The following is a 129,931-nucleotide window of genomic DNA, read 5'->3' on the forward strand; positions in this document are numbered from 1 at the left end:
CCTTGGCAGATTTCCTAGTACAAGGTGTGTATTTACAGAGGTGCAGACACAGGACTATGGCCAGAGTCTGCTGGTACAGCTGGGCTCTCACTGGTCATTTCTGTGGCTACGGGGAGAAGGATGAGCAAAGCTGAGGTGCGAGGGCAGTGAGGTCTGTTCAGAGCGCAGCAGCTGTGGTCCTGGTCACAGACATGAATATTATCTGAAGATACTGCTGAGGCTGGAGGGAAAAAAAGTGAATGTATGAGAGACAGACCCTAGTATTCTGGCAAGGAATAAGGAGGGAGAATTCTGTATCAGAAACAAGCCCAACCACACTGATAAGCCAAAGAGACTTTATCAGAGCAACTTCCAGACCATCGTTTTAAAACAGAACAATGGAGAGAGTTGGTCAGGCCAGCTCTATCCCATTTATCATAGACTTACTGGCCTGAGTTACCAGGTTCTCAGGGTAAGACTTTTAAGTGGTGCATCCCCACACAGAATTGTCTATTGCTCACACGCAAGATTATTTCTTTCCTCCAGTACTTCCTCTCCCTCCCTGGGAGAGCCTTCTTGTTGTGATTGTGAAAGCTGATCATCCGCAGAGATAACCTTTTCACCGGCGCAGCAGCCCAGCCGGGGGCTGGCGCCTACAAGCGGGTCCAGGACTCGCTGAACGCCGCTCAAGAAAGCCTTGGGGTTGCTTTTGTGTCAACAACCCGCCAACCTTTGAATATTTGCTGCCGCTTGGTGGCTATTGCAGATACTACCCCATGTCCCTTCCCCACCGCCCGCCCTTCTGTAGGGGCCCTGGGGCTGTCCCGAGTACCTGTGGGCAACTGCTAAGATATTCGGGTGGCCCAGGTCCTCCCCAGCGAGGCATCGCCATCACATCGGCTGAGGGTGGCAGTGGCGGAGGGTGTCCAGTCACAGAATCACAGAATCATCAATGTTGGAAAAGCCCTTGAAGATCCTCCAGTCCAGCCATTAACCTCACACTGACCGTTCCCAACTCCACCAGATCCCTCAGCGCTGGGTCAACCCGACTCTTCAACCCCTCCAGGGATGGGGACTCCCCCCCTGCCCTGGGCAGCCCATTCCAACGCCCAACAGCCCCTTCTGCAAAGAAATCCTTCCTAAGAGCCAGTCTGACCCTGCCCTGGCGCAGCTTGAGGCCATTCCCTCTTGTCCTGGCGCTGGTTCCTTGGTTCAAGAGACTCATCCCCCCTCTCTGCACCCTCCTTTCAGGGAGTTGTAGAGGGCCATGAGGTCTCCCCTCAGCCTCCTCTTCTCCAGACTAAACCCCCCCAGTTCCCTCAGCCGCTCCCCATCAGACCCGTGCTCCAGTCATGGGATGAATAATTTTTTTGGCTGTAATGAAGCAGTTAATTATGATTTCATATTTCTTTTTGGCATCTCAGGATGCAAAGCGTGGAGCGTTGTGGATCTATTACTGCGATTCTAAGGCAACAAAAATATTCTCCGTGCGGCAAAGAGCAGATAAGGAGACGGAGCGTCTCCCCTGGAGACCCCCGCCTGGGTCTAGCCGAGGTGCCGGCGATGCGCGGGTTTAACAAAAAACAGCGGAAAGGACGAAGCGGCGACAGCCCCGAGCCCGGCGGCGGCCCCGCGCCTGCCGACACCACCAAGATGGCGGCGCGGCGCGGCCGCCCCGCCCCCGCCGGCGCCCTGCCCTCCCTGGGCCGGCCGCGGCCGCCGGCCGCCGCGGTGGCTGCTGCTGCCGCCGCCGCCGCTTGTCGCCCTGTGATGAGAGCATCAGCCCTCACTGCCACGTCTCCCGGGCAGCTGCGGCGGCAGCCGGCGGTGTGCAGGGCCGCGCCGGGGCGCCGAGGCCGGGCCCGCCCGCCTCTTCTTCCCTTCCCCACAGGGCGGTCGCGGCTGCCCGCCCCTGCTCCCGCTCCGGGCGGCGCCGAGGTGGGTCTGCCCGGCGGCAGGAGGGACGCTCCGCGGGGCACCCGCCGCCGCAGCCTCGTCCCCCGCCGGCGGTCCGGGGGCGGGGGGGCTGCGGGGGTCGGGGCTCGCCGCCGCCGGGCCGCTGCCGCCGGAAGGGACCCCCGCTGCCGGCTGATGTCCGAGCCGCGCCGCCGCCCGCGCTTGGATGTGTGAGTACCGGCCCCGCCGCTCCCCCGGGGCAGCCCGAGCGGGCGGTGCGGGACCCTGCCGCCGGGGGTGCGGGACCCTGCCCCCGAGGGTGCGGGGCCGCCTCCCGCCCGCCTGAAACTTCGTGTGGTGGGAGCGGGGCGATGGCGGGGGGGGGCGGGCGCTGCCTCTTGCGGGCTTTGTGCCGTCCCGCCGGTAAGTCACGGCACCCGGTCCCGGGTTTCTGGTTTTAGACGTTTCCCGGTGTGTCTGGCTTAAAGCGCGTCGCGGAGAGGCGGGTGGTCGGTGGTAGGAGGGCTGGGGGTTAGGCGCGAGTGGAGGCGGGCAGGGGGTCACGGGGAGGTTTGCTTTGGGCTTGTAAAACGCTGTGCCTACGTCGTCAGCCCTCCGAAGGAGGTAGGAGAGGGCACCCTCCTCTGGAAGATGGAGAACTGAGGCAATCCCCCGTAAGCCGAGGCAAAGCTAACCCGCCACAAGGTACCGTTTCCAGAGTCGATGTGGGTGCACGTCTCTATGGCTGGGGTTTTTTTGTACCACTATCAATCATCCTCTGTTATGTAGGACAGCAGTTAGGCCGATGGTTTTCCTTATTACGTGAGGTAGCCCTTTCACTGCTCCAGCATTGTTTTAACCTGTGAAGGTGTAGTGGAAACAGGCAGCTTTGTTTGTGATTTATGATTGCTCTCGTGCGTGCTTTTCCGTTATCAATAACAGGCCCCTCATATCACTGGTACCTGTTACGACTGTAAGTGAAGGAATGAGGTGTCTGTACTACAAAGCAGTGAGTTCTAAAGTTTTCAGAGACGAGGCATCCCTTCTGCAACCACCGCAGGTCTGTTAACTCACTGTGATCAGAAGGGATTTTCTGGCAGAGGGATATGGTAGTATGGGGATGGGGATGGAACAGCTCAGCTCCGGTTTCACAGGATGCTGAGAGCAGAGCAGGACACCCGCCCTTTAACCCGCAGTCTGCTCCTTTGCTCACCTCCTGGCACTCCTGTTGTTGGAGCGGCTTTGTTTCTGACGCTCATTTCTCCTTCCAGCTGCTCCTCTGGAGCTCCAGCTCCTTCAGCCAAGGCGCTTGGTGTCGCGATCAGATGATGCTCTGCTGGTAAAACCCGGGCCCGCTGGAGCCAAAGGGGTAGCCAGGCGATGCTGACCTCTCTGGGAGTTGTGCTGAAACCTCACCCGCTCCTTCTTGTTCCGTATCAGACTGGAAGTTCTTCAGGTGTATGTGCAGCCACTCCTCATTTCCATTCTTGAGCATCTTTGCCTCAGGTTTTGCAGTGCAAACCAGCATGTAGAGTGGGGATGCTGTCCAGGTCTATTTGGAATGACAGAGGAGCTCAGGTACTATCACTGACACCGCTGTGTCCAGCGTGATGTGTGCTCCTGACCTCGAGACCATAGAACACCTGCGTGCCTCCTGTACAGCTCATTCCTGGCTGTCTCTTTGCAGACCTAGTCACTTGCAGGCATTTGAGACCTGATTTTCAGAAGGTCTGGGTGTCCACACCCCTACTGATAGAGGTGTCTATATTGCCTCAACCTGAGTATTCAAAATCATTGATAATTTAGAAAAAGCAGGCCTTTTATTTTTATTTTTTACTTTTCTTTTTTACAGTCTTTCTGACTGTAAAATGGGAATAAAACATTTTGCTTCCTACTTTTGCAGAGTATGTTTCTATCTGCTTGTAAGAAGACAAACTCTTAAAAACTTGCAGTGTACAGGTTAGCACCTTGCTGAATTCTTCTTTTTACAGGGACACTAATGGCATCTTGTAGCTAAGGAAATAAAGCTATTCTCATCTTAGCGGCCTGCCTATATTAGCAATATTTGTGCTGATGTAACATCGCCAATATAATTATACTGTTATGTATTACTCAGACAGGCCTAATCACTCTTTTGTCTATGCTTTCTTCAGACACTGCTTTTTGGCCTGAAATTTTAGAGAGAGAATAGAATTGTGTATGTAATGTTTGAGGGGGGAGAAAACCCACACCTTTCTGCTGGTTTTGGAATTGAGCAGCACTGAACACTCATCTTTCTTCAAAAGGGTCTGTAGTGCAAATTGACTTGGGCAACTCAAGTCTAGATGTCATAAAACTAACTTTTTTTTTCTTCTACAGGCATCAAATCTGGATGTTTGAGAATACAAGAGTGTATATGCTAGAAAAGTTTAAGATGGCTTCCAATTTCCGTGAGCGTTCAGTTCGGAAGCCAGTCGGGCCACTCAGTATAGCTCTGGAGAGTTACAGCTCCTAAAGATGGATATGGTTCAAAGCAACAAGATAGTACTGATTCTGAGACCGTCCTCCTCCTCAGTGTCAGTGCTTTCCCTGTTCCTCGGTATCATGAAATCCTGGAAAAAAGTTTCCTTCTGGCAGTTACAAGCATGGCGTTCAGTTTTAGTTGACAGATGTGAACTCGAGTTGGATTCTTACTCTGGATTGAAAGAAGAGGTATTTTGTAAACACAGAAGATGTATGTGCTTTTTAGCACACACATTTTGGTGAAAATCAGTTAGAGATTTGACTGAATTTGTTTACTATTAGAACGTTTGGACTTAAAAATATTACCGATTTCCAACCATTCTTTTGTTTGTCCGTCGTGAAAGTTTACATCCTGGCATGTTTATGGATTGAGAGATACAGAGGAGGGTTGGATTTGGCTTGTAGAATCTACTTAAATGCTTGGGATCTTTTGACTTTAGTATTACTTGATCTGTTGTACTTAACTGTGCACTATGATATTCTGTTAGAAGCGTTTGCCATTTTGAGGCCCAATTTTTGTTCTCCTTGCACTGCACAGTTGGAGGGCTGATACGGTGTCATGATGGCACTGCAGTGCTAGCTTATGCACAAAAAACTGTAAAGAAGATACAATATTATGACAGCTGACCTTCCTCTTCTTTTGGTGATCCCTTCCCTCTGCCCCTTAATCTACTCTCTGACTGCAGAGTTTGGCCTGTCACGTCATGGATGGTGCCATGAAGTTAGCGCTCTCCTCTTTGTTCACCTAACCACAGCCAGTCTCTTGTGCTGATGGAAACTTTAGTCCATTTATTTCTAACAGTACCACAATTAGATAAGTGGTACAGCTTTCAGCAGGTGGATTTTTAAAATCAGAGCAGCTGATCTCTAGTAGCTGTGTGACTTGGGCAAATAGTTCATGAGCTATCAGAAACTTGCCTGAAAGACTTCCTGTCATTCTTTGTGGGGTGTAGTCATTGGAGAGTAATTTCCAACCTTTTTTGACTTTTTGGGCTGAACATGTTGCAAGCGGAAAACGAGACTTCTGGTGGGAAGTGAGTATTATGCAAGCTAGTCGGAAAAGCTGTGCTAGCTAACGTGGTGCAGCAGCATCCATGTATGCTGGGGAGCTTGAAATGGTTGGTTTAAACCAAAATTATCAGTAGATGTGGCCCAGAAATACTTATAAGAGAGCGTGTATGCAGATTCAGACAGCTAAACTAGTCTTGGTATAATTAATTATACCAGGGATTAACGTATCCTATTACATTTTCCTGATGATCTACGTTAGTTGCTCTGTAAATGCTCGTACAAGGTTCTGAGCGCTGCCTACCGGAGTAATGCAAGTTGAATTTGAAGACCTTTACTGTTTTGTGAGGAACTTGTGTAGCTGTTATTTAAGAGGCAAGTAGAGGGCAGTTGTATTCTCATATGTGGTTTATATTTTAATGCAAAGTTATGATTTAGGCAAATTATGATTTATTTCGAATTCCCTGCAGTAATTTTGCTTTTCCACGGTGTCAGGGATCTGCAGATTGTTGTTGCACTGACGCTTCCCGATATGAATCCCAGTGTGATGGCTTGGGGTAAGGCTCAAGGAAGTGTTTCTTCCTTGTGTTTTACTCCATGCCTTTAAGCTCATTGCTACAGATGGCAGATGCCTGCCTTATTTTTAGCTATGTGAGGACAAAATAGAAAAATCCTAGTGACTCCCTGTGATTTGTCATCATGGCTGATCTCCATTAAATTAAACATAGGGATTGGCAGAGGAGCAAAAACAGCAGGAAAGCTGCTTCTGTTTGTTTTAAAAAAAGCTTGTCTAAAGCACTAAAATAATATTGTAAAAAGTATTCACTACTATGTGCAGAGACCCCTGGGAGGAGAAATACTTGCTGAACAGTTTATCCTGTTTGGGATAAGGAAATTGAGGTCTAAATCACTAAAACAACTTCCTTGGAAGTCAGTTGAAGAGAAGAGATTAAAAGCAAAGAGTCCTGTACTTGGGCCATTAGACCATGTGTATGTATTCAGGATTTGGAGGGGAATGCGTATTTTTGTGGCTTGCTTGGCTGAAAATTTTAAGATGGGCTTTTAAGGCAAGAGCATTTTTTTTTTTTTCCTCCTCTCCTCCCCCCACATGCAGTGATCTGTTTTGCTGCGCATTTGTCCTGATAAGTTGGAAAAGAAAATTTCAGTGGCCATAGCCAAAATTACCTCTCCTTTCCCAGTCGCTGTGCGTTGCGTGGTGTAACGGAGGGCGATCGGTGGCTGTGTTTTAGTAGTGTCTCTTTAGTGAAGAGCTTTGGTGCAAGGTGGACTTAGGAGTGCATGTCGATAAATTGTATTAACGGCCAGCTTTGATGGCTTTGCCTGTGTTGTGTTTGCTAATACCTCATCCTTGTGATTTAGCATTACTTCCCAACCAGCATCCTTTCCTAAAATGAACTTTTGTTTCTATCTGTAACAGGCACATGGAGTTGGAGCTTAAAACTTTTGTGGTGTCACATATCCAAATCCTGTTTTGGGTCTGAAGATGAAACTCTCCTGAGCTTTCAGATGACAGTGCGGGTTGTCTTTGAGAACTATATGTCTAGCTCAGTAATTCCTGCCAGCTCTTTAGTTTGAGCCTCTCTCTCGGGATGAGGCTGGACTTGCTATCCCTTTCCCCACACGGTTTTGAAGCATGGGAACTGTAGGACCAAAATAGATCATGACCCAACTGGTCAGGCCTGCATTTCCCTCTGCTGCTGGAAAAGCTCTACTTTGCAATTCTGTCTTGTTCTCACACAAGAACAAGCCAATCTTTCGTTATTCACAGATCCAGTATTTGGCTGTGAGTGTTGATGTATACATCAGAAACAGCCAAAGAAAATGTTAATGTCTTCCTAACTGTGCGATACTGTTGTCTTGGTGAGGAGTGTATTATCAGCCACGTGTAGCTGCTGAGCCCCAAGGATCTTGCGTTTGTGGGGTTGTTTTTTTTTTTTTTTCACTTTTTTCGGAACGTAATTTCCCTTGTCTTCATTCATAAAATTATTATAGTCATTCATTAAAATCTTACTAAGCTGATTGCTGTGACCTCCTGCAGCAGTTAGTTGCACGAGGTAATTATATGGTTATGAGGTATTATTTTATTACTCCAGGAATCGCGGCTTTGTTCTTGTACTCACCAGAGTTTCATTATGAGCGCTTAGTGTGCGTATCTTCTTTCCTTCAGTTCACAAAGACTTGAACTCATCTGTATTCTGAAGAGGACCGTATCTTCTGCATACCTCTGGAAATCTCTTCCTCGCATCCTCTGAAGTAAGGTCTTTGAGGGGATTTTTGAGGAATGTGTAGGGTTTGGTTTGGAAATTCCTTCTCCATTTTAAAACATTGCTTTCTCAATTCCTTGGATAATTTTCTTGGTCTAGAGTATTAAGAACTTAAATCTATGTCCCATCCTTAAAGAGCACATCTGCAAAATGAGCTGGACTGAGCTTACTGCACTCTCACCTGGAGAGGCTTTTCCTGGAAAACTTTCCTTTCCTGTTCCCATTTGTGTTGATTGGTATTTGAAGTACTGTGGCAGCTATAAATAGCAAGCGCTGCCTTCACCTTGTCTTTAGATAGGACTTTTCCCCACTTATCTGTCTGTTTAGCTCTAGCCTTCGTCACTGAAGATGCCTGAAATGAGTCATACAGTATATACGCCATGTGTGAAATCTTGCCTTTTTCTTTCTACTTTCACCCTTCGGTTTTGACATGTGTGTAGAGGCATGATAGATGGAGCCTCTTTGGCCAGGCTTGTGCTGTATCAGAAGAGCTGACACTGACTTGGTCTTTCTAGGTTGGTTTTGTTATTACAGAGGAGGTTCTTGGTTCTTAGTCACTGAGCAAAAATTAGTCTTGCTGGTGCATGACGGTGGTGATTCACCGCCTGGCTCTCATCCTCCTCGCCTGACCCTGGGCTGCACTTCAGGGGGGGCTTCTGTCTCTCTCTGCACCAAATCTCCTTCTTAATCCGTCGCTCCGTACATCGTGAGGAGGACGTGGAAAATGTGCTGACTTGAGACCTCCCTCCTAACCGGTTTTGCCTCCCAGCCCGGTGCCGGGGCCAAGCTCTGGGCCAGGTGGCGGGTGTGTGCCTTGGGAGCCAGCCCCGGTTGAAAGGTTGTGTTGACTTAGCGCCGGGGGAGCTCTGCACAAGCCAAATATTTAGCTTTCCATCTGATAACCTGTCTGTTGTTTCCTCCCTCGCAACAACCAAATGCTTTTTTATTCCCAAACCAGGTTAGGGCTTCCACAGACATTTTGCACCTTCTTGGCTTTTGGCGTGGCAGATGGGAGGGTGCTGACAAGGTGGCCTCGTGACTGAGGCACGGGTGCAGCCATTGCGGTTCCTAGGCTCTCTTGGTTTTTGGTTTTTTTTTTTTCCCTCATTATGTTGGTTGAATCGGTTACCAGCTTTGTGTCTCAGTTTTTCCATCTGTCAAAATGTTTTTATTTAAATAAATAAATAAAAATCTCCCACTAAAAGGAAGTAAATATAAGCCATAGTAACTAGGACTCACAGCAGTTCAAAAGAAAACTTGATTCGCTGCATTTGCAAAGGCATTAGGATTGCTGGACAAGTGCAAGTTTGGGATTAGGTTGACCAGCTACAGCAACTTGAAGCGAGGATGTTAGTAACCAAGAGATGTTTTTGTGTTGCTTCTTTCAATTTCGGAGATGGATGGGGGTGAGAGGGAGGAAGAGGAGAAAGAGCTGTTTGTCTGCCAGCTGAAAATCATGGCTGTTACTGTATATATTTAATCCCAAAGGTTAGAGAATCCTAACCTGTTTTCCTTCTCCCATCCTTCCAGAAGTGGTTTCACCAGGGTCTAGTAACTGTCTTTTGCAGCCTTGCAAACAAGGTTTTATGGATAAACCACCATCTGGGACACAGTTATTGTCACCTCTGGGGTGACAACAGAAGCTGTACAGGTGCTGGCTGTGCTGTTCAGTGGCAGCCCTGGGGACAGCCTTTCCCTCAGGCCAGGGTGAACTGTCCAGGCCTTAAATGGTCCCTTGCCTTTGCGATCTGGGAGCTCGGAGCTTATCCAGGCAGCCCAGTTCCAGGATATATGTTCCTTTTTGAAGGAAAATGACCTAAAAGCCAATGCTCCTGACAGCAGGGGGACAGGCAGCTGCTGCAGCTGGGGGAGGAATTGTCAGATACCTGGCTGCAGGAGCGCTCTGTACTTTCCCTGCGCCGTTCCCAGTTCCTGAAAGCATGACTTTATCCTTTTGTTCCCACACTTAATGCTAGCTGTGGTTCAGGGTATTACCGCTAGCACCTGGAGGGGCTGGAAACTTCGATGGTGTTTTGTCAGCGCTGGTAGTTCCCCGTGCTTCGTGTCAGTGCTCTGCAGCTGTGTCATAGGGGTGGCCTGCCACGCTGCCCTGCGAGGGAGCACAGCACAGGGGGCAGGTGTGTTTCATACCTCTGTAGCCATAAAGCATGGGCACCCCAAATGGAAAGTCTTGCTAGCAACCCAGGCAACGCTGGGAGTTTCTGTGTGGTTGAGGAGGAGGAGGTGTGCAGAGCTCCCTCGCTAACAGTCACAGAGGTGTTGCTTCACCCCAAAATGTCACGTGCTTACTTGGCAGGAAGAAGGCTGCTTTGATCAAGATGGAAAATTTCAGTGAGACACCTGTGGTCTTCTCAGGCCATGGTGCTTCAAGTGAGGATGGCCACATTTTCCTTTCTGCTCTTGAGAGTATCTGGCTGTAGGACTTGTGGAGCCAAGGAGAGCCTCCTGAATGTTTTCCAGACTCTGAGAGTTCTCACGCCTTGGTGCAGCAAGCTTCCCGAGAGGATTCACGCCATCAAAATAACTGGTTGAGCATTGTAGCATTTCCAGCAAAGAGATGGGGAACCAGGCAGACTTTTCATTCTGATGAGTCACTGACTCTCTCTGATTTGCCTCTTGTAAGAGCTGTTTGGGCAGCTGCTGATGCAGGAACATGATTCTGAGTGATGGTCCCTGGGGAGCAGGACAGGGCTGCGCATGCTGCTTCACCTCTGAGCCGGTGGATCATTCGTCTGCCTCGCTCTTTATCAGTAAAGCCTTGCTCACAGCTGTGGTTCTTGCCTGCCTTGATCCTGCCTCATTAGGATAGCTGGGGAGTGGTGTTGGTGCAGAGAAACAAAATGCCCAAGCGCTTTCTGTAGTCCTAAAAGTGTGAATTTGAAATCAGAGGACCTGATGCCTTACATTCCTGGATTGTCTTATACCTGTGTCACAGCTGAAGGTTTTGTCTCTGTCCAAAAGAAGGAGCGTGGTCCCTCTCTAGGACCCAAGAGCTGTCTGTACCCATATCCGTTCGCTGTGCGTGGGCAGGACCACTGTTCACTGTTCTAGCGGCTCCCCAGATCCTTCTTGTGTGTTTTTATGATGCCCATGTCTGCCTGAGAGAGGAGATCCTGGAAGGCAGGCAGTTTCTGTTCTGGGGATGTTGAGGTTGGAGGGACTGCAAGTGTGTGACTTATTGTTGAGGGAAATGTAGGTGAACTGGGAAGAACGACGTGGAATCACATTAATGGACTAAAGAGTCTTGTCAGGAAAAGCTTTTTTTCTTCCATTCCTCACCTTTTGTGCCTGTGACTCTATATAAAATAAGATCGTTGATGGGGTGGGGCTCTGCAAACAGAAGGGAGCCTGGTAGACTCCCAGCGAGCTCTGCGAGCTCTTTATTAATAATTAATATGACTTGGATGCACACAGGAATCTTATCTGTTGGAGTAAAGGGTCATGGACGCTTTTTTTTTTTTCCTTTTAGCATATTTTTCACAGTAGAGTCATGCCTTTGTTTATTAATTGAAAACTATGAAAAGGCTTTTTGCCATGTCTCTCCTCAAAAAGGAGGGCTGTTGATTGGTTCAAGGCCAAAAAAAGCAGACTTAGAGTCAAACTGATCTGTAATCTCACTGCTGTGTTTAACTTTTATCTGGGGAGCTTCAGTTTTGTGTGGCTAGGTTTACAAAACAAAAGCAAACAAAAAAAGAATGGTTCTTAGGCAGATTTTGCTCTAACAGATACCAGCCTAATTTGATCAGACTCCAGTGAAGGAAAGTTATTTAACACTTGGCTTGAGGAACTACCCAGTCTGTATGTTCATGGATCACTGTGAAAGGGCTTATTCAAGTGCGTTTAAAATATGGCCCACAGACATTAAGGAGGGCTCCTTTCCACAGGCATTCTTTTTACTGGTAGAAACCTGCATTTTACTCGCTTGGAAAACCAGAGGGTGGAAGTGCGATTACTCGGTGTCCAAGTGTCTACGTTGGCAAGCATGTGAAGCATACTAATGGGATATTACTAATGAGAGCTGTTAAATTATTTACATGAATTACTGAATGTGGCATAAAATACCTTCCACTGTTAATAACACTAATTAGACCACCAACGTATCATAAATACCCTGTAGGTTGAATCAGACGAATTGTTTTAGCTTCCACAGTCCCTGTAATAGTTTGTCTTGAAAAGGCTTTCCAAGTTGCTCTTTTTAGAGCTTTTTCTCATGTTTTTTCTTCACCTTTGCTGTTTATGTAAAGTGTCTGGATGCCCTAAGTGAATTCCACATTGTCTGTTACTGCCCCTGCTCATCTTGTGCACGCAGGAGAATTTTCTTCTGTTTATATTTAATTCCTGAAATATAAAAATTCCCAAATAAAACTATAGAACATCCTAGAGAAGGTTCTCTGAAATCTTTAGTGTCTTGACTAGAAAGGTAACGAAGGCTTTAATTCTCTGCTGTTTTGTCACTGGAATTATAATGAGAGTTTTGAAGTCTGCCAAAACACTTTATTTTCCTCCAAACTGAAATTTTCCAATGTTTGCTCTCTCCTTTCATGCAATTTCACAACTTTTCTTTTTTTTTTTTTCTTTTTTTCCGCCCTCTCCAGGATCTCTGGTTTAATTTTTGTTTTGCAAGTGACCTTCATGTGGGTATGTGGAAAGTATTAGTCTTTTGAAACATCTTGACTTTTGTTGAAATTTTGAGAATTGGTTATTGGAATAGAGATGAAGGATGGGAAATTTTAATGCAAAGGATGATTCTTTGAGGGAGTTTTTTAGACTAGTTCTCCTGCACACTGTGCTCATGGTTACAGTGGTGTGAGTCATTGAGCAAACTTCCTGGCATTTCTGCCAGCTGTGATTTCTCAGGATTTTAAAGGAGGTGATAACTGAATTTATAAATAGACGATAGGTTCCATCTGTAAATTTCTAAGCTAGATCCAGAGTTTTCCAGAAGGCGTTGGTGCTTTTTTGGACCCTGGGTTGTTTCTGGCTATGATATTTTGCCAAGAGGGCAGCTGATTAGTCTCCAGACAGGGTCCTTGTAGCGAGATGCTCGCTCAGGGTCTTGATTCTGTACAGCACGTGCGCTTGGAATGACTTCCAGATTTGCACCCCAGTTCAACCCCTCACTCTCTGAGGTCTGCTAGCCATCAGAAACTTACCTGACTGCTGAAATCCTTGCAGTGTCATGTGGGAGACCAACAAAATAAAAGCAAAATCGTATGGGAAGTGATAAAGTCTGTGCCAGACTTTGTTACTGATATTCTGAGTTGCCCAGCCTCTCTCATACTAGTTCATTTTAAGGAACCGATTGATTTAAATGTGTAATTTAAATAAATATTTACAGACTTTTTAATTTTTTTTTGAGGGCTGGGATATGTGATTACCTATACGTGCATTTGAAATACTTGCATACATGTGTGTTTTGCTGTGCTACTCTGATAACTAGAACCACTTTTAAATGGTGGTTCTAGTTATCTAATTCGTCACAATGGGTTCCTCCCATTGTGTCAGTCAAGCTTTCTTGGCACAGAAGGGAGCTGAACCATGCAATTACCTTCATGGAGACCAGTCTGTCTGTTCAGAGCTGTGGCAGAAGGGGTCCAAATTACCTACTGGCATCAGAGCCTGTCAGCTGATGTGTTGGGAGGTTAAAAAGACCTGCGAAGCTGTAATAGCTCCTTGCATCAGAACAGGGAGAGGGCTCTTCCCAGGCTTGCTGTTGAAACGAGGCACGTGGTTGTGTGGTCTCCAGCCCTAGAAATGCTCGGTGGAGCTTTCCAGCCAACAGGAAGTGCTAGCAGTCGCTGATGGCTAATTTAAGCAGCCGCAAAGACACAGTGTCAGTGGCGTCCGTTCTGTGTATTCAAGCAGACGCTGATCTGGTGCTGTTGAGACAGCACAGTGTTTTGGGGTGGTGATGGGTGTCCCACAGGGCTCTGAGTGTATGAGTGTGGCTTCCTTTTGCATGAACTCGCTTGGCTGGGGTGTGAGCTAGGTGACCAGCAGTTTGCAGCGTAAGTGATGTTTTTGCCTCCTTTGCAGACCTGGGAAGGCTTCGGGACCATTGTCTGGGTCTCAGGGCACAGCCTGCTGGAGGCACTGGAAGTGGATTGGTTCCTGGTCATGCCCGGTGGAAGGAGGGGACCCAGCCGGCAGCAGCTAAGCCGTTCAGCTTTGCCTTCTCTCCAGACGCTGGTTGGTGGGAGCTGCGGGAACGGTACTGGTTTGAGAAACAGGTGAGGACAAATGTGGGATGGTTGAGACGCCTGCAGTTAAGATGGTGCTAAAAGCTAGGAGCCTTCTCCACGCTGAACTCTGCGTGGGAATGCAGCTTCGTGTTTGTTAACTGGGAGACGGGGACCTTGAGCCCACTGCTGTGGCATTAGGAGAGGGAATGTGCCCTGCATGACAAACCTCTTCCAGCTTCTCTTCCCAGCTCTGCTGTGGCACACGCTTCCCTCTGTGGCCCCTCTCTTAACTTCATGCATTAAAATCAGCCCTGTGGGGAGGATTGTGGAAGTGGTCTCGGCCACCCTTCACTGCTCACCATAGTCACAGTGGCCAGGGGTGGAAGTCACACCGCGCTCAGTTTGACTTTCCCTGCAGCAGTTCCGAGAGCAGTGAGTCCTAGCAGATGATGAGTCCTTGTCTCTCTTGCTCGCTTGCCTGCAATGCCACAGGGAGTTAAGTGTGACATGTGAGAGCTCAGCTGTGAGTCCCCCTCCTACATGATAGAAAGGCACTGTTTTAGCCCTGCTGGCTGCAGATGAAACTAATTCTTACCACTGGCAAAGCCCATCTCCATTTTCTGGGGAAGTTGGGGGCTGAAAAAGGAACACATGGTGACATTTAGATCTCCACATTTGGCATAAAGACTAAAAGGGCCCAGCGCTGCTTCCTTCCATACAGAAGTTAGCAGACTAGAGAAGCTGTCTGCTGCATGTTGAGGCCCTGATCTACTTGGTATGGGTTCATCCTTACAGAGTAGAGACACCCGAGCCATTTAGCTTTGGCCTTTAAAGACTTCTCTGGCTGGGATGGATGGCAGTCTTAGATGAGGAACTGTTGAGACCATGGAGTCAGTGCCCCAAGGTCCTGGGGGAGCATCGCTTATCCTGGTATCAGTCAGACACAGCATATTTCATGTCTGAACTTCCTCCATCAGTTTAGTCTGCCAGAGCTTTTAGTTGTCCTAGTCTCCTCTGGAGGCTAAGAAAGAAGGAAGTGAGAGAATACTTGAGGGGTCAGCCTCTAGGAACTGTTCTATTTTTAGTTACCCTTCTTTTTAAGAGGAAGTGTGAGCAGAAAGATGATGGGCACTGCAATACTGGAGAAGGAGGCTGGGTTCTACTGTAATGGCCTAGTGATGGGTGGAAGGAGCCAACATTAAGTCTGGCACAGAGCCCTCAATGATTTTCGCATGGAGATGCTCTCTCACTCTGTACCTCTGTTCATCCATCTACAAGTTTACTGAAATATTGTTGGGCATGTCACAGCACCTCTGGCAGACCAATCTGCTGTCTAGAGAAAATGCTGGATAAGGGTTTTATCTGAGCCAAGAAGATGATGAAGCTAACCACCAGTCTTGTGCCAGAAATACAAATACAAGACTTCTGCCATCTCTCCTCTAGCAATGCTCAGTCCCAAATTCAAAACCTCAAGCACTCCCCAACCTGGAAAATGGTAGAGATGAGGTAGAATGTTTACAAGTGAGTAATATCTGTCTGCTTCAGGAATGGTAGCACCATCAGCCTCTCTGCACCTCCGATCACAGCGCTGATTACGCCAGAGCCTGTACGTCACTGCCGGATCCCTGAACTGCCGCTGGATGGGAGCCTTCTCTTTGAATTCCTGTTCTTCATCTACCTACTGGTAGCCCTCTTCATTCAGTACATCAACATCTACAAGACTGTCTGGTGGTACCCATACAATCACCCTGCGTCCTGCACCTCACTGGTGAGTTCCCCAGCAAATGGCATCACTCGTGTTTTTTCATTACACAGCTTCTTTTCATGCTTCTTCAGGCCAGGAATCACCAAGCATTTGACATTAAGGGAGTGAAGAGGAGTTCACATGCACCCACATCAGCCAGGGCCATGTCATCCCCCATTTTACAGGTGAAAAAATACATGGAAGGTGAGAGAGGTGTCAGCAGGACTCCTTCAGTGGAAATTTCTTGGAGAATCTTGCATGGCTTAGCTAGCCCCTAGGGTTTGAAATGGAGTTGAGAGTCCAGGAGCCAGCCTTCTCCTACTGCGGGTGCCCCTTCCCAGTGGAAGCAACAGAGCGTGAGAAAAGGGAGACGATGCAAGATTTTATTAGGATCTCACAGCAGGTCAGCAGCAGAGGCGCTGGGGAGGGGGTCAGATCCTCAGCTTATGTAAACCTCCCAGCCTCCTTGGTTTCAGTCTTCTTCCTGGCCCAGTAAGCTGCACAGCCTGGCAGTGACCTGTCCCTGAGCTGGCAAACCTCTTCTGAGTGAAGCTAGCCTCTGAAGTGGTCCTTCAGTTTATATTGTGTTCTTGCTGCTTGGAAACATGAGGTGGTTCCTTGGGTAACTATACCGACAGGTGGTGCTGGTGTTCCAGTTATCAGGTTCAAGTTCAGCTACTCGATGCTGGGAACAGCTTTCTTTGAAGAAAGAAAGCATTCTGTTTTAGGCTCCCAACCTGAAAGGATTTAATGATCATTTGTTCGTTCCCATCGGAAGTCAAGCATTCTTTTTTACCCAAAATGTCCTTGAAGTCCCAAATAGCAGTATTCAGAGTCTGCTAACTGTTCTAGCCAGAACAAATTTGATGGCTTCGCTGAAAAATTGTGAGGGATCCAAGAGCTGTATCTAGCTTGATGCAGCCAGAGCCAACATTAAACTTCTAATACAGATCTGTGGCCCATGAAGATGACATTTCTCAGATCAACTTGATTATCAGGGTCACTACAGACCATTTCTGAGACCAAGAGCTAAAGTGAGCTGGTGGGCTCACTCTGGACTCCATTTTGGCTGCCCTTGCTCTGGTTCCTCAGTGGCTTTTGCTGGAAGAACTTGCAAGCTGTTCTCTTTAGTAGGATCCTGGTCCTAGATGTGCCTTTGACCCCCAAAATACCTGCCTGAAGGGCGGGTTTGTTTTGTTTTCAGGGGAAATCTCTCCATGGGAAGGAACGTTTGTGTGGGGAAGATCTTGCTTCTGGAGACAATCCTGTGTGACATGTTTATCCCTTCTCCCTCATCCCTAATAGAGAGATTTTGGGGAATGCTTACACGAGGTCCTAATGCACTCTCAGCAGACAGCTTTCTAGTCCCACCCCAGATGGGTGGTTTCAGAGTTCCTTCCCCTGGTGAAGACCTTTTTTTTCTTTCCTCCTTCAGAATTTTCACCTCATTGACTACCACCTGGCGGCGTTCATCACAGTGATGCTGGCGCGGAGGCTGGTGTGGGCCCTCATCTCTGAGGTAACATTCCCAAATGTTCCCTCTCCTGCCAGTAGCACTGATTGTAGAGCACAACCATCCATGGCCTGAGGAAGTTCTGCAAGTTGCATAGCTGGAGGGTTTCTTCCCCCAGAACAAGTCTGGGTGTGAAGGACTAAGATTTTTGGGGATGCCCTTCTGCCTTGGAAGTTTTCTCCTTGACGTCATTCGTGCCCTGCAGTATTGGGTAGCTCTGCAGCTAGAAGGAGATGAAATGGTCCCACTTGCTGCCTTATCCCTGCAGGCACAATACTGTACCTTGCTATCTTGTGTCAGAGAAGTGGCTGAGAGAATTGCAAGTCAAGTAGCAGAAAGGCAAATGGGGAGGTTGGGCAAGACTGGAATAACGAACAGGAGATGAGAGGGAAAGGTCAGGAGGAGGATGTCTGCGTACACTAAAGTGTAATAGTAGAACTGCTTGTCCAGTCCTGGTTACTCAGTAACTCTGAGACTGATCATGTCACCTCAGATTTTGAGACCCTCTCTGTGTTTGTGAGAGCAGAACCAGGCCAAATATATGTTTGAGAAAGGTCATTTTGAGGAAAATTGAAGTTCTGTCCACTAAAACTGTTAATACAACTCCATACTAAGCAACTGAGCATTAAGTTTAAAAATAAATAAAATAAAGGAACAATTATGTCCTGTTGAGTAGGTGAATGGAGAAGATGGGATCTCTGAAGTTCTCTTTTCATCTCTGATTTCTGCCATTTTCATTTATGATCACATCCCCTGTAAAACTTCCCACAGACTGAAATTTCTGCATTGAAACCTTCCATGCAAGTTCTTACACATCACTTCTATTGGCTCTAACCCCTGAGAATCTTTCCATAGTTCAGTTGCCTTCTTCCCTCTGGAGACTGGAACAAGCTTTCTTGCTGTCCTTTTGAAGGTGGTGCCTCCTCACTAGAGTGCAGCCTGTACATCCAGTAGAGATGAGTGGTGGAAATTTAGTTTTGAGATTGCCAAGTTGCACCATCTTCTATTCCCTCAGCTGAGAACTGTGACATTCCAGTTCTTTAGGAAAATAAGTGCTGAGACCTGATCCTTCTAAAGGAAAGAGCAAGAGGAGATATGTTTCAGGCTATCCTGAACTATCATCAGAGCAATAAGGGACTTAAGCAACAATATTTTCTACTTTGCAGCTCTGAATTTTTTAAAAAAATTTTAGTCATGCACTACAATTTGTGCTTGTTTGAATCTTTAGGATTCTATCAATCATGAATAAAATCAAAGGTGTTCACCTTTGTAAGAGAGTCAGTCTCCTGCTTCTGGGAGGAAGAGGGCAGCCATCCATCCCTCTTACAGTGCCTCTGGGCACCCTTCTCCCTGCTCCTCCTCCACAGGCACCCCCTGTTCTAGCACTATTGTTAGAGGGCTGCTGAATGTTTCTCTTCCCTTTGCAGGCCTCTCAGGTGGGTGCGACATCGGTGATTCACTACATGGTGCGCCTGGTGCTGCTCACCCTCTGTGGATGGGTGCTCTGCTGGACTTTGGTCAACCTCTTCCGCAGCCATTCTGTTCTCAACCTTCTCTTCCTGGGCTACCCGTGAGTGACGCTGCCTTGAACCTTCAGGATGGGGGGAGCATGGCTGCTTGGGGGTGGCATGAGCCACCAGAGCAAGCAGAGCTGTTGGCTGTAATCTGTCTCCTCGTTTTTTTGATTAAAGGGGAAGTAGCAGTGGCCAGGGGATGATGTGAGGAGGTGGTGCTGAGCTGATGAAGTATATTGCCTCAGTATGTTTGTATGAGGGGCCTTTACTGCGACTGAAGACTGAGCCATTGGGATCATTGGTTCCACAAATGGGATTTAAAGAAGCTTCTCTGCACAGTTAAAGCTGCAGCCTCTAGCCTTTTACAGAGGAGAAGGGTTGGCCACTAGCTTCTGGAGTGAGGGTTCCTATGTGGTGTCCCTCTCCAAAGGACCAACGTGTGTTGAGAAGGTGCCCCCTGCTTCCTGTTGGGATAGCTGTCACTTCATCCCTTTTTCTTTCTTTCCCCGCAGGTTTGGTGTCTACGTTCCTCTGTGCTGCTTCCACCAGGACAGCAGAGCACAGCCCCTTCCTGCGGACTGTGGTTACTTGGTACAGGACCAGATGGTGGATGATGGGTCTTCAGCTGTCAGCAGCCTGGTCAAACCCAAAGATTTCCTCTCGCTTCTCTGGGAGTCCCTGAGAGAACAGTTCAATAATCCTACGTCTATCCCCACCCACAGCTGCCCCCTCTCCCCAGATCTCATCCGCAATGAGGTGGAGTGCCTAAAAGCAGACTTCAACCGCAGGATCAAGGAAGTTCTCTTCAACTCTCTCTTCAGTGCCTACTACGTGGCGTTCCTGCCACTGTGTTTTGTGAAGGTAGCTCTTGTCGGGCTCTCTCTGTGCCCCTGCCCGCCGTCTCCTTCTGAATGTTGTGTGAATTGCTGCCAGGCCAGATTCCTGGTTAATTCCCCTTTTCTCTGTCTCCCCTTTGGCAGCCCGGATAGCGGAGCATGGCTGCATCCGGAGTGCACTAGTACTGCTCCTGGTTGGCGGATAGGTATTGCCATAAATGTGATGCACCTCTAGTCCCATCACCCCACTTACTAACTCCCCTTCTCCCACCCCCTGTCCTAGGCAGATGGATAGCTGTGTTCTTCCTACAAAAGGGAAGCTGTTGTTAAACTGTTGTCTCAGATCCAACATCCTGGCTTTCGAGAGCTTGGATCAGAGGCTTTGATGGTCAGCCTGTTAGAAAACAGCCAACTAGGATGCTTGGCAAGCTAAACCCAAGACCCTCTTGTCAATGTGGGGCTTGCATTTTTTTAATCTGTTGTTTTTTCGAACTTGGAACGAGCTCCAGTTGGTGTAATGAAACGGGCAGGGCTCCACAATCCATGTAGCAGTCTTGGTGCAACTGGTGCTCGTGGGGCAGTTCTGTGGCAAGCAAACCCCCTTGTTATCTGCTGCTGGAGGAGGAGATGCACCAGCTGCAGCATCATCCCCCTGCCCTTTCTCCTTCAGGTCAAGGAGAAGGGAGTCTTGAGTGTTTCCTAAGCTGTAACCCTCTGAAATCACCGGTCCAAAAGCGCATGCCTGTGATGTGTGGTGTGGGTCTGCTGGATGTACGCGCAGTACGTCCCTTGTCGTTCCTTCCTCTGTTTTGTGACAGTGGTGCCAAGTTCTTGTCTGCTCTCTTTGCAGAGCACCCAGTACTACGACATGCGCTGGTCCTGTGAGCACCTCATCATGGTGTGGATCAACGCCTTTGTCATGCTCACCACTCAGCTGCTGCCTCCCAAGTACTGTGACCTGCTCCACAGATCAGCTGCCCACCTCGGCAAGTGGCAGAAACTAGAACACGGTTCCTACAGCAATGCTCCGCAGCATATGTGAGTGTGGGGATGAGGAGGGGTTGGCGTGCCCAGCAAGGGGTGAGAAGACACTCTAGTAGATAAGCAGGTATCACAGTGCTTATCTACTGAGGATGCTTCTCCGTTCTCCACAGCGCTGGGGTCACAGATACAACTCTGCTGGTCTTTCTGTTCGCTAGAAATGGAATTGTCTGCTCTAGAGAGCTGTCTGAGATCCTCTAGTCAGTGCTAGTTCCTTCCCAAAAACAAATGCTGAGATTCTTCTTGGCCAACTGCAGAGGTCACTTGTGTAGGGGCAGGGGGTGGCCCCCTGCTGACGCAGTGCGTTCTCGCCCTGGGGGAGCCATTTGTTCAGGGCGAGTCCATCGGGTGGGCTTGTGATCACCTCCCTGCCCTTTTCCAGTGGGAGCTAGGACATGTCCTCATGGCAGAGGCTTTGGTATCTTCCAAGGTGCAGTCCATTCTGCAGTCCAGGGAGTTGGGAGCGCAGACGCTAACGCTCTGGTGTTCTTTCCCCACAGCTGGTCAGAAAACACAATATGGCCACAAGGGGTTCTGGTGCGACGGAGCCGATGCCTGTATAAAGCAGTTGGGCCTTACAACGTAGCAGTGCCTTCAGATGTGTCCCACGCCCGCTTTTACGCAAGTATCCTCTCGGTTGACGTGTTACAATTGTGGGAGGGAGGAGAGGCTCAAACCTAGCTGCAGCAGAGCAGACTGTGCACGACAGAGTTTGGTGCTGCACAACAGCCCGTTGCTGCTAGACAGAATACCTGTTTGCAGCAGAGGAGCTTTCCCACGGCAGTATTAGTGGTGGTTGGGCAAGATGGAAGCCACGGCTGCCTTGTCGGTGCTTCCTCAGCGTGGCGATGCAGCTCGCCAGTCAGGCAGTGGCAGATTAAGAGGGTTCTCGTTAACGTCTTCCAGGGAAATGGGGAAGTATGTCGGCTGGCCAAGACCTTATTTCACCTGTCCTCCCCTTCTCAAGCACAATGACACTTCTACATGCCGTGTTTCTTGTGCTGCTTTCCCCAGGTAGCAGCTGGCAGTGGTCAGAGTACAAACTTCTGCCCAACAGCGCTATGTACATCCCCCTCCCCACTTTAACACTGCAACAAGTCAGAAATCTGTCCTTTTTCACTGTTTTCCTGCAGTTCCTTTTTCACCGTCCGTTACGGCTGCTCAACCTGCTGATTCTCATCGAAGGCAGCGTGGTCTGCTACCAGCTCTACTCGCTGCTGCGCTCAGAGAAGTGGAACCATACCCTCTCCATGGCCCTCATCCTTTTCTGCAATTACTATGTCTTATTTAAGCTCCTCCGGGACCGGATAGTATTAGGCAGGGCGTACTCCTACCCACTTAACAACTACGGACTCAAGGCACACTAGGCCGGCCAAATGTGTACCCCTTCTCTTTCCTTTCTCACAGGGCAGGGAGGGAACCTCAGAAAAAAAAAAAAAAATATTTTCGTACAGTTCTATTTTTTTTCTTGCGGCGTTTATAAATATTTAAAATATTTTATATTTTGTATACTATTGTTTTTGTGGGGCGGGAAGGGAACCAGTGGCAATTAAATGTCGCTTTATAAACAAGGTGTTATTTTATATATATAAAAAAATCAGTGTGTATATACCGTATATCTATACCCATACATATATCTATGTGAAGCAACAGGATTGTGTGTGTGGTCACTGTGTCTGCTTTGCTCACACAACTGCCTTGCTCTTGCATACTGTTAATTAGGAACTGGTTTGCTCTAGAACTTGGATAAGCTAGCAGCCACGGGAAGAAAGGAAACACAGGGGCCTTTCACAAAGATGAGCAAAGTTTATCTTAGTAACCTCAGTACCGGGGAAGTCTTGCCTTGGAAATGTGCACTGGTGCGATACCGGTTTAGGGAAAGGGAGGAAGCAGTGTGTGGAAAGACAGACTGAGTTACTGACAGTCAGTAAAAGTTCTCAGTTCTCAGTGTTAGCAGGATGGAAGTATTATTTTTAAAAAATAACAAACTCTTTACTTTAGCTCCTATCTGTCTTTCTAGTAACTTAAGCTCCCTCACTCTACCCAGAGAATGAACTAAATATTGAAATTATAATTTCAGGGTAGTATATCATTTAGGAAGATTTCTTAAAAATAAATAGCTTCATCTAGCAAGATGGTAATTGATTATTTTAAACATCCATCTCTAATTCCTTGAGTAACAGCATTAAATTAGGGAACATTCAGATGTTTCCTTCAAGCCGTAATGTTCCTGGCAGAAATTTATTACTGTCAAACACCAACTCCCTTGTTGCTATACAATGCATTTCAGCAGTGTTTCACTCTAAGGTATGTTGGTAGTGTTTAATCCCTTATCATCAATATTAGAGGAAATACTTTGCTTTTAAACTGTTCTTCATAAAGCTGAACTATACTAGAATCTAGTGTGGCAGTATCACAGAGGAATTGAAGATAAAAGACAGTATCAACCATATAATTAATTCAGCTGTGGATGCTGGTGACAGCTGATGGTAGGAGTTGATGCTTTAACTCAAGTAATGAAGGAGGAGACAGCAATGCAATGTTCTTCCATTCAGATGCCATCTGACTTAACTTTAGCCGTTAGTAAAGTGCTAGCTCTGAAGAATGGGTATATATGGGAAAAAAAACCACCCAAATTGTACGGAGTTTGGGAGAAACTGCAACTACTTTCTGTTCCTTCTTTCCTTCCACGCTAAGTAAGAACACAGCAGTCTTCTCTGCTCCTGGCTGTAGGACAGTTGCTCCAGCAGCCTGGTCGCAAGCCTGGGACATCTGATGAGGTAGGCAACAGGAGATACCTCTGAGCACTAACCGCAACCTCCTCCAAAACGAACACAAATGCTTAGTTTTGGTTACTCCTAGGCCTTTTCTCATCTTTCCCGGGGCCCTGGCAGGACACAGAGACTTGGGAGTTTACGGTCTGGGGCCTTTCAACAAAACACAGTACTGTGGCTTAGAGCCTACTCTTGTACAACTGTAGTCTTCTCTAGCTTTTCCTCTTGTAATGTCGTGCTTTATCTTTAATCCATGCCTCAGTTCTACCTTGATTACTTCAGGAAGTGCACTTGGGATAAGAGGGGGCTGGTTTCTTCTCTAGAGCAGGCTCTTTGCTGCACGTGGCTTTGTGCAACACCTTTCCTGCACCCAGCTTCCACTCTTAGAATCACAGAATGGTTTGGATTGGAAGGGACCTCTAAAGGTCACCTAGGCCAACCCTCTGTCATGAGCAGGGACATCTTCAACCAGAGAGGTTGCTCAGTGCCCTTGAATGCCTGACCTTGAATGTTTCCAGGGATGGGGCATCTACCACCCTTCTGGGGAACCTGTTCCAGTGTTTCACCACCCTAAAAAATCCACCACGTAAAAAAATTTGTCCTTACATCTAGCCTAAATCTACCCTCTTTTAGTTTAAAACCGTTATCCCTTGTCCTATCGCAACAGGCCTTACTAAAAAGTCTGTCCCCATCTTTCTTCTAAGCCCCCTTTAAGCAGTGAAAGGCTGCAATAAGGTCTCCCTGAGCTCTCGCAGTACCTCAGTAGTGTTTCCTGCTTTCAGTACCACACAAATTTCACCTGCTTGGCATAGCTCAGCACCCCTTAAGCAGTATTCCACAGCATTACCAGATAATTTCTTCCATTTAGACACCTAAACAATAGTGGGCTTATACTTAAGCAACCAGTGGGAGAAAAGAAGCTCTCCAAGGCTTCATGTGGGAAATAGAGATGTGCAACTATTTCTATTTTGCTTTCTGTTTTGCTCTGAGGGACTGTATAACACAACACACACTATCTAATTGCAGGTGTTAAGATCCTCCTCATTCCAAGGGAGCTAGGCATTATTTCTTAAGGGAAGCTGCCTCTCCCCCTCAAAGTACCTTCGTTATATCCTTGGAGCAGTTCTTTGAGAAGGTTTAAGGTCTAGGGATTGTACCTTTCCACGCATAATATGAACTGCCAACATGCAGTCCTGTAGATGCAACTGTCTTCCATGTTTACACAGGACCCCTACACAGAAAGAAATTGCAGAAGATAGTTGCAGCTTCCCAAAAAGGCAAAAACACAGCAAGGAACGAGCTAGCATAGTTGCGTCTCCCCAGTATAAACTGGACCATCTGATAACAAACAAGGAGCAGAAATTATGTCTGCCCAGCAGCAGTGCCTGCTTAGATCAGTGTTCCTCCCTACTCCTCCAATAGGCCTGCTACAAAGCCTTATTTGGGTGAACACTGAAAACAAGTCTACTCTAATACTTGATCAGGTCAGACTAGGAAAAAAAAGACTTGGTCTCCCTCTTGGTCACTCCATCATGCGAGGACGTCATAATAAATGGATGGTTTTTTGGTCTGGCAACGAAACTGCTCTAGCTTCAGGCCAATCCTCAGAAGAACAGCTTCATCCCACCATTTTGCCATGACCTGGGAGAAGATGAGAGACAGAAAGAAAGAAAAAGAAAAAAGAAAGCATAAGCATCATCACATACAGACACTCTTGAAAGCCCTGCAAAACATCACTGATTTTTGTTTTCCCCAACAGCATCAAAAGGACACACACTTTTCTTTTTTACCCCAGCAGGTATGGCATCAGTGCAACTGGGATAAAGGCAGCTGTATGACTTAATTAAAAGACATGGGCCTTTCATTTACATGAGACCCTTTTCAAGGGAGAACAACGAAAGACTTGAAGTTACAGAACTGAGGAACAGGAAAACAGAGGAAGGAGTAGTGACAAATAGTGGGTACTGATGCAAGTAGACAGGGAGACAGAGAAATCTATCTCCCAGATACCTGAAGAGTCCCTCTGCCATTCGGGAGTGAGTTACTCTGAGGCAAATCTCTTCACCCACAAGTTAAAACTTCATTACCAGTACCTGCTAATTCCTTAAGTGTGTTGTGTGGAACAGCAGGAACCTGGTTATAGTGGTTCCGGACAAAGCCAGTTGGAGATTTTGTGATCCAGCATTCACAAAGAGCCAATACTCACTTGGAAGCTGATAGGAAGCCCGGCCGTAGAATATCCAATGGGGACAACAAGGCCTGGAATCCCAGTGAAGTTACCAAGCTGCATGAACCTGGGGGAAAAGCTGTCATCAGCATTCACAGAATCACAGAACCATCTCGGTTGGAAAAGACCTTGAAGCTCATCCAGTCCAACCATTAACCTCACACTGACCGTTCCCAACTCCACCAGATCCCTCAGCGCTGGGTCAACCCGACTCTTCAACCCCTCCAGGGATGGGGACTCCACCCCTGCCCTGGGCAGCCCATTCCAACGCCCAACAACACCTTCTGCAAAGAAATACTTCCTAAGAGCCAGTCTGACCCTGCCCTGGCACAGCTTGAGGCCATTCCCTCTTGTCCTGGCGCTGGTTCCTTGGTTCAAGAGACTCATCCCCCCTCTCTGCACCCTCCTTTCAGGGAGTTGTAGAGGGCCATGAGGTCTCCCCTCAGCCTCCTTGTGGCAACTGAGGCACGGACTCTCCATGAAGTGCAAAAGGAAAAGACCCTTTTTTATTACAATAGTACATACTTATGCTATGGTTAAAGCTCTTACTTCATAATTAGCAAATCAGCGATTAGACAGCTATCTACCTTTTCTCCTATCAGCATAAGACCACTCTAACACGTGCTGTGCAGACCAATCAACTTCTTGTTCACGCGCTGTTCATGCAGCAGTAACTTTTCACAGTTCAGTACTTTTCCACATTTCAGTGTTGCAGCTGTCCGTTGTTCTTCCCTGACACCTTGGCACAACTCGGCAGTTTCTTATCTTTCTCCCAAGGTCTCTTTCTCATCAAAGCCTTGCTGTTTGTCAGGGGCTGCGCAGAGCTGACTTGCCTCTCTCCCACACCTCCTCTTCTCCAGACTAAACCCCCCAGTTCCCTCAGCCACTCCCCATCAGACCTGTGCTCCAGACCCTGCACCAGCTTCGTTCCCCTTCTTTGGACATGCTCGAATAATTCAAGTAATTCATTCCTGCCTTGGGACAGCAGCAAAGTCATTCTTTTTTGGGAGAGGCAGCTAGGATTGATCCCTCCTGCTCTACAGCCTGAGCTCCTTCAGTCTGTACAGCTGGTCTCCAACTGTTCCCAAACTTCTGCTTCCATAGTGTGAGCTGCACTCTTCTTACCTTATGGACCGGACTGTGAAGGACAAATCACTGCTCCCAGTCAAGAGGTCAGATTCAAAGATTCTTGGGGCAGTGCAAGCAACACCTGTGGAGGAATCACAGAATGATTGAGACTGAAAGGGACCTCAGGAGGTCATCTTGTCTAACCTTCCATCTCAACGGATGGTCAGCTAGATCAGGTTGCCCCAGACAATGGCCAGATGGCTTCTGAATATCCCCAGGGATGGAGATTCCACAGCCTCTCTGGGCAACCTGATCCAGTGCTTAAAGAGTAAAGAAAGAGTCAGGCAGTGGGCAATCTTCAAGGAACAGCTCAGTTCATTAAAGCCACATTAAAGCCATGTTGGTGATGCAAGCTCACACCCCTGGAATGCAATCAAGTTGCTGGGATTTATGAATTAAGCAGTTAGTTTCTATTTAGAGCAAGAACATCTTCATATATAAGTAGATGTTGAGTCCCTCCTGTGTAAATGTGCTGGCTCTGCAGCTCCTGGTTGAAGTACCAAGGAGGAGTTTCTCACTGCCATGGATATAGGCAGTAAGTCTAGAAATACACAGAAAATCCAGAAATATACAGCAGTCTTTCTAACCTGGCTGCATCTTCTTCTAAACACTTGAGACACAGCAAAGTCTTTGCAAGAAAGACATGCTCTTAAAACTGGGCGGGGGGAAGTTAACGGAGTGACTGTTCTTAAAATGCACCACACGGCTGTCAGGGACCAGCTCTTTGGCCAAGGCTGCCAATACCTGGTGTAAGGATACAGTTCACAGAGGTGAAGATCTCTTGCAAAAATCTCATGCTCCGAGTTCTCTGTCGATTTGCCTGCAAGCAGAGAGACTACTGTCTGACTGGGTTCACGAGACTCGTGTTTCATGACGGCAGACTCTGCCCGTTAGAACCTTTGGAAAAGAAGACACCATTCCTGCAGTTTGGAACCAAGATGCAGGCCAGGAGTCCAGGTGGCACGTCCTTTGTGGTGCGCTACCGTTCAGCATGCTTTCACAGCAGAGGCCATTACAGCTGGGCGATATCCTTCCAGATATACGAGAGGTTAAGAGAATCCTCCACCCCACCTTTACAATTTCGTTAGGTGCCTCCCTTCAGCCTTTACCACATCATTTCCCTTACCGTAATATAATCCAGAGCTGTGAACTGGGAAGCCAAGGCCAGGTTAGCCCGAGTGTCCAAATTCTGAAAGAGAGACATCAATTATGGTTCTGTTTGCAAGAAACTGAATGTAACAGCCCAGGAGTTCTCTTCCAGGTCTGTTCTCCTGTATCAGTAGTCAACCAACAGGTGGTTTTTGTCACAGAAAAAGCAGGAGAGCCTCATGTTTCTCACTGACATGATGCTTGTCCTGTATCAGCTGGGACAACTACTGCCACTGATCTGAGCTGCTGCTACTTACCATTTCCTGGAAATGTTTGTTGAAGTCAGGTTGCAGGAAGTCCCTCATCTCACCGAGAATGCAGATTGCATGTGCTACTCGCACTTCCTCCATCTCTGGAAGAAACACTTCAACCACGCTGGCTCCCAGACTCCGCAGGTACTCCACAGCTGCGTACAGAACAGGTAAAGCACAGACAGCGTCCCTGAGTTCAGCAAACTCCATCGAAGGGCTGCAAATCCCCACCCCCTTGAGAAGTTAAGAGACCCCATGGGCCATTATAAGACAAGCAGCTTCAGTGCATCGTGTGGCATGCAGACTGCCGCAGCTGCTTCTCATCAGTAAAAGCCTGCAGCCTAACTAGATCTCAATATTCCAACAGGGCAGGGGTAGGGGCTCGCAGACAGGTTCCTAACTTACCCACTGCATTTTGGGCAAGTTCACCTCCTCCCTCTAGCCCCGCAGTTAACCCAAAGAGTAAAGGCGGACTGACGATGCTTCCCTGAGCACTTGACATGACTGGTATTCTATCAGCATGAAGTCATTGTTTACAGAATCACAGAATTGTCTAGGTTGGAAAAGACATTGAAGATCATCCAGTCCAACCATTAACCTCACACTGACAGTTCCCAATTACACCAGATCCATCAGCGCTATGTCGACCCTGCTCTTGAACACCTCCAGGGATGGGGACTCCCCCCCTGCCCTGGGCAGCCCATTCCAACGCCCAACAACCCCTTCTGCAAAGAAATACTTCCTAAGAGCCAGTCTGACCCTGCCCTGGTGCAGCTTGAGGCCATTCCCTCTTGTCCTGGTGCTTGTTCCTTGGTTCAAGAGACTCATCCCCCCTCTCTGCACCCTCCTTTCAGGGAGTTGTAGAGGGCCATGAGGTCTCCCCTCAGCCTCCTCTTCTCCAGACTAAGCCCCCCCAGTTCCCTCAGCCGCTCCCCATCAGACCTGTGCTCCAGACCCTGCACCAGCTCCGTTGCCCTTCTCTGGACACGCTCGAGTCATTCAATGGCCTTTTTGTAGTGAGGGGCCCAAAACTGAACCCAGTCATCAAGGGGCGGCCTCATCAGTGCCGAGTCCAGGGGTAAGATCCCTTCCCTGTCCCTGCTGGCCACGCTATTTCTGATGCAAGCCAGGATGCCACTGGCCACCTGGGCACACTGCTGGCTCCTGTTCAGCCGGCTGTCAATCAACACCCCCAGGTCCCTCTCTGACTGGCAGCTCTCCAGCCACTCCTCCCCAAGCCTGTAGCGCTGCTGGGGGTTGTTGTGGCCCAAGTGCAGCACCCAGCATTTGGCCTTATTGAAACTCCTCCAGTTGGCCTCAGCCCATCGCTCCAGCCTGTCCAGGTCTCTCTGCAGAGCCTCCCTACCCTCGAGCAGATCAACACTCCCACCCAACTTGGTGTCATCTGCAAACTTACTGAGGGGGCACTCGATCCCCTTGCCTAGGTCATCAATAAAGATGTTAAACAGGAGTGGCCCCAAACCCGAGCCCTGGGGGACACCACTTGTGACCGGCCACCAATTGGATTTAACTCCATTCACCACAACTCTTTAGGCTGTTTTAGCATCATCAGATTCCCATTCAAAGCCTCTTCTGAACCATAATGGTAGAGAAACCCAGGGAATAGTCAGACCAGGTCAGCAGTACAGGTTCGCTAAATCCTGATGCACTTTAGCAAGGCTGAACATCAAGACTTTGGGGAAAAGTGAATCTTTTGCACTCAAAAAAGAACAGCCTTCTTTCTTTGACTCCCAACTTCATAAATACCCAAGCTTGACTATTTCACTGGCTTATGGTGCATCTCTCCTAAGAAAACTCTACACAGTGTAGAAGCGTGAGTGTCTATGGAAATGAGGCTGAAGAAAATCCAGTCAAACAAAGCCTGTATCCTGTGAACTCTCTCAGCTCCAATGCATAGGAGGCCAACCACTATACCAGGCACTGTACAGTCTTTCTCCCCCACCCCCAAGTACTCACCAGGGTCAATTCTGCTTAGTCTAAAATCTGGCAAAGCCACCCTAAAGGCACCATTTGGCTGATTTCAAGGAAATACCAGAGGACTGAATATATCACAAAGACCTAGCCCTGTCTTTCCTACTCAACATTATATTGTGAAACAAGTCTCTCCCTTAAGTCTTTTACCATTAAAGCTTGCAAAATAAGTATTACTGGGCATAGATCTGTCTTTATACGGACAGAGGCTTAGCACACTGGACTTCATTCTTCCATTGTAACCTGACAAGCCTACAACTGTTGAGCTTTTTAACCCTCAGCAGTCAGGAGGGCTTCCCTAATACAAAGCTACTGCTGTTGTCCAGCCAAACCTCTTTAAGCATCTGCCTTTAAGGACTTCAGGCGAGATCTTTTTAGTGCATACAGAAGAGGAGCACCAAGTGATACCACGACATCAGGCAGAATAAGAGATTTACAGACTTTTCCTCTTTACCTTTCTCACAGATGGACAGGACTTCAGCATCACATGCCTAGAGAATAAGAGGAAAGAACTAAGTAGACTTTAGTAACTGCCCTCCTCTCCCTGGTGAGCACACTCACTAGGACTTCTGTCCTCATGGAGCTTTCCTTGTTCCTGTCCCTAATGGCAGTGAAACACAGCCCTCCAGGACTGCCTTAGGCCACCAGCTCCAAGAGAACAGCTTGTGTATCATACCCCTAAGGAAAAGGAAAGGTTGTCTTTTTCCAGAGGAAGATATTCCTCTGCACTGGGGCAGAGCCAGGAGTCCTTGTTTTCCTCCAGGGAAGAAATCCTGAGCACATTTGTGGGGTCGCACTACAATCGCTAAGCAGTACTAACTTGCAAGCCCTGTTTCTACATTGGAATGATAAAATACCACTCGGCAGCTACATCATTGTCACCAAATGGATACACTAATTTTCCTCACTTGATTTTAAACTAACTGCCTGTTGTAATCAGTTCAGAAGAATTGCTTCCAATAGAAACAGCCGTATGAGGAAGCATACTACCATCAACTGTACAGTCATTACCTTTCCTCATGCCTCCAACAGGCTTTTATTCAAAAGGCTACCCCAGGGAAAAAAAAAAAAAATCTATCCCTGTCAATGTTTTCTCCTAGGCTATATTCTCTTCCAGTTATAAGACTAAATATGAGAAGCTCTAATGATGACAGGCAAGAGAACAGTGAATGCACCGAGTTCCTTTAAAATCTCATTTGGCAAAGCAGCAGAAAGAAAGAGGTAGAACAGGCACCTTAAAAAACGTCCAGTCCACTCCCAGTTTTAAGTCTTTCAGGTCAGGAGCACACATACCAGATAGGGTTGCTTTGGGCTGTTTTAGTCCTGCAGGGAACAAACAAGAGTTCCAGCTTTTATCTAGGATGTCTCTAGGAAGGCAGAGCACCTGCGCTCAGGGAGGGAGAGGGCTCACCTACCATATGGATAGAGCGGATCTGGCCCTGCAAGGATACTGTAAACAATGGCTGCATCTGCCACCGAGGTACAGATAGGGCCTGTAAAAGAGAGACCAGTTATAAATATGTGACAAAGGGTAAATAGTACCTTCCTCCCTCCCAAGGTCTTCTGAAGGCACAGATTGCCTCCCCGGTGAGAACACGGTCCCTGAAGTGGAGCACAAGTCCTCTTACCTACGCTGACTGTGGAGTAGGAGAGTGGCAAGCTGCCGTGACAACTGATGCGCCCAAACGTACCTAGAGAAAAAGAAATGAGCAGTTAGCTAAGCTATCAGCAGTCGCCAGTAAGATCTGATCTAGATGGCCTCTGGTGCACCAGTCAGTAAGCAAAATACCCCTGCCAGTCACTTTTACATCTGCTGTTTCAAAGCCCACTCATCTTTCAGTACCCTGTTCTGCTGACCACAATCTGTCTCATCAGTGAAACGGATGTGTTCAACAAATAGTGAAACTGTTTCCCCCATAAGAAATTATTTAGTTGAGGGGAAATACATGCAGGGATATTTTGAAATACCCGCATTTAAATATGCAGAAGCAGCATCTATGGTATGGACGGAGAGGCAGGAGCAGGATTATCAACAGCAGGAGATACCACCCCTGGGAGACCTCACCCACTTCACCAGTGAGACTCCATGCCTAACACCAGCTGCCTTCTGCAAGTACTCATGTCACCTTTCTGACCAGTAACATTTTTGCCACTGTCATCATTATCTTCCTCAGCTGAATCATGATTAATCAAGTCGATCACATGTGAAGGATGGAAAAACAGAGTAATGGCTGAGTATCTGGTCTCAGATGAAGCAGCAGAGATCCTTCAGAATGATAAACCATTCCCAAAAGCTGGCATCTCTTCCAAGTGACAATCCTGCCTTGCCACCTTCCATGCTGTAGACACTGCCCTGCGTATTTCTTATGTCCTCTGCACATTCTCCTTGATTACCTTAATTTTTACTGCAAAAACTGCATTGCTACTTCATGTAACACTGAGAGAAGAAGGAATGACTACAAGCCTATTACCCGCTTCAACTTACCAGATGCAAATCTGAGCAGCATCAGCCTCTCCATATAATTGGGGTGATGGCAAACCATCGCGGGTGGAGATGCTTTTCACCAGCTCACTACAGATACCCAGCTATGTTGGGAAAACCTCCCAGCAAAGAAGGAAGATTGAAGAGGGGTGAGTGGGTAGAAAGAAAAGTAGCATGCGTGTTTTGTTTAGCATTTGACTCAAGTAAGTTAGGGTTTTTTTGAACATCTGTTCAATAGCCAGTACTGAGCATACTTTCACTCTGCCAGTCCAACCCACACGACTCTCAGGCTGTTATACTCCAGTTTCTCTCATCAAGTTTTGCTTGACAGGAATTGATGGACCGTGCCTGTGGCATTCTATCTGATACAGCAAACAAGACACACACCCCTCCATGATTAAAGGGCTCTACCTTTCAGCCCCACCACACCACAGAACGAAGCAGGAATCCTCACAGAACCGCCTCCATCTGTGCCAATAGCCACCGGGCAGAGACCTACAAAAAAACCACACATTGGCCTGTGATCAGAGAGACATTGTGTTGCCCAGTCCATTCATTCTACCAACAGCTGTGGCCAAGAGAGCACACAGAGCTCTCTGTTCAGCTAGGAGTTCCCTCCAGCTTCTAAACCCCCTCATAAAAACTAAATGCCTGAGGTGCTTTGGCTCAGGACCTTCCTCCCACCACCCCTGAGCTCCGTTTAGGACCACCTACCTGCTGCTACAGCTGCTGCTGACCCACTGGAGCTCCCACCTGTGAAGTGGTTAGGCTTGTAGGGATTCCTAGGGATCTTGTGGTACCTGAAGCAGACAGATAGTGTTGAATCTTTTCCTAGGAAGGACCCCATGCACTACAGGGCAGGAAAAGATCCAGAAACACAGCTCAGAGATTGATCTCTTAGTAAAGAGATACCATTTAATCCCAGATAGTGCCATGTCCCTAGAATCACAGAATCCTCTAGGTTGGAAAAGACCTTGAAGATCCTCCAGTCCAACCATTAACCTCACACTGACCGTTCTCAACTCCACCAGATCCATCAGCGCTGGGTCAACCCGACTCTTCAACCCCTCCAGGGATGGGGACTCCCCCCCTGCCCTGGGCAGCCCATTCCAACGCCCAACAACCCCTTCTGCAAAGAAATCCTTCCTAAGAGCCAGTCTGACCCTGCCCTGGCACAGCTTGAGGCCATTCCCTCTTGTCCTGGTGCTTGTTCCTTGGTTCAAGAGACTCATCCCCCCTCTCTGCACCCTCCTTTCAGGGAGTTGTAGAGGGCGATGAGGTCTCCCCTCAGCCTCCTCTTCTCCAGACTAAACAAGCCCAGAAAACACGATACAAAAAAAGACTTCTGCCTCAGAGTCCAACCTCGTTACCATATGCAGCCTATCCAAAAAAGACACTCAAAGCAGGAGAAAGGATGCCATTCCAGCTCTTCTGCCTGTGACAGCACTGCGCCATTACTGCAGGCCACAGTGCACTATTGTGATTCCAAAGGGTGGAGCAGTTGGTGGCCAGCAATTCTTACAGACAAACAAGTCTGCATCCCCAGCTCTGCTCTTCATCCCAGAGCAGCAGCAACCAAAGCCTCCAGTCTGACCACAGTCCCCAGACACCGCAGAGACCTGCCAGGCAGTAGGGTATGCTGCTGACCTCGCCAGCGAGGAAATGCCCTGGCACGTTGTTGCAGCTGAGGGGGAGCCCCAGTTCCATCCAGCTGTACATGCATGAAGCGTGGCTCTACACACGGCTTATCAAGGCTCTGAGGACCCCACTGCTCCGGAATAGCAGCTCTCAGCTTGGCTATAGCTGGGGAATTCACAACACTAAAGCAAATTCCAGTGAATGTGTTTTAACTAGGAAAGAAAAACACTATGTTCTGCTGAGACGACTGTACCTTCTCTCACTGCTCTGGGCCTTTAGCCATTACTGTGACTGAGCATTAGATTACTATTTATTTGGGTTTTGTCACTTTTTTTCTACCACTTATCCTGTAAACATCTACACCTCCAGGCCTGTAAGGCCTGGCAAACCAAGTTCCTTACTCAGCAGACACCACTCTCCTTCCTTTAGTTTCAGAAGCCTTCAGGCTTTCACGGCTACTCTGACCCTCCAATCTACAATGCTGCTTCATACCCCCAGGGCTCTCCCTGCACAGGGTGCTTCCATCAGTTTTATTCTCACAAGCTTGCTTTCTTTTTGTACCCTTCCCTGTCAGTTCTGGACAGACTTTTAAGCCTTTTTACACTCAGGAGGAAGAGAGGGGAAAGGGATTTTTACCTATTAGGGTTGCATCCAGTTGTTCCAGTCCCCAGTTCATGCATGTTTGAGACTCCAATAATGATAGCCCCAGCCTCTCGCAGCTTCTTGGCCACAGTAGCATCTTCTGTTTCAGGCTCTGTCCCAAGATACACTGTTCCCACTCGTTGATGGTAAGGTACCTTAGCAAGAAGACACCTTATTATTCATCCTAAAACCCTGGCAAGGTAGGAAGGCACATGTGCATGCCTCACATGCACACTTCAACTCCACAACAGATCCCAGACGTTAGGATGACCAGAGGTAAGTAAGGGCTAGGAAGCTTCACTCTTCAACTTGTCTTGCTGGTTTCTGTTAGGAGGGACACTTAATCCTTCAATATCTGGTCCTTTCCCCGTGCAGAAGAGTCTTTTTAATACCATAATACAGAAGAGCAGAAACAGAATCACAGAATCATCTAGGTTGGAAAAGACCTTGAAGATCATCTAGTCCAGCCATTAACCTCACACTGACTGTTCTCATCTCCACCAGATCCCTCAGTGCTGGGTCAACCCGACTCTTCAACCCCTCCAGGGATGGGGACTCCCCCCCTGCCCTGGGCAACCCATTCCAACACCCAACAACCCCTTCTGGAAAGAAATACTTCCTAGTATCCAGTAGATGGTCAAAAAGTCTGCCTCCCTGCAGCAATGCAACTGCTATGCCCAGAGGCACCTTGGCCCCACAGCACACAGTAGCTCTATTTTCCATTTTTCTACGGACAGAGCTGCAGTGTTTCAGATCTGCAGTGCTTTGAAGCAAGGCACCAAGATTAGATGAATGCCAAAATACCAGATGGAGTAATTTCCAGGGTATGCTAAGTACTCTTCACTTCAAGGCAGCAATGGAAGAATCTGTACATAAACAGGACTCCCACCCTATGGGTAGGTCTCTGCAGGGCCTGCGACAGCGTGATGGCACTGCCAGAGTACTTCATACTGTTGTCTGGCCACAGGCAAAACTCCTTGTGAGTGGGGATTTTCAAAGTAACTTGCACATTTCTAACACACATCCTTTAAGGTAAGGAGAGAGGGATGCTTTACCAGTGGAGCAGAGTCAGTGCCTGAGAAATAGTTACACCTTTCATACATTCTCATTTCATCATAAGAGGGACTGTTTCCCACCCCCACCCTCTACTCCCCATGGATTAAAGAGATTGGTACAAGATATGGAACACATCTGCTGTACCCAAGATCTGTCTTTACCTGACAAAACTTGTTAATCCTACTCATTACAAACCCACACACTACCCCTTATTACAAACATATTCTCAGGCTTCTGCTGAGGAGTTGGCCTTAAAACCTTGTCACAGTGAGTTGTCCAGGTTGACCACCTGCAACACAAACTGACAGCTAGACAAGGAAACTCACTACTTTAAACTCTTCTTTCAGACACACTGGGATGCCATCCAGATAAGACAGGGTACATTTATTCCTGTAACGAGCAGTGGAGGCCTCAGCCATCTGCACAGAGAAAAAAAAAAAAGTGCATGTTACATATATTTAGTGGAGCTGAAGGTCATTACCAGTATCAGAACAGAATACCGAAAATGGCTTTCTCAGGCTGCTACTAAGCCAAACTATAAAAGTTTCTTTCTTCTTCCACCATATGCTGATGGGAAAATACTACTTGGAAGCATCTATGCTAACGGATGCCACATAAGCACAGAAGACCCATTTTAAACATAGTCATCCAGCAGGAAACAGATTGCTTTAATGCTACCTCTCTTTACAGGAAGGAAAGCAAACTTGTTCATAGTCCTCTACACAAAGAGGGAGGAAAAACGTACATATTTTTCTGTGCAATATATCAGCAGAAGAACCTCTGCCCCTTCTAATGGATGCTACTGCTCTTGGGGTGGCAGAGGCCCCTTTCCTACCAGAGGCAGACATTACCAGCATTATTTGCTCCTGGTCCCATTGCACTATCGCTCTGAGTGGGGGCGTGGATTTGTCGCAGTCCTCCAGCACAGCAATGATGTTCTTTGCTACCTGAGATGGCGTCAGCTTCCCACTCCTACAGGACAGGAGAAGTTAGGACCTTGTTACAAGACCCCCCACGCCACACCCACACACAGAGTTTCTCTTTCATGTAGCAAGACAGCAGCTGTCACAGCTGCAAGCGAGAACTAGGGAAGAATCTGTGTGTGGTGATGCTTTCAACACAGCTGACACCATCGAGACAGAAGACTCCCTTCCTTGAGGGGAGAATTTGCCTATGCAGCACACCCCCAACCCTTAGAGTAGGAGCTAGGAGAGTTACCCAGATATTCCTGAACCACCAGATAAACGGGGAAGGACAGACAGCAGCTGAAAGCCTGAGGCTATGAAACTCCCAGTATGGTGAGCTCAGACCAAGAGGCCAGCCCCTTTTACACAGGCCTCCCGTTACAGAGAAGGGGCTCCCAGCAGTACTGTCATAACCCACCTTTAACAAACAAACCTTCCCTACCTCCTGGCAAAAGGCTGCATTACACCACAAACACATCTATCTCTGGCTGACACAAAACTCGTGCAGTCAGGATGCACCTGTAACACCAGACTGCAGGGTCAGCCTTTGGCTCCAAGGCCACAGCCCGCTGGCAGAGGTGGCCCTTGAGGAAGAAGCTCCAGGAGCACAAGAGGATCTATCTGAGCGCTCCACGCCTGGCACATGTCCCAGAGGCAACCAGGAGTTACCGAACAGCCAACAGCTTGCAGAACCTCAGTCAGGGATGTGCTTCCAGCTCTTTTCGAGCTGGACATGTTTACTGGGTGAAAGCAGACTGCTCACAGGAGCACAGGCAGCTGGGGAACCAAGGGATTCTTCAGAGACCCGCAGTATGTGCAACTTGCATCATCCAGATGAACCTTCCTCTCCTTCTCACTCATGTGTTTGGGCAAACAAGGTATGTAGAAATCTCTCCCAGAGAAGAATGACAGTAAGCCAAGGGAAACAGCATTTAAATATCCTTGCAGGGCTTGTAAAAGTTGTGCCAGCTCTCCCAGTTGGCTTTTGTTCATTATTCTATTAGAGGGAAAGGGCTGCAGAGGGTGATGCTCAGGAGTGGTACCTCAAAGACAATCCTAACAAAGAGATGGCTGAGAGCTCATGGAACAGTAGAAGCCCACAGCAGGGGAACATGCAAGACAGGTTGTTTCCAGACAATAACTTCACCTACCGGTAGCAGTCCAGGTAGTCTTTGATCCCTTTGAAGCTAAACCCATTGCTAGCAGAATCAGACCTGCAAAGAAATTATTAAAGGGGCAACTGTGAACCACCAAAGCCACCTCTGTTTAGACGTGCAGACTTCAGCATCACAGTCCAATGCAGGTTTGGGCATTCCTCTCTCCCAGTAAACCTGCTGGTCACCATTTGGACCATTAGCCTACGCATTTCAGCTCACGCTCTGTCAGGCTCCCTGCACACGTGCCAGACACCAGGTACACTAAGGGTGCCACAGAAATAAGGAGACAGTCTTGCTGACATGTTCTAGTTGCTTCGTATTTCTACTGTGATACAACAGTCATTAAACTGTTCAAAATTTATTCCAGGTTTACATTTGCTACTCACCGCTGCAACATTACAGAATAGCTAGAATATACTGGTAAACCTACTCCCAGGATCTCTGTCACAAGTTCGATCCAGAGAGAGCCAGCAGCATGTACAGCGCGTGGTGCAGGAGCGGGAGAAGGCACTATGCAGCACACACAAGGATACACATCAACAAACCACTTAAAAACTAGGTCGATGGCTCTAGTACATAAGAAATAGACCGTTTCTCATCACAACAGGATAAGCATAAGATCATATGAAGAGCTAGCTACTATTACTACTCCTGTGATATCACAGAATCATCTCGGTTGGAAAAGACCTTGAAGCTCATCCAGTCCAACCATTAACCTCACACTGACCGTTCTCAACTCCACCAGATCCCTCAGCGCTGGGTCAACCCGACTCTTCAACCCCTCCAGGGATGGGGACTCCCCCCCTGCCCTGGGCAGCCCATTCCAACGCCCAACAACCCCTTCTGCAAAGAAATACTTCCCGATATTCTGATATCCAGTCTAAATATCTCCATATCAACACCCAAACCAGAAGCCATACCCTGGAACAGCACAGCACACGGCACCATAATGTGCTATGCAGGGCAGAGGTACGGCTCCACTAACCTGCCCTGTAATACTCAATATATCACTGGCAGAGCTGGGGAGACAAGAACCAGAAGGCTGCACTCACCCTGACCAGTGCCTGCAGGAAATACATCCCTCCCTCTAAAGTGAAGGAGCTGAAAGTTTTTCCTTGCTCCAGTTTAAGAACTCAAGCCCAGAGAACGCTTAGCCCTACTAAAAGCTGAGATACATGCAGAGAACCCACTCTCTGGATTCTGATGAAGTGCAGCTCAGACATTTTCAGTAACTCCTGGATAGGCCCACAACTAAGAACCAAAACCAGATGGGGAGAGCATTCTTAGCAGCCCAGCTGCTCCCACCTCAGCACCAGACCTCAGTAAGGCACTGAGTAACTTTTCATCTGGAATCTAGCGGGATTTAATCAAGCACAGGCTGCAATCAAGCTGAACAGGCAACCTAACTAACAAAACCTAATTTCTTGTGGATTGTTTTCTTAATAACCTGTGTTCCTTCTTTCCTCCAAACCACCCGTGTGAGATTCCTTGCAGGCCAGAAACAGCACACTTGCAAACTCACTTAAAGGGATATATGCACTGACTAGCAACCACTAAGTGTATCTGCCCTAATAGTGCAATCAGAGCCCTGGCAAAGGCAGAATTTAGTCTCTCCTCAGTAAGCAGCCTCCCTGAAGCTTGTAGAAACTTGACGTTGCTTGTAACTTTATATGTGATTTGTAAATTCCAACTGGAAAGATGACAGACAGCCCTATTTGTTTTGTAAAGTAGCTAGGCACAGAAAAAAAGATTTTAATCCGGATTATCGACAATGACAGCTTCCCGCTAATATAACAGTGCCAACACACGTGTTCTTCCACTCCACTCTTACACATCACACATCACATACTGACCTTGCATCCATCAGCTGCTCGATAACATCCGAAGTGCTTTTAGCCTCAGACCTGTCTTCTGTAACCTCTGCAGCAACCTCCGGGAGAAACGTTGGATCTTCGTGAATGTCAAGTGAACGCATGAGAGAGAAGTTGTTCAGCCTGAAAGAGAGAGAGTCACAGCTAGAGTTTGCAAGCTCTACCATGACTAATTTTTCAGACTGTTCAGAGGGAACCTTACCCAAGAACATTTTATTTTAGCAGTCTGCTCTCACAGCAGGGAGTTGCAACAGTTACAAGATAATCTCTCACACCTTTCCTAAAGGCAGCATCAAATCTATTCTGCTTGCTTAACAAAGCCTCCCACCTCTTGACATAAGGCCAGCCAGCCTCCATAAACCCAGGCTCGGAAAGAAATGGTGAAAGTTTTCGATTCACTTTAATTAGACATATCACCCACAGACCAATAAAGACAGGAATGGAGAGGAAAAGAAAAGGAGAAAGTAGTATAAACCATGTGTTGAAGCACTAATCCTGTTAAAACAGGCACCTCTTCAGCCTTTTCCATGACCTGCTTTAACACGGTTCATCTGCAACCAAATACAACAAGGACTACAGCGCAAGTCCAGGGTTTGGAACACATAAAGCAAGGAAATCAAGACCCTGTCATAGACGTCAAGGAACGATCTGCTGTCTAACAGCAGTGACACTTGTCTGGGTTCGATTCGCTCAAAAAGCCCATGCCCCAAGTGAAAATTCAGGGGTACCAATTGTGTGTAATACATTTCTCAGTGTCCTGGGATCTGCACAGATGATCCATCAAATGACAGGCAAATTACATGAGCCAAGCGTGAGCCTGAGGTTCCTGACACCTCTCACCTGAGTGGCACTTACAGTGCAATGTCCATTTGAAAGCACAGTTTCTAAACAAAAACGTGAGAGAGCAGAAAAGGCTGACCTAAAATAGTGAGTATCTTTAAAAAGAATGTACTGAAACCTCTGAACTCCATGTCTGGCTTTATTTCCCCACTACTACTACTCTACTTGTAATAAACACAGGAGATCTGCACATCCACAAGCTTTGAAAGAAAGACTGCTCTTTAGCAAAGAACAGAAAGGCACAGAGGCAAGCTGGTAAATTCGGCTTTTATGCTCCTGCCTGAGTGTGAAAAAAGGTTAATTTCTTCTGATAGAGACCCACTCAAGAATAGTTAAAAAAATCTTGTAAACATCTATGAAATAATCTTGCTCACTCTCCAATCAAGTTATGCAGCTTCCCTCTTAGAAAAGGTCATTTCAGATACCTTGTAAGTGGTGTGCAGTGCAAGCACCTTTAAAGAAAAAAAAAAAAAAGAAACTTGGAGGGGGAGAAAACTCTCCACTCTTACCTCATTAAGAGTGGCAGTAAGCAGATCTGTCCAAAAGCCTAGAAGAAAGTAAGCAGAAACATTGGTTTGCAGTAACTTTGACCTGAACACCTTCCTCGCTAGACAAGGAATGCTGAATGTGCTCACAATTGCTGCAGCACCCTAGAGAGCATGCAATGCTACGTAGTAAAAAAGTAGCACAAATGCTTGTATTTCAGGCCACAAAACCGGCCTGAAATCTTTCCCCCACCCCCGCCATATTTATATAATTATAAAGAGCATATTCTTCTGGCTCTCCTGCCTTTGCCCTTCCCCGACTTGGCTCAGAAAGCCTGCACCCACAGGCTGCCCACTGTTAAGAGGCATCTACATAGCTCCCATGCCTTACTTCCTTCATGTTCCACAGATTATGCAAACATTGGATAAGGTAGAAACTTATTTTGTTTATCCTGTCGCTCAACCAGCTCCTGCAGTAAACCAAGTCAACTTGAAAAAGCATGAGAAATTTAGAGACTCCATGGTAGCAGACAGCTGAAAACACTCTCTGAATACCTCGATTCCCACTGTAGCGATACCAGTAGTCCCAAAGAGACCAGCCTTGTTCTAGCCTGTCTTTGTAACTCAACAGTGGACTTCAAAAACACGTTAAGGGGTGTACAAATACAGTACAAGTCTGAAGCAAGGCTCACACTCCTAGATCCACAAAGTGATATGTTGCCTCACACATTACGTAAGAATTACAGTCTTTTTGAAAACACATTGCTCCTAATCCAAGCCTAATCTAAACCAGCACAATCCTGTAGGAAATGGAGAATCTTGCGTCCCCTCTCCAAGGGAGATGTCAGGAAGGGACACAAGCCCACGGCCATGCACCAGAAGTGGCCACAAAGCAAAGGATAAAAAGGTATTCTGGTTGTTATATCCTGGAAGAAAGCCACTTGCGAGGTATTCTCACAAATAAACACAGCCCATCGCTAGCTTTCACTCCAGGCCCAACCAGCCGCCAAGCTCTGTAACAGGTCGCACTGCTGAAATGACTTTTGTGCCTAACCTTGACGCTGGCTCAAAAGGAAAGGCCAAGCAGCAGCAAAATCCACCTCCTTTTGGGTGGATGATGCTGCAAGGTGCTCACTACCAAGGGGATGCAGGCTCTTCTGCCCCCAGCACCCTGCCACACAGCGGTCACACCCCCTCCACACCAGCTCTGGCGGGCCCGTGGGTTGATTCCTGCTGCGGGGATCAACCCACAGGGCCACCAAAGCCCACGCGAGGAAGAGCTTGGGGGGAACGGCTGCCTTCAGTGCCAAAGCCCACGTGAGGAAGAGTTTGGGGGGAACGGCTGCCTTCAGTGCCAAAGCCCACGCAAGGAAGAGTTTGGGGGGAACAGCTGCCTTCAGTGCCAAAGCCCACGCGAGGAAGAGTTTGGGGGGAACAGCTGCCTTCAGTGCCAAAGCCCACGCGAGGAAGAGCTTGGGGGGAACAGCTGCCTTCAGTGCCAAAGCCCACGCAAGGAAGACCTCGGAGGGAACAGCTGCCTTCAGCGCCAAAGCCCACGTGAGGAAGACCTCGGAGGGAACAGCTGCCTTCAGCGCCAAAGCCCATGCGAGGAAGAGCTCGGGGGGAACAGCTGCCTTCAGCACCTTCCTGAAAACCCCACTCAGAGGGCTGCAGGACCCGAATCCCTTCACGTCTGAGGAAAGCTGGCGGCAGCTGCATTCTGAGTTTGATGTTGGCTTCGGCCTCTTCACGCCTAGAGACACTCACGACACCCTCACCCCGAGGCCAGCTCTCTCCCTCCCCACCGCATCCCACCTGGGGGGTCAGGGGGAACCCCGACAGCACGCAGAGAGTCACAACCTCCCTACGATTTCCCCAGAAACGCGGGTTTTACCTTCCCACCGAGACCCCCTCCCTCGGCATCCCCCGGCAGTCCCGGCCTCCTCCGGTTTTCCCCAGAGCAGCCTCGGGTTTTCCTACCCCGTTTACCGGCCCCTCGCCTCCACTCACCGTGTTGGCCACATGGACGAAGAGGCGCAGCCCGGTGCCGCACAGCCGCGGGGCCCACTGCGGAGAGAGGCGAGAGGTGAGCGCCGGGCCCCGCTCCCCCGCGCCCGCCAGCGCCCTCCCTCCCTCCCTCCCTCCCTCCCCGGTGCTCACGGGGTCCCGCGGCGGGCTGCGGCCCGGCGGCTCGGCCCGGCCCGGCTCCCGGTGGCGCAGCACGGCCCCGGCGCTGCCCGTGTGCCGCCGCACGCAGCACAGGTAAGCGGCGGCCGGCAGCAGCGACAGGAGCACCAGCAGCAGCAGCAACGGCGCCATCACCGTCCTTCAGCCGACCCCAGCGGCGGCAGCCAGCCCTCCGCGTACCGGGGCGGTGCTCGCGCCTCGCCCCGCCCGCGGGCCGGCCCTGCCCGGGCGCCTGCGCCCCGGCGGGAGCGGGAAGCGGGGGGAGGTGGCGGGAAGTAGCGGTGCCTGACAGGCCGCGGCGAGCCCGGGCTCTCCCGCCATGTCCCGCTTCTTCCAGGCGCTTCGCCGCGCCGGCAGCGCCCGGGCAGGGGGTCCGGGTGTGGAGGAGGCGGACGTTTACCGGTGGGGTCTGACAGGTCAGCGGGCCGCCGCCGGTAGCCGGCCAGGCCCCGGGCTGCCCCCGGGGGAAGGGGTGGTGAGGGAGCGGGAACGCGCGTCGGGGTGGTCGGTTTGTGCGAGAGGATGGCGGAGGGGCCCTGCGGCGGCCTGGGGCTGTGCAGGCGTGGTCGCCTGGGCTCTGTGTGAACAGCCCCCGGGCCTGAAAGAAATGAGCGGCTGAGGGAGCTGGGGGGGTTTAGTCTGGAGAAGAGGAGGCTGAGGGGAGACCTCATCGCCCTCTACAACTCCCTGAAAGGAGGGTGCAGAGAGGGGGGATGAGTCTCTTGAACCAAGGAACAAGCGACAGGACAAGAGGGAATGGCCTCAAGCTGCGCCAGGGCAGGGTCAGACTGGCTCTTAGGAAGTATTTCTTTGCAGAAGGGGTTGTTGGGCGTTGGAATGGGCTGCCCAGGGCAGGGGTGGAGTCCCCATCCCTGGAGGGGTTGAAGAGTCGGGTTGACCCAGCGCTGAGGGATCTGGTGGAGTTGAGAACGGTCAGTGTGAGGTTAATGGTTGGGCTGGATGATCTTCAAGGTCTTTTCCAACCTTGATGATTCTGGGAAATAAAGGCAAAAATAAATAAACGTGGCTCCTGGGCCTGTAAAAGTGGGCTACTGCTGCTCTGTGCAAGCCTTCCCTGGCTGCTTCAGTCCCACACTCCTCGGCTTCACAGTTAGGTGGGTGGTTAGGCCAGGGCCTTGGCTCCCCGAGTCCCGCTTTTCCTGTTGCCATGGCTCTGCACAGCCTTCGACAGCTCTGTGCTTCAGGAGCAGATCATCAGGCCTCAGAGTGGTTCGATGTTGAGCATGAAAGCTTTTTAAGATGCTTTCCGCTGCCTGGAGGGTGGATGCAAAAGGGGAGCGCCTGGGCTATCCAGCCTGCTTGCGTGTTTTCCTTAGCTGTGGGGAGCCCATTTTTCAATCCCTCTGCTAGTTAGGGTTTCAGTTTCCCCAGGGAGAAGACAGCAGCAGTGCCACAGAGTTATTAACAATACACAGCACTTGAGTCCAGGTACAAGGAAAGATCTTGAGAACTCTTACCTGGCTCGTTTTGTGTTTGTTTTAACATATTGTGCCCCATAATAAGGATTGCAGTGGTGGTAGTAGCTACAATGGCCTGCAGTTGCAGTCTGCCCTATCTTAAGCGCAGGAAAACTGGAAAACATCTTGTTGAGAAATTATTATTATACAATAGCAGATTATTAGAAACATTTCCGGTAGCCTAAAGCGTGTCCCTGGATCTAGTACTTACATATTTTTAAAAGTGTCTGGAGCTGAAAATGAAGCTGTCTTTTAGGCATGCAAAGTAGCAGCTTAATTATCAGATTAGGTTCCTTGTACAGGCCTTTGTAATGACTTGGGGCATTTTTGTGTGCACAAATTCCTGAATATGGTTTAATTTAATGGATTTGCTGTAACACTGGTGTCTCTGCTCTCCAGCAGGGTAAACCAGCTCTGGCTGAAAACTGGTGTGCTTTTCCTGTAAGGCAGGTGTTTGGGAAGGCCTGTTCTGGTCAGGACGTGTTTCTGGTGGCTTCAGGGTGTAACTGTGTATAGAGTGTATTGGATAATTGTGTAAATGTAACAAATTACTTTTATTCCCAGGCATTAAGCTTCGTCCCTATCAAATAGAAGGTGTAAACTGGCTGGTGCAATGCTACGAAATCCAGCATGGCTGTATCCTGGGAGATGAGATGGGTCTTGGGAAGACTTGTCAGGTGTGTCTTCTTATTCTGGAAATTGATCTTTGCCTAACATTTTTTTAGCCCAGTGTTTCTGCAGAATGAAAAAGAAAAAGCACCCTAATGATTGGTCAGTTAAGCAGCCCCATCCTGAAGTCCATACTCAGAGAGCTCATTGTTTCTTTCATTCCTTAATCACTTAAAACAACTGTTAAGTCCTGAGTAGCATTCTGAAAAGGTGTTGGGGTTTTATAGAAAGATGAGTGGCCGTTTTATACAGACACCTTAATGCATAATTCATAGTGCACGGAGTTGGAAGCACAGTACCAGCCAGTACAGAGAGGATGATGTCATTTTGATGCACCTGCAGCAAGATGATTTTTGAGTTTGTCAACACATGGATACAATACAATACAATACAGGTGCAAGTTTTTCAGAGTTGGTTTTTTATGGTAAGTTTTTTCAAGGGGTTTCAGTTTTGTTGAAAAATGACTGCTTGTGCTTTGGTTCAGCTGGTGGTATTCAGTGGGTCTTAAAGAACAAACTGGTAGTTTTAGAAAGTGATGTATGGTAGATCTTCTTTTTTGTGACTGTGAGAGAAAGGTCTTTGGAAAGGGCCTCCAGATATCGAGGTCACGTTTTGGGATCTAAGCACTTCTGTCATTGATGGTGGATCTCATTTGGTATTCTGTTAGCTCTGCTTTGTGCTAGAGAACCTGTGGGAACTAGCTACAGAGCTCAACAAGGAGACAGTTTATGTAGATTCAGGCTATTGGGCTGAACCCTTTCCCTGTTATCAAAAAATTTATTTTCCTTGCCTTCTAGACTATTTCTCTACTTCTTTATTTGACAAAAAAAGTAGAGAACAAAGAGAGATTTCTGATACTTTCTCCTCTGTCCGTTCTGAGCAACTGGAAGGAGGAACTTGAGAGGTAAGTTTCAACAGTTGCACGGCTCATCATATTCTTGCACAGCAGGTTACAAAGATTCTCTTCAAATGTGCTCAGTCCAACAGTTTTCTTCCTTTCAAAAGGAAAAAAAGTAAAAAAGGAAGCTTCTAAACCAGCAAATCAATGCAGGCTATGCAGTTAATGCATAGTCTTTACAATGCCATGTTATACATGAATTCCTCTAACTTATAGGATTGGCTGACTTTCAGTCCAAATGCCCCCACTAGCTCCTTGATTTTTATTGATTTGTAACCCTCCATGCTCAGGCTCTCTTAGGCAAAATCTGCTGAAGACAGCCAGGATTCTGTATGATGAAAGGTAAGACCCAAGTTGAATAGTATCTTTCCTGGCATGCTCACATATGCATGCAAAATACATTACATCTGTGCATGCAACCCACCTTCACTGGGGCGCAGTGACTGTGCCGATGGCACATTTGCTGGGTACATTTTTAAGCTGGAGCCCAAAGATTCCTTTTAAGTGGGACAACAGAAAGTTAAAGATTAGAGCAGAAGCCTGTCTATGTGGCTGTCGGGTGATGCTGTCTCTCAGCATCTGAAGTCATCCGGGTTACGTTCTAAAGCGAGCTGGCCTGATTTGGATAGACTTGCGGTTGGAATAGTTGGGGTAAGGTGCATACCTTCATAGGTCAGCAGTGAACAGCTGTTCAGGAGGAATATTAGTCAAATATCAGTGGTGGGATTGAATGAGGAAGAATTTTATGGTTCCAGCTCTTCCTCCATGGAACTCGTTTTATCTGCTTTTTGACTACGAGGAATATATTTTTGAGGCCCTGACTTGGACCTGTTTGCTGCAGACGTTGTCTGCCTGTATTTAGGCCAATTCTTTGGTTGCATCTGGGCAAACCGTATTCATTCACCTCCTTCTCATGAGCTTTTTCAGTCCAGAATAGCAGATGGGCCATGAGACTGGTTTTCAGTCATGTGCCTTGGACTTTTGAGACCTAGGAGAACGCAGTTTATTTGGGACTTGTCCAAACCAGAACCAGCAGCTGAGGTGCCAACCTGAGATGCAAATGAATCAGGAAGGGGTTAGATTCAGAAGCTGAGATCCAGCCAGATCTCACAGGAGGGCAGGGTGTTTGGGTAGGAGGTTTTCATTATCTGTGCTGTAGCTATGTTTGAGAATGGGGTCCAGGGTCATAAACACATGAAAGACTTAGCTTGGCTCACCATTTTCGTTCTGTCTTTCTCTTGGCAACAGGTTTGCTCCAGGTCTTTCCTTTGCGACATATATAGGCAACAAGGAGGAGCGCCCCAAACTGCAGCAGAACCTGAAAGAGCGATCTCACCTCCATGTGCTCTTGACAACATATGAGGTACATGATGTCTTTGTCACTTGAAAGAGGAGGGCTCGGGTTTTCCCTCACCTTTTCCATAACTCTGTACCACCCAGCTCTTGCCTTGTCCTCTGTACTCATCTCTGACCTTCCTCAGTGATTTTCTACTCTGTAACCCATTTCACCAACTCATCTAAGTTCCTGCAGTTTTTGTGTCCCTAGGATCGTGTAATTTAACTCCAGCTTTACTGCATAGCTGTATCACACCTTGAGTAAAGAAAACAGACACATGCTCTTGATGATAAAATTCTGTGCTTTTTAAGGATTTCTCTTGAGTGACCTGATTTCTCTTCCTCTGGATCTGAAGTTGGGCAGACAATGTCTATGCTTTAGGATACTGTCAGGTCATTGTAATAGCTTAGATTAATCCACTGAAGCATGTTTGGTTAGAGTGAAAAAGACTGTGATGCTGACAGTGCATGGTGTTTCTCACTGAGTCAGAAAGATATGAAAAATTTCGCAGAGGTGAGGAGCATTTATGGTGTGTGTAAATTTCCATTAATTCTCTGAGGTTCTACTGCTGGTGTGTTGCCAGACAAGAGTTAAAATGTAGGACCACAACAGCTTGTGGTTACAATACTGTCATGTTACTTTTCTCAGGTGAGAAGTGGCTTCATTCCCCTCTCCTTCATTCCACAAGATTTTGCAAGCAGACAAAAAGATGTTCTGTGTCTTAACTGGTGTATTAACTTAAGTCATAAATCACCGTTCATTTCTTTTCATTGCAGATTTGTCTGAAGGATGCAGCATTTCTAAAATCGTGAGTCTGGTTTTAATTGTTTCAAATTTAATTCTGCACATCTGTCAGCGATTCTTAAGTGCATGTTTGTATGTGTGTGAGATCCCACGCGTGTTTCACAAGAGCCAAGGATGTTCTTTGCTTGTGAGTAGAGCTTTGCCTTTATCAACTTCCAGTGAAGAATCTTTAATGTCAGCTAAGATGTACGTGAACTTCCCCCAAGGACAGTTTTCAAGCCAGTGGAGTCAAAATAATGTGATACATAGTGGTTTATAGTAGTACACTAAATATCAGTCCAGATGATTGATATTTAGAACAGAGGAGGTCTTCAAAAGCTTCAGATTATAAAGGTATTAGCTGCAAAATTTGCTGAAATTGATCTGCATTATACTGTGGTGATCATGTGCTAATACCATATCCTGAAGTTTATTGCCTCCTGCCACCAGTCAGAACTGTGGAGGGTTTATGGAGCATTATGCTTTCTAGTAAGACTGATTATACAGCTGAAGCTCAGCCTGTGGGAAGTATTGCCGTGGCTGTGCAGGATTATACAGAAGCCTACACTTGAAATGGGAAGGAATTTTCATATTTTTAAGTAATAGCGCCAATGCCTTGCAAGAGTGATAAGGGCTGTGACAAATGCTGGGGCCAGCCAGATGCCACGAATGGCTCAGGATCTTTGTAGGAGCAGAAACCCAGTGGCCCCCACTGACACAGTTTTGGATCTCCCAGAATTAGTCAGGCCCACTGTGGGTGCCCCGTTGTCTTTCTGTGAAGCACCTGCCCTTGGCCACTGGTGGAAACAGCAGGTTGTGCTAGGTGAACACGTGGTGGTAGAAGCCAGGCCTTATGAAAGGTACCCATGGCCATACAGTCCTTACAGTTTTGTGTCATGTCCTGCACTGCTGCACATGATTCTGCTTATTTTCCAGCGTAGCCCTGGGATGTAGTACCCAGGGAGAGCAAGTAACTAGCCCTAGTATCACAGAAATGTCAGCTCCAGTGCAGATTCCTACTTCTAAGGCTACACATAACCTCAAAGCCATGTCACTTAAGGGTTTTTTTGCCCCCTAGTATTCCTTCTGAAAAAAAGTGCTAATCATTTGTACCTTGTCCTGTGTCAGAGAACTTGGAGCACTTGTAAAGGTGGGTCAGAGTTATCAGATGTCTTCACCACCACTTACAAGCAGTGCAACAACACAAATGAGTTGAGCAAGAGCCCTGTTCTAATCTCATGTGGAGAGATTCAGTTGCTGAGCCTCTAGAATAAGAATAATGACATTGCACTATAGTGGCAGTGGAGAACCACTCTTAAATAGCAAAGTGGGGAATCAAGGGATGCAGAAGAGCTGTGGGGAGAATGTAGGTCCCTGTGATTCCACACCTTGTATTCCACTGGAAAGAGAAGCGTATGGGTAAGAAAACCTGGAGGGTCATACTTTCCCTCTACTGCCTACCCATCAGCCAGACTTGACTATGTGGGAATCAGTCTGTGGTGAAGCAGTCATGAACACTGAGGCTGAAAAGATCTGGAGTTTGTATTAAGCCTAGTAGATCTACTAGGTCACCGGTGATTCTGCAGCCTACTTGATGAGACACTGCGTATATCAAGCCCAGAACAAGGTGTAGGTCATGTCTTGGGTGATTTGCAAAAGGCTTGTAATCATTCTGCCATCACTACCTGATCATAGTTGTTAGGTTTTGCACAGGTGCCAGGGCATAGTTTCACATGTCTCTTGTTACAAATTCTAGACCTACTTGGGTGTTTGACTAACTTGTGCTTGCATCATTTTCCCCATAGAAGGGAGAGAGGTGGACAGAGAAGTAACAAATTTGAGTGAATTTAGTTTTGATTTCAGAAAAACTCATCCAGGCTATAGTTAAGAAGCTGCGTCAGCTCTTGAAAACAGTACTTGTGAATTCCTCCCACCCTGCTTGTGATGTTTGCTTGTGGTTCATGGGGTAGGACCATCTCAAGTACAGCCAAGCAGAGCCACTGCTTATTTCAGTCTTTTTGTACTGACAAGAATTAATTGTTTGCCCCTAACTGAAGAATACTGTTTTTTCAGCTTTGACTGGGCTGCCTTGGTTGTAGATGAAGCTCACAGGCTGAAAAATCAAAGTTCTCTGCTTTACAAGACGCTTTCTGAGGTAAAATAGCTCATCCATCTTTTAGTGTCTAAAGCCTTTTATCTTCAGTATAGCATACAGATTCTCTGCTCCTCTGAGTAGTTATTAAGCTCTGAGCCACAGCCAGTTGCCGTCAGAGCTGGTGAACAGATTCTCATATTTAGTGGCAGAGAGATAATCTTGTTGGCTTTGCATGGAGGTGGGCAATATTTGGAGCTTATCTCTCATTCTGACTCATGTTTGGGCTTGGCACGTTGACGCCATTTGAGGGACCGAAAAATGTAAAGCAGCCCAACATAGTGCTGAACCACAGCTGTGCTACTGATGTTGGAGAAGTCTGCCTGACCTAAGACAATTTAAAGCAACAAGAGGCTGTCTCCAGCTCGGGGAGGGTGAAGGAACCCTTGCCTAGTTCATGGGACCTCACGTCGTGAACTATTGACTTCCGTTGTCCCCTTTAATGGAACCACCCTTTTTTAATTGAAATTAGTAGAATTGCTCCAGCTTCCAAAGCACCCTGCCAAAGTACAGTGAATGCCTGAGTGAAGGCTACACTTCTTGTCATGGCGGTGAAACGTGCATTAGGTCTGGGCTGACATCACTAACAATGAACTACAGTACCCTGAAAAATAATTTTTTTTATTACATTCCTGAAAGTCTTACATCTTCCAAACGTATTGTGCGTGGTATCTGTATTTCAGGAGCTTTGGTTGTAGTCACAAAGAAATAGGCATGGTTCACCTTAGCTCTCCTTTTAACATATTTTCTATTACCAAACTTGAGAGAAGACTTGTATTTTTTCAAAGGTAACCATAATCCCCAAGTCTCTTTACAAGGATTACTGTAAGCAACTTGGACTAGATAATGTTGCTGTGTTTGTCAGTTTGCCAGCAAACAGAAATGGAACACAGTCTTTTGCATTTTCATTTCTCTATCCTATTCCAACAGCATTTTCCAGTCATCTCTTATTATCTAACACTGAGTATGCAGTATTGGACTGTTGAGCCATGGATCTGAGAATTTTAATGGTGTCAGTTTTGCACTTTGTTCTTATTTTGCTTACAGTGTCTTCCTTGCATTGGTGGCATTCGAGTCAGTTTGGTGGAGCTGTTTGACTGTCACACCATACCTTACATTGGATGGTTTTGGCAGACATTTGCAGCATTCTGCAGGCAGTTCTGTGCCACCTGTCATCTTAAGAGTGGTGTGGGTGGAGTTGTATATTAAGTAACATTTCATTCCAGATATTTTCTCCTAATAATTTTGTTTTGGTGCTGGTTCTTTCAGTTCTCAGTAGGCTTCAGCCTGCTACTCACAGGCACTCCAATCCAGAACAGCCTCCAGGAACTGTACTCCTTACTCAGCTTTATTGAGCCTGACATCTTTCCTAGGGAACAAGTGAAAGAGTTTGTTGAGTATTACCAGGCGATTGAAAAGGAGAGTGAGCCAGGTCAGTAATAAGCAATGCTGTACTTGAATCAGAACCCACTGTTGTCTTGACTAGGAAGCAGACATATTGTGTCCCCTTTATTTGCCTTTTTTTTGAATGCTGACTAGCTTTAAAACAAAGCCACTAGAAGTAATGATTACCTACCTTAATGTAGCTCGTGCATATTTAAGGTACGCAGCTGTGTTTTGCTTGCTTTGTTTGTAAAATTGGTCTTGAATCATTTCACTAATAGTTGAAAGAACTAAAAGTTCCTTTACATGTATTTTGAAAGTATAGTTGTGAAGGTACTGCAAAAATTCCTTACATTTAATGCAATAATCTCCTCTTTTTTTTTTCCCTGCCTCTGCATAGCCAAAGAATTGCACAATCTTCTGCAGCCGTTTTTGCTTCGAAGAGTCAAGTCTGAGGTGGCTGCAGAGCTGCCAAAGAAGGTGGAAGTGGTTCTGTACCATGGCATGTCAGCTCTGCAAAGGAAGTACTACAAGGCCATTTTGACAAAAGATCTAGGTAACTGAGAGGTTTGAACCCTATCAGCTAATTTTATAACCAAAATTCATTTTGTAAATCTGTGCTCTGTTATAGTGAAGGAGAAGACACTTTGGCCTGCAGAATATGCATAGACTGAATATGCCAAATTCAGTGCTGTGGGCTGCTTGATTTGTGGTTTTTAGCTTTTGATAAAATAAGAGACATATGAATCTAGAGCTGAGCTTTTGCAGAGCTGGGGAGGGTCAGCTTCAGGATTCTGCTTTGGGCCAGCCTGTAATTAAGAATATTTATCACCAGGTAAGCCTGCTCCTATCCCATGTTTTTGTGTTCAGGCAAAAGGGTGGTACGGGAAATTTTGGACCTGTGGATCTCTACAAATTTTCCAATAGTAGTACAGATACCATACAGCAAATTTAAATGTACTGAATGTAGATATGAGTTCCTTAGGAAACCACAGGGCCATATAGACAATGCAGCCACAGACTCGTATATGAGTACATATGAACTAACTGTAGCAAAGCATCCTGAAGTATGAGAGAGAAAGTATTTGCTTCTCTCTGAATTCCTCCTCTTCCATCTATACATACCACATCACATGGCTTGCCAGTGCTTATGTGCTGTGGGGAAAGTAAAACTGGGGGGATGGAGACCCTTTGTTCTTCTAGGGCTAATGCCTGGTGCATCAAGGAGCCAATGGCACTTTGCACACGCATCACCAGGCAGCCTGATCCTTCTTCTAAAGTCAGCATATGTGCACATGCTCTCTTTTTCTTCTCACAAAAATACAACCCTTCTTAACATCCTGGTTGCCCAGTAGATCTTGACTCTGCTGTATTACTTTTTTTGTTGGAAAATTCAAATGAACTGAACCAAATTTCTTTCACTATTTTTGATGATTTCTAGATCTACAATTCGCTCTTAGAAAAATGATAGTGACCCTTTCCAGGGAGTCCAGAAAGTTCCAGGGAGTTTGACAAGGCAGAGTAGTTTTCATCAGGGTCTTTTTCTAAAGGCTTGTTCAAAGAATGTGAGGGAAATTTTGCTTGGCCCACGAAAATAGATGTGTTAGTCTTGAGATGGGAATTCAAATGCAGATGTGAAGCATTGCAGAGCAGTGCTCGGTGCCCGGACATTCCCAGTCACACCCACTGATGGAGCGTGGGCTTCGCTGCTCAAATCCTTTTCTGTGCTCTTTGTTCCAGATGCATTTGAAAGTGAAACAGGAAGGAAGGTTACACTTCAGAATGTCTTAATTCAGCTTCGGAAGTGCGTTGCCCACCCATACCTTTTCAATGGTAAGAAAGCACTCCTCTCTCTTGAAGTAGAAGTTTCTTGATTTGCACAGTGTTTTTCTATTATTGCTTGGCAGTGCAAAGCTTAGAAGAAGCAAGTAATAAACAACATTGTACTTGAATCAAAACCAGCTGTGAGTTTGTGACCAGTTCCAACATACGACAGTTCATCAATAATGAGGAACAAAGTAGGGGACTCTGGGAAGTCTTGAGTTTCTTACTGCAGCTCCCCGCTTGTTTTCCCACCAATGCACCTACTCTCACCTAAAGAATGAAATCACAATGCTTTGGGAACTACTGAGGGTGTTCTTTAGAGACAGAGAAGGACCATCACTTCTCAAGGAAACATCATGGGGGTCTGCTTGGTGATAGTTGGTGGTGCAGACAAACTGAGGTTGACAACTGAGTTGTTACTTGCATAGTATTAGGTCTGCTTCTGAAACTCCTTTCTGTTCCAGGTGTTGAGCCAGAACCCTTTGAGATTGGGGACCATATTGTTGAAGCCAGTGGCAAGCTGTGTTTGTTGGATAAACTACTTTCATTCTTGTATGCTGGGTATGTCATGTCGGGGTGGGTAAGACGGGGTGGGGTTGATATAGGGAGAACAGGTAAACTGGGAGGTCAAACTACCTTATGTAGCCATAGATTGAGCAGATATTCATCACAACGCAAGCACTGCCCTATTTATTGCACGTTACTGACTACCTGAAAGGAGTCATTTCAGTATAAGGAGCTGCATTAGAGATGGTAGAGGAACCTCAAAGATTTTTATAGCCTCCCTTTAAACGTTTCTCAAAACACTTCACTAACTCTCTCACATGTTCTCGTATTTGCCGTATTGGGGAACCTGGGAGAATAACCGTCTGACATGGTATTCAGCATATCTGGTTTGACCGTGGGTTTCCTGAGAGTAGCTTCCACTGTGTTAGCCTGGGAGGCAGAATGCATAGCAACTGTGAAAAACAAATTTGATTGGACCAAAACCCAAGGATAAACTGAAACTTCAGCTTTGGGAATAGCATTCAGAACTCATGGTGCTGTGCTCTGTTGACAGAGCTTCAACAGACCTTGGGAAGTTCTGATGTGGTTGTGGAGGTCTTTGTCCTTCTGCTGTGTAGCACATTGTGAGTGGGTGCCTCTCCCTTGAATGTCTGTGCCACATGACCAGCCCTGTGCAAATTCTGGACTTAAAACCGCCTGTGTTCTGGCAGTGAAGTCTAATTTAAACAGAGCACTGAGGCCTAGAGCTGGGAGGGAGGAGAGTTGATTTCTCACTTATACACAATTGTAGGCAGAGTTTGATCTTTGAGGGTCATTTGTTGGAGGAAGAAATGCTCTGCTGTCAGAGAGATGCTGTATTACATTTTCCCAGCATTTAAGATGCTCTGTAGTGTGTGATTTGAGAGCAGTCTGCTGTGGCAGGTCATGTGATGAGGAAGACCTCCTGATGCTAGGTTGAAGCTGAGGATCCTTTTAGACAGGCTCCTTTGGATCCTCACCAGGCTGCATCCATCTGGCAGAGCTGTGCCAGAGCCTTGTTACGTCTCTGTGACTCCAGACTAGACATGGTGACTGATGATGGCAGATGAGGCTGACTGGTTGCATCTGGACACAGGGCTGAAAATGTGGTGAGGGAATGGGCCGTGACTCTGTGAGGCTTAGACTACATGGGTGATGAGGCCTTGCCATGTAACAGTGACTGGTTAAGCCATTGTAACCTCTCTACCACTCTGTGAAACACTGTCACAGCATGTTGAGGCTCATGGTGTCTCATGTTCTTCTTCCAGTGGCCACCGTGTCTTGCTCTTTTCCCAGATGACTCAACTGCTTGATATTCTGCAAGACTACATGGACTATAGAGGTATGTTCTGCACGCTTTGGCAGCAGAGGGCTTATCCTAATGATCTCTGCCATATATTGTTCCTGTGATTTTTGGTTCATCTGCCTGGGAGGGAGAAGGGACTGTGGTGAGGATTTATTGCTTCTTAGTAGATAGAAACCATATTATCGCAATGGTGCTGTGAGTTGGAGGGTCTTGAGTTCAGCTCTTTGCTGTGTTACCACCTGCCTGAAATGAGCTGGCACTTAAATGTTGTTCTTCAAAGTAGTTTCAGCTTTGGTTCCTTGATAAAATGGAGCTAACAGATAGCAGGGTAACAACGTTTCATTATATACCTGTGTTCGATTATGTACCTGAGTCCTGAAGTAATTGCACTAAAGGCAGTAGGCTTGCTCTAGATTCAGTTTGTCCAGCATAAAACACGAATTGGGCCACATTCATACCAGGAAATTAATTTTTGATTAAAACAGTTGTTGGCAGTGGGGCCCCGATATGTCTGCGAGGGCAGATTGGATCAGACCATTTTGGCAAGGTTACCAAAGTGTTCTTGGGACATTTTCTTTTGTTTCAATCCACATGGCTCCATGCCTACTTAGGATTTCTCATGAAAGAGGCTTTTGTTTGGTGTTTATGGTTTTGGACAACTAATAATGCAGGAAAAAGCCAAATGTAGGGCCATATCCCATACTGCTTGCCCACAGGAAAGCACACACTGAAGGCTGTGGGAGTTTGCATAAGGAGGATCCAATGGTTGTTGGCCTGTTTTGTGGGGCCAAGAGCCAGAGCAGCATAGTCTGAAATGGGACTGTGTGCTAACGTTCTTTTACTTTGGCTCTGAATTTTCATGTTGTGTTTCCAAGCAGTAAATTAAATGCTAAGAGTCTCTGCTTCAGACTTGGCTAAATTACCCTTTGCTGACAGTCAATCTAGAAGTCAGGGTCACTACTTCAGTTTATGCCGGGTTTAACTGGGAAAGAATTAAGGACTTGAAGGCAATAAAATGAGAATCAAGGCATGAGGATTTGGCGTATTCAGGACAGCAGTGAGACACCAGAGAAGGAGGTAAGAGGGTAAGAGCATAGACACAATTTCAGAAACGTGCATTTTGCTTGTTTGAAAAGGCTACAGCTACGAGCGGCTGGACGGTTCTGTTAGAGGTGAAGAGAGACACCTTGCCATTAAGAACTTTGGTCAACAGCCCATCTTTATCTTCCTGCTGAGCACCAGAGCAGGTGAGTAAGGAAAGGAGAGACAACCCATCTTGCTTCTGTACTCTTCTTTTGCTCTCTCTGGCAAGATTTGGGGGAATTCTGAGTCCTGCAGAACCTGTTCGCAAGGGGGATTTTTGAAGGAGACAAGACACATCCTAAACTTGGGTCTCTCAGCTAGGATATCTGTTCTCTGTGCTTTCCTTTTGGCATCTGATGTCAAGATACTTTTCATATTGCAGCCACTTGAGTTACTTTTTTTATTCCAAGTCCCATAGTGCCTGTCCCTGTGCCAGACTGAGCTTAAGGAATCTCACTAGCATCTTATTTCTGCAAGCACCAGACTTTAGGCGGGCACAGGCTTCCTTCAAGTAAGCTGGTGGAATTGCTTCTCGAGTTTGCTGAGCATGGACATGCTTTCTAGCTGGCAGACAGACTCAAATGAGAGTCTTTTACCATTCTGAGACTGCAGAGAACACCATGGGACTGCCATCTGTGCTTCTTCCCCTCTTAGCTCCTCAGGCAAATCTGTCTTCTACACAGTTTCAAACCTCCCTGTCTCTCTATTCAAGCAAGTGCCGAGGCGGGCTTGTCTTCAAAGGAGGGATCCACACATCAAACTTGAACTAAGTTTTCCTTTGGGCTTCTGGTCAGACTTTCCTGGATGAGCCTGGCTCCGGTGATACTGCAGTGCATTGAGGGGAGTGTAGAGAGAGACCAAAGAGAAGCACCTAACGCTAGATGGTAGGAATAAATGTGTCTCTCACCATGGTGCCTGAACTCTCCCTGCCCATGTCAGCCAGACTTAAGAGTTGTTTTTTACTGTGCATTGCTACATCTGGCCAAAACATCTTGTATTCAGCTGGGAATGGGTGTGCTAACAGTATTTCCATCATTGTTATGTTATGGACCGAGATTTGCAGGTGCAGAACCATCTCCACTTGCAGGGATGTTCTGATTACTGTGAAGAAGTGCTTGGCATGAGCTGAAAGAAATATAAGGCAGCAGGCTCCCTCCTCTTTAACTATAATATATAGTCATAATAGTGGGTGTTAAAAAAAAAAAAATTAACTGTATTTTTTTTCTTTTCATTCCATGAGAGCCCAAACTAACCTCAGCAACTTTGAGTCATATACCTAGGCTCTGGTTATTGTATAGTTAGGCCTGATGTTTTTCACTGTTCCAGCGCTGTATTTACCTGTAGCTTCCATGCTGCAGCCAAGTCATGACTCAGGCAGTCCCTTGTAGCCTCAGTGAAGCCAGTCCTTGCTGCGTTAATCTGCCTGCCAGCGGAAGAATATGTCTGAGTTCCTCAATTGTGACAACCACTCCACTTTGCACTGGTTCACTTGCACCCTATCTTTTTTGACTACATTGCACAGTACAGCTTGGTTTGGGGCTGTTGCAGAAAGCTGAAAGCTGGAAATGGAAGGCTTACCCACCCTTTCAGATCCTTATGAGGCTTAGATTTGGGGTTGGGAGATGGATTGAATTAGGTACAGTTGATCAAATCTGACAGAATCTTGCGTAGCATAAATTCTCCAGCTTCTCCTTTATGTTCTGCTGGTGACATATTTTGTGACTTTCTTCTTTGTTTATAGGTGGAGTTGGCATGAACCTGACAGCAGCAGACACAGTTATTTTTACCGATAGTGATTTTAACCCGCAAAATGACTTGCAAGCAATAGCACGAGCTCACCGGATTGGGCAGCACAAGTGAGAAATGTCGCTACTTCTGGTGTGGTTGCTGACTCTCTTGGTCTCTCAGTATCACTTTCCCTGCCCATAGGCAGTGGAGGGTTAAAGGACAATAGATTGAAAATCAAAGAAGGAGAGCAAAGAGGATTTTATGTCATCGTTTTTTTATTGCAGCCTCATGCAGTCTTGTCCTTGTCATATGTCTAGGGTGGGAGCTTTGTAGATTTGGAGGAGGAGAGGGAATCTGGACGTTTGCTTGCGCTTTTGCAGTGAGCATTTCTCCTCTGTCAGGAAGCAATTGTATCAGCATTACATTTCTGCTGCTTATTTTTGTTGATTTTATTGTATCAGCATTACATTTCTGCTGCTTATTTTTGTTGATTTTATTGTATCAGCATTACATTTCTGCTGCTTATTTTTGTTGATTTTGTTCTTGCCTTTTTTTCTCTACCAAAGGAGTGGGTGGGGGGATGGTGCTCCATGAAAGGAAACAGCTTTAGTGCACCTCAAAAAAGGAAAATAATAAGAATTTTCTTAAACTTTTCAAGGCCTGTAAAAATTATCCGATTGATTGGGCGAGATACAATTGAAGAAATAATCTACCGAAGAGCTGCTTCTAAGCTCCGGCTGACAAATGCCATCGTAGAAGGGGGTCAGTTTGCTCTGGGAGCACCCAAGCCTCAGGGAGCAGCAGAGTTACAGGTAAAATAGAGCTATTTGACTCCAGTAACGCCCCAGAGTGTTTCTGTATTTATGTCTGATATGAACCTATCCAAACACGTTTTGGGGGAGATGTACGTTGATATATCAGCTTTTGCATGTCTTAGGAACCAAAATGACATCCCAGGTCCAGACAAGATCTGATGTTTGAAGACAGTTTTCACAACATTGAGGCGTATCCATTGCTGAAAAAGGGTGTGTTTTTTTGGAGAAGAGGGGAAGGCAGAGCCTTTCCTTGGTTTACTTGTTTATTTTCAATTGTAACAGGTCTAAACTGGAAGTTGACTCATTGTTTCTAGAACTTATCTGTCTCTGGTACTTTTCTCTCACAAACAGAGCTGATGATAAGTACTTAAGTCAGCTTTCGGCTGCTAGTCTGAAACTTGGTCAACCTTCTGTTGACCTCTTGGCAAATACAGTGTCTCAGGAGTCAGGGCATGATTTATAATTCTGACCTGAAAGCTGAGATTGTGCTGAGAACTTGGGTTGAAAACCTCAAGCAAAGTGACATTTAGGAGAATATATCCCCTGTGTGCAGCTAAACTTGGAAGAGGTTTGGAATTGCTGTATCCTTTTCCCTGCTGCCTCCCCTCCCTGCCCCATCAGCATGTATCTCAGCAATTGCAGTTTCCATGGGAGAAGTGGAACTGAGCCCATAGGAAATTCCATGCTGATATTTTTCTCCCTGTGGATTTTTGTGGTATTTAAGCTTTTGTTTTAAAGGTGTTTGGGGCAAAAACAAGCCTGATCTTTCTGGCTATGAGGAAAGTTTCTTGAAAGCAATCAGTACAATGCTGTTTTGTCATTTAGCCCTGAAAAAAAAGACCGTTCAAGTCTGGATGGGTTTTGTTTGAGGGAGATACGTTGTAGGGGCCTGTCCCATTAGGTGCTGAGAGAACTAAGCGTGTTGAAGCATAAGTATTTTGACAGGTAACATTAAGACTTAGATTTCTCTACTCATACATCCTTTGCATTTAAGCCTGAGAAGCTTGAGGAAGCTTGGCATGGAATTAGGAGATATTAATACTGAACTTCCCCTTCTCTTTGTTAAAGCTGAGTGAAATCTTGAAATTTGGCTTGGATAAATTGCTCTCCTCTGAGGGGAGTACTATACAAGATGTGGAGCTAGAGAACATCCTTGGAGAGACAAAAGGAGGGAAGTGGGTAACGGATGTTGTGCTACCACGCGAAGAAGAGAGTGAAGAGGAGGATACAGAGAGTAAGTTAACAATCTAAATACCTATGAAATGCATGACGCTTGGGTGCTCTTAGAGAAGGCTTCCCAGGCAGGGGTAGCATTTTTCAGGCAACAAGAAGAAAAGTGGATTTGTAATTGGGTGAGTGACTTGGATGTTGTTTGTCACCTATCCACAAACTTTCTTTCTGAGCCTTTATTGGTAGTTTTCTTCTTTTTGTGTCCTTATTTGCCTATTTGTAAGAGAATAGTAACAACACTTGCCCAGTTTGGTGGCTGGGGAGCTGAATTCCTTCATGTGCTTCAAATATTTTGAGACCCCATGTGAAATTCATGAGAAAAGGGGAATACCCAAATTGTAGATGCTGTTTTTCTCACAGAGAACCGTTAAGATAGATCTACAGTTTTAGAGATATAATGGTAACTTAAGGAAAGCCTATATAGCAGGTGTTTTGTATTTATCTCCCAACAAAAGATCATTGGCCATGAAAAACGCAAGCTAAAAAGACCTTAAAAAATTCCAAAATGTGAGATAAGAACCATGGAGTCTAAACTAGAACAAACCTACTCTGTCTTCAGTACTCTACCTTCCAGTCCAAATACCACACAATTGTGAGTAGTTTTTCATAGCCCCATACTATATGAGAATAAATTCTAAGGATACTTTCCCTCTTCTAGTGTCATGGTGAGAAAGACTGAATTTCTGAGTACACAGTAGCACTCAAATATAGATCTGTGACTGAAGCAGAAATGTGGCCCTGCAGATTGGGTATTGTCCATCCTGCAGCAGTTACCAGCAACAAGTAATTATTTGCTGAGAGTTAGTAAAGAGTGGTATTTTCTGTTGCTAACTTAGAGGAGCAGTGGTACCACACTGTGTAGTAGTTATTGGGAAGATAGTTCATCTGATGAGCAGTAACTCTGGGCTGCCAGAGTTCTGTGCTTTTATTTTGTTTGGGAATTCAAAAGCAAAAGCTTGCTGTCCCTTTACAAGAGTTGTCTCTAACTAGGTAGCAAAGCTAGATGCTGGCAGAGATGGAATGACCAAAGAGAACAGCAATGGAGCCACAACTTAAAATAGTTAATTGACCAAAATAGGAAGAAAGGTTCTTTGCCAGTCTAAATGACTTAAATTAAAAGCTTTTGCCTAAGGAAGCAAATGTTGATTCTCTTGTTTCTACTTGATGCTGACACTGGTCATATAAAAAAATTATGAGAGTGAACGTGTTTTTCTGCTGAAGGTAGAAGAGTGTCACAGAGAAGCCAAATTTCTTTTGATCTCATTGTACATTTTAGGTGTTAGTGGCTTTCAGTTCCTTTTTACGCTTTTTAATTATTTTTTAAAGATCACATGTATGTGTACGAAGGCAAAGATTATTCAAAAGAACCCAGCAGAGAAGACAAAAAAGCATTTGATCAGCTTTTGGATCTTCAGAAAGCCTTGACTGAAGAGACCAGTAAAGAAGGGAGAGCTCTCCGGAACACAGCAAATGTAAGACAAAAGACACGACGAGGCACATGATGCTCTTTCATTTGCTTGTGGAAAATGAGGCTGACAGTTTTTGCTCTTTACCTACAGCTTGCAAAAGGCACGTTAAAAGATTTGGATGTCAATGTAGTAGAGCTGGCTCTTGAATCTGAGGGCTTGACAATTCAGCAATTCTGATAACAGATCAGAGATACGATATGCAGGGCAGTCATATAAACTTAGGTCACAAAACCACATATTATGTAACAGTTGGGATCTGATGATTAAGACCTGTGGACAAGTAGGCAAATGGGAAAGGAGTGTAGATTAAGGTGGGCACCAGACATGGCTTTAAGATGAGCAGTTTGTTTCCATGATACTTCTTTCTTCCTCCAGGCCCTTCTCACAGGCCTCCGGGAACAGTCAGCTAGGAGGAAGCACTTGTTGAGCGCAGAGGAGCTGGAGGCTAGGAGGAAGAAGCGCCAAGAAGCAGCAGCAAAGAGAGCAAGGCTCATGGAGGAAAAGAAGGCGGCAAAAGCAGAGGCAGAACACAAGAAAAAGTATGGTTTGTACTGCATCTAGTAGTAAGCTGATGTCTGTTACACTAGAAATGTGTGTCTGATTGACAAGAACAAGTCGTGCTCTGTATCTGCTCTGGCAGGTGGGGCTGGGGATGAAGGGAGGAGATGACAAAATGGCTGCAACCCACCCTCATGAGAGAGTTAACTTCATACATCAGGATGTTTCTCTGTGTGTGCTCAAACTGCATAACACAGGGATGTGAAGGTGGGAAAATGGCTTGAGCCCCTAGCAAGGGTTCTTTTCCTCTGAATGCACTGTCTGAGTTCACATCTAATTTAATACATAGAGTGTGACCTGAGTAAGAACCCCATATCTGAATGTACAGTGAGCTTCTGGGAGATGTTTTCTGAAATGTCACAGTTGGCCCCTGTGTATTGGACTGACATCTGTGACTCTGGCCTGTGTCTTAAATTTCTCCTCGTTTCCTAGGTGTTCCTCCTTTTCACCACTCTAAGTAGCTCCTTTCCCGTCATTATATGCTTACTTTTTCCATGCATTTTGCATTTTGTTTATCACACTGGCATGTGGCTCTTAATATCACAGATAACAACTGTGGTAAACTTTGTTTTGGTCTAAAATAGGGGAGGGGAGCAGAGGGAATGCAGGTCTCAGTCTCCTGTGTTTCACTGCAATGATGTAAAACAAGGTGTGTGCCCCCAGTCTTTGATTTTCATTGAACATCATCTTCTCTTTTGTTTCAGGATGGCCTGGTGGGAGGCAAATCATTACACATCTACCTGCCTGCCTTCAGAGGAAAGTGACTCTGAGGAAGAGTCTGAGGAGAATGAGGCTGGGCTGAATGTGGATTTAGATTACAAAGATGCAGACCTGAACTATATCAAGTACGTCATGGGAGATGTCACTTATCCCAAAGCAGGAGAGGAGGATGCCATCATTGTCCATTGCCTAGGTGGGTCTTCTAACAACAGGAATGTTGTTGGGTGAGGTGGACAGGGAGTCTGAGTTGTCCCTACTAGCTCAGTAGTTTCTAATTCCCATCCAGACTGAAATAATTTGGATTTGAGCCTGACTTAATCTTGAATGGTGCAGAGGCAATACAGCCTCTACTCCACCATGTATAACCCACACACAAGTGCTAGTAAGGTGTACTTGGGTCTTTTCATGCCCTCTCTGGATTTATGGGTGAGCTTCCTGAAAGGTGCCTGTACGGCTTGAAATTTTATGTCTGTGGCCAAGTGGGGACAGTTCCTCCTGAGAGCTGGGCCTTTTGTTCATCCCATGGCAGCTGTAGGGATTGAACTGAGGTATTGAAAGCCATCTCCCTTACACAGTCAGCAGAGAGAAACGGGCACTTCCAGAGGTTGAGGTCAGAGTTTCTCTATCTCGGTGCTCACTTCAACACTGACAGTACAGAGGCTCTAGGCTAGTCTCCTAATTTAAGGACCTCTGTTAAGACATTAAAGCTGAGGGAGAGAAATTCACGTTAGAGTTCCTCCTGAATCAGTGTAGGAGCCTCTCTCTTACCAGGGCTACAGCAGAACATTATAATCTGCTTTGGCTTATGTTAAACTCAGCACAAAACCTCATGTTTAAAGTGGAAATGGCAAGTAAAAGTGAAAGCCCACGAATAACAAACACCTAGTTGTGGGAAACCCGACACCAATCTGGGCACATACTGGGTGCATGTTCTATGCACGTATGTGAGGATACCGACAGGTTTATATGCTCAGTGCCATGGTTAGTGCTTGTTTGAGCATCCTCAGTGGGCAGTAAGAAGGAATCCTTCCCACAGAGTTTTTCAGGGAACTGTGACAAGTTTGTTTCTCTCAAGGGCTGAGGTTTATCCTCTAGGATGGTCCCTTGAGTATTGGTTGACTTCAGTTCGTGTGTGGTTCCCATATCTTTTTTTGATAATCATTCGTTGCATTTCTACAGAGTGGGTCCCTTTCCTGCAGGGGTGGTTTTCAGCCTTGCTTTCTAAAAGGAGTCTAACTTGTCATTTCATTCTAGATGACTCCGGCCGCTGGGGAAGGGGTGGTTTATTTACAGCTCTGGAGGCTCGTTCTGATCAGCCAAGGAAAATATATGAGATGGCAGGAAAGATGAAAGGTAAGACATTAAAACATGACCTTAGGCCAAGATACTTGAAAGAGCTTAAATCCCACTGATGTTGCAGGAGTGAGGTGCCTGGATGCCTTGAAACTCATGTTTTTTCCTCTTTCTCCAGATATCTGCATCCCTAGCTCTGAAAGTAGTAATACAGTGGGTGCTTTGACTTGACTTGTTTGGAGTGTGAGAACTCTGCATAGGGCTTGGTCATTCTGATCCATGCTGCAAGTCATAAAGAAAAACAAAAAAACCCCAAACTTGTTCATTATTTACAGGATTTTTTCACTATATAAGACAAAGCACTGCATCTTCTGTCAAAGTGCTTTGAAGAAGGATGAAAGCCACCTCAGGCAGTACTCAGTTGAGCCTTTGGTTCCCTCCAAGCGCTAATCTTCTCCTGAGCATGTATTAGCAGTTTTGAGCTACCTGCAGCTGGTGAGAAATGAACATCTTGCTGTAAGGTGGACCTGTTATTTTTTCTAATTTCCTGGGAGATGCTTTCTTCTTGTTCCAGTGTCTCTCATTCCATAACTGGGATGTGTGTTGGGGTGTCTCGGGGTGGGTGGGATGGAGTTAACATCTGTCTTGCTTCACTGGGCAAAGGGTCTGACTGCTGAAACCGTCGTGAGATAAAGAAAGCCAAGGAGAATAATACAGAATGTGACAGTGAAATCCCTGCTGCGTTGATTGCCTGTTGACTCTTCAGGACTCATTTTTTTGTTGTTTTTCTGTTCTTGTTTTCTGGACAGACCTGGAGTTAGGAGGAACCCTGTTATTCCCCATTGATGATAAAAAATCCAGGAAAAAAGGACAAGACTTGGTGAGAAGGAGAAGCTCCTTTTTTTGTTGCTCTGTCCACGTGTTTTTGAAGCTGTGTGAAATGAAAATTACGTCTTTTTCCCAGTAACAATGACACTGAATACTGAACATGGCTAAGTTGCAGTTAAACATTAGAGAAAAGGAGATCTTTTTCTTATTTATTAAAGCTAATAGCTAGTAATGCAGTTTTCCCAGCAGCTATCACTGTGTCTCTTAGCACTGTATATAGACTCCATTTCAATTTTTTTGTGTGTTTTCTCCTTAGCTGGCCTTGATTGTAGCTCAGCACCGGGATCGGTCCAACAACTTGTCTGGCATTAAGCTGTCTGCTTTGGAAAAGGGCCTGAAGAAGATTTATTTAGCAGCCAAGAAAAGGAATGGTAAGTGTCTGTGCAGTCGAACAGTGAATCCTTACATGTGTGATTGCACCTAAAGAAGGTGACCAATATCCACCTCTCCTGTACTGTTTTTTCTGAAGTGAGGTAAGAGTGAGATCTCCACGGCAGATGTGTTGTGTTCCAAAATATTTCTTCTGTTCTTGTGGGGTAGTTTGAAGTCCTTATCTAGATTGCTTTCTTTATGTGTATCTTGTCCTAAAGAGTGTGCACTCTTTGTTCCCTCCTCCTCAGCAACAGTACATCTTCCACGTATCGGGTACGCAACAAAAGGTTTCAACTGGTACGGTACCGAGCGGCTCATCCGAAAATATTTGGCAACACGGGGTATCCCCACTCTTATGTATCCTTTTGGAGTGTATCTTATTTTGTTCACAATATAATATTGAAATGATCCCCTAAATATCTTGGTGAATGCAAAGCAAGGAAACGGGGCAAGGCACAGATGCCACAGTCCAGCTAAAAACTTGGTGTCTCTGACTCTGCCGTCGTCCAGGTACTCATTCCACAGTGAGGACTCACCATTTTAGGTGATAATGACAGAGTAGTGTGATTCAGTATACCTGTCAGAATTTGTTAGAACTAGGTGCTAGTCTTCTGTTGAAAGCCATCCACTTATCTGTATATGCCACGTCTGTGGGGGAGATGATTGGAATTTTAGAGTAACAGAAGTGACTCAGAAAATAGCAAAAGTGAGAATGTGAAAAAACCATTACAATGTTCCAAGCAAGTGATAACCTGCTTCCTTGGCTGAACATGGTGGAGTTGGTGTGTGTTGGGACAGGCTCTTATAACAAAATAGCTCATTGCTTTCACCTTCCAGGAAAGGAAACAAAGGTTTACAAAGGAGGCTGTGTTTTGTGACTTCTCTAGGAAGATATGCATTTGCTGTACTGCCACAGTCAGCAGTTCTGTGAAACTGAAAACCCGAAACAAAGAATAGTACTCAAAGCATTCTGCCTCCTTCCTTAGTCAATCTCTTAGTGGACATGTTGTCTGACATTCCTTGACACTTGACAGCATTTCCTTGACACTTCTTATTAGATACTACTTCCCTAGGAATAAAGGCTCTTCCTCTACTTCACAACCATATTCGTCTTCAATGACAGTCTCAAAGCCATGAAGATGCAGTAATTTCATTGAGAAACGTGCAAAAAGCCCAGGATCTTTTCAACATCATGCAGACAGTTTGTATGCATCCACTTCAGAAACATGCCTTACGCAGCCATTATTCGCCCCATCTCTCCGCCTTTATTGGCCAGAACAGTTACATACTGTCAGTTGCTCTGCAGAGGAATGAGACTACTTCAGAGTTCAGTCGTTGGGTAAGGATGTTGGCTTAATCCCAGAATCTGTTTTGGAGATGGAAAATTAAACTTTCACTGATGGTCAGTTCTTACCCATTACATTAAGTTATTGCTAGAGCTTGTAATATGGTATTGTTTGCCCATGTTTTTTCTCCGCTTCACATTTCATCCTTTGTCTCATTATACCTTGTTTCAACCAGTTTTTTAGTGGTTACCTGGGACTCTGCATACGTGCCCATATAGACATCTCAGTGGAAAGGAAGCTGTCTGCATTAACAACACCACATGACAACCACAGAGTAAAAACAGTTCATACTGTTCCAGTTCCCCAGAAGTCCATCTGACTTTATATTTGTTCAAATATCAAATTCAGCTGCATAATCACATGCTTACAATCAAGCAAAATCCTGACCAGTGTTCTTGGCAAAGGCGTGCAAGGCTGCCCAGACTCAAGACTGGCTTTATAAATGACACCTTTCCTTCGCCCACAAGTGCTTTTTCATTACGCAGTTCTTTGTTGCAACTGTTGGGCAAAACCAGTTCCTTACAAAAGCTATGTGAAAGGTTCCATGACCCTTTGATTCACTTTAAGGAAATCTTAATGCAGAGTTTTTGATGTTGTCTTTATTGCAACAGAACTTTCCTGGTTTTTTGCATTGTTGGCACTGTTGGCTTTAGCATATTTTTTAGGGGTGGTTTTTTTTTAGTACAACCAGGCAATAGTAGCTCTCGTAATAAGTGTTTTGACTAGAGAGACTGTGAGGTGCCAAACTTAATTCAGCTTAAAGTTCAGCTTCCAATAGGAAATCACCCCACGAGCAGTGGAAAGTATGTCTTTAAATATCTAATTGCCAACACACATCTCGTTGGCTGCATTTACGCTGCCTCTGTAGCACCATCTGGTTACTTAATAATTTCAGGCCTGATTCTGACATGGCTCATCATGCTGACTGGTGTGCTCCACGCTAGAAGAAGCCTTCCTAAGTTGGATACTCTGTCATTCACTCTTAGCTCTACCAGAGAACCCCAAGTGATTCCTGATCTCCTTTGACCCTGATGAAGTTTTGGTGCATAGCACCTCTGTGGGTAAGTCGTTTCTTGCAGCTGCTCGCAGGAACAGCCCCTAGGTATTTGGCAAAGGGCTTGCAGGATCAGAGTCTGACTGTGAGGATTTCTGGGGTGAAAAGTGGTGGGTAGATGTACATTACCTTGTTTTCCCCGTCATGGAACTGGCAGTCTTCCAACAGGCCGGCTGGTGGCACTGTTAATCAGCTGCAGCAGCACATGTTGCTCTTCGGCCTCTTTTCAGAGAGCATGGCAGTGATCTCCAGCCTGGAAAAACGCTCCCTTTTTGCCAGAATTAAAACACCAATTATGCTTTTCTCTTTGCCAGCTTGACTGAACAAGTAATTTTAGTCTGCAGACTTAAGGCTCTGTTCCTCCACCTATTCTTTTCCTGTATATTTATTGCCTTTCTTTAAAAGGTTTCATTCCCAAGTGTTCCAGTGTGTGCAGTCTTGTTCCTCAGCTTCACACACACCTATGGCCGAATCCCAGCCCGACCACGGGTTCTCTGGCTGCCACGCAGTTACATATGGCCAGGATTTGTCCTGTGGCTGAGTCCCCCAGCACAGGTTGAAGTAGTGCATCTACCACTGCTATGGCCTATTCCTCTTTGAGGCCTCACGCTTTCCTTTGTTTCTACAAGAAGATGGGGTTCTGCCTCTGTCCTGTGCCCCCCACCCGGCTATAACTCTGAGTTATAAAGGAGAGGAGAGCATGACTACCTGCCTGTTAATGTCCCTTACCCTCTAAGAAAAGTTCCAGAGGGGGCTGCCAGGTTCCTGCTGGCACGCACAGAGGAAAAGTCATGGTATGCAATAGATTCTAGCCCTCTAACTTAGGGGAAAGTCAGACAAAAGATGTTGTCTTTTCGCCCTCTGGTCCTCTTGGCCTGTGCAGATGAAATCTACCTTATTTTTTTCCCTTTAAATTTACTTAGGAAATGCTGGGGGTGTGCCTGTGTGTTTTGTTTTTGTTTTCTTTTTTAAGCAATATTCTTTAATATACTTTACATCTGCTGAGCCCAAAGAAAAGTTCTACCTCTATCTGCTTTGAAATGGAAGTGAGATTTCAACTGAAAGAACTAAGTTTCGCAGAGTCTCAGCCAAGTGAAACCCACCACCATTTCTCTTCATTTGGGCAGAAATCATGTATTTTGGATAATTAATTCCATAAAGGGCTCAGCAGCTCGTATGCGAGTTGCTATGAAAAATAAATGTGTCATGCTGTTTCTTCAGCTGTGCAGTACTACGCATTTTCCCTTTCTAAATAGCAACCACCCCAAAAGGGAAGGAAGGTGTTCTTTTGTAGTCGTGTCCCTCTGGCCTCTCTCTTCCTCTAAACAAGATTTTCTGCAGCATAAGAGCTGAAATGTGGCTCCTTGTGCCTATCTCTCATTGCACGTTTACTGAAACTTTAGGTGTATGCTGCTAGATTGAGGTCAGTGACACAGAGCAAGATCATGCATAGTTCAGATTGGTTATATGAGCAGTTTCATCAGATAGGACTTATGAAGTGGCATCCAGGCTCAGTGAAAAACTTTGCTCTCCACCCCATGCTAGAGTCTCCACTGATGCCGTATAAGAGTGGGCAATAATTCAGACTGACAGTTATACTTGTGCTGGCTCAGCTCATGCTAATGTTTCTTGCTTGACCAGGCACTGCCTGTGATTCTCAAAGTAGTGTGCAGACAAATTCTGTCTTTGGTGAGAAATCTCTATGGCCTATAACTTAAAAATTATCTTTTCATTCTACTTGGGAAACAGTAAAAAAATGGAGAAACCAATCAGGTTTTACGGACATGTGTAGATACGTGATTTTTGTCACTGAATTTTGTCACAGACAAAAATTATCTGAATATGTCACTGTGTGTTGGGGAAGGAGGAGTCTAGATTTTGGGGAAAGAAAGAGGAAGAGTGTTTTCCAAGGTGATGGAAAAAATTACAGCAAATTCAGCCCCAGTATCTTATCAAAAATATTGTATGTATGTGTCTCCAAACAAGGCAGAATCTGGCCCACAAACATGATCAGTAGAAAAATATAAGTAGATGGATTTATTTTAAAATAAGTGAATCTAATTGTCCTGGAGGAAGAAAAGAAAGCAAACCTTTGAGCAAAGAGATGACTTGAAAGTGTAACCTACATGTCAAGTTGTGTGAAAACTCACACCACTTTACAATAGATGATCCTAGAAGAGACGGTGTAGACCTTTATTTAGCTAATTTGACTGGATAGCAGGTCGGTCATGCACTGTGATCAGCAGATCAAAATGTAAGATGGAGTGATTTAAAACACTAAGGGATTTGTTATAAGAAGGGATAATGTCCACATTCTGGAAAGTACCTTTTCTAGTACATCCAAGATCACTTGTGTTCCACAGCTGTGACTGAAAATCCATCTCTCCCTGGTCTTCTGTCCAACTCGTGCTTTTCAGAGTGAAAAATACAAGCCTGAGAAATGCAGTAGCAGGATTAGTAGCATTGCAGGATTAGTAGCATTACAGATTAGTATTTCCTCTGAATAAGCAGATCTCTGTATCATTTTGAATTCCCTGCATGAATGAGTTGGTGTGTGTTTTCCATGCTGGACTCTACCATCCACCCATCTTGGCCTTGGTCAGATGGTATTGCATTTGTGGGAAGACACCTAGAACCTTCTGAAAAGGTGATGAGGACACAAATTGTCTTGATCCTCATGTTTCAATCAGAAAAAGAATGTTCCTGCTTGCACTTCCTAGCATTTTCTTGAGTATTTCTTCAAAGTTATGGATAGAAACAGTCCCCTCAAGGAACTATGCGAAGTGAGAATGCCAGTCATGTTTCTGTTGGAAAAACAAAACAAAGGAGTGTTAAGGGAAGCCAGAAGCTGCTTCTTGTAAGATCTGAAAACATCTCTGGTTTTGCTGCCTTGAGCAGAAAATAATTATTTTATTAACTCATTTATTGAAGTAGGTGCAGGGCATCTACTAGCCTTCCTCTGCTACTTCCAGTGAACTTGAGGCTGTAGCATTCACATTATAAGGAATTTTTTTTCTAAATAGGAGAAGAGAGACAAGTTAGGAGCAAATCAAAGGTATTTATGATCTCATGCAAGTCCACTGCAGAAAGAGAGAAAGAATCTGAGATCATATCCCTTTTCTGTGTGCCATATCATGAAATGGGCCAAGTTTGGGCCTGGCTTCATATGAGTGTCCTACCCCTTCATCTGTCCATCTGTGTGCACATCTAAGAGCATGCCATAAAGCAGTGCCAGTCCATGTACTTTACCCATTACAGATCCTGCCTAAAAGATCCCCTGGCCACTATGCCAGCAGGAATGGGAAAAGACCAAAACAGAAGGGATGAACAGTGAAGGTGTCTTCCATTACATGCAGATAGAGCACACTCTGGACCAGAAACCATCTTAGTTTGACATAGGCATACTGGAGTGACTCCAGTGTAGGTCCTCTAAAATGATTCAGGGCTTGGAGCATGTGACATACCAGCAGAGGCTAGGAGAGATGGGATTTTTTAGCCTTGAGAAGAGAGGTTTCAGAGTGGAATCAGTGTGTGTAAATGTGATTCAACATGTAGAAATACCCGATGGAAGGGAGTAAAAAAAGGGAGACAGACTCTTCTTAGTGGTATCCAGTGAAAGGAAAAGAGGGAATAGGTCCAAACTGAAATACATGAAATTCCATTTAAACATGAGAAAAAACCTTTTTCACTATGCAGGTGTTAAACACTGAAACAGGTTGCCGAGGGAGGTTGTGGACTCTGTCTTTGAGATGCTCAAAATCCAATTTGGCACAGCCCTGAGCAACCTGCTGTAGCTGATTCTGTTCTGATTGGGGACACTGTATCTCCAAAAGTCCATTCCAACTTAAATGAGTCTTCTGTGAATCTCTGAGATCCATTCTGGGTACTGTATAAAAAAAAAAAACCAAAAACCCAAAAAACCCCTCTCATTTTCCCTATTCAGTAGTGTACAGGAGTAGAGCACTTCACAAATTTCTGAACTATGACCCTACCGCACATGGGGCTTCACTCATGTGAAACATTTCCTCACTTCTCAGTGGTTTAAATAGATGATGAGAGATAAACGTGTACAGTGTCTCAGCATCTGCCCCTGAGCCCCTCTTCGATGTGTTCCTCCTTTGCCAATATTCTGTGTAACAGCTTGACCTAGTTGGGCGCAAGTGGGGCTCCCTGCTGGGTCTAACAGGTATTTATGCCAGCTAGGTCTGGACAGGGGTAGGTGCTGGTCCTCTCTGAGGTTTGTATATATCAGCTGGCTGAACAGGGGCCAGCAGGGTGCCCAGGTGGCCAAGAAGGCCAATGGCATCCTGGCTTGTATCAGCAATAGCGTGGCCAGCAGGGACAGGGAAGGGACCTTACCCCTGAACTCGGCACTGGTGAGCCTGCACCTCGATGACTGGGTTCAGTTTTGGGCCCCTCACTCCAAAAAGGCCATTGAATGACTCGAGCATGTCCAGAGAAGGGCAACGGAGCTGGTGCAGGGTCTGGAGCACAGGTCTGATGGGGAGCGGCTGAGGGAACTGGGGGGGTTTAGTCTGGAGAAGAGGAGGCTGAGGGGAGACCTCATCGCCCTCTACAACTCCCTGAAAGGAGGGTGCAGAGAGGGGGGATGAGTCTCTTGAACCAAGGAACAAGCGCCAGGACAAGAGGGAATGGCCTCAAGCTGCGCCAGGGCAGGGTCAGACTGGCTCTTAGGAAGTATTTCTTTGCAGAAGGGGTTGTTGGGCGTTGGAATGGGCTGCCCAGGGCAGGGGGGGAGTCCCCATCCCTGGAGGGGTTGAAGAGTCGGGTTGACCCAGCGCTGAGGGATCTGGTGGAGTTGAGAATGGTCAGTGTGAGGTTAATGGTTGGACTAAATGATTTTCAAGGTCTTTTCCAACCTACATGATTCTATGATTCTGTATGCATCCCCAGCTTAGATCTCTTAGCAATCTTTCTGTGGGGTACTGCAACAAGTCCTGCTGCTCTAGACCATAAAACTAGTGTTTACAAATCCTCTAAATCTTCTTGAGCAGCCACTGGGGCAGCATAGTAGGAGAGGAAATACAGACTTTGCAGAATTTCTTGGTTGCTCTCAAAGAAGTCCAGTTAAAGACCTTTGGAAAAGTCCTTTTTCCCTTGTTGAAGTTTTCCCCTGAGTTTCCGTAGCCTTTCAGGCAGGGCAGCATCTCCCCTTGTCCTTCTTCCCCTCGCAGCAGAGGTGAAACCTTGCTCCTTGCACCGAGTGTCCCCCCTGCACCCGATGGACGGCGTGCACGAACTCCAGCCTGTTGCCTTTTGTCACGTTTCCCCCACCTGTGAGCGGGGAGGAAGCAAGGCCCGTTGCGATGGCAGAGCGGTGGGGAGCCATCAGCAGCCCGCGAGGCTGAGAGGCAGGCTTTCAGCAGGGTGTCAGAGCTTTCCAGGGCAGGGCCATTGCCTGGAATGCAGCAGAGTACTCGGGCCTTGGGCAAGTTTAGACAGATGTTGATGCATAATACAAGATGGAGCCTATCACTTGATATCAGTCTCTTCCAGGCAGTCACGGGGTTGGGTGAGCAGCTACGCCATGCAAAACAGGAGGTAATGTAACTACCAAATCAGAGTGATTATGGAAACGTTTCTCCTAATTCCCTGTTGTCTGTTCCGTTGTAAAGGCATTCCGTGTTGTATGGATGTTGAGTAGGGGGCAAGCACCACAAGGAAAACCGTGGCATTATTTTGGAAAAAGGGAGTGAGGAGAAATTGGAGGGGAGAAATAAAAGATGCAATCTACAGCAGGCCACAATAATGCAACACAGAAAGTCTTGGATAGGAATAACTTCAGTATCTTCTGCGTTTGTTCCCTTTGTAAACTGGATCGTTCTTGAGTAGTTCAAGGCACAGGGCTGGAATTCTAGATTTGTTAGGCATTGGAATGGGCTGCCCAGGGCAGTGGTGGAGTCCCCATCCCTGGAGGTGTTCAAGAGGCGGGTTGACATAGCACTTAGGGATATGGTGTAGTTGGGAACTGTCAGTGCTAGGTTAACGGCTGGACTAGATGATCTTCAAGGTCCTTTCCAACCGAGATGATTCTGTGATTTTCTTCATGCGTTCCCACCTGCTGGTTCATTGTACAGCCTGAAAACTTGGCTATTCTTAACGGGTACGCCAACCCAAAGATTAAATGTAGAAGGAGCAACATTTGAGTATAGAAAAGGTGACTCGTGTGACACACAGAACTCTGCTTCTTCCCTTCCCAGCTGCCCAGAGCCAGCAGTGTTAGGAATTTGGTGCCCAAGGCAGGCTCCGGGCAGCGGCTTCGGGCAAAGCAGGTCTTTCTCCTGGGGGGGCAGGAGGTCCTTCCTCACGGCAGACCTCTTGTGACCGGGGGCCAAGTGTGCTGCGGCTGCAGGCGATGGGGTGGAGGAACAGACCGAGCAGACCCGAAGGCGAGGCATTACTGTGCCTAGCGATCCACTTAGCCTTGGAGGAAAGCCAAGAACACGGTTGTCCTGGATGGGAGAGCTCAAAGGGACTGGTCTGCCTGCTGGAGTGTGACGGCGTAAGGACGGGTGAGGAGCGAGGCGGGGTGGAGGAGAGCTGTGGAGCCGAAGGGCTCAGCCCTGGAGGGGCTGTGGGGTTCAGGAGGGGGGAGCAGGGGCGAGGGGTAGCTCTCGGCAAGGGGGGCAGCGGCAGAGGTGCCTCCGAGCTGAGAGGCGGGGGAGGCAGAGCTGCAGGGAGAGGGTCAGAGGGGGAAGGATCAGGCCGGGAGGGGGGGTGAGCCGCGGCTCCAGCCGCAGGACCCCCCCGGGTAGGACCCCCCAAGGGCCGGGGGCTGCGGAGCAGGACCCGGGGTGCCGTGGGGAGCGAAGGCGGCCGCTTGCCGGCGAGGGAAAGCCGCGCCCGGGGGGCGGTGGCTGCGGCGGGGCGGGGCAGGGACGGGGGAGCGGGGCGGTGCCGGGCACAGGAAGCGGAAAGCGGCGGCAGCAGCAGCGACGGCGGCCGCCGCCGGGGGAAGGCGGCGGGTCGGTGCCGGGAGCGGCATGGGGCGGCCGCGGGAGGGAGGTGAGTCCGTCCGTCGGTCTGTGCGCCTGCTTGTCGGTCCTGTGTGTGTGCGGCCCCCGCCGCCGCCAGGACACCCCGCCCCTGGGGTGCCGGTGGGGCAGCCTCCTGGGCTCCCGCGCCTGCCGGCCGGGATGGGGCTGAGAGCCCGGCCGGGCTCCGGTGGTGCTGGCTGCGGCCCCGCTCCCCACGCCCGGGGCTCTCCGCCGGGCGCCGGCTCCCGTGGCTGGGCGGAGCGGGGCGGCCGCCGGGCCTCGCTCCCTCCCTCCCTCCCTCCTGCCCGCCGGGAGGCTGCTGGGGCGGCGGGTCGCGGCTGCGATGCCGCGGGCGGGAGAGGACTCGGCTTCCCGGGGGGAAACCCTGGAAGGCCGGCGGGGGCCGTAGGTGGAGCCGCTGAGGGTGGGCAGCGGTTTCTCTGCCCGGCTTCGCCTTCGAAGAAACCCGCGAATGCGCCAGCAGGGTGAGCCCACGCCGGTGGGGAGGCTCCCGGGATCCCTCAAACCCCCGGGCCGTATGAAACGAGCTGCTTTATGCCTCGGGGGTCACTGCCGGGGGAGGGAGGGCTCAATCCCGCCTCTCTGCTCAGGAGCTGGCTTGGCCGCTGAGGTGATGCCCGAAGTCGGGGGCTCGCAGGACCCAGCGGTTGTTCCGTTCCGCGAGTTACGGTGTGTGGGGAAGCTCCGGCTGGCGTGGCTGGGGTTAAACCTGCTCCAGAGACAGCCCTCGAGAGGAGAGTGTCCTCCTGCCTCGGCAGGGCCGGCCTGGGATGCAGAGCTCCCGCTTCTGAGCGCCCAACAGAGGGCAAAGCTGTTGCATTAGCTGTTCGGTTTCAGTAACGGCACGCTTTCGGAGAGCCGCTCTGAAACAACCCTGTCTTCTCGTTTAAAAGGCTGTCAAGGTTGTAAACTAACTCTCTTACGCCGAACGCTCTGACTTGCAGGGCTACGAAATCGTGAAGGACTCGATGGTGGGGTTTTTAGTCTGAGGAGGCGGCATTAGCAATGGTCTGACTGTTCTACAACTCCCTGAAAGGAGGGTGCAGAGAGGGGGGATGAGTCTCTTGAACCAAGGAACCAGCGCCAGGACAAGAGGGAATGGCCTCAAGCTGCGCCAGGGCAGGGTCAGACTGGCTCTTAGGAAGGATTTCTTTGCAAAAGGGGTTGTTGGGCGTTGGAATGGGCTGCCCAGGGCAGGGGGGGAGTCCCCATCCCTGGAGGGGTTGAAGAGTCGGGTTGACCCAGCGCTGAGGGATCTGGTGGAGTTGGGAACGGTCAGTGTGAGGTTCATGGCTGGACTGGAGGATCTTCAAGGTCTTTTCCAACCTTGATGATTGTGTGATTCTGTGCTTGAAGCAGTGGGGTTTTTTAGCCCTGGGTTTGTCAATAATGAATTGCCCACAAGATCTTTGCAGCCGTAAAGAGTTAAGAAGCTAAGTCACAGTGGCTGGAAGAGCAAGTTAGGATGTTGCACTTTCAGTAGAGAAACCTTTTGTAACTTATAGCCTTTAATGCTATGGCTAAAAATAAACTTTGAAAGTAAGGTACAGGTACTGCCTGCTTGGATAGGCAGAGTCTGAAGAGTCTTGTATGAGTCTTTCCCCTTTTTGTTTCAGTAAGGCTGCTGGGCTTTAAATGTCAGTATGGAAAACTGTGTTCCCGTGCATAGTCCCAGGTGCTCTAGTGTCATGAGGGTGAGGCTGCGATACCCTCTGCTGTGTGGCATGTCTCTGGGGTTAAGAGGTGCCCTTGAAGATCTAGCAACACGGGAGACGTATGAGCAAGGAAGCACAAGCTTTCACCAGCCTGGGGGGTTGGCCGCCGAGGTGTAATTTGCACGATAGGCTTGAATGGTTGTGCTTCAGAAACTCGGACAGTGCAGTTGTGGTTCCTGGAGTGGTCAAAGGACATCCTCCAGGGAGGTGCTTCACCAGTGGGTTCCACGCAGAGAACTTCCCAACTTCCAGCTGTGTAACAGGGGGGCAAGAGCTTGGGGCTTATTGCTTAGAAACACCGCTTGCTTGGGTGGTGGTTTTGGCCAGGCGTTTCTGTTGTCAACTGAAACAGCCTCGCTATGTTTTCAGACCTGTGTTGTTGCACGTTCTGATTAAACATGCAGGTGGATTGTTTCATTAAACCAAGTGACTTTTCTTTTTGAAATATCCATGTCATGGACTAATGGTTTTCAGCCTGGGGGCTGGAAATTCCCAGGGGTCTATGAAATCTTTCTAAGAAGCCTCTGAGAAGCAAAAGAAAAGAGAACCTATTGCTAGAGGGCTTGAATTTGCTGACTACTAAACATTTTTTTAGGATGAGGGGCTTGCAAATCAAGAGCCACCGCTGTAGAGTAAAAGCCCTGTTTTATTTATATATATATATATATATATAAGGGCAAAATTAACCTTATTTAATGACATGCAAATATAAGTAGAAAGCTTTTAGGAAAAACCTTGTTTCCCAAAGCTGGTTGGCCGTTAAAACTGAAAGCCTTGGCTCTGCAAGTAGATTAGCATGGGTGAACTTCTGTCCTTACAGATCAAATTGCTGGATTGGGGCCTGCTCAGGAAATTCAAAAGCAAAAGGTTCCAGTGGCATTGCTCATAGGTCTTACTATATATGCAGTTGAATGTAGCAAGTTACGTAACTTCTCGTTTTTCTGAAGTGAATAATAGGAATGAGCTGCAGCTGTTACTGTGCAGCCAGGTTAATGCCAGAGTTAGAAGTCTTTCTCACTGCTTAGCCATCTCTTAATTATTTTTACTCTTGAACCCTAACGCTATCCCATAGCTTGGTGCTTGGAATTCTGCATGTTTAATTTGTAAAGCTCTTCATTTCACTAAACGAAGAAAAAACTTGGTGCGATAGCTCATGGGCATCCGTTACCCTGTAGACAGCTGGTGAGGCTGACAGCCTACGGAGCTGAATGTGCGCACATCCTCATGGACACTTGTGGCTGCTTGTGCTCCAGATGGCACTTCCAAATATAAGTAACTTCATGAACTGACTGGTAAATCAACTCTAATTGATTGCAAGTTTTAAACAGAGTAAGATTGAAACTACACGCAAGGATTTCAAAGCTGAGATGCTTTGGAGTTATTTGCCCAACTTCACAGGGGAAAATCCATCGGGAAAGCATGGGATGTAAGAGTGCTCTTCTTCGCATTTGCCCTCTTTGATTTAAAGATGTAACTTGCTCTTTTAAGTTTCCCTTGGGCTGGGTGCCAAACTGTGCTCCCTTGAAGACAATCACAAAGCGGACTTCATTGGAAATGGCATTGGGCTCCCAGCGTGGAAAATAGCAATTCAAAAGAACTCTTTTTTTTTTTTTTTGGAGATTTATGACCATATGAAAAGAGGGAGTTACAATGAGTTGTGTAGCTGCGTAGAAACTGTAATTACAGTGATCTCTGTGGTATTCAGGGGTAACTACATTTCTCCACTGTCAAGCAGGATGCAGCCATCCTTCCTGCCAGAATAGGGTCCCAAAATTTCCTCTGAGGCATCCTTAGCACTGTTTTCCATCTAGTACTTGGCATCTTTCTGTCACTGGTGAGTAAGGGAAAGGCAAAGTGAGAGTGCCGGCCCTACTGGGAGCAAAGTGCTGGGTGTGCAGTTACACAATTGCTGTGGTTGGAGCAGAGGAGGCATTCCCATCTCTCCTCTAGCTGTTTGCTTGTGCTGCTATTCACCCTGGTGTTGGTTTTGCTGTTTGGGGCTGTGCTGTGAACTAGGTCACGGAAAGGACCCGAGACAAAAGCATGGCGAGGGGGAGAAAAGGGACTTTTTGTTTTGTTTTCCAGCGGTGCTGTTTGCTCGCTGAGAATTGTGTTGACACAACCAAAAGTGGTGAACCATGGTGCAGAGGTGGAAGCTACTAACACCGGCTTTCTTGTCAACACCAAAATACAGTGCAACCGTACCCTTGGGCTGAAGGAGCTTTCTTTCACACGGGGCCAGAAGCTCTGCAAACAGACCATGGAGACACCAGAGTCCTGCGAGATGTAATGATCTTTTGTGAAGCCGTTTCAATTGGCTAAATTGGTCTCTTGATTCACACTTGTTTGTGGAGGAATGAGGCCCCAGATGATGGGGCTGCTTCTTTACGCAGCACAGTTGTCCTTGCCCAGACGGGTAGGGTAGGAATCATCATTAATAGTGATTTAGCAGTGGAGGTCTTAGCCTGGATATGGTTGTGCTATGAAGGATACGTGTACAGCTTGTCTTCTCTAGCTTTGCTCAGGCTCTAGTGGTGGGCACTATTGGGTTGGTGGCTAATCCAGGGTTAAATTCTGTCCATGCCATTGAAAAGAGCTCCAACCCGGAGAAGCAGTTTAACATGTTCGTTGTCTTCTGGTCCCCTCCCTACCTTTTCCCTAGTAGTTCCAGAATCTTTTCTGCCAGAAGGCTGGTCCCCTTCCTGTTCTAAAGTAGACCAGGAGGTAGGTAACCTGCTTGGCTTGGCTATGAGGAGTGTGTGTTTGGACTGTGCTCCTTCCTCCTTGGTTTCTTCATCTCATCCTGCTCAGGCTGGGGGTGGTGTCCAGCTAGCAGCCCAGGCCAAATCTAAGAAGCCTTCTTGACAATCAGCCTCGGTTGGGCACCAGACAAAGCCAGTGGTCTTCTGCTTCTTCCAGCTGAAATTGGGCGGATATGTTTTATTGCCAGCAGCCCTGTAACTGCCTTGGCAGGAAGATCTATTTGGCCACCGGTGTGTCCTGCAGCTGGGACAAGGAGGTGGTGCAGAGTCCCTGAGTTCATTGTACTGCTTTTGACAAGAATTCAGGAGACTTAACATTTTTGGGGGGCCGCCCTGTTGACTTTTCACAGAGCTGTGTCAAAACTGTTGCTCATGTTTACACAGAAAACGAAAGTTGGCATGATCCAGCCTGCCCCGACGTTCCGGTGCTGGTCTTCCCACGAGTCTGCTTTCTCTGCCTGGTGCCCAGCACTGCATTGCTTCACCCACCGTCAAATGGGCGCTGCTGCTTCACGGTGCCTGTTTAGGCAGCCTCTGAATTTCCACAGCAGCCTCTACCTGCTGAAATGTTCTCTCACCTCTCCTGAGAAGTGTGACCCTGTGCTGCTGGGGGTGCGAGGGGTCAGAAGGGGAGCTCTGTTCCCAGTCCCTGTCTCAGCTCTGATTCTTCTATCTGGGAGTTGGGGGGGTGGAAATTTTTATGTGGTTAGAGGAAAAGGCTGGGAGTTGATGCTTTCCTAGACGCCTAGGAAAAATGCGTAACCCTTACTGATGTATGCTGGCAGCTCTCCTGCTTTTCCTATTCCTGTAACGTTGTGGTATGTATTTGTGAGAGAGTGATGGTTCTCAAAGGGACTCCAGTAACATCACAGTCAGTGGTTTAAGCCTATAATACTTCTTACCGCCTTTTATCCAACTGAGGGTGTTCCTGGTTTGTAATGTCTAATGATTGCAAGGCCTGTGTAGCCATCTCCTTTGTTGGTATCATAGCGCTTTTTGAAGGTAGAGGGGTGCTGGCCTCACCCCCATTTATTGGAGAAGGACAGAGACAGAGGAAGGATTTTTTCTGTGACTGCCTAGCAGGACAGAGGTAAAAATCAGCTTTAACGAGTTCCAGCCTATTGCTGGAGCCATAAGCTGTGTGTGAGTCTAGGGAGTTAACGAGCAGTAACATCATGTGTCCCAGGCTGGGGGATTTTTAATTCCTGTTACAGTAATGATGCCATTTTCCAAACTGCTGTGCCTTGGCTTTATGTTTTGTTGTGTTTAAATCCATCCTCATTCCTCCCCTCTCCAAACTGGGCCTTACGTTCCCATCCTTATTTGTCCTTCCTAGATTCTCTGCTGCCTTTAAGGAGCTTTCTCCAGGCACGATGCGTACTTAGAGCTTGGGAGTTCCTGTACACAAAAGGTCCTCCCCGCCTTCTCCTCTCCAAGAGCCCTGGCAAGCGCAAGTGTTGTGCAAATACCTGCAGCTCCCGATGCAGTGGGAACGCTTCTGTACTTTGTTGCAGATCGCACCACCAGCCAAGGAGCCCTGTGGGGAAGAGGCTTCGTTCTTTGGCACGGCTTGCGTGTGGTAGAGCTCTGTGCTGGGTTACGAGCTTTTTCTGGAGGTGTTAGTGGAGGAATCTTATGTCTGGAAAGAATGGTTGGCCAAGTATGAAGCCTGATTTCTGTTGCTGTCCCTCTGTGTTTGGGGAGGGAGAGGGCTGAAAGCAGTGGTTACTGTTTTATTGCTAACAGCTTTGAAAACTGCTCTGAGCAGAAAATAACGGAGGGATCTAATTTAATTTTAAAGCAGTCTTTGCCCGCTCTGAACGTACAGCATGGCTGTAGTCCTGTGTTGGCTGGAGGCAGCAGTCTGGGCAGGAGGCACGCGAGAGTGGTCCTGCGTGCCAAATGCTGGGCTGTACCAAGGTACCTCCATCCGTAGCTGCAACCCCTCCAGCTGCACCTCTTTGCTATTTGCATGCGTTTCCCCAAACCAGTGACTAACTCCCCTCTTCTCCGTTTCTCTTCTCACCTAACACAGGATGTGGGTTTGGAAAGCGGGATGGTGTCTCCCCTTCTTCCCCACAGGGTTCAGGGGTTTTGACCTGTCACTGCTGGGAATTGTTCTGATGTCGCCCTGCTCCTGTTCCAAAAAACATGAGTCTCTTCTGCCCTTTACGGATGGCACTTAAGCTTCTGTTCCGAATGGAAGTACGTTGTAAGAAGTGTTGGCCCATATAAGCTAGATGTGATCTCTAATCAGCTCTCCCCAGTGTTCTTAGTATGTGTATATATAGAGACAATTTTTAATAAAATTCAATTCATCAAGGCCCAAATTAGCTTCTGGAGGCAAAGGTTACAAAGAAAGGGAGGTGCTCACAGTGCCATTGATTGTATAGTAACTAATGCTTGTAAAATGGGCACACCTTGCCGTTGTGAAAACAAAGCAGGTTCAGACATGGTGGTCTGATCCTCTCCTGCATTTCTCCTAGGAAAGTCACCCTCACCCCCCCTTCCCCCTATATATAGGCTGTAATGCTGCTGCTCTGAGTCGGGGGGTATTTGGGCTGCGTGTTACACAGGTGGAGAGATGGGGGTGTGGAAACCAAACCCCGTACTTTTTCTGGGAGTGAATTTTTGTATCTAGGCTGCTGAGCCTTCTCCAAGTCACCGTCTTTTCCAGGTGACTTAAGACATTTCTTCTGGATTTTTAGATGAATGGGCTAGACTTTGCAAAACAGACATACATTTTGTTTAAAGCTCTACAAATGCATGTGTTTCACTAGACTGGAAAGAGATACTGGCCGGGACAAGCTTGTGAATTGAGAACAGCATGATGAGTGGTGACATGTGGACAGGGTGAGGGAATTGCTGCAGTGGGAATGATGTCTTGCTTTGCTTAGAGTGCACTTCCATGCCTGTTTCTCTTTCCTTAGGTCGATCGTGAGAAGCTGAGCACCCTCCCTCCCCTCCCCGCTGGTCAAATTCCTTGTAAGTGAAGCTCACACGCTGTCTGAGGACCAAACCTCACTGATGACTGGGAAGCAAAGAGTACCCAGGAAAGCACTTTTACCACGGACTCCACCTCAGGAGCACCAGGAACTCATCTTCTAAGTAAAACCTGTGCCCCTTCTGTGCAGACCCCATGTCTGCTGCAATGGATACAGAATCAACATACTCGGGATACTCCCACTACTCAGGTCACTCCAAAAAAGCCCACAGACAAGGGTAAGGAAAAGTTTATTTTTAATTACTTACTGCTCTAAGCTAGGATATGTCCTGTGGGGAAAAAAAATTGTAAGCCAGGATGAAATCAGTGGGGCCACAGCTCTGGAGGAGATACATGTGGAGGGTCCTCATGAGGAGACTGGAAGCAATAATGCTGCTTAATTTAATTATATTCAACCTGTTGGATGCACGTTGGGGTCATGTATGGCCAGAAAGATTGGGATGGTGCCAGCAGAAAGAAAAGATCACTTTAACTCTGCTCTTAAAGTGCAAGGGAGTAGAGTCTCTGGGGAGAAGACATGCCAGACTTCCTAAACTGATAATTGCCAGTTGTTTTCTCTTCTGATGCTATTTCTTTATTGTGTAATAATGAAGCTTCCTATCTCTCCACACCATCCTCCTGGCTACTCTGTTGCTGGTGTGTTGTTTTTTTTTTTTAATAGAATTAGAGTGGTACTTGAGTCCACGAGTTCTTTATCAGCATTGATTGGATTAGAAGTCAGGCTTTTCTGAACTTGAATAGCAAGTCCTCTCTGTTGTGGCTCAGCAACCTCAAAAAACATCTTGCTGTGAAACTTCTGATTACTTGGAAACATTATCCTTTTTTTTCCCCCTGAATCTTCATTAGTTTTACTTGTAAAATGTGTGCCTCTTAACAGTCTTTGCAACTTAGAACTGAGCTGGTCCAAAATAACTTTGCATTTTGAAAGCAATTATCCTGTGTAGTTGGAAAAAGAATTCTTCCATGAAATGAAGTCTCTTTGCTCGCAGTCCAGTTACCGAGTAAAACATCTCGTTTGCCTTTTCTCTGTTCTTTAACACTCCCAACCCCAATATGGATTGCCCTTTGAAGCTTACAATGCCATGTGGAAAGACGCCTTCAGAGTTCCCAAAACAACATAAAAATCCTAGAGCCTTACTCCAAACAGGAAAAAGTCTTATCCCTTGAAACCTCTGGTCTTTGGTAATTCCAAGAGAGATGTAGTGAAGAGAGCAGAGTTGGGACACTGGATGCTCCTGAGCTTTAAGCCAGCCCCTGAGCACAGTGAGGGTCTCTGGTGCAAAGGCTGCTTTCCTGTCCAGGTAGGAAGGGGGAGGAAAATATTGGTGGGGCTTCACTCGTCTTGAGGTGTTCTCAAAACAAGAAGCCATGAGGTCTACAAGGGTACTCTGGAAGTAAGCACTACCCTGGTACCCTTGATGTTCTTGCTATCTTTGTAAGAGGTTAACTGGGGGTTATTAACCAGCGGAAATAAACTTCACCAGTTGTCCTACAGTGCTAAGGTCCTCGTTCAGAAGACTCTATGTTACAGGAACTAAAGCTGTCTTGATCAGTTCCTTGTGTTAACTGTACCCTGTGAGACCCTCGATTGCAGCTGGAGAGCTGTGTAGACCAGTTAATCCTAAATGGAGTTGCCTGTTCTTTGGAGAATGCAAACTTCCCTTTCAAGTGCAGCACTGGCAGAAGCTGTTTTAAGAGAAGATGAGGTGGTGGGGATGTGCCCTTGTCCCCTTTGCTCCCCTCTCCAATCACGGAGAGTGTAGACTGTCCCAGCCACCAGGCTATAGGCTGCTCTGGGCAAGGGCCCTTTCTACCTCTTCCAAAGCTTGTTTTGTCACAGATTGAGTCTGTATTGATCAAGAGATGGGCAAGCATGACCACAACCTAATGCTTAGGGCACCTGCTGCAGGTAGAGGTGTGGCAGATTCCAGGCCCTGCTCCAGAAACTACCTGGTAATGTTGTTTTCCTCTTGCTCTGTTTGGAAAAGGAGTCGGGACAGGCACAAATCGCCGCGAAGCAAAGATGGCAGTCGGTCTGAGAAGTCCGTCACTATCCAGACACCTCCTGCAGAGCCGCTGCTTGGGAACGATGCCTCTCGGGCAGAGGAGGGCCAGGTAAGGAGAGAATGAAAGCAAACGTGGAGTGTGGTTTCTGGAACAGAGCACGTGACTTACCGGTACGTGAGTAGGAAAAAAGCGTTGCTTGCGTGCTGTTAGTAAGGAATCAAAATTTATGGGTACCCTTTATTCATGCATAAAGGCAAGGTCTCAATCAGTTTTGTCTTTTTCTGAGAGCATTATTTTTGACAGCACCAGTGCTGATGTGACTACTCCTGGGGCACTAATTTGCCTCTGTGTTCAGAGCGTCATCTGCCAAGCTCTATAGAAACATCTGTTTCCATCATCTCACTGTGCATTATTCAGGTCAATGCTTTCACCTGTATGTGCACTTTTGTTTTTAAGCGGGATTTGCTCTAGGTCATCGCGTAAAGCACATTAAGACCAGAATCCCAGTAAAGAAAGATGAGAAATGTAAAAGTAATGTGAAATAGCTGGGAAGGAAGGTGAACTCAGTGAAAGCTGGTACGTTAACACCGGCTTAAATAAAGAATGGAATAATGCTGAGTTTAGATTGCACCCAGGATGGATCCCGTACTCTCTCTGCTTTAGCAGTTGATGTGATGGTGCATATTCATTTTCAAAGAATGGCTGATGCTGCAAGACATAGAACGCAGGATGTTTCAGTGCCTCCTGCGTTGGATTTGGTGTGTGTTAATCCTTGGCTGTGAGGGTCCATATCTGCCCTTTCAAAAAAAAAACCAAAAAACCCTGATGCCCAGTTTCTACCCAAACTGTGTATGGTAGTACTGATAACAGTATTCATGTAGCTGCCGGTGGGCTCGCTTCATGTATTGCCATTTGGTGTTTTGTAATCAGATGCTTGTTTTCTTAAGTCCCAGATATTACTTCAAATAGATCTAAAGGTGCTGGTGAATTCTTAAGCCCATGTTTCCATGTAAACCTCCTCAATGTGAATTAAAGCCAAAGCAACATAAGTTGATGCACGTGTGAGACTTTTCTCTTAGGAAGCAGGGTGACCTGAGTTGGGTCCAACAGCTTTGTACCACTAGAGATTTAGACTCATATTTCCTTATAACTGCACATTTTTTTGCTTCTGCCACTTAAAAGTGGGAAGAGCTGTTATAAGGGGTAGACTGAGACTGGGATTGCCTGTTGTCTTCTGGGCTGTAGCATTAAGCTGTTGTGGTGTTTCTGTCCCTTCTCTCTTCTGCACAGTTTCTCAGTTCATCAAATGGAGGAAACCAAGCTATTTCATGCATAAGCATAAAATAATTGAAATGCTTAGATTGCTTTACTGGAGACACTGGCAAAGAGGGAAATGTGATAGGATTATGCTGCCTTTCAGGACATACTACAATGCAAATATCTCTTCTGGGGCCTCTGTTTTGGTGAGAAGTGACTCAAACCCCCCTCATATTAATTCAAGATGCTGTTTGTGGTTGGTCTGTCTCAAAACCCTACTGCTCTAGGCATGGGAGGTATTCATGTATTGGAGTGCATTAGAAGTTAAATCCCTGAAGTTGTTCAAAGTAGTTGTGCTGCTTCTGTCTACTCCTTTCCCAAAGATTCTTCAGGACTCTTTCAAGGTAGTGAATAAAGGTTTAAAATGATGCCTGTTTCTTTAAAACAGTGTGGTTTGATCGGCGTGTGTAGCTGCAGAAGTCTGGGGGAAGGTGTAAATCCTATTAATGACACAGGCTGCAGAAAGATACACTCAGGAGGGTAGGAGGAAGAGCAAAATGTGTGCTTCTGAATGAGCGTTGCAGCTACAAAGGTACCAGGCACCGAGCACCAAAGCGCATGCATCGCCACTGTTTGGCAATGTGTATTTGTGCATTTGTGGGAAGCATCGGGAGCGTTCGTGTGCATGAGTCACTCCAGCAGCAGCTGTGAGTCAAATCCATACATGTCAGTGTAACTCTTTGGCCGTGCCAGCACCAGGAAGGAGCAATTGGAGGCATCGTGGGATGGGAGAAGTAGCTTGCAGAAGTCCTCTGATATGAGCTAGGGAAGAAATGAGACTTTCAGAAAAGATAATGTAATCTGAAGCTTGACTATATGGCAGCTATCTTTCAGGTAAGCTTCTTTGTGGCCGAGTGGCTTCTGACAGCGTCCTGAACTCTAATACCAGAGCTACTAAAATCCTCTAAATTTAAAGCCCCATACCTGAAAATATCCTCTGTGACCACCTGTGATTTGTTGGTTTAACTAAACTTTTATTAGAACGTCAGCTATTGAGGGCAGCGCTACTGTCAAGGAGAATAAAAGAAAATGAAGTGGAGGAACTTGCTGGAAGTGCGGTTGCTTCTGTTATGGATGGAAAAATAATGTGTGAACATGTTTTTGGTTGTGTAACAACAACAACTGGCTTGAAACACTGAAATGAAAATTTCCCTTCCAGGTGCTTCTGTGGTGCACTTGCACCGCAGAATTTGTGGGCTGAAAGAGTGCTAGTCCTTGCCCTGCACATGGGAACTGATGATTACTGTAGTTTCCAAGAGTTATGTGATATGACTCGTTAAGTGTGCTGGAAGAGGAACCTCTGGGGTACAGTGAGTGGCATAGCAAGCTGAGCTACCTGCTCTACATTACCAGTTTTTAACACCTAATGTTTATAGTCGCTGGTTTGGACAAGTTGCTGTTGTTTCCAAACCTTTGCTAATTTTCAGGGCTGGTTATTCAATATATTGAAAGTGTTGCTTTTGCTGCATTTTTTTTCTGGGACTTAAGTCTGTTGTAGCAATCTTTTTCCAGGCAAGAAAAATAGAAGACCTGGAAGGAATAACCTGATTGTTTCAATATTATTTTTGTTTATCTCTTCTTCTGTCAGGATGACAACTGGGGTGAGACCACAACAGCAATCACAGGCACCTCTGAGCACAGTATTTCCCAGGAGGACATTGCCCGGATCAGTAAGGATCTGGAGGACAGCGTTGGGTTGGACTGCAAACGTTACCTGGGCTTAACAGTGGCAGCTGTTCTCGGACTCCTTGTCTTCCTTACCCCCATCGCCTTCATTCTGTTACCCCAGATCCTGTGGCGGGATGATCTGGAGCCGTGTGGTACTGTCTGTGAGGGACTGTTCATCTCTGTGGCGTTTAAACTCCTCATTCTTCTGATTGGGACCTGGGCTCTGTTTTTCCGTCAGCCCAAGGCAGATTTACCAAGGGTGTTTGTGTTTCGGGCCCTTCTGTTGGTCCTCATATTCCTGTTTGTGTTTTCCTACTGGCTGTTTTACGGCGTTCGCATCTTGGACTCCAAGGACACCAACTACCAAGGAATAGTGCAGTACGCGGTGTCTCTGGTGGATGCTCTGCTCTTCATTCACTACCTGGCCATTGTGCTGCTGGAGCTACGGCAGCTGCAGCCCATGTTCACTGTCAAGGTAGTTCGGTCAACGGATGGAGAGTCGCGATACTACAGCTTGGGGCACTTGAGGTAGGTTACAAGCCCTTGAAGTCCAGTGGTGTAGATAAGTGTGGCTATGCTGTAGCATGAAGCGTCCGCTGTTTTTGTACATGGGATATTGCTGGTTTCTGAATCTTCCCCCAGAGGAGTCTTAGAGTCTCTCCAGAGTTACCAAGCTGAACCTCTCTTCCCCTCTGTGAGTATGGGAGAGCGTCCCTGTTTTGGAGGAGTCCTGTGCATTTCTGTAAATGGAAAGAGCTGATGGCACAACTTCAGGCTAGTCATTGGGATAAGCCTGATGAGGCTGCACTTCAGTCACAACAACCCCCAGCAGCGCTACAGGCTTGGGGAGGAGTGGCTGGAGAGCTGCCAGTCAGAGAGGGACCTGGGGGTGTTGATTGACAGCCGGCTGAACATGAGCCAGCAGTGTGCCCAGGTGGCCAAGAAGGCCAATGGCATCCTGGCTTGTATCAGCAATAGCGTGGCCAGCAGGGACAGGGAAGGGATCTTACCCCTATGCTCGGCACTGGTGAGGCCGCACCTCGATGACTGGGTTCAGTTTTGGGCCCCTCACTCCAAAAAGGCCATTGAATGACTCGAGCGTGTCCAGAGAAGGGCAACGAAGTTGGTGCAGGGTCTGGAGCACAGGTCTGATGGGGAGCGGCTGAGAGAACTGGGGGGGTTTAGTCTGGAGAAGAGGAGGCTGAGGGGAGACCTCATCGCCCTCTACAACTCCGTGACAGGAGGGTGCAGAGAGGTGGGGACGAGTCTCTTGAACCAAGGAACAAGTGCCAGGACAAGAGGTAATGGCTTTAAGTTGCACCAGGGCAGGGTCAGACTGGCTCTTAGGAAGTATTTCTTTCCAGAAGGGGTTGTTGGGTGTTGGAATGGGCTGCCCAGGGCAGGGGTGGAGTCCCCATCCCTGGAGGGGTTGAAGATTCGGGCTGACCCAGTGCTGAGGGATCTGGTGGAGTTGAGAATGGTCAGTGTGAGGTTCATGGTTGGACTGGAGGAGCTTCAAGGTCTTTTCCAACCTTGACGATTCTGTGATTCTGAGGTCTTTGTTTAAGATACTTCTCTGCACTTCTTGCCCTGTCTCCTTACTGGAGGAAAGGACAGAGGCCTCCTTGTGTAGCTGCGGCTGGCTTGTGCTCTTTGTACGGGGCAGATGCCACTTTGAGAGCAGCCCTTCAGGCTGTGCAGAGCATCGCTCCTTGGAGCCTCCTGACAGAAGGTCACCCGTATGTCAGGGGCTGAAGGAAGAAGTAAGTGACCCTGTGGGAGAAACCTATTGTGCTGTTGAAAACATCCATTTGTCCTCATTGCCCTGTGCAGCCAAGAGTTGTGCAGGAAACCTGAATAAACATCCCTTGGGTCAGATCAAGCACTGCTGCTTGGATCCTGGCCTTTTGTGGCCAGTTGAAATGCTTGTTCAGGTGTTCGTGCTTGGAGGCCTGTTACTGTGACAGGCTGGGGCTACCTTGGAGAGTTTAGCCAGAGAGTTATGCCATGGGATCTGAAGGCTCCTTCCAGTGACTGGGGACTTTCCTTGTTTCTGAGGTCGGCAGTTTTCCACGGTTTTGTGTTTGCTTGAGGGAAATAGCATTTAGTCCTGCTGAAGCAATTGCCTTGATGCAGCTGAAATCTACCAGCAGTTCAGGCATTTAGAAATAATATTTTTAGTGGGTACTGGAGCATATGTACATGCTATCCTGCTCCTGGTTTGGTCATGTAGCATGGTGCTCTTTGTCGTTGGTACAGATCAGTTTGCTAGGTCATATGCATCTGGGAGTGTTTGGGAGCTGTGCAAAATCCAAAGGTATGACATGTGCGTGCTTGCTTCCACCTTCCTGATGGGGTTAATGCTTCCCTCAGCAAGGGTAAAAGAAAGGACAGGTGTCTCGGTGTCCTTAGTTCCCATGTCCTATGAAGCTCTCTAGAAATCTTTTAGTTCCTGTGCCCTGTGAAGCAGCTGAGCTCTGAAGATGATTCCCCAGACTGTATGTGCACTTAAACATCTGTTCTCCTTATCCTGTCCAGACCCCTATGGCATGCATATCTACTGCAGATGGAGAGATTAGTGTCTGCTGGTTTAAGTGGATGTAGGAAGAGTCTCCTGCAGCCATTAGTTTAGCAATGGAATTGCTTTGAAGCAGATCTAGTGGTTGAAGCTCAAGTCTGGGAGTTGACTCCTGGATGTTGTCTCTGGCTTAATGGAAGAACTCAAGGCCTTTCGGGTGAACTAGGTCTGGACGCTGCTGTATTCTCCTTCTCTGTAAAATGTGAAGGAGACACCCCCTTCTGTAATGGAAGTGCTCCCATTGACTTAATGAATGGTTACCTCTAGGGTTTAAAAAAATGAGCTAATCTCTGTTGGTTTTCTTGTGAAACTTTTTTTTAAAAAAAAACTTAAAAATTCCTCTGTAGTAAGTGGCAGATCCAGTGTAGCCTTTAAGACTAGGGAGATGGAGAGGTGACTACCAAAGAGTTCCCCTGTGCCACAGCTTTGTGCCGTGAGGTGTGCTGGGACAGTTCTCCCATGAGTGAATTCTGCACAGAAAGTTTGGTACACGTATGTATACAGCTGTATATACACACAGTGTGCAGGTTTGGTTTGAGAGAGCTTGCTGGTTGCTTGGTGGTAGATTGTGGGTTTGCGTTCAGAGGCATTAAGATCTTACGCCTGCCAAAGTCTGTGTGTCTGCCTTTAACCATGTGAGTAAGCTTGCCATTGGAAGCAAAGAATTTGCTCAAGAATCAAGGCCGAAATATTTAATAGCACATGTGTTAGTGCTCTCAAATTCTCTCTTTGCAGCAAGGTTTTGAAATGCCTTGGGTGATGCGAAGGCAGCAAAGAGTTGTAAAACCTAGGGTGAAATCTGAGATGTATGAAAATTAATAACTTCTCATTTGTTGGCAAGGTGATTGCAATTTTGTTTGGCATATGAATCCAAACCATGAAGCATGTAGATGCTTCAGTGTCTTGTGTTACAGGAGAGTCTTGCCAAGCGTGTCTATTAATGGTAAACTAGTGTTACTTTTTCCTTAGTTCCTGACAGATGAGTATAATGTGTATTGACACGTTCTGCAGTCTGTGTGTCTTTCCATCTTTACATCAGTAAGGTAGAACTGTGTAGGTTTGATCAGTGGCCAAGTGTTTCCCAACTAAAGGAGAGTTCATTCTTTCTCTCCCTCTCTTGCTACAAGCAACAGGGAGAGTTACTTGCGCATTAATGGTAAGAGCTGCTGGTCTTGATACAGAGTGTGACCCCAATGTGACAAACACTGTGAGAAGTTAATGTAGTTGGGATCTCCTTCAACTTCTCCAGGCTTAGGACATGAGGAATTTGGGAACTTCTGAACACCTTTGGAGTGTAATTTTTCAAAGTTTCCATAAAGGTCTTGACCTGCTGGTCGGTGAAATGTCAGTCAGGGTCACAAGGGGTTGCACTCTGCCTCTGGTTGGCTCTCTGGCTGAGCCATGGGGCTGGAATGGGAGGTCTGTTGATGGGAAAATGTGGAGACATGCAAAGACGGTTGGGATTATTCAGGAAGACTGGAGAAGCAGCCTTGTGGGTGTGCTGGAGAGGTGGTGTAGCTATGATGGAGTATGCATATACTACTTGTTGCTGCCTCTGAGCTCTCCATTTGCCACTGCGCATATTTGCCTCACTTTTAAAGGGGTCTTAGGTTGTGGGCTGCCAGCTGGAAGGAGGAAGCATGATTTAACAGATACAGCAATCTGACTGTGTCCTGAAATCAAAACTTTGCTGCCTCAGTCCAACCTTTCGCCCTCTAAATGCAATCAGATATCCTAAAAGTTTTGCTCCCTGGCTGTCCGTGGAGTCTGTCTTCCTCAACAGTCCAGTGTGCTGTGAAGAAGCTGGTGGTGAGAAGGCTCTTGAGGCATCTTACCTTGTTCAGTGTTGCTTCTTGGAGTAGCTCTGGATTTTTCCACAGGAAAATTGTTATGAACCGTTTTAGTCCAAGGTGGAAACTTTCAAATTCTAGGTCTTCTCTGATGAGACAGAGGGAGCTGCTATGTAAATATGAGGAAAACAGGCTTTCAGGGGGAGAAGGGAAGAAAACAATAGCTCAGCCACCCTTCTGGAAAACCATGTTTTTGCCAGGCAGGGTACAGACAGGATTTTCCACCCTCCCTGACTCTAAATACAGCAAAGAAGCTGAAAGTGCTGAGTTAAGTATTCCGCTCCACCCCTGAGGGCCCTAGGTCCAGGAGGGTAAGCATATTTGGGAGTAGTTCCCCAAATTCATGTTATAATCAACCTATTAATAGGCTGACTTGGTCCCACCCCCAGCACTTTGGCTGTAACTTTTGTTCTGGGAGACTTGACTGCCAAAATGAGCGTTCCCTTTGGCATCGATTCAGGAGCTTGGGAGCGGGGGGAGGTAAAAATTAAATTGGAGTCCCAATATATGTGGTGCCAAGTCTCAGCTCGCTGACTGCTCTGCTGCTCCTGGTAGGAGGAGTTGCCACGCAGGGGGAATGTTTTATGGTGATATGTATGGGTAAAGAGCAGGGAATTGTAGATGTAAGAAAGGTCAAGCCTGGGAAAGTGTGAGAGGTTGGGTGGGGAAGCTGGTGAGACTTCTGAAAGCAACGACAAAGGGAAGTAAAGGTGGGGGAGAACAACAGTAGGTAACCCTTCAGTTGAAGGGCTGAAAATTTTGTGAGCTGAGGCGTGGGTTTGCAGCTGAAGCTTTGGTTTGTCCCTACGGATAGGGACATGATGGCATCTGTCATCCACAGTTCAGTACCTTCTGGATGGCTCGGAAACTATGTAGGAAAAGGGTGTTGCTGGAGAAAACGCTCCTTTTCTGTAGTTAAGGTGCTGAACATACTCCCTTCCTCTCCAGTGAATGTTCTTTCCCCACCCTAGAGCTTTGCTAGTCTAGACAGCTCAAGAAAATGAACAGCTTCAAACACATGTGGTAATTACTGATCTTACACATAGACTGAATGTTGAGCTCCGGTATAGTCTTGGTTTTCTGAGGTTAGAAACGTCTAAGAGTGGGTCTTTCTCCTCCCTTTTGCTCATCCTTGCAGTAGGGATATGAGGAGCAGGGCTATGATAGTTGGTCGTGTCAGGCTGTATGCACTACTGAGCGCTTCAGTCTGCTTTTCTGTGCCCTTCCTGGCATGGGCTTGCCTTTATGAGCCAGCTGGCTGGGAAGCTAGCGGAGAGGTCACCGTATGGCTTTGGAATCAGGGTACAGCTTTTGCAGACAGCTGTGAGCTGGTTGATGTTCTCTATCCATCTAATCAAGAGAAGCTTAGTACTCAGAAATAGCAGCTCTGTAAGGGAAAAGTCTGTTAGAGCATTGCCTGTACCCACGTTACCCATCTGCCTTTGGATGGATGTTTGCTGAACTGTGGTTTAAAAATCCATGAAGGGGGAGCAGCTGCTTCCCCAAAGCAGGTGCCTGTCTCTGAAGAGCCTGTACCTTCCCTGCAGGAACTATCAATATCTTACTGAGAAATCTCGTGGCTTGCACATGCTCACAAAACAAAGTAGATGCATACATGTTTTGTGGAAGAGGAAAATATTCAGCCTGTCTCCCAGCTGAACTGACGGCAGCAGAATCGCTGTTCTTAGGTGGTGTGTGAGCCCTTACCTTTATTACAAACCAGAGCTGAAACAGGATTGTGTGGTGGAAGCTGATGCCACTCTTGACCCAGCTGCTTTGGGTTGGCAGTCTTGTATCTATTGAACCTGTTGCTTATAAAACTGATCTCTAGGCTGTCAGTATTTACTGATCTAATTTGATGAGTGCTCTCTTGTCTGTGACCCTTGGTGCCACTGGGGCCTAGTGAGGGAGCGCGTAGAGGGCCAAGGAGCAGGAATAAGCTTCTTCAAACTCCAGACTGCATTTGTAAGCCTCGCACATCTGATCTTGCAACAAGGAGGTGGTGTGCAAATATGCCTCCCCTTATCAAGGGTGAAATTTTTCTAATTAAGAACACCTGGTCAGCACTTGAACTGCACAGAGTGCTCTTTCCTCGAGTTGTGTCAACACTTCTGGCTAGGTTATGCTGTCCTAAATCTCCCTACCCCTCAAGAGGAAAGCTTCCATGGCGTATAGACACCTTTGTTTTTGTTTCTAGCATGGTGAAATGTGTCAGCTTAACCATGGGTCTTGCCTGAGGCAGGAATCTTGCTGTTTCCTGGCGAAGGAAATTCCTAATGTGTGTCCAGTGGCATTGGTCATTTGTAGTGTGACTGATCCCATACACTTGTGGGCTATTTCAGTTTCCAGTCAAGTGTTCAGAAGTGGGACAGCAGAACAAACATTGGTGCCCACTAGTGCAATGCTGTACCTGCCCAGCTAAATTCCGCTGGAGGTGTTGTCCGAAAAACAGATTTGTCTCCCAGTGTGCTATAGGTCAATAATCACACACTCGGGAGAGACATTGCTTATTTATTTTAGGGTTGCACAAGCCTAGGTGCTTGGTGGTCTCCCACAAATCACACCAATGCGACTTTTCGCTCTATATTTATACACAAAACCTGCGGAGTTAGTAATTTTCAAAGTCCATCTTCTCTGTGATTGGTTAGTAATTTACAGACAATTATAATTCTGCTGATACAATGTTTCTACTACTACAACATGCTCAGGGGAAGGGTCTTCACCTGGTCAAGGGTCTTCTTGACCTATAGGCATGATTTTTAGTATTATAAAGAGGTAGTTCATCTAAGGACACATGGACCTTAAGTTTGCCAAGTTGACCATGTACCCTTCTTGAGGTCTAATGACTCCAGGATGTCCTTCCTCAAAGTAGGCTACCTGCTTGTCTTCTGATTAGGGACACCTTTGGCTTTAACATACACAAAGAACATCTTTCTTGAGCCAAGCATAGCATTCCTACTTTGTTCTATAAGTTTAACCTTCCACAGAGGCACTCTGGGTTTGTGGGCTCTTTCTTCTACCCTGTGTGTAGTTGGCTTGGTCTGCGTTCCCAGGGTCTAGAGGAATTACACTGACCGTCCTTTCTCCTTGGGGTTTCTTCAGCCCTTACCATCTTCCATAGTGGTAAAGACTGTGATGAAAGAGATTGAGCTGATGAGTTTTTACCTTGTTCTGTAGCAAAACATCTTATTAACTGCATGTTCCACAGACTAGCGACTTTGCAGAGCAGCTCTGTCGCCAGAGCCTCAAGCCTGTGCAAAATTAGCCTCGATCCCGAATGCATTTTCTCTGTACTGAAATCTCTACAAGTCACCCTGATGCGCATTTCTGTGAGTGTCCCCCACCCCTGCCCATCACCAAAGCTGATGAGCACCAGCATTGAATAGTCTCTCCTCCCAAGAATTTCTGGGATAGCTGGCTAAATGGGTGTTAATTGCATCTGCAGGTGTGAAGCTCCTGAAGAAACTGAGGGGTCTGCTCCAGAGCATCTTCTTTAGCACAAACTGAGAGGTGTCAGACTTGACCTCCAAGCCCATGTCTTTCCAGCAGCACTTCACATAACTGGGTGTTTACAACCACCTTTTCACAACTCATCATCTCTGCAGCTGGGCTGCTTCCCCATGCTCCCATTCCTGAGCTTGCAGAACTCTCTGTCTGCAGCTGTGTGGCATGGGCAGTTGAGCATTCAAACACCCTGTGCCATGGAGTAGTGAAGGAAGGTCTGACTTGGGGCTGAACTAATAATGACTTAACGGGAAAAGACTTCCAACCGCATTCTTAGTCATTCTTAGTCACAGGCAATACCTTTCCCCCTCCTGCCTGAGTCTTCTGCCTTGCCTCTGGGAGGATAGTGTTGCAGAGAACAGTTTACCCGATTGCTCTTGCCATGAGGGTGCCCGTGGAATTGCAGAAGGGAATTTTCCACTAGCCTCTGAAAAAAAAAAAAGTGTGCTGTTCCCTGCTGAGGAGGGAATGGTCTCCTTTGATGCTCCAGATGAGTTATGGGAATGGTGCCTTGTTCTGTTTTATGAGGGTCTGTTTGGTGGTGCATGGGGTTTGTTGTCAGCAAAGTTCAGCAAGGACTGGTTACTTGGGGCAGAGCAAACCTCATTAAGAGGGTGTTTGTTTGTGACATTAGTGAGCAGCAGACTCCAGGAGTGCTGGGTGCTTCTCGTTACAGGGGATGGGAAAGCCTAGGATGGACCGTTGGTATCGTGACTGCATGCTCAACTCATCTGGGAGTTTCTGGTGTGGTAAGCCTGTCTCCAAAGCCTGTGAGGGCTCTGCTTTTCTGAAAGAAACATGTTTTCCTAGCCCCTTGACTTTCTGCGTACACTTTTCAGCAGATTTCATATACAGCTTTACACGTAGAGCTGCTCTTCGTTTCGATAAAGATGACAGAGCTCAGGGAACTGAAGTGCCCACAGTCATCTCTACCCCTCTCTCCTCCCTTGTTTGATCTTGATCTTTGATCATGCCCAGTGCCCCTTGTGCACACACCACCTCTCCTCTCCTTTTCGTGGGGAGGAGCGTGGAGTTGAGAGTACTAGACTGCAGCCCAGGTACCAGTTGTACCGTGCTCCTGCAGATGCACCGGGCAGCAATGGCGAGTGGTGCAGGGTGATTGTTATACCCTGGAGCAGTCTCACGTTTTTTAAATACTTAATACTTTAAAAGTTTACAAGCCTACTTGTAAGTGAAGGGCCTGCTGTCAATTATTAATCCCTCTGGCTGGTACAACATTACTTGCTCCCTGACAGGGAGCTGGTAGGCTTTGTCCTTCTGAAAGAGGTGGTGTGGAGGAAATGCCATTGGTTTCATCTGCAGGGATTCCCCTTCTTGTTGGCTTGTCTTTCAAAACCAACACTGCCCAGAAGTACAAGAACAGCATGCGCTCCAGCTTACCCTGTACTTAAGGGGTTTGTCATGTAATTTCTTTTCCCCTGCTCTTGGTGCCCTCCACAAAGCTCCTGTATGTACCACCCACAGAGACAGATGGTCTCCCAAAGCTGCTGAACAAATTTTGTGGCCATGAAGATACTTTTATCTTCAAATGCTGAGGGGGGAAAAAAAAAAATCCACCCCCTCAACCTTTGACATCTGTTTCTTGTGGTGAATGATGAAATACAAATATTCTGCAAAGGAGTGAGCTGTGTGCCCTTTGGGGGAAAGGAGGAGGCTCACTTTTTGTTAAAAGTGCAAGAAATTGTAAATTTACATTTCTTGTACAGCACAACCAAGTAATGTCCAAGAACACTGGAAGCTGATGCCTGACCCTACCCTGAAGGAATAAGGAAGAGTAATAGGGAGCTGGGTAGAAGTAAAAGAATGGGGGTTTTTGTTTGCTTTTGCCACAAAACTGAGGGCAATATTTTTGCTTATAACTTAGATTCGCCCTCCAGCACTCCCTCCCCTTAAATGAACTGCTGTGCTCAAATCCCCCTTGTACAGTTTAGGTCAAGTGGGGACCTCAGCTGAGAGTGTGGGGAGAACTGTTCCCTGGCTGACAGCAAAATAGCGCTTGTGGCACAGCAGTAAGGACCTTAGCTGCAGTTTGGGGGCTGCCAGGGTCATCTGCATCCTTGCTGGGGCTGGATTTTTGATGCTTAGTTCAACTACAGACCATGTCCCTGTGGCCTCAGCGTAGTTTGTAGGGTTGCTGGGTGCTGGCTATAAAATGAGGCAGCTCTTGCTTGGGCAAAGCTTGCTGGGGTGGAACTGGGTGGGGGGTGCCCTGTGGTGGAGGGATGCTGGGCAGGGAGGGCTGGGCTGTAGTTTGAGAGCTGGTATTCCTCTGTGTGCAAGGGTCTGCTAGCAGATAGCATCGATGCTGCCTCTTCAAGCCTGTCTGTGTAGGCTTGCAGGGAAATAATGCTCCGAGATGTTGTGAGAGAAATCCTAGAAGAAGTTAAAGCTGCTTTATTGACTCAAATGGCAAACTTCATTTAAAGTCTGGCTGCGTTAATCCCGTCCCCTGCTGCGGGTCAAGTAAGAGGTGGTCCTCTTTCCTGAGAGAGTACCCTACCAGGCTGCTGTTGGAACAAGAGCTGAATACTGATGTTTCATGGCAGCAGCATCTCAATGTATAGTCCTGTTAGAACACGAGTTTTGCTGCCAGTGGAAGCTTTGAACGCTTTCTTTCCATTGTTTCCCTAAAAGTTGCATTTCTCAGTTTTCACTTAAAAAAACCCTAATCGACCCCTCCAAAAACCAACCCCAAACAAAAAAAAAAAACCCACCCACCCTTATTTACTTCATAGCTATTAATGTAACTTGAAGAATTCCTTGTCTAAAGACTCTGGCCTTATTTGATGCATGGTCAGGCTTTAAATTATCTTTTGAAAATGTAGACTCTTAAATTCTTGCTATACCTGCCAGTTCCTGCCTATTTTTTTCTCTTTTGAGGCTCAGACTAATCAGAGGCATAGCATACATGTATGTTGGGAAGAGGAAATGCATCACTGCCACAGATTATTCTACTCCCAGGGACTGGGAGTGGTAATCCAGGGTACTGTATATTGTGGCTGCTGCAAGGTTCCTAGGCACATGAACGGGACACAAGCTCGAACTGGAAGCTGATGGGTGCCCTGTATCTTAGGGCTCGGGGGAATCTGGTATTTCATCCCTTGTGTGTCTGCGCTAAGTGCCTATTTCACTCTTGCATGCAGGGTAAGTTCTTGGTCTTGCTCCCAACTCCCGTGTTCAGAAGGTAAAGCACACCTTGGTGTCGTCCTGTCCCCCCTGACTTCTTTGAAACTCCTTAAATCCTAAATATAACCTCGAGTGTGTAGAAACTTTTGAAAGAGGTTAAGCCTCTCTCATAAATACTTGGTACACCCCTCAATTACATAAATGTTTGGTCATGATTTCACATCACTACTTAAACTAATGCTGCTGCAAAAAAATAGCCTATCAACAGGCTGATCCTTCCTCACCCCTCCCAAAGAAATCTTGTCTGGTTGCACAGGGATCTGAATGGTGGAACTGGTAATTTATATCTCTGTATTATCAATGTTACTTTATAGTTTACGTGTGTATCTTTCTTCCTGGATTATTTAGCCCAGCTCAATTTCTGCAGTCTTTTTAACTGCTCTTCTGGTGCTTAGGGGTTACAAAGGCTTGTGGTGGCAGAGGAAAGGTGTGATGGTCCAGAGGGAAAGAGGCACACAGCAGCATCTCATGGTGGTGCTGGTTTCATTGAAAGTGGTCCTGCTGCTGCCTGCATGAGGAGATAGGTTGTACACTTGTGTTGCCACAGTCTGCCTGCAGAGCAGGAGCGGTCCTTGGTGGTGCTTGGCTCTGGCTGCAAAAGTGTGGTCCTCTGCTGAGCTTGGGGAAAGAAGAGCCTCAAGTCCTTGCTTCTCCTCCCCTACCCAGCAGGCCTGCAGGGGACCAGCTGTGGCCCAAGTATGAGGGACAGGTCTCATGCCCCAGGCCGTGTGCCTTAAGGTGCAGAGCTGGACATGATGTACCACATGGATGGCATCTTATTGCTGTGGGCTTAGTGTAGAGTTGTATCTCCAGCTGTGAGACTGGACTCTTTAAGTTGTTGAGCCACACAGGTCTCCTTCCACAGGGCTTGTTGGCCTCAATAGTCTGTTCAGGTGTGGAGGGAACAACAGTAAGATCTACTTCAGCAGCGTCCCTCACTCTCTCAAATTGGTCACAAGTCTGTGTTGAGTTGGGTGCGGACAAGAGGAGCCTGCTTGGGCTGTTGGCAGCTGGGTGCAACACCCACAGGTGCCCAGGGAAGCCGGCTTGCCCCTGAGTCTGTCTGGTGTGCCTGTATCTGCCATGCTGCTCAGGTTCATGGGGACGGCTCAGCAGCAGCTTCCTCCCATCATCTCCTTGCTTAAGTTGTCCCCTTTGTGCTCGTCTCTGACTGCCCTCCTTCCCAACCTGCCAATTTGCTCAATAGATAAAGCAGGCCTTTCACAGCTTTGGTTTTGATTCAGTGTGAGCAGACGGTAAGTTGGGTTTCTTTTTTTTTTTTTCTCCTAAATAAGCAAGTTAGTATTCTCACTAGCTCCCTCGAGGATATCCCACCACTTTGCAAAACGGTGGTGTGGAGGCAGACTGCTTGATGTGCCAGCAGCGTGCTTAGAAAACCCATTTCTGAGCATACGGATCCAGTAGTTGCTGCTCTCCAGATCCAATTCGGCTACTACTGGCTCCTGAGGGTGCTGGGTTGGGCTTGTGGTGTGGGTGTCTGGCCAGGCGTTGGTTTGCTTCACTGTGGGCGCCTGGGACGTGGCAGATACGTGGCCGGACACAGGCAGCTCCTTTGCTTTCTTCTTTCTTCTCTGCGTTGCAGCAGACCCTGGGGCAATGAGGTAGCAAGGGCTCGCTCTCTGCTTGATGAGAAGGTAGCGCCTTTGCCTGTTTGAATGTGTTATGTATGATCAAAGGAGGTGGATGTCTCTAGTTTGAGAGCTGTTGGGACATCTGCGTGTGGTTATGGGTGTCTGAGGAACTGGTTGAAATCCAGCCCAAGTATTAGTGCCTGAAAGCTGCTGTTGTCCACTGGCTAATCCATGAGTTATACCGTTTGGATTTAGTGGTTCTGCTAGGTATCTGTATGGCGAGTAAGTGCTTGAAAACACCCCACCACACACACTGTTCCTCTTGGAGCGGCGGTCTTGGCATAGGAGGATGCGAGTGGTTTGCTTTGGAGTCCACTCTCCTGGCAGCTGGCTTCTCAGCCTTCTGGAGGAGAGGTTTGTCGTGCCGCATGCTCAGGCTTTCACAAGCTGCTCTTTCAGATACAGTCCCTGAAGCTGCTCTTGCTGTACGCTCACGTACCCGTCCCAGTGGATGGGCTGAGGTAATTGGTGCAACGTACCTTTGCCACATGCTAACAAACTCCCCTTTGCTGTTCTGTGAGGGGGCTGGACGACAGCCTTTCTGGTTGCCTAGGCTGTCCCATTGCAATAAGGCATCCTAGAACTGCATACAGTGAACCTGGGAAGAAGCTTAGGCTCAGCAAGGGCTTAAGTCTTTCCTTTCTTGTGAAAAGAGCCCCCCCCAGCTCCCATAGGAAGCTCTTCTGGTTCTCTGGGACCTCCATGGTTTCTAAAACTCATGTTAGGCTTTTGCAGCTTATTATTTCGTTTTCTATCTGTTGAATATGATGTTGGAGATAACAAGTGGCCCTATGATCTTTGCCTTCCTTGATACTGTGTACCATGAAATGAGATGTTCACTGTGTTACTGAGGAAAGGAGTGTGGTGCTGTCACTAATATCTGGCCTCAACACCATGACTGTCTTGTCCTGGTAAATCACATTACTGGACCTTTTGGACCACTCTTCGAGTGAGAGGATTGCACTTTCCTCCTCTTCCTCCTCACTATAAATTACCACTAGTTTTGGGGTTTTGTCCTAACTAATTACAATAGCTGCCACCTTCAGCTGTTTGAAGTGGAAGCAAGGGCAGTGTGGCTGTTGGGAAAGCATTTATTGACATTTGAAGTTCTACCAGTGACTGAGAAAAACATTGAGCCTGTGTGCTGGTACCCTAAAGACCAGTTAACTTCCTGAAGTATCAGCCTGGAAAGTTTCTCAGAAGGAGAATTGCAATGGGAGCATGCCTGTGGGTTTACTGGGGTTTTATAGCTGCTTGCTAAAACTTAGCAGTCCATACTTCTGTAGCAGCATCTTCTTAGTACTGGTCTGGGAATACTTTTATAGGGTTCTTCAGGGAGGCTAAAATAAGTAGCTTGCTTGGGTCATATAACATAAAGGAGTAGATTATTTTTTTCCCCCCAAATTTGGTCATACCCTCCTGTAAAATCCTCTAGCTCAAAAGCTCCCGTTTCTGTACTCACAGCTCTTCCAAATAGTAAAGATTCAACCATAACAGCAATGTTAGTAGTCAGCTTGCAGGGATCCTTTTCTTTTTCGGCCATACTGGACGGTTTTGGCTAGACTGGTGTTGAGGAAAACAAACAAAAAAACACAGCTGAAAATGAATTGTACTGTCCCCCTCTCATTCAGAAAATCTGTACACTGAAATCCCTTCTGCATCAGCAGCGAACCACTGCATTGCTCAGCTGGTGTGTTGATTCTGGCTTTTGTCTCACAAAAAATGAGGCAGAGAGTGCTTGTGTTGTAGAGCACCATGTCTTGGACCATGCAGGGCAGAAAAGGGGAGATCTGTGGCTAGAAACTGGGCTGGTGTTACCCTTAAACTTACAACATTCATTTAACAGTTGTTCAGATGTCCAGTGTTGGATGGGAACACATTCTTTTTTTTTTTAAAAAGGCTGGGAGGGGAGAGACCAGATAGGGACTGGTTGCTGAAAAACTGTGAGACAAACCGTGTGTGTGTTTTTATATGGAGCCCAAATTGCACCATTAATGAATGGATATTTGCTCCCTTGGGACACAGTGACAACCTGTTACTATGCTGAGGTGTCCTTCCCTTCCCCACTAAAGGCCTGACCTTGCAAATTCTCTTCCCTGCTTGACCAAATGCCACAAGTCTGGTATCTAAAACAAACTCACTGCGTCCCGGTCACCCGGTGCCTGTTCCAGGGAGGGTGAGGAACACGCTTGCCTGCCTTAGCTGAGCCGAGACTTCAGTTGTGGTTGTCTGACAAGAAAATGTGGTTTTCCTGTTCCTAGGGGCTGCGGTCTTGTTCTCTTGACTCTACCAAACTGAAATGCTGTTGTAGTTAAGACGATCAAAAGACATTTTTCTGCTCTGCTTGTTTGGCCACAGCTGCTGAAGGAGTTTCTTGTCTTGGCATCTCCGCTGAGATCTGGCTCCAGCTCTGTTTACTGGAGAGGACAAAACTGCAGCTAAGGCATTGGTGCTGCCATCAGTGATGTGAAGCGCTTTTGCACAACCTTGGTCCTCTCAGGAGCCTTGCTCCGAGGTGCTGCTTGGGAAGGACAGTGAGTACCACATCCCTTGTGCTCTGGAGGAGCTTGCAGGAGACAGCCTGGCAGTGCTGCCTGGGGAGCATCTATCTGGGCAGCCTGTGCTGGACTCAGCCCTAGCTATGGTAGGCAGAGCTGGGTAGCAAATCTACGTAGAGGATAGTGGAAATACCTTCTGTAATCGTTTTCAGCAGGGACGTTGGTGTGGGAAGCATTTTAATTGCAATTGTCTATTTCCAGTTTTATTTCCAAGGCTTTGGTCCTAGTGACTTTGCTTTGGAAGAGCAGTCAAGCATGGTGAAGGACCAAGAACTTGAGCCTCAGCTCTGCGCCGAGCAAAAGAGCGTGAGAAGGAAAAGGGTTTTCTGGGAGGGAGATGTGATTGTAGGGTGTTTCTGGGAAAGCACAGAAGTTTTCTAAGCCTGTTGGGTGTGAGCTGGCAGCACTTCTAGAGAGTAAGAAGTGCTGCGGATGAGCAACTCAGCGCTCCAGGAGACCTCAGCATCTCTTGCAGTAGATAAGCTTGATGCAGCTGTAGGCTGGAGACAGCTGGTAAGGCAGAGTTGGCTCTGTGTGGAAGGTTTGCTTTGTGCAGTCCTTGCTTAGCTTCTCTTTGAGGTGCCAAAGCTTCCCAATTGGCTGTGACATGTATTTTACATGTCCAGAGACCTTGGCTTGTTTTGGTGCTGTGTCTGTTTTGGAGCACACAAAAAGATACTGTTTGGAGGAGTCTGTGTTGGGAAGCATTTGATTAAATAACCCCGGGCTTTCTCTGCCCTCAGCCTTCAATTAGCACAGCAGGGACCAGGGCTCTCTTGACTATCCCTATGGATTTTAGGTGTGTGGCTCGCCCTAAACTCTGATGCTGCAGGATTTGCCTCCATAGCAAGGTAAGGAAGTGGGTGCTCTGGTAGCAACCAGCTCAGCTCTTTCTGGATGTGTATTTATAGCTGCAAAAGCACGAGACACTCCTCTGCCATTGATGATTGGCCGTGTCTAGCTGATGGTTGGTACAGTACCATGACAGGTCACATTTCTAGCTTAGCAGGAAAGCACAAAACTGCTAAAACTATGTGAATGAGGGCTGCTGCAGCCTGCTGAGTTTGACCCTAGTGTGTCTGCTGGCAACTTTGGGTGAAGAGGTGTGGCTTTCATTTTTTTTCTTCTCCTTATTTTCTTTTTCACTAACCTTTTCCCACCACTTCAGAAGACTCAAAACGTTTTTCTAGAAATGAGTAGGGCCCAAAGCCAGTATTTTGGTTATATAAACAGGGTTCTTTCCTTGTGCTTTGCTTCAGCATAGCACTGCCTTGTTTTCCTGGAAGTCCTCTAAAAAAAGCCAATTTCAGTATTAGTGTAGCTACGTCACAGAAGGCAAGTACAAAGCCAAAATGGCCTCTGAGTTAGAGTATGGCAAGACCTCAAATATCAAAATCCCGTATAGCAGCAAGTATTCAGAAAAACTGTTCCTGACTTACCTTTTGAGAGAAAAAAACCTGGCGATAGTTGCTGCTTTTGTGTCACATGTCCCCTCCTCCACTTCCCTGTAAAAGTTAATTCATTACTGTTTGTAAAGGACTCTGCATTTCTCTGCCAAATGCCACTGAGGTACCCTGCACTTCTGTTGTGTCTGCTTGTTTGCTTTCCCTCTTGGCAGCATGCTGTGACATGGCCTTCTTCAGGGGAGTAATAATAATTAAAAAAAAAAAAAAAGGCAAGCAACCCTCCAACAACACAAAATGCAAAGTGACAAAATGGAGAGCCTTACTGATACTGCCTACAAGGGGTTTCCAGTAGGCCACTGTCCTGTGCAAGAGGTGTTGTCATAGGTTTTGAGTCTGAACTGTTGCATGAAAATGCTTTCTGTGCCCTGATAACGCTTTTCTTTATTCTGGTAGTTTGTTACAATGCCTGAAATATAGTGGGCTGCCAGATCCTCTTTGTAGGACAGGAGGAGGATCCTCACTCTGACCTTCTTCTCCAAACAGGCAGTTAAGTATTGAGACTTTCCGTTCATATTCTTCCTGCCCCTCCCCATTCTTTTAAAATTGTAAACGGAAGGAAAGCCTCAGTTTGCTGAAGTGCGGGGTGAATGAATGCAGTGACCGACATGGTGCTGAGCTCCTCCTGAGACACTGCCGCACGGAAACAGCCTCTGAACGCGGGTTCTGGGAAGGCTGCCAGTTTCCATTCCCTTCGGAGCTGGCGTGCGGGTGGAGAGGAGCCTCGCTGCAGCCCCTTCACCTTGCTCGCAAGGCAGCAGAGGCTCTGTCCTGCAGTAGAAAGTCCCCAAAAACGCTAAATTTCTGTTGCGAGACAGCAGGCTTCCTTAGCGTTTTGCTTCGCTCCTACTCGCTCCTCAGGGCTGCTCTGGATCCTTATTTTCTTGCGGTTACCCTCTTTCTTGCATATTGAGTTGCACATGTGTGTTGGGTCCCTTGCTGCCGTGTTTGGGACAGCTGTGCCTGGTCGGACGAGGGCTCCTCTTGCTTTGCAGCTCCTGCACGGGGCAGGACTGGCTGTCTTGCGCTGCGCAGGGTGAGGCTTCCCCTTGATGTGGGTGAAGAGGTTGAGCAACACAGCCTGGAAGGCTCTGACTCAGCCTTCTCCTTGCTCTTTGCTAATTATTTTGACCCTTCTAATTTTCTTGTCTGCAGCATCTTCTCTTTAATTTTTTTTTTGTTGTTCTTTAAATGAGAATTTGAAGAGTCACAGTACAGCTGTCTTCCTAACCTGCCATGCTTAGGACGGACTACATGGAAGACAGAAGTGGGCTGGTAGAAATTTAGGAAACTGATGTTTAATTACAATTCTCTCCCTAGAGAGCAGACCCTCTGTGTGACTGGGATATCTCTTATGTGGGACTGAACCTGTACTGGATTTGCATCAGCAAAAAAATAGCTGGGCTTTAATTTTCAGGGCAACGATGGTTGCTTATAACAATGTAAAAGCTTTATTGCGTTTGGATTTTGGGTGCATGTGGCAGTGAGTTGGTGGGGTGGGTTATTTAGTGAGGGAATGGAAGGGGTACTGGGTGGGGAAGGCTGGCATCCTGATGATAATGTTCTCTGTGGGGTCCAGGGAAAATATGTATGTATTAAAATAAATTATTCTCTCCTGTGATGCACTGTGTTTTCTCCTAATAGAGCTAGTTGGTCAGTGGAGCACCTCCCAGACATTTCGCACTGCTGGGATGGAAGTCCCAATGCTGTCTGAAATGAGTGCAGTGTATTAGCAGGGTATAACTGTTCATTTTTGTCATCTTGTTTTCAGTTGGCCCTAGTTTTCCAAACATTGCATTTTGAGATGAAACTCTATGGGAAGCGGACATGGAAAAACTCGGTCATGTTTGAATGCAGTCAGAAGGGGGAATGTGTGCTGCTGCCTCGTGTCGTCTTTTATGAAATTTTGTTTTTAAGCTGCAGCAAATGCACAGTAGAAATCAGAAGTTTGGCAGGGAGAATTAAATCGGCTTTCACTTGTTCTGTGACAGTGCCTCTGTGTGTGTGTGGCAGTGGGTCAGTCTGTACTACTTCATTAAAGGAAAATTATTTCCTTGATTAAGTAGTGGCTTTTTATTACATCTCAGTAGCTGAGTGCTTGAGGAGTTACTTTTGACAAACCTGATACGAGGAAATACGAAGGACCAGCACCTGAAAGGTAAAGCTTCTTTAAGATGCTCTAGCCGGATGCAAAAGACCCCACCAAACAGTCCTAAAGATGGAATTTGCTTCAAAAGCTAAATTCATCATCGTAAAGGTATACAGCTAATGAAATATATGGCACTGCACCGTAATACTGACTGATGAAGGTACACAGTGAAGAAGTCTGGGTTCTTCTCTCTCAGAATCCTGTGAACAGGCTGGCATCTTCGTTCACTGATCAGTGGGAGGGGGGCAGCTGGAGACTGAGGGGGGGGCGGTGTTTAAATTGCTGGGGTGTGATGCAGAAGTTTAATATTAGCACAAGGCACAGGAAGATTTAAACTGCTCCTTCAGGAGCATGTGTTGAATCAGTGGCAGTGCTGAGAATTGAATTTACGTCTTAATTTGTTGATGTCTTATTTTCCCACGTTACTGTCCTCGCAATGCTTTCTTCCTATGTTGTAACATGTGTGAGAATACTCGGTTGCTTTCCTTAGGAGAGGCGTTGTTGGTAAGTGTAAACTTTACAATTAACTGGCAACAAATGTGTTTGCAGTTCCCTTATAACTTTTGTGGGTTCAAAATGAAATTAAATGTGGGTTCTTGGCAAACTCCAGCTGGCTGAATTGGTGATCTTGGTGATTTGCTGCGAATACTACTGCCAGCCAGACGCCACGCTGGGGCGTGGAGCCAGAGCAGTGGGGAGAGAGCTATGTCCTAGATCCCACGTGTGTGTTCGCATTTTTAAACATCGTAGCTCTGGCTTGTTTTGAAATACTGTCCTATTTGTTGGTAGCAGTGCCTACAGACATCTCTGTTGTTGAAATGATTGAAAGGAAGATAGCTCTGGGTTGAGCCTTTCCTGCTGCTGGCGCATGTGCTGTTTTGCTCCCATGTGTCATCATTTTATGTAGAGGCATCCCTTCACAGGGACGGGGGGAGTGTCACTGCTCCTTATTCTGTCCCTCGCCTGGGATTTAACAAGCAATACTGAGGTAATCCCTTCTCTGGCAGCCATACTCCTCAGGCAGTGATTTTATCTTGCTGTGAAAGCTGAAGAGATGGGCTCTTGTCAGTGCTGGGATGGAGGAGATCTGAGGAGCTGCGAGGTGCGGCTGGAAATGACTCAAAGGGAAAAGCATCCATCCTGAGCTGATCCCTCCGTCTAGGCCAGCCAGCTACAGCAAAACCAGCGTGGTGCTCTGATCTTCAGCCTGGGCAAGGTCTCTGCGTCACAGCTATCATACTGCCGAGGCAGGCTGAGCTCTCGTTCTGTGTTTTCCCATACTCAGGCAGCCTCATGCTTCAGTTTGTGTGCTGCCCTTGTTGAGGGATTTCCTGTCATCCTTCTGTTGAGGTGAGGGCAGAGGCATTTATCTTGCATCTCAAATGAAATTTCAGGTCCTAGAGAGAGTAATTAATATTCTGGCTATTGCACAATTCCGTGGGCGTGACAACCCTATTCCAAATAATGTGGCTACCTCTTTTTTTTTTTTTTTTTTTAGAGGAAACAAAAGAACTTGTTGCATATTGGTTTTTTTTTTTCTTTTTTCTTTTTTCCCTAGCATCCAACGAGCTGCATTGGTGGTTCTGGAAAATTACTACAAAGATTTCACAGTCTACAACCCAGCCTTGTTAACAGCCTCCAAATCCCGTGCAGCCAAGCACATGGCTGGCCTGAAAGTCTACAATGTTGATGGTAGGTGAGGTAAAATGTAGTCTGAGACTGGGTGGGTTGGGGAAGGGCTGGGTTGGCTTTATGCTTTGTTATGCACACATTCTCACCTTTTTGCTTTGCCAAATCCTTGTCTCTTGCTGGAAATCTTCCTAACAGTGCTGAGTTTGCTGGTTCCAGATGAATTTGCAGATGTGTTTAGCCCACAATAAGGCTTTTGTCTTTGCCAGGCGGAATGGCCAAGTTTTGGGTCAGGCTTAATTATTATGTGGCTTGACAAGTGCTTTTCGGCACCACTGCTTGTTTTAGGCAGCCTCTGCTTTTTGTCACCCTTGGGTCATCTCCTTGGTTGTGATAGTACAATAAACACAACTTTTAACCTAAATGAGTTCCCCAGTCATCTGTTGTGCTGCTTCCACAGCCAGCCTTCAGGAAAGTGAAGGAGGTCGATACCAGTGTGGGAAGAAGCAACTCTGTAAGCAGCAGTTGCCAGTGAAAGCAGCTCTTGTCAGCCTGCAGCCTTAGTGCTAAATTAGCTGAGCCTGACTTCCAAGTCATCGTGATGCGAAGCAGTTCGTGGAAATTCAGAGGCAGATAACTGTCCCCCTTGAGCTTTGCCATTTTACAAGCCTGTTGCAAACTTTCAGGCTTTAAAGAGGCCTGCGGGAGGATGGATGGGTAGGATCCCTGTGGACACTCAAAGCAGTGAAAACTGCACTTAATCATTTGACACTCTTAACCCCTATCAGTGAAAGCTGGGCATGATAAGCAGGGTGTGCCCAGCCATCACAGCCTGTATAAAAGTGTGCATTCCTTTGATGGAAGAGCTGAAGTTGTGCAGGGAAGCTTTTATGGTGAAGGACGGCTGAAGTCCTGTGACAAGATGCAGTAAAGCACATCCTGCCTGTGAATTCATTAGTACTGAAAGGCTTTGAGAGCTGGAAGGGACTGGAGGGACTTAGCTGGGCAAGATAGTTCTGCATGCAAGGTGTGGAAACTGAAATATGAAGAATATCTGTCACATGGGAAAACATGAGACATGATTGTTTTGCCTTCAACAAAGTTTCACTGCCTTATGGGGGTGGGGGTGGGGGTATTTTAAAATATTTTTTTTTCATTTTTGGTGACTTCATAAATTTCAAAGACCGTATTCTTAATGTTTCCCCAAACCTGATGCAGCACTCCTGAGTCCGAAAAATTAATTGGAAGTTTAGATCCTTGGTGAGATGTCCTTATCCTGACAGAGGAAAGGGGAAGCAGGCAGGACGGAGAGGGACAGGCTTTGTTGTGTGTCTCCTGCTGCCTGGGGTGAAGAAGCTCTCAGGTGGGAGAGAACGGGTTGAGTTGGAGAGGGGAAGCAAACAGACTTGCTCTGTGCTTTTCTAGAGGTGAAATCTTTCATTCCAGCTGCTCTCTCTGTGAGGCTTGTGTGTGGAAAGTGAGGACTTCTCAATCACGCAGGTGCCAGCACACCATTTAAACCCAGTGGCCCGCCAGGCTGGCTGCAGGACGTGCCATTCTGGTTACTAGCTGGCTCGTCTTCTCCTGTGCTGCAGCATCTCTTCAGGAGCTGGCAGGGTCTCTGTTCCTGCAGCACCTGCTGAGACAACAGGACTCCCAAGCTCAGAAGAAAAACTGCTGGTCTGTAGCAGTAGTAGCTTAGCAGCTGCTAGGTCACAAAACTTTGGAAGAGAAGGAACCAAAGCAAGCTCCAGATGCGGCTGGCAGGTCTTTCTAGGTGTCAAGCTCATGAGCCTGCCAGGGCCTGAAAGCTATGCCTTCCCTTCTGGAGCAGTACCAGTTGCCTGGGCTGTTCCTTGTACAGTGCCGCTGCCTTTGCGGACGTGGAAATCTCAGGCTTAGAGGCATGTCCTTAAGAAGATTCCCATCCATTTTACGAAGCAGAGTGTAGTCCTGGCTGCAGCTTGCCTTGGCATCCTGACAGTCTCTTACACCCTCCATGTGAAAAGACAGTAATGCTATTAAGGCAGCCTGATTTATTGGCAGCTTTTGTATTTGATACTGGAGCAGCCAGGAAGGCAGAACATCTTGCTGTAATCTCTCTTATACAGAGTGGGGAGGCTCACCTTCAAAACCAGGGTTTTCATTGCCAGGCATAGACACTGAGGCAAATTACGGTTCTAACCTAAATTTGGGAGCTAGTGTCTCCCTTGAGTCATATTCTCCATTTCAGGGCTGTCAAACTAAGTCTAAAGTGTTTAGACTCTTAAGAAGCTGTCTGTGTGAATGCTTGTCCTTCCCATCGTTGAGCTTCAGGCTTCTGTCTTGGAATCTGGTTTGTGCTTTTTAGGAAAAAATTTAAAAGTGCCCTTGCATGAGTAGAACAATTTTAAGCATGTCTGCAGAATGGATTGGCCTTAACCACTGCCAGTTGAGAGTGTAGGCTTTCAGAGCAGTTAGAAAAGCAGCTCTTGGTGGTTTGGAGGCAGTCCTAGACTTTTCCTTTTTCCCTCTGGGTAGACCCACCTCTATCCTCTATCTAGATAGAAGGGTTGGTAGACTCTTCTGGGGCAACGATTTTTCCCTCTCTCTGTCCAAACAGCCAGAGCTGTGAGCTTCATGGGGGAGCTGCAGAACCTACTACTGTATTTTAAGGTCATAGTTAAGGTCTTGTAGTGGACAGCTCTGTCACTTGTCCCAGTGTTACAGAGCAGACTGCAGCTTCCCTGTTTCTGTAGCTGTATAGGATCTGTTAACAGTAACAGAAGCTGCAATGGCAGGTGCTGCTCAGAGTGCCGCGGGAAGCTGCCACACACATAGACTCCAGCCTACCCTGTTGCAGGACTGCTGCTCTGACAGCATCCACCTTTCTGGAAAACCTTATGCTTTGTCTAAAGGTGACCCTGCTGCCTTTGCATCCTGTTTTTCCTCTCTGCGTGTAACTGTCTGGAGTTTGGTTTTCGTTCATTCATCTCCATGTCTCATGATGTTCTTGTGTTTGTCTTTCTCCTCTTTCCAACTCCTCACTTCTTGTTCTCTCACACTGTCTTGTTGCTGAAATGTGGTGGGTTCCAGCTGTCCTTGCCTTCAAACTGAAAACGTATATAATGGGTGGTAAGTTGCATCCTTGGCATGCGCACCTCACCTCTGCCTTTGTGTTATGTTGCGTGAGCTCCTTCATCCCAACTAACTTCCCTTGTCCACGTGCCAAAGCCCCCTCTCTAAGCCTGCGCTGCCTAGCAGGGTTTCTACCAGAGCTTGTCAGGATCGGGGAAGAGTTTATAGCTTTGGCTGGGAAGGCTGGAGCCACAGAGCACTTGTGACAGATGCTGTGGGGTGCTGGTCTGTCCCAGCCCCAGCCCTGTGGCAGTAACGCCGCCTTTCTCGTCTCCTTTTTGCTCGTCCTCACCTCCCGAAGGCCCAGGTAACAACGCATCGGGGCAGTCCCGTGCCATGATTGCAGCCGCAGCCCGTCGCAGGGACTCCAGTCACAACGAGCTCTACTACGAGGAGGCCGACCATGAGCGCCGAGTGAAAAAACGCCGTGCAAGGTAAAGCCATCCCTTCCCGGGTGCTGTTCCTTGACGCTGCGAGGCTGACGGGAAGGGGGGGACCCGTGATTAAGGGCTGGGGTTGGCTGTAAATCTGTCCTGGCAAAGAAGCGTATGAAACCCAGATGCATAAGGGATGGTGACAGCTTGCAACTGGAATTATCTGAAGAACATGCATAAAGCAGAGCTCATGTATATTATGCTGATAAGCTAATGCAATGTCATGGATTAGGGAACAGTCCAGTGCTTGACAAATCTGTAGTTACTTGCTGTAGGAAATCCCATTATTTTCCCCCATGCCCAGGCTTGTCATCTCAGCTCAAATAATCCAGGGACAGGATCGGTGGAGCACTTGGTGTTGCCTGTTCATGGGCGAGGAGAATATTTGTGTTTGCAGACAGTAGTCTGCAACATTTCTTAGTAAAAAGGGGCAGTTTGCCCTTTTCAATGAGTTGGGGAGGAAAGATGTGACCAGAGCTGTTACATTTTATTTTGGGACACAAGTATGTTTTCTGCCAGTCACACTTAGGCTGCAGAGTTGATGCTTTGTTGAGATGACCCAAGATAGTGCCTCTATTGCTCTGGAGCCTAATTACAGTTTGTAGTTAACATACCTAACAGTTTGAGGCAAATTGCTTATGGACAGATACCCCTGAACTGAGCTGTGTCTGGAAGGAATGTGCCGTAACTGGAAGGAGCTGGCTTGTTTTGTGTTTTCTTTTGGCAGTTTATATTTCATTGGGAAAGTGCTGGCACAGTGTCCCCCGCCCTGCTAGCCTGCTTTGGTCTGACCTGTGCTCTGTAGCCGTTGTCTTTTCGGGCTCTCTTCCAACTTTAGAGTAATAGGAACTTAAATTTTCCTTTCAGTGCAGTGTAGCATCCTAACAGACATGACTCTCTTGCTTGATGAGTTTCTTTAGAACAGCTGCTTAGACAGAGGAAAGCTATCAGTCACTAGAATATCAGGCCAGATGTTTCCAAGGAGGAAGGTCAGAGCTGCAGCAAAAAGACACGAGGAGATTAGAAACTGATTTCCACCCCCCCACCTCCCCCAAGTCAAATTAAACAAAACGGGCAGGGCTCAGGGCTTCTCGTGCTGTTCCTCATATGTAGTCTGATGCGGTATGCTATACCTCTGCTTGTCGTGAGGCAGCTTCCTCTGGCTTTAAGATGCTTTGGGTATTGAGGGCAGCGTGGACAGGATTTGGTGATGAGTGGAAATCTAGTGTGAAACAAGTCCTGTCTGGAGGGGTGCAAGAGTTTTGCTGAGTGACTCTTCCATTATCGTTGCTTTTTCCTCACTAACTGCAGTGTAGCCCTCCCCCCCCCTTAGTACTGGGCTAACTTGCAAGTGGCGTATGGCATCTGTTTGCCTTTTTATGGTGTGGTCTTGGTGTTTGCTCACCTGTGCCAGGAACGGTTTGCAGAGGATGTCTTTAGCTGCAGTGTTAGGAGGGAAGATGGGAGCCCCGTCACTGTGCAGTGGAGGAGTGCAGAGCAATCATTCAGCAGCAGTTTGGTACCCAGTTGGTGTAAATCGGAGCAGACTGCAGCTTGTGAGCACAGAGTCTCAGAGCAGTCTGTGTCTTGGGTCATGCTAGTTTATAGCCAGCCTTTTCCTGACTGCTTGCCTGTCCTTACACTTCACACTGCGGTACTGTGTGCTGAAACCGTTGTTTTCAAAGACAGGCATTAAACACAAGGGCAGCTGTGTCTTGTTTGAGTCATGTAGCTGATGTTTATGCTGTGTTGGCAGAACCAAGTATGACACTTGGGCTTTTAAAGTCTTAATCCTGGTTTATGACCCTCAATTGCTGGATGGCTTGGGCAAGGAAAGAAAAGCTGCTCTCTGCTCCTCAGACCGTCAGTAGAGAAGGTTTTATGTAAATTGCCTGATGGCAGGCAGTGACTCAGTGGCAGAGATGGGAGTAGGAGCTTGTAAATCCTGGCTCCCAGGCTCTGCCTTAACCACAGACCCATCCTACCTCTGTTGTTACGGCTCTTGATGTCCTGATTTTCCTTCTGCAGGCTTGTGGTTGCAGTAGAAGAGGCTTTCACTCACATCAAACGCCTCCAGGCAGAGGAACAGCAGAAAGCTCCAGGAGAGATGATGGACCCCCGAGAAGCAGCCCAGGCAATCTTCCCCTCCATGGCAAGAGCTCTGCAGAAGTACCTTCGCACCACCCGCCAGCAGCAGTACCACAGCATGGAGAGCATCTTGCAACACTTGTCCTTCTGCATCACCAATAACATGACACCAAAGGTAACGCTTTCTTTAACGTTGGTGCAGGAAGGAGGGGGAAAAGGGATGGCACGTCTGCGTGTGCACACAGAACAGAAAATAGTCAAGGGAGGTGAGTAGAGGCTTTCATAGTTGCTGTCTGTGATACAGTCAGTGCATCAGGTTGCATCAGGTCTTAAAGGGAAGTAATGTTTCCTCTACAGCATCTTCTGTTTTTATCTGAAAGTGTTTGAGAGAATTGTCCTGTCCAGTTCAGCACAGGGAGTACCAAAGAAATGTTTGAGATGGTGACCTTGAGTAACAGAGTTCTCCCAGCTGGGTTAGGGTAGCAGCATGATGCAGGTGGCAACCTGCAAAGGACCTTTTTTTTTATGTCCCCTCTGCAGTGCTGCATTTTGGACTGCTGCTAATTATCGCCTAAATGCCTGTCTGTCTGACAGTGTTTCTAATTCATGGGGCGCTTGGTCAAATGTCAGTTTGCTGCTTCATGCCCTGACTGTGACTGTTGACTTGCATAGAATCATTCAGGTTGGAAAAGACCCTTGGGATCATCGAGTCCAACCCTCAGCCCTACTCTGCAAAGTTCTCCCCTACACCATATCCCCCAACATCTCATCTAAACGACCCTTAAACACATCCAGGGATGGGGACTCCACCCCCTCCCTGGGCAGCCTATTCCACTGTCTGACCACTCTTTTGGTGATACATTTTTTCCTCATGTCCAGTCTGAACCTCCCCTGTTGCAGTTTAAAGCCATTCCCTCTTGTCCTGTCACTAATCACCTGTGAGAAGAGACCAGCACCAACCTCTCTACAATGTCCTTTCAGGGAGCTGTAGAGAGTGATGAGGTCTCCCCTCACCTTTTCCTCCTCGAACTGAACAGTCCCAGCTCCTTCCATCGCTCCTCACAGGATTTATTCTCCAGGCCCTTCCCCAGCCTCGTTGCCCTCCTCTGCCCTAGCTCCAGCACCTTGATATCTCTCTCGTATTGAGGTGCCCAAAACTGGACACAACACTCCAGGTGTGGCCTCACCAGTGCAGAGCATGGGGGGACTATCACCTCCCTACTTCTGCTGGTCACACTATTTCTAATCCAAGCCAGGATGCCGTTGGCTTTCTTGGCCACCTGGGCACGCTGCCGGCTCATGTTCAGCTGTTTGTCAATGAGAACCCCCAGATCCTTCTCTTCCAGACAGAGGGAAGGACTGAATGATGGGGGAAACAGGTCACATGATCCCCCTCCCACTCTCCACCTTCCCCTCTCAGAACACCCAGCGATCCTAAAGAAGGGTTAGAAACGGGAGAATTTACTCATGGGCATTTATCCAGGACTCACTATGCTAGGAGCAGAAATGCTGTCAGGAGATGGGGCTTAGCACCCTCTCACTGGGATCCACTGGAGCCCTCGCCCAGGTGTGCAGGGGGAGTTCTGCTGTCATTAAGAATGCAGACTTTAAAATGCAAGGGATGTCAGATGGCGTTCCCTGTTCTGCTTTCAGTTTTGCAGCCTCAGTAAACATGGAAACCTCTGCTTTCTGCCTTAGCTTGTCCTGAAGAAGGGAGGGCCAGCTATCCCATCTGCCTGTCTGGGACTGCGATTCTGGGATGGGTTATGGGGCTGGTAGGGGAGAAATGACCTCTACTCTACGGAACTGCTGCTGATGGCAGTGCCGACAGCAGAAGTTGGGGCTATAACTTTGCAGGTTTGCTGGGATGGACTGGAAGAGGATCTCCTGGTGGTCGTGTCTGCTCCTGGGGTCTGAAAAGCTGGGAGGGACTGGGGAGAGGATGTCTCTCCAAGCGTGGAAGCTGAAACAATTTGCAGTGTGGCAAGCCTGTGCTCGCGAAGCTGTATCTGGGGATGGGAAGAGAGCGTTGATGCAGAGCGAGTCGTGGGCCGGTGTTAATGTGTGTCCCTCTCTTGGTAGGCATTCCTGGAGCGTTACCTCAACCCGGGCCCAACCCTCCAGTACGACAGGGATCGCTGGTTCTCCAAGCAGTGGACGCTCGTCAGCGAGGAAGCGGTCACAAGCGGGTTACAAGACGGCATTGTGTTTGTCCTCAAGTGCTTGGACTTCAGCCTTGTTGTTAATGTGAAGAAAATCCCCTTCATCAAACTCTCAGAAGAGTTCATAGACCCTAAATCTCATAAATTTGTCCTCCGCTTACAGTCTGAGACTTCAGTCTAAGGGATTTTGAGGGTGGGTTGTCTGGGGATTTTTTTTTTTTCAATATTGTGCTTTTGGGTTTAATTTCCCCAATGCTGACTGAAACTGGCAGATGATGGACCAGTAATATTTGACCATCTGCACTTTATTTGGAAAGGGGAGGGGGAAGCCGGGATATCTTATCTAGAAAGAAATATCTTAAGAGGCGACAGGGTGACTTGGCTCGGTTAGCTCAGCCTTGGAGACAGAACAGATTTTTTTTTTTTTTTCTTTCTCCCCCCCCCGCCCCTTTCCAGGCATACTGTAAATCTCACGCTCGCTCTTTCTCCGCACGACTGCAAGGTCGGTATTTTTGTTGGAGCGCTGCCTTACGCCGTGCACGCGCCTGCGCTTTTGCGTGTCTGCTTTTGCTACCTGTAGCTGTTTCTGAGAGCGCGTTGCTCACCTCTCTGCTATAGCAACCTGCTCGCAGCGGGGCATGGCAGTCCCTGTTCACTCAGGGAGGAGAGGGTATCACAGGCGGGGTAGGAGAGGGCTGCTTCTGTGAGCCACCTAATCTGGAGACTGAAGACTTTTATTCTTTTCCTCCTCTCCATGTGCCCTCTTCTGTCAGTGCTGGACCTGTAAGAGCATAGTGGGATGGTTTTGCTCTCTGTGTCTCTGTGAAGTTGCTTTGTCTTAAACTGGATCAGCCCATCTTGCAGCTCTTGAAATTTTTTTTTCTTATTTTTTTTACCAGGGCTTGTTAGTGAAACTGTTCTGCGTGACACAGCTCCCTGTTATCTCTCACCTGCTTTCCTTTCTCCTACTTGCCCGCATCTTTGTCGGGCACTCCCAAGGCTCCCTGTTTCTGTCCCCTTCTGTCTGGCTTTCCGAATGCTTCTCCAGCCACAGTCCCCTCGGGGTCTGCCTTACCGCTGCTTCCTTTTGCACCTGCAAGGGCTGCGTATTTGCACTGGGACAGGGTAGGTAAGTAGCTGGCTAATCCTCAGATAAATCACAGACCCTCCCTGTGCCTGACAGCCTCTTTGAGGGGAAGGGGGGTGCAGGCAGGAATGTGCCCCTCCCTCTCTAGCTGGCTCTTTCAAGGGCGTCTGGAGGAAAAGACGGGCAAAAGCACTTCCCTCCTTGAGGAGAGGAGCCAGGGAAGGGCTGACCTCTGCCACGTGCACTTGCTTTGGAGAACTGCTGTGCTCTGGAAACACTGCAGTGTGTGTCCTTTCCCACCGTACGCCTTCAGCTGTAGTTAAGAAATACGAAACTATTTCTGAATGTTGAAAAATGTATCTGCCTTTCTTGGTCTTTCTATACTGAGGGAGTTTCTGCTCAGTGCTGGGATCTGCTCCCAAGAGGTGCAGTTTTGTTTGTAAGGCTGCCTTTGCCCATCAGTTCAGCTTTCACGTGCAACTTTAGCATCACCTGAGTTCTGTGAAGTTTTGGAAGGTTTTTATGTTTTAACGATGAGCCTGAAGCAGTGTCTGAACTCTGATTGCTGGCACAGGGCATCGTGTGACTCTGGAGCCAGCTCCAAGCCTGGCAGTGACCTGTCTTCAGTCAGGTCCCTCTGAGACATCCCTCCCACCCCAGCTCTGTGGCAGTGGATTTGCATCTGTGAATGCAAACGCTGGGTTCCTTCTGCCCAGACTTTTGCCATGCAAATATCTCTATCAGGTAGGATCTGACCATGCCCTCAATACCCATGTCTTAACGCAGAGGACCCCAGTTCAGCGAGGTAAAGCCAGTGCCTTTCATTGCATCTCCCAAAGGGCTGTGACAACCCCTCCTGTCCCCTTTGGCCTTCCCTGGGCTGCCTCCATGCTCCCACCAGCACGAGGTGGCCCGGCTAAGAGTGGCCAGTGCCCACCACAGGCCAGTGGGAGGGAGCAGCCACCTTAAGCAGGGGTGCTGGGTTCAGGGCAGGGGGTTCCAGCCTCTTTTAGCTTCAGCAGCAACGGAGCTGCATGTCCAACAGCACCTGCGGATAGTCCCCTCGGGATCAGGGGAGCACCCTGGTGAGCCAGGGGTCCAAAGTGGAGATTCCCCATCCAGGTGACAGCTGCAGTGTCCTGCACCTTTCTTACAAGTGTGTGGTAGTCAGCTGGATCCTCTCTTCTCCGTGTAATGTGCCAGACGGGGTTGTGAAGAAACTAGATGACGTGGTACATGATGGGATCAGGCCCGTGACCCTTAAAGGATGGGAAGTAGGAAGAGTTTTCCCTTCTCTAAACTTCGTGTTTGGGTTTCTTTTTAGGTCAGGCTTTCTGGTAGTCTGTGTTCCTTTATTGACTGTGGCCTTTGCAGTGTTTTGTTTTGAAAAAATAGGTTGGTTTATTCAATATAATATATGCTATAGTATATGCTATTCAATATAGTAATAATATGCTATAGAGCATATAGTATCTCTCACTTAGCTCTCCTAAAGTATCTGAATTTTATGATGTGTATAACCAGCAAGGTGGGAGAGACTGGGAGTAGCTTGCGAGACTGTGGAGCACTTATGCCTGCGTGGAGGCTACTGCCTGTGGCTGAATTGGCTCATTTCTGTGAAGCCAGAACAAGAACCACCTTGCCAGGGGCTTGGGTGTGCCGTGTGCGTGAGAGCACCTTGTCACAGGCACCTCTGCAAAACTTCCTTACTTTCCCAGGATTTCCTTCCCCTTTCCTTTTCCCTCCCCCATGAGGGGGGTTGTCTGATGGTATCTGCTCAGGAAACTCATGTCTTAATTGCGTTAAATCCTTGAACACACGGAGAGGCAGACGGAAGCGGCGTGTGCTTGCGCTGCATCTGCTTCCTCATCTGTGTGCTGTGGTTCTGTGCTGCCTTTTCTGCCTGCTGCCGAAAAGGACGTTGTCAAGGGGGGGCCAGCTCTGCCCTGTGTCAGCAGCATGAATGTTTTGCCTGATGAAATCTGAAGGAGAGGACTTGGCCTCTTGAACAGTCTCTTTAGAGATGCAACCCGCTTAGGGGTGAGGACAGACTAAAAGGGGAATTGGGACTCCTGAGTATTCCCCAGTGGGGTGTTTTTTATGACATTTTATTTTTCAGGGTCTCTCTTGTTTCCCTTCTCTGTGCAAAGTCAGGGGACCACGGTCATACCTACCTCACTGGGGTGTTGTGAGGCTAAACTCAACTTGTCGTCAAGTGCTTTGAGATGCACAGATGGATCTGTGGCATCTATAGGAATTCACACTCTCTATGAAAATGCTGAGCGGTGAGAGCAGACTGGTTTGTTTAACTCTGTTTATAGCCAGCTAATGAGTAAGAATCGAATCACAGGGAACGAAGCTCTGATCCAAATCCTGCAGTCCTTACTTCTGCAGAGCTTGCCAAGAGCTGAGCATAAATAAGGCTTGTAGGGTTTGCCAGCCAAGCGCAGGCTGTTTTCCTCCAAATGCCTCTCCTATCCCGCACTGTCTCCTTGCACATATTCTCCCTCCTCTCTCCCAGCCTGGATGGTTGTACTTTATTGGGAATTGGGGTTTTTTAGCATTCAAATGGTTTATAAGACAACCCTGTTTGTGGTGAAGTGGACAATGTCCCCCTCAGAGGAGATGCTTGCACTGGACATCCTTCACTAAAGGCTGAACCATTTGGTAGGGTGCTGTGTTGCCTAGCCAGGAGTGGTGTTGCCCCACTCCTCTTTTCCATGTTGGCGTTTTTCCTGTGACTCTCAAGTATGCTGCTCATATACTTCAAAGGCTTTGTTTTTGCTCTCAGACTTGTTGCAGCCTAAATCCAAAACCATGCTGAGATCTTCCAAAACCAGATGCAGCTAAGACTTTCAACTGTTCCAGAGCAGATGGAAATGGCTGTGGGTTTCCATGAAGGCTGGCTTTCTCTTTCACGGCTAAAGAGTGAAAAAGTCAGATTTCTTGCAGCTTCTGTTGGTGTAGGGGTAGATACTGGCCCCTTAATACCAGTCCTGTAGCTAGGCCTGGGCAAAAGTTGTTAGCGCATTTGTTTGCTCCTCGTTGCCATGTGGCTGCAGCCATCCATGTGTAGGCTCGGTGGGTCTGCCTTGGGTCTCGAACTCCTTTCCTGCTCCTGGGAGTGGAGCAGGCAGCGCTGTCAGAAGTGTAAGCATCCTAGCACTGCCCTCCATAGCATGCCAGTCCCTGACCAGGCCCCCGCGGTCAGCTTGGGGAGGTGGTGAGGGCTGCTGGCAGCTACTGGTTTTCACCCTGTGGCAGGGGAGATGTTGCCACCCACAGACCCCTGTAGGCAGCAGGGGAGCTGGGGAGGGGGGCAGCTTGTGTGAGAGTGGGGTCAGCTCCTGCTTCTGGGTGCCTTCAGGAGCAACCCCTTCTGAAAGGAGGTGTTGGAGAGAAAGGCAGATCTGATTTCAGCCTCTGCCAGCTATTCCTCTGACTTCTGCCTCAAAAAATTTTCCTGCCAGCAACTTCAGTCTCTCCAGCTCCCATCCTCCCCTCGCTGTGTTTTTTCCCCAAAGTTCCTGAGCGAAGCAGAACAAGTATCCGCTGGGGTGGGAGGTGCTGGGGTTGCAGTTTGGAGCTCGGGGGCAGCTCATGATAAGGCACAAGTTTGGGGGAGATCAAAACAAATCCCAACCCTCACGGAGCCTCTTAACCTGTTCCTTTGGGATGGGGAATCTCCACACAGAGGCTCAGGAATCTGCTGTTGCCAAGTACGCCAAAAGCTGCGGGGAAGCAGTTTCTGAAGCTGGCCCCGCATAAGTAGCGTTTAACAGTCTTGTCCGAGATGTGCTGGTTTCCAACACTTGCTGCTGAAGAAAGCAGAAAGATCCATACCTGGCTAAACGTGGAAACCTATTCAAGCCCATTTCATCTTGCTTACCAAAACTTGTAAATCTGCCCTTGTCAAAGGTAAAACAAAATTCTTGCAGTCTTTGGCAAAAATGCTGTAGTCTGGTCCTAGACTCTGCTCTTCAGCTGCGCTCAGTTCTGCCCTGCTGTACGAAAGCTGTTCCCAAGGTGTGTGTGCAGATCTCTGCTTTCTCATCAGCTGTGTGTGTCTGTGTGCTTTTTCCCTTATAGGTGTGTGCATTATACATGTCTAAAGCCTCCAGACAGGCTTGGTGGTTCAGTGTTTAAACTGTGTTAAGAAGGAAGCACTCTTGGGTTTAAGGTGTTTGTTGTTTTTTTTTTTTTAAAAAAAAAGAAAATAATGTAAAACCTCCCAAAACCCCCAAATTTCTGTTCTCCAAAAAGAGATGGCTTTGGGCCATGAAGTCTCCTACAGGAATACTCATCCTCCTGCGTTCAGGCTGCTGCGTCCAATAGATGATGACCAAAAGTTGCTGTTTCCAACAGCTGCTCTGTGACCCATGTGGATCGCTTTGGGATACTCCTGAGCCGGGTCCCTGCCACCCCTCTGCATCCCTCCAAGAGTCTGTGTTTGGTTTTTTAATCCCCATAACGTACCGAAGCCCTGCGGGCAGCCAGCCCTGCCCTCTGTGTGCCCTGTCCAGAGAGGGAATCCTTCCCTCTGGCTGCTTCCCGGGCACCTCTCACCAGCGCTAAGGATGCTTGGGGGTGTCTCCTGCGTGCACGGGGAGGGGATGCTGTGGCTCGCTACCTGCACAGATGTAACTGTGAAGGAATCTTACACTCTTCTGTGCCTGTTTCTTTGATTCAGCATTATTGTGTCTTGGGGAAGGGGGTGTGAGCGAACGCCCTTCCCTCACCCTCTTTTGATCACTGTGTAATACTCTTTTTCTACACAAACTCTGTATAGTAAGATGGGTTTTGCCAAGGTTTTCTAAATAATAGACACTAACCAGCATTTCTTTCTTTTTTTTTTTTCTTTCCTCTTCTTTGCACATGTGACTTTAACTGCAGTGGTACATGGTCTTTCTGTTCTTTTCTAATCGTGAACTTAAGTAAGCAAATTCCTGGTGTCTGTGACATTAATGCACTGTGGGTCTAGCCTAGTAAACTGTTCTGTTCCAAGCTGGGTTCTCTTAAGTTATAGCTGGATGGGGTTTTGTTGTTTTTAAACTGAAACCTAAAACCGTTTTACACTTTGCATATTTTGTACAGTAAAATTCTGGAAATAAACTGAAACCAGATTTGATAGTCCCACTCCTTCCTCTTATCCTTTCAGATAAAAAAGAAAGCTTTTCTGGCCTTCGAGCATTCCTGAGCTGTGGCTGGGAGGGGCCCTGAAAACATGTGGTTTAACCTTTTTGAGGCTTTTTGCCACCCTCATTCTAGACCCTTCTGATCTGCCCTGCCACAGTAAAATGCAAACTCATTTATCACTCCTGAAGAAAGGCTGGTAGGTGACTGCTTTGAACACCTTGAAATCTCAAATGATGGGGAGCAAATGCAGCTGGGGGGGGGGGCGGGGAGGGCAGGACTGGTGTGGGAACAGGTTTTTCTGCCTCCTGTCTTCCCATAGTTTGCACACAAATTATGAAGTGCAGGATTCATTGCCGAGTTCCTTATTTGGCCCTGGCAGGGAGGAGGAGTGGTGAGAGGCAGAAAAGCCAGTGCTCCTTGTTTGTGTGGACGCGAGCCTGTGCTCTGCTAAAACGACGTGTGGGGATCTCGCCTCAACAGCACCCATGGGTGTGGCTTTCCCCACCTCCAGTTTCCATCACCGGCATGCTGAGAGCTCGGAAAGACCGAGGGGCCATGCCCGAGGAAACGCGGGAGAAGCCTTCTCACCTAGATAGTCTTTGGTACCTACTTTTCAGGAAAGCCCCCTTTAATGGGGAGTGCCTGGCCTCACAGCTGGGCCCTGCCCAGCAGATCTCCTCTCGGTGCCTTCAACTGCTGGAAAAATCCACAGGATGCTGCTGGGCAGTGAAAAATAGAGTGCAGCAGTTGTGGAGAGAAACAGCCACGTGGGTAACTCTCTGCTTGAGGGGAGATGGTGTGTTTAGGCCACAGAGCACTGAACTGAAGCCCGGGAGGAAGCAGGAAGGGTGGGATGGGGGTGTGCTCAGTCCTGCCTCTTGCCCTCCCTTGATCTCTCTGCTTTTGATCTGTCCCCCTCACCCTGCTGGTGCTTTGGCAGTGCCCAGCCCCGGGCTGTTTGCAGCTCCAGGAGATGGGCAGGGAAAGGAAAAAGCACTGCTACTGCCCTGCAGAGCCTGTGGTGGCTGTGCAGCCATTGCTGGTCCCCTCCTGCCCTCGGAGGAAGACCTGACTTGCTGGACTGGAGCTGTGTAGGTAAAGGCTCTGTGCAGGCATGTCGCGGGAAGGTGTAAGAAGCAGGAATTTGGCACAAACAAGACAATGGTCTTGTCAGCCTCATTCTAAGCTCTTAGCCTTGAGAGTTGTGTCTTTACGTAGAGCTCAGCATGCTCTGTTTCATTTGTGGCTCAGTGCTGATACCAAATCAACACCCAATTGCTGCTGTTCGTGGCACTTTCTCTTCTGCCGTGGGTTGTGGGAGCCGACGGAGGGAACAGGCTTTGCTAGAGGGACTAGTTCGTTTGGCCTTCACCCAGAGCTTGGCTATCTGAATCATAAGGGGCTGTGGTGTGTAGCTCAGCAGAAATTAGAGCTGAGGGTGCTGTTCTGGTTTGGCCAAGTCTTTCACTGAAGTTGTAAGGGGCTTTGAGGTGTGATGGAGCCTCAGGTGCAACATTGAATTAAGTATTACTGACCCAAACCTCTGACAAGGGGATGGAGGCTTTCACTGGCAAACAACACTCGGAGGTACCTGGTGGCATGCTGAACAAGAGGTAAGTACCTTCTGCTTGAGGGCCATACCAGACTGTGGTCACTTGAGGAGATGTCTCTCCTGCAGTGCTCTTCCTGACCATAAGGGCTGTCACTACGCTGAGGCAACACAGCAACAACCACTGGGGTAGAGTATTTGGTGGCCGAAATGTGCCTTAAAGAAGATCCACTGACCCCCAGTAGGTGACGGGACCAGGCCTCACCGTTATGGATGGTCAGAAAACGTCAGCTTTGGGGAATTCAGCGGGGAGGTATGGGACAAAGGGCTGCATGCAGTCAGGGTATTACAGATGGGTTAAGAAAGGGTTTTGTCACCTTAGGCAACTGGCCTTGTGTGAAGCACTAGCAACACCTTGCTGTACGATATTGTTAGTTAAATTAATAGTTCAATGAAAACATCTGTCTGTGGAGGTGGGCAGGGTTTCAAGCCCCAGAACACTACCTCCTGCTGCTAGGCTTTGCTGTCTCAGCCCCAGTTCTGAACTCCTGGGAGGTGCAGAGAGGGATTGAACTTGAGGGCTTCCAGGGTACCCCAGAGCTCGGGGCAGGTGGGATGGGTGCAAGGGGAAGGGGATCTCTCAGCAGGACGTGGTGTCTCACAACAGCATGCAGGAAGGGAAGGTGTGTTGGGAGATGGCCAAGCAGAGTGCTTTGATTTGTCTTTCAACACCGCTCCTGAGTTTATGTTGGACTGGGAAGGTGGTGGGTTTGGGTTACAGTCCTTTCCAGCACTGACAGATAATCCGCTAGGGCAGGGGTGTCCGTTCCCTTTTCATGTGCGCATCCATCCACTGCTGGGTCAGGAGGTGCAGAGAGGAGAGCGAGCAGTGAGCATAACATGTCTGCAGATGTAGGTAGGGATGGTGTAGTGGGGTGATTGCATATGCATAAATCACTATCTATGAACGAGGTTCCCGGAGTTGCTTTGAAATGCTGTAATGAGTTTTACAGCCCTACTGTGAGCATGTGTCCTGGTCTATGCTGACACATTCCTGGTAAAAATGGAGAGTACCTTAAGTGGGAAGAAAGCTGTTTTCCTGTTTCTCCCCATCTCCCTCTTCCCCTCCATAATGAACTTGGAAAAGGTTGTGGGTTGTTTTTTTTTTTTTTCCCCCTGACTACTGCTTACATAATGGTCTGTGATCAGGTTGGGGCCTACTTCAAGACTGCCAGCCTACTCCAAAGCCCTGATCTGATCTTCCCTTCCTCCAAAATCTGGGGAGCAGAATGAGGTGAAGATGGCCACTTCTGTACATGACTTGGGGCTTGCTCTGGTTCCAGCTCAGCGAATGCAAATAACCTGTGGATGCCAAGAGCCCTCACACGGTGCTACCACTGCTTGCTGGCCTCCCAAAGCCCGTGAGTCCTGCCCACAGGAGGAGGAGAACAGTGGGGCCGTGGCCAAGACGAACGGAACAAGCGGTCTTTGGGCTCTGTGTGGGCAGCACTAAATACAATTTAGAAGAGGAAGAAGGGAGATAACTTTTACCTTGTGGGTGTGCATTTGGGATAGCTCAGTGCATCCACCTTGCTTATGTGTCAAAATACGGGGGAAGTAGCAAAACCTCGAGAGGGTCAGTAAGACAAGGAGGAGGCAATGTGAAGTCAGTGGAAGAGACCTTGGAGAACAGGGTGTGGTTTTTCCCTCCAGCATCCTTAGAAACATGAAGGTACAAAGATTTTTAAAAACAGAGGCACCACAAGTTGCTCTAGGCGTGAAACTACTCTGTAAATTGAAGCATTTTAAGTCTCTTCTAAAGGCTTAGACATCTACAGTCTTGGTTGTCTTTTTTTGTCTTTTTTTTTTTTTCTTACTACTTGAAAAGGTAGCAGGAATGAAAAGTGGATACATGGAGAGAAGGGAGTTCTTGTTAAAACATACTTGATTCAGCCTCTCTGACAGTTTTAAGAGCCACAACTTTTTAGCTCTTTGGACCTCTCGTCAGCACGAGTCAGATGCTGCGGGCATGCTTTAAAAGACGGAATGAGAAGGATCTGATTATATCTGGGCCACAGATGTGAAACAGATCTGAAAACCTTTTAGCTTCTATTTTGTAAAAGCTCATTCTTGAGTACTCATAATACCAGATCCTACAGTTGATTATAATTTTGCTTTGTAAGTGGTTGGGAGAAACTGGTTTAGTAATTCAGTAACTAGACTATGGGAAGCTGTGCAAATTCCTTCAGTGATTTCATTTTGTGGGGACCAAAATGTTCTCCAAACGGTTGCTTTTGTCATTCAATAGCCTCGTTCTTTGTCACTAGCAGGAGCAGGGTTTTGACATGTTGGATTGAATTTTAAAGCAAAAAATCTAAGACCAGGCAAATTTCAGGGCTGCTCTCTGGTCGACATAATTTTATTTTTACCTGCATTACTGAGGGAGGGACCTGACCTAAGCTGGGCTTCCTCCAAATCCAAAAGCAGAGGACGAAGTCACCCATGGCTATTTAAGTCATTTACCACTCACGACCAAAGGAGAGCCAAGTCAGGACAACTACTGGTCGTCTTGGGTAGGGAGTTGGCTTTCTGGCTGCTGTTGAAGTATGGGATAACCCCTCCAGCAAATTCAGTTCATTTAACCCTCAAGGCTTATTTCTCATGTGTGAAGTCATGCCACTTGCTCCAGTGGTGTAGTGATGTGACTGCTGATGGCACCGGGGCTTACTGATCTCTTCCCGCAGTGGCAGCTGTTGGCGCTTGGTCACAGGGTGATGGTTCCTCACCTGGATTTTGGGACAAGCTGGGAAAAGATGCCCAGCTAAAACAATCCTGGTGTTTCCTCAGTACACAGACTGGTGAGAAACAGCTTCGTCTTGAGTGTGTCCCACCTGTCCCCCACAAAAGGAAAGTCAGTCTCAGCCTTGTCCGGTTGGCTTTCTCCTGGGGAAGGAAATGTTGTCCCTCCCCATGTTCACAGCCGTGGCTCATGGCATGAGGGTCTACCACGGCTGGCTCCTGGCAGTGGCATGAGTGAGGCTGCTGTCTCCTTGAGCTGGGGATGAGTTCAAGCTGTAGGGGCAGGGCAGGGCCTTGTCCTTAAATGACCCTTGATACCATATGCTGTGGGGTAGATTGAGAAGAGGAAGACAGGCTAAATAGAAATTGAGAAAGAAAAAAATTTAGGAGAGCCATTGAAGACCATCACAAGGGGTGAAAAGAAGGTGAAAAAGCTATGTGTTCTTGTTTTCCATAGCATTAGGGACAATACCAGAAGCCCTTTGAGTGCTTTGCTGATCTCCTTCATCACAGGGTCTTGGCAAGAGGGGGTGGAAGGGGTGAGCGAGGTACCGGAAGGATCTTTGCTTCCATCCTAAAAGCTACTTGTAATCTGACTCCAGAAATGGGTCTTCAAGCTGCAAGAAAGCTCTGTAGCCTTTTATTATCCCCCTTTAAATGGTTTAGCACCTTTTTAAACCTGGCAAGGAGTGTTCTGGGAGCTGGGCCAAGAGGGCTGGCTCTGCCCTGGACCCTGCCCCGCCGTCTGCGTTGTCATTAGACATCATCTTTTGCCAAACAGGTGGGAGAGCCATCCCACAGCTGGCCCCGAGGGGTACTGCCTGTTGAAGGTCTGCTTTGCCCGGATGCTGGTGGTACAAGGGAGCAGGGAAAAGGCAGGGGATGCTGCAGCGCAGTGGGTTGACACACAGAGTCTTGGTTCTCGGGTAGGACACAGTCCTCCTGGCGCAGCCTCATTACCCAGATTAATTACCCTTCATGCTGTGCTCTGCTGCTTCCAGTTTCTGGCAGATGGCGTTGCACTGCATGGCGTAGATGTACCTGGGGTGTAGAAGTAGCCAGGAGGAAGTTTGCTTTGCCTTGGAGGGCCTTGGTACTTGTCGCCTGTTTCCCGTTTCCTCCTCTTCAGCCCCCCAAGTCCAGGCATCAGTGTGCAACTGGCTGTGTGGGGGGTTTCCCCAAAGCCAAAGGTTTGCTGGGGCAGAGAGGAAGGAATCCAGATGCAATCCTGACCTCTTTTCACAGGACTGCAAGTCAGTGGCAGCTGGGAAGTGATATGTTCCTCTCTAATTAATTATTTCCCTGGGAATAAAAGGCAATGGTTTTTGTTTGGTCTCAGTAATGAATCAATCATTTCTGAGGTATGCCGTGCAGACAGACACGGAGGAGCAGCCGGTGTCCTCGGCTGTACGCGCATGTTGGCGTCTGGCTGAGCAGGAGCGGATTCATTCTGGGATGGGAAGCAGCCGAGATCTCTGGTTTCACTACAGGGCTGTTCCTCTCCCAAGGGCAGCACAGGAGACTCTCACCACTCCTCAGAAACATCACAAAAACCACTGACCCTGAAAATATGGAGTAATCTGTGATTTCCAGAGTGCCTGCCTTGTCCTCTCCTTCTGGAGATGTTTCCCAAGTTATTGACGTTATCTCAGAGCAGTTTTGGGTTCACAGAGCCTCTCCATCAGCGTCGTTGAGTCCACTGCAAAGGCAGAAGCTTTCTCCTTCGTGCTTCTGTATGAGAGCTACAATATGTGGCTCTTGATGGGGTTTCCCTCTCCCTTGATCATTGCCCGTGAGCAGCATGGGATGGCCAGTGGTACAGCACACCAAATAAACCCCTCTTCTGTGGCCCCCAGCCCCACGTCTGGGGACTGGGAGGAGGTGGTGTATGACTTCGTGTTCTTGCCACATATCGCTCACGAGGGGGTTCCTCACTGTCGCTGGTTTTTGGGTGCCTTGAAGTAATGGATCAGCTTGAAGCACTCACAGTTGGATGAGGGCAAAATATGATTCTTTGTCTTTATGTGTATTAAGACCCATTTAATATAAATGTCAATTAACGTTTTGGAGGAAAAGAACTATTTGCTAAGAGAGGGACAGTCTTAAGACTTGCCTGCAGAAATGCTCAGTGCTGTCCACATGCACAATTACTTTTTTTTTTTTAAATAAGGAAGTTTTTTTTGCTGGTTCCTCATCAAACATGCCGACCTTTTGCTTTTCAGTGTGTACTGGGCAGGGTTAGGCTGACATTGCTCCTCAGGGCCACCAGCACCTTTCAAATGCCAGTTGTGCCTACTTCTGGCAGGGCAGCCCAGGAGCACCCATGCCTGGGGTCCTGTGTGTGATACCTCTCCATACCACTATCTTACCTGTCCCTGCAAGGAACAGACTCAAGTTCAAGCTGCCAGCTCCTTCACAAGAGCTACTTCCTCGTGCTGTGGTTCGGTCACTATGAACTCAGGGCAGACCAGGTCTTATGGGTGAATGGGAGAGACTTTGCTTCATTGCTGCAATCCTTCCTCTGCTGCAGCGTTTTCTTAACTTTTTTATGTGTTCATCCCAAAAGCTGGTGATAAAAAGTTCATGGGCAAAGAGAATGATGAAAACCATAATGGGGGGATGAGGTAAGAGAGAAAGGGTGGCCCCATCAAGGATGGTGCTGGCACTGGGAAGCAGTGGCAACCATAGGATTAACCCTTTCTCTCATAACTCAAGGGAAACTTTGCATAAACCACTGACACCAGCCCACCAGCCTCAGTATGAGCTCAGCTTCAATAGCCTCTGTATCAGCCTAAGCATCACTACGTTAATTATTTTTTTTTTCCCCCGAGATCTCTTGCTGGCTGCAATGAAACATGTATGTGCCTGTGAAGAACCTGTGCACTTGAATGGGCCTGTGGTGCCGTTTTCAGGGTCTGCCTGCTCTGCCTGTGTGAGCTGTGCCTCTCAGAGCATCTAAAGGGGTACATCAGAATAGATGGGCATCCACAGTGGGAGGGGAGGCACTTGAAAAGTATCCAGGCAATTGGGATGGCTGGAGACAGCACCAGTTAGGAAAGGCAGTAGAGCAACTCTTCACTGATTCTTCATGTTTATAGAAATTCATGGCACTTTGCAGTGACTGATCTGAAGCTGCAGGGTCTGTGCAGGCTCTTACCTTATGCAGGGTGAAACTGTGCACGTTCTACTCCTGGGAATACCC

At 47.4% G+C, this 129,931-nt stretch overlaps 4 protein-coding genes across 10 annotated transcripts; 3 read left to right on the top strand and 1 right to left on the bottom strand.

Annotated features, from left to right (window-relative positions):
* The first annotated feature begins 1,795 nt into the window (after nt 1–1,795).
* Nucleotides 1,796–22,171, top strand: TMEM39A (transmembrane protein 39A). 5 transcript variants are annotated; one of them, XM_074853156.1, is made up of 10 exons: nt 1,994–2,105; nt 7,574–7,659; nt 13,728–13,921; nt 15,419–15,641; nt 17,053–17,136; nt 18,558–18,700; nt 19,157–19,505; nt 20,331–20,518; nt 21,022–21,142; nt 21,655–22,171. In XM_074853156.1, exons 3-10 carry the CDS (start codon nt 13,809–13,811, stop codon nt 21,886–21,888), a joined length of 1,455 nt encoding a protein of 484 aa, XP_074709257.1. In that variant the 5' UTR covers nt 1,994–2,105; nt 7,574–7,659; nt 13,728–13,808; the 3' UTR covers nt 21,889–22,171. The 5 variants fall into 5 exon arrangements, 4 of the variants coding, with proteins under 4 accessions (XP_074709265.1, XP_074709257.1, XP_074709249.1 ...); XR_012626726.1 differs by lacking the exons at nt 7,574–7,659; nt 21,022–21,142; nt 21,655–22,171 and adding exons at nt 3,147–3,331; nt 4,234–4,566; nt 19,625–19,686 and having other exon boundaries at nt 2,040–2,105; nt 20,331–20,484; XM_074853164.1 differs by lacking the exon at nt 7,574–7,659 and having other exon boundaries at nt 1,796–2,105.
* A 558-nt stretch (nt 22,172–22,729) lies between these two features.
* On the bottom strand, nt 22,730–43,535 carry LOC141936280 (uncharacterized). Its single transcript, XM_074853136.1, has 20 exons — nt 43,339–43,535; nt 43,189–43,245; nt 41,203–41,240; nt 39,836–39,976; nt 37,977–38,039; nt 36,712–36,832; nt 36,187–36,279; nt 34,799–34,959; nt 33,239–33,324; nt 32,936–33,019; nt 31,671–31,733; nt 31,458–31,535; nt 31,277–31,365; nt 30,497–30,533; nt 28,057–28,205; nt 27,777–27,839; nt 27,395–27,470; nt 26,648–26,732; nt 25,502–25,589; nt 22,730–24,936 (listed from the first exon to the last, which is right to left on the bottom strand). The coding sequence occupies exons 1-20, from the start codon at nt 43,495–43,497 to the stop codon at nt 24,826–24,828; spliced, it is 1,842 nt and encodes a 613-aa protein (XP_074709237.1). The 5' UTR covers nt 43,498–43,535; the 3' UTR covers nt 22,730–24,825.
* A 92-nt stretch (nt 43,536–43,627) lies between these two features.
* Nucleotides 43,628–69,493, top strand: CHD1L (chromodomain helicase DNA binding protein 1 like). Of its 2 annotated transcripts, XR_012626727.1 has the most exons (24): nt 43,628–43,781; nt 45,408–45,520; nt 46,310–46,416; nt 47,659–47,773; nt 48,523–48,554; nt 50,603–50,684; nt 51,951–52,113; nt 52,465–52,620; nt 53,805–53,897; nt 54,353–54,449; nt 55,682–55,755; nt 56,856–56,966; nt 58,544–58,658; nt 59,189–59,342; nt 60,414–60,579; nt 61,902–62,047; nt 62,420–62,583; nt 63,307–63,515; nt 64,577–64,675; nt 65,425–65,495; nt 65,760–65,874; nt 66,124–66,232; nt 66,934–67,214; nt 68,117–69,493. XR_012626727.1 is itself a non-coding variant. In XM_074853188.1 (23 exons), exons 1-23 carry the CDS (start codon nt 43,685–43,687, stop codon nt 67,010–67,012), a joined length of 2,667 nt encoding a protein of 888 aa, XP_074709289.1. In that variant the 5' UTR covers nt 43,628–43,684; the 3' UTR covers nt 67,013–67,281. The 2 variants fall into 2 exon arrangements, 1 of the variants encoding a protein (XP_074709289.1); XM_074853188.1 differs by lacking the exon at nt 68,117–69,493 and having other exon boundaries at nt 66,934–67,281.
* A 5,720-nt stretch (nt 69,494–75,213) lies between these two features.
* On the top strand, nt 75,214–122,381 carry VANGL1 (VANGL planar cell polarity protein 1). 2 transcript variants are annotated; one of them, XM_074853202.1, is made up of 9 exons: nt 75,214–75,301; nt 82,702–82,993; nt 84,764–84,890; nt 87,688–88,295; nt 108,287–108,420; nt 111,433–111,471; nt 111,776–111,908; nt 113,937–114,171; nt 116,079–122,381. In XM_074853202.1, the coding sequence occupies exons 2-9, from the start codon at nt 82,911–82,913 to the stop codon at nt 116,337–116,339; spliced, it is 1,620 nt and encodes a 539-aa protein (XP_074709303.1). In that variant the 5' UTR covers nt 75,214–75,301; nt 82,702–82,910; the 3' UTR covers nt 116,340–122,381. The 2 variants fall into 2 exon arrangements, with proteins under 2 accessions (XP_074709303.1, XP_074709311.1); XM_074853210.1 differs by lacking the exon at nt 111,433–111,471.
* Nucleotides 122,382–129,931: the final 7,550 nt, after the last annotated feature.

Source organism: Strix uralensis, chromosome 2, assembly GCF_047716275.1.
Source record: "Strix uralensis isolate ZFMK-TIS-50842 chromosome 2, bStrUra1, whole genome shotgun sequence".
In the NCBI taxonomy this organism is placed as follows: domain Eukaryota; kingdom Metazoa; phylum Chordata; class Aves; order Strigiformes; family Strigidae; genus Strix; species Strix uralensis.

Coding starts and splice junctions, on each gene's coding strand:
- TMEM39A (XM_074853148.1), top strand. CDS start 13,707: ATGTTTTTGCCTCCTTTGCAGACCTGGGAAGGCTTCGGGACCATTGTC. Junction 15,642..17,052: donor CTGCGTCCTGCACCTCACTG/GTGAGTTCCCCA, acceptor TTCCTCCTTCAG/AATTTTCACCTCATTGACTA. Junction 18,701..19,156: donor CTTCTCTTCCTGGGCTACCC/GTGAGTGACGCT, acceptor CTTTCCCCGCAG/GTTTGGTGTCTACGTTCCTC.
- CHD1L (XM_074853188.1), top strand. CDS start 43,685: ATGTCCCGCTTCTTCCAGGCGCTTCGCCGCGCCGGCAGCGCCCGGGCA. Junction 47,774..48,522: donor TGCTCTTGACAACATATGAG/GTACATGATGTC, acceptor TTTTCATTGCAG/ATTTGTCTGAAGGATGCAGC. Junction 55,756..56,855: donor AGACTACATGGACTATAGAG/GTATGTTCTGCA, acceptor TTGTTTGAAAAG/GCTACAGCTACGAGCGGCTG.
- VANGL1 (XM_074853202.1), top strand. CDS start 82,911: ATGTCTGCTGCAATGGATACAGAATCAACATACTCGGGATACTCCCAC. Junction 82,994..84,763: donor AAAAAAGCCCACAGACAAGG/GTAAGGAAAAGT, acceptor TGTTTGGAAAAG/GAGTCGGGACAGGCACAAAT. Junction 111,909..113,936: donor GTGAAAAAACGCCGTGCAAG/GTAAAGCCATCC, acceptor TTCCTTCTGCAG/GCTTGTGGTTGCAGTAGAAG.
- LOC141936280 (XM_074853136.1), bottom strand. CDS start 43,497: ATGGCGCCGTTGCTGCTGCTGCTGGTGCTCCTGTCGCTGCTGCCGGCC. Junction 33,020..33,238: donor AGCAGCAGCTGTAGCAGCAG/GTAGGTGGTCCT, acceptor GTTTTTTTGTAG/GTCTCTGCCCGGTGGCTATT. Junction 30,534..31,276: donor TGGACTGGACGTTTTTTAAG/GTGCCTGTTCTA, acceptor CTTATTCTCTAG/GCATGTGATGCTGAAGTCCT.